This window comes from Lingula anatina, chromosome 8 (genome assembly GCF_051362555.1).
Source record: "Lingula anatina isolate TDL-2025a chromosome 8, LinAna3.0, whole genome shotgun sequence".
Lineage (NCBI taxonomy): Eukaryota > Metazoa > Brachiopoda > Lingulata > Lingulida > Lingulidae > Lingula > Lingula anatina.
In genome coordinates, this window is record NC_141774.1 from 18,390,088 (window position 1) to 18,530,888 (window position 140,801).

Consider the following 140,801-nt stretch of genomic DNA (forward strand, 5'->3'; position numbering starts at 1 on the left):
ATTACACAATACACAATAACATGTTTACCATCATTTTTACAAAATCAACTAACAATGTTGTAAAGATGCAGGAAATGTCAAACAAACACTTTAACGTATCTTATTAGTTTAAAAATGAGACTGTTAACATGCCTAAAAATTGAATCTGAGGAAATGTGAAAAAACAGCATACCTTCTAAAATAATGGCACGATTATGCTGATTTACGAACTCAACCTGCATTTTAGTAAAATTGACCACTCCTGTGACTTTCATGACAATTGGCCCGTCTGTTTTTCTTATATTGTGTTTACAGTGTTGCATATATGCTGAAAAGTGTAAAAAACAGCATAACTAGTAAAATGGTGGCCCGATCATGCCGATTTTCGAACTTGACCTGCGTTTTAGTAAGATTGATTACTCCTGTGACTTTCATGACAACAGGTCTATCGGTTTTCCTTGAAATGTGTTAACAGTGTTGCATATATGCTGAAAAGTGAAAAAACAGCATAACTACTAAAATGGTGGCCCGATCATGCCGATTTTCGAACTTGATCTGCGTTTTAGTAAGACTGATTACTCCTGTGAGTTTCATGACAACAGGCCTATCGGTTTTCCTTGAAATGTGTTAACAGTGTTGCATATATGCTAAAAAGTGAAAAAACAGCATAAATTCTACAATAATGGCCCGATCATGCTGATTTTCGAACTTGACCTGCGTTTTATGAATATTAGTCAGCTCTGTAAATATAAAGCCAAAAAGTAAAACTGTCTTCCACTTATGGTGTTAACGCTGAAAGTGCACGGCGACGGCGACGGCGACGGCGACATGATCGGCGACGGCGACGGCGACGACAGACGCAGGTGATGGCAATATGTACAGACACATCTGTGTCTGTACATAAAAAGCTATGGCAGTACATGGGTCAGTTTAGACCTTAAATCCGTTTTTAGCTTATAGCAAGCAGTTGGCTCGCATTTAAGTTTGCTCACCTACTGCAACTCCCGTCACAGTGCAGGGGCGAATCCAGGATTATTTGAAAGGGGTGGGGGGGTCCGCAGATGCGAATCCGACCCCCTCCCCCCGGTTAATGTGGGTTCGAGGCCCGGTGAAGGGCCCCGATTTTTTTTTTGGGGGGGGGGGGTGGGGGTGGGGGGTGGGGGGGATTTTAGACGGAGAACGGTGCCATTTGGTAAAGTTTAGTACTTTAGTTAGTCAACTAAAGGTTTAGTACTTCAGCTAGTCAAAATTCTTATTCCAAGAGGGGAATATTAGTGTGATTTTTTTCAGAAACTGAAGGGGGGGGGGGGGGGGGGAGGGGGTCTGTGCACCCGTAATATGAAGTTTGTGGTACACATGATGACAAAAACGTTTATTAGATATGGAATGGGTTTATTTCATTCTTACTTACAGATGCCCATTTCGGACTAGAGGATCAGAGAGGCGATACCGCCTCCGAATATTGTATCACCATCTGGAGCAAGCGCATTCGTATAGACCCCCACATACACAAAATAAGGGACACAGCCACCAGTCTTGTGCTTGACAAGCTGTAAACATGCAATCAACAAGAATTTTCAATATATGCAAAAAATATATGAAACTAAAAATGGTACAATCAAATTTGAGTTCATCGTAAGGTAGGTGAAAGGTCATTTTCAAGGTCACAGTAAATTGCCAGTATATGACTTCCTATTCAAGTTCAATAGTAACTATGGACCTATCTCTGCCAGTTTTGGAGATATAAGGGAAGCAAAATTTGCAAAGTTCAGTTCATGGTGAAAAGTAGGTCAAAGGTCAATTTTAAGGTCACATTTAGATTGCCAGTATATGACTTCCAATTCAAGTTCAATAGTAACTATGGACCTATCTCTGCCAGGTTTGGAGTTAAAAGAGAAAGAAATTAGCAGAGTTCAGTTCATGATAAAAAGTGGGTCAAAGGTCAATTTCAAGGTCACACTTAGATTGCCAGTATATGACTTCCTATTCAACTTCAATAGTAACTATGGACCTATCTCTGCCAGTTTTGGAGATATAAGGGAAGCAAAATTTGCAAAGTTCAGTTCATGGTGAAAAGTAGGTCAAAGGTCAATTTTAAGGTCACATTTAGATTGCCAGTATATGACTTCCTATTCAAGTTCAACAGTAACCATGGACCTATCTCTGCCAGTTTTGGAGATAAAAGGGAAGCAAAATTTGCAAAGTTCAGTTCATGGTGAAAAGTAGGTCAAAGGTCAATTTTAAGGTCACATTTAGATTGCCAGTATATGACTTCCTATTCAACTTCAATAGTAACTATGGACATATCTCTGCCAGTTTTGGAGATAAAAGGGAAGCAAAATTTGCAAAGTTCAGTTCATGGTGAAAAGTAGGTCAAAGGTCAATTTCAAGGTCACATTTGGATTGCCAGTATATGACTTCCTATTCAACTTCAATAGTAACTTTGGACCTATCTCTGCCAGTTTTGGAGATATAAGGGACTAAATGTTATCATTTTGGAGTTACCATAATGTGCCATAAATTTCCTACAGAAAAGATTAATTAAAATAAAGAAAACATCATTTTGGTCAAAATTCTTAAAATAAGAGGTGCTCTGAAGTTCCAGAAGTTCAAATTTGATGAAATAATGTCATTTTTGACCACAAGTTGTCTGCTTTGCCAAGCCTTATGTACTATTTTTCCAGAGTTCAAAATTTATTATCCATTACCGTACTGCACATTTTGCTTTCACCACCAACATGTACTTTTTGATACAGCGTAACTTGAAAACCGTATGGAATACAAAAAAACGGAGACCACATCCAGTGTTGGGCTTTACATGCTCTACAAAATGCAAAAAAGAATGGGTCTCTAGCATTAACGGTTCCCGAATTAGAGACAGTTTTCAGTTTCGGTACTTTATGGCCGCTTCTCCCGTGAAAATGCACCGATTGACCCCAAATTCACGGAGATGAAAGATGACCCGAAGGGTTACACTTTCCAATAATATTATTGGTTAAGTCTGTGTGGTATCTGAATAACAGGGCCAAAAAATTTTTTTTCGTAAAAAATTTCATTTTTTTGAAAATTTTGGCCCGTTTGACCTTGAAATAAAGGTCAAAGGTCAAATCCAAGGGCATATTTGAAATCTACACATATGACTTTTGGAAAGCTGTCTGTAGAAATTTTTCCCATAACTCCTTCCGTAGGATAGATAATTAGCATTTAATTTTGCCATTTTTAGACAAGGGTGCATTGCAATGAGTGCCACACCTATACCCCAATACCGACAAAGCCCAAATTTTACGTGGAACGAGTTGAGATTATAGGTGACCTAAATCCAAAAGATGGGTACAGGGGCCCTTACCGTCTAGGAGGAGAAGCGGTAACGGTGACTTGGCGGCGGAGCCGCAGGAGCCGGCGGAGCCGGCGGAACATACGGGTCGGGACTAAAACCATGGGTACCGCCAGCGCCTACGCTGGTGGTACAATAAAATCAAGAGCGTACATGTGCTCATATGACAACAGGAGATCTGAATATCATCTATAATGGGCGAACGTGTAGGCTGCAGTAAGGGGAGGGGGGGGGGGGGCAGTTGCACACCGGCATTAATTTAGGTTTATCCAGGAAAAGCTATTTAAAGATTTTTCCAATTTACTTAATCAGTCCTTTGTAAAATAAATAAATGCTACAAAATCTTCATTACCCATCGTTATGGTCGGTCGTGCTCGTTAACCAGCGTATCAATTTGCTCTGTCCTTATTTTCCAATCCTAAACTGTACTCAAATATTCTAAGGACGTAAACTAGCTAGTAGGTGAAAGAACATTTTCATATAAAGATAACAGGGAATCTAAAATATGCTGCGTTTGAACAATGTTTATTGCAATAATGTCTATCATCTTTTTACTACCGTTTGAGGTTCTCTCATAAGAAGTTATTTATATGAATACTAACGACTGCCATAGATTTGAATCTAAATACAACACTGAGAACCACAATCTGGAGATCATAAGGCAGACTGCATTGTAGACCTAGACAACCGTTACCCTCCATCTTCTTTGTTTACTCACACCTCTACAGTTTTACTTAACAAACAAACATACATAAATACTCATGAAATTGTCTGTACAGTTTACATAACTCCCCGAGTTTCTAAGTTTACTAAAAACTGGCAATTATTATCATTATACCTTGGCCAAGTTTCTAGTAAACTCGTAAACCCAGGATGTCATAAAATGGCATTTTGTGAAGAATGTTTCTTTTGGCAACATCTGAATGAAAAATACTGCATTTAAACCTGTACTTGCCAAGAAGAAAACATTATTTAAAAAATTTAATAATATAAAAAAATTCAACATATAATAATAATAATAATAATAATAATAATAATAATAATAATAATAATGTAGAAATACGAATTAAGACAATACTTCTGATTTACCTGAAGAAGCCTTCTGTTAATTTGCCAAAAGGTACTTTTACAATACAGAGTTGGCAATTCATTTTTTCATTCTTTTTTTTTAATACAAATAACATCAGGAATTATAGCTATAGTGCTTTTCCTGGTTTTGTAGGTCAGACAGAATGAAAAAAAAATTCAGGGAAGAGATAAGAATATTCTTTGCAAACATCTGAAATAGTATATCCCAACCTAGAAAAACGTAGAGATCCACATCAAAGCAGTTCAATTTTCATTATCAATTAATTAATTAATTAATGGACCACCACCAACTTTCTGGCCTATCCTGACAATTGAATCTTGAGTTATAAAAAACAAAGCAACAAACACTAAAATAGAACCTCCATGGCAGAGGTACAAACATTTCAGCTCATGTTCAAATATCAGAAAATAATATCACTCGTGCACATAGTTAAATCCTCATCTCCATAAAATTGCATAAAATTTCTTATACATGTATTGTTTACATATTTTAGACTATTGGTTTGTACCTTGAATGCTAAGCCATACAATCAATAGATTCTATTCCACTATTGTATTATTTTCATATTAATTAAATTACAACACAGACAGGTAATATTCACAAGTAATTGGCTTTTTTTTTGGGGGGGGAGGGGGGTAGACTAGATTAGGCTGTCACTGAGCCATACCAGTCAGAAACAAAATTTCTTGTCGTTGCTTATAACATTTTGGCAAATTCCTTTTCAATAACGTCATTATTCAGCAAATTAAGCAAGTACAGGCAGTTACAGAAGTACCAAAACAACACTTTTTCCATACAAGATGCACAGTTCTTTGCAACATGTGTGGCCTCTCATAATTTCAGTAATAAGTCAAGGATTACCTTTTAATAAGTGTCATCATAATAAATATTTATACACTAGGAACATGATGACACAAGTCACAAACATTCCTCCATAAAGAATGAATTTATCTTGGTATGTTCTTCTCTCAATTAGTCTCATGACAGTGTTGGACAACCCTAAAGTATTCACAACGTCCAGAATTTTGCGCTGGGCGCCCTTCAGCGTCCCCCTCTGGTCCCGTAGACTGGTCAGTATACTGTTCCCACTGCCCAGTAAGTTGTCCATGTCCCTGTGGGAGGACTGGAGACGATCGTGGTGTTTGACGGCAGCGTCTATCATGACGGAGGTGTGGTCGTCATTGGCGGTGAAGGACTGGCTGAGGAGCTCTTCGCGTTCTCGTTCTTGTTCTTCCTGCTTGTACCTGAGATCAGGATAACAAAAGCAACAGTAAAATAATTTCATGCACTTTGCTCTTTTCTTTTTATCCCTTTAGATAATTTCTTACGCTCTTCTACGGGATGATATCTAATTCAATCTTTAGAAAACAATATGGTGTCTATGTTTTTGCACATTTTACATTTGTTTGGCATTAAAGCAAACTGTGCTGTCTTCTCATTTTTTCTCAGTCTCTCACTCACTCACATTTCACTCTTTTCTCTCTCTCTCTCTCTCTCTCTCTGGACACAAACAAACACTTTTGTTCTTTTTACATCTTCTCTCTCTCTCTCTCTCTCTCTCTTTCTCACCTGCGATGCTGCATATTTCTCAGGGCCACCTGTAAGTGCTGGCAGTCATATTTCAGCTGATCCACGCGAACCTTGGCATTGGGGCGTCGCGTAGGAGGTTCCTTATTCACAAGAATGTCTAGGCGCTCACAGTGGCTGACTATCTGGTCTATTCGGGCCTGTATTTCATTTTCGAGTAAATGCGTCTCCCCGCCAGCTGCTCGTTCAAGGCGACCAAGCTCTGACTGAACCTCTTGTACCAGCCGGTTAGTCTGGTGGTATAAAGCGTCCATTTCTGCTATCAGTGAACCGGGCCAGCTGTCTTATGAATTACGAAAAGTGTCAAATATTAAGTTGATAAACTCAGTGTTCCATTCAGAGAAGTGAGACACATAAAAATGTCGTCATTTCATAAAGAACTTGCGATCGACGTGTCCGGAAGAAACGACCTTGAACTTTGAAACTGCTCCGCAGATTTTATAGCCGCTACCAAATATTTATTGAAATTTTCATAAAGTTAGATACTACCCATATTAAAATAAAAACTATTTTATACAATTTTAAAAATATGAAAGGGAAAGTTTGGTGGTCATTTACTTATTTTCTTTCGAAGAGCAGGAACGGAGTAATGTACACAGAAACGAAACCGCCGACTGTATGGTTTTGAACAAAACTGTCGCTGTCTTTTTTACTGAATTACTAGAATATGTTGTAGGAGCAAATCTTACTTTGTGCATGGTTGATGTTCTGAAACGTAATAGCATTGGGTAAAACTGGTGATGCCGAACAGAAAAGACGCACTTTGGGCAAAACGGGTATGTCTTTTTTTATTTTTTTTGTATGGTCAAATTAAAAAATACAGACATGTACAGTTCATTGCTGCCTGCCTCAACCACAATTTTGCAATGTCTTGTGTAGATTTTATTTATAAAAGATGGAGAAAAACACCCTGGTGCTTGGTAATTTGAATAAACATTAATTCCTATCATGAGGAAGATCGTGTGTTTTGATGACGCAGAATCTAAGACTAATGGGTCAATATGATTTTCCTCATGATAGCAATTAATGTTCATTCAAAAAGAACCCTTGAAACTATTTCAGCAGCAACTTCATTATTGTCGAGGACAGCACATAGGGGTGGAGAACAGAGTGACAGAGTTTAAACTAGGACGAGGGAAGACACGGCATGTGTCACGCATGGTTAGTGCGTGAACTTTAGATACTTTTAGATGATGTACTTTTTTTTACACTGGGTAGTATGTTTAGAACTTAAAGGACATTCATAATAAGTTCTGTGGACTAACAGATTTGTGGATCAAATATGGCCAACCCACATTAAAGTAGAGCTGACTAATCTGCTGATGGTCTCCCCGCCTCCCTGCCGGGGTCTGGCAATGGGGAATACCCGCTTTAAGGGTCTGCCGCTAGATGGCGTGGGGGTGAAAGCAGTCCTTCTTAAATCTCGCAAAATCTCGCTCACGGCTTTACACCAGAGTTTAACATGGAGCGTGTGCACGCGTCGCTGACAGTGAACCAACTCAAACGCAATTTACTTGAATGTGGTGCCATAACATCTGGATGAAAATGTGAATTGACTGAAAGGTATGTGTTTTCTTTTCATTTAGTGCTTGAAAAACACGAATGCTAACTATTTTCCTTGAAAAAAAATCGAACATTAGTCGAGGTGTGTGTGTCAAATCTGACATGTTATGTACATGTAGACTACTGTAGGTACGAGTAGGCCTACGCTCATATTTTGTTTTAGTAGCACGAAAGACGAAGATTTTTTATACTTAGTAAATGTACTTATTTTTTTCTTTATAAGGTTACCCAAAGAAGGCCCATATATTGGGGGCAAAGCCTGAAACTGTCGATTTCAGGACCCCAGGACAGCCAACTTCAAGAGCAGGATAAAATGATTACTTCAGGAATCTTACCTGTCACTTCACATCAGCGGCAAAGATTGATGTAGCCACCAGTTATGCCTACCCTAAAGCTGACTTACAGGCGGCTGTGATGGACAACAACTATTGCCAAGTGCCATGAAAACAATAATGCATGGATAGAGGGAATGATGTAAGTGAAAACAGAGGTCTAATATTAAGAATCAGGCCCAAATATGAGAAAGAATTATCAAACTAGGTGATGTGTGACATCATAGAAATATAAAATTGTATCTTAACTATTTAATGCTGTAACCATCTACCGTGCTTTAATGGGATATGACTATTTCAGGTTGACGAACAAACAGCGAAGGACACTGAGCATAGCAAGTTATAACAAGGAAAGAGCGCAATCTGACACAAGGAGAGACAATGGCGGATCACTGCTTCCAGATTTGGAGAGATAATGTCAGCTACAGAGAAGTATATGAACAAACTGTATGAATAATTCTTGTGTCCAAAACCATTGCAGACACATGACTGTTGGACCCGGACCTGATTTCCCCTTTTTGGAATGTGTATCTCGTGCACAAATCTGGGCCTAAAGAAAACCCGCGAATACTATACTAAGTTAGAAGGCCAGATGTTCATTACAAATCGCCCATTCTGCTATTTTGTTGTGTTTACATTCAAAGATCTGTTTGTGGGGTTGATTCATTCTGACGCTGGATATTTTTCTACATGTATTTTGCCCAGGATAACTTTTTTTAATGAAAAACACTATAGGAAGTAAGTGTCAACCAGTTTATAGAAAGTACCCCTGTATGAGATGGTTTTAGCTACAATCATAATTTTGAAGTGCAATTTTAAAAAATGTTTTCACTAAAATGAAATAATTTGGTGGTGCTATATTCTTTACAAAAAGTACTTATGTGTTTATGCTGTTTTTTATAATATTTAACTGTAATGAAAAAAAACCTATGATGCTATTTTGTAAAGTATTTTAGTGGGCTGAAATAAATTGCTAGTTGTATTTACAGCAAATAATTTGGTTTTTCTGCTTTTTAAAGAATTTTCAAAGTGATGACATAATGTGGTGGTTCTATTCAAGTAAAATAATTCATAAGTACTATTTTGTATAAAGGAACAAAAAACTGTGTTAATTTGTTAAATGTTTGCTTTCTTTAATTTTTATTTCTTAAACTGTTACAAAAAGTTTTAAATGCCTACAGTAATCCATTGGCTGAGAAATTGCAGCTATATATTCAGGAAAGTTATAGCACAAATAAATTATCTAAGTATTACATGGTTTCATGGTTTTTACTATGGACTGAATAATTATTTTGTTTAAATAAAATATTTGGTTTTGCTGCTTTTTAATGAATTTTCAGAGCGATGAAATAATATGGTGTTTCTACTCAAGTAAAACAATTCAGAAGTGCTATTTTGTAAAAAAAAAGAACAAAAACTGTTCATTTATAAAATGTTTTCTTTCTTTAAATTTTATTTCTTAAACTGTTACAAAAAGATTTCCAAACATGCATTATTCCATTGGCTGAGAAATTGCATCTATACATGAACAAATAAATTATCTAACTATACCTAGTTTTATGATTCTTACGAGGTACTGAATAATGATTTTAAATAAAAATAATTATTTAATTAACATTACCGGTCATGCTCAATACATCAATAAAAAAGGATATTACTTAATAACACAACCTTATGCGGGTAGTAGGCTACCGGGACTTATATATATTTACTGACAACTCTTCTGAAATTACGGACATAAGAAAACGCACTTTGATAAATCATACTTCCTAGGGGCACTTTCTTGCTATGGAGCTCTCTTTCCAAAACTTTATAAGTTTTGCCAAGATCAATTAACCTTTTTACGTGTATTCTTTTTGAGGCAACTCGTCTATCTTTAGGGGCCTAATTACTGTTCCGGGGTCAAGTTGTAACTGACCCTTTAACATGGAAGGTGTGTTGACATGGGCAACCCTTCACTTCAAACGAAGCCCTGAATCCTCAAGAAAATTATGCCCACCTTGCCGACTTTGACATTCAGGTACACAACAATACTGAGGCATGTTTATTAAGGCCAGTACCACAGTCCAACGTATACAATATCCAACATGGCGACCTAGGAAGGACTGAATTCACACTAGCGACACCTGGCGCCAAGCGGGCTGGTATTCCTCATTAAACCTCGGAGTCGTGTTTGAATCCCTTTAATGGGGATGTGGGGAGACCATCAGTGGATTGACGTAGTTGGCTCTGCTTTTATGTCAGACAGCCATATTTCAGGCCCGTAGCCAGCAAATTCAAAAGGGGGGGGTCTTTTTCTGAAAAAGTGGACCTTTTACAATGAAACTTATGTGTACTCAGATCGAATTATACCCAAAATGGACATTTTCCTTTCGAACCGCTTTTTTGAGTAAACCTAATATTTGTTTCCTTAATAATGAATTAAACTATCATCTTTTTTTCCTTTAAGTTTGTGTAAGGTATTCTTTGTCATTATATTTGAAGGTTGGGTTGTATATATGTGCCTTCCTGAATACTGAAGGAGGAGACCTATATATTGGGGTGGATGACAATGGTAAGTGTTGGTTGTCCTGTAGGTACATGTAGTATCAACCAGACATAAGTTTTTTTCCTTAGTAACACGGAATTCCGCATTTTTTAATTCATTTGTGATGGTTCTCGAGATTCATTAATGTCTGCAATAAAATGATAGATGTTCAGAGTTTTTTTTTAAGTCTAGGCTCATGTCTGATCAACACTGGTCAATATGAAACGGTAGAAGAGTACAATTTCACTGTAATTTGTAGAGAAAAGTGGAGGAGAATTACTTTGTTCTGGCTTGTTTCACTTTATGTGTGTGTGTGTGTGTGTGTGTGTGTGTTTTGCAGTCATATGTATTGCAACAATGCAGGGATTGTCCAAGCATGTGTGTGAATATGTATATGTGTGCGCATGCATGCCTTAAAAAATCCATCAGCATTCCACCTCTTGATTTTTAAAATTATTATTTCAAGGTATTGTACAGGGGATTACATGCAATCAGAGGAGAGAAGATCAGTTAAGGCAGAGTATAGACGGAATCATTAAGGGAATGAAACCTGAAGTTTTTCCTGACATGTATCAGGTGGACTTTGTACCTGTTTATAACCAATCAGGGGCACATGGTAGGTGGCGCCATCTATCTTTGATTTAGAACTATGATGGTCAAGGTGTCTGCTGTGTTTTAGGCAGCATAATACATGTATTTAAGAGATGCTTGTTGATTTATCTATTTGGGTAGACTGGGTAAAAATATGCCTCCTGCCCCACCCTCTTTTTGCAATCATGAATGGATGACATGGTGTGTATGTTGGGAGGGAGGGGGGGGGGGGGGGGGGAGATGAAGCTAGAGACAGCTCCCAAATGGGTGGTTTTTGGATTTGGCATACTTTGTACCTTGGTGATGAAGGAAAGTGCTGAAATTTTCAGAAAAAAATTAAGTTTTGCTACATGTGCATAAAGGTCTGATGCTCATTGTACGTGCAATGTAAACATTACCATGACATGTAAGTGTGAGTTCGGTGTAATTGTCTTCCAGTGCTGCGTGATATCAAAGTGATACTGGTGCAGGTTGTGCTGTCACAGTGTAGTCGTCTATTTGAGTACAAGGGGCAGGTGTACATGAGAAGAGAGGGCAGCATTCAGAGACTGGCACCACATCAGATACAGGCGTGGGTTGAAAGGGTATGTGCTAAAAACCCCTTTTACACTGGATGGCGTCCTTTTCGCATCCTGCATTGAGAGTAAAAAATATACTTTACCTGCTGACAACTGGCTGAGCATTCAGCATTCATTCTGCAACCACAGTGTTGCTTGTGCCACCTTTCAATGACCACAGCGATGCCCGTTTCATGGTCACAGAAAGGACGCCGTCTAGTGCAAAGGGTGTTAAATTGGATTATTATAAATGAGATGATTGCCTTCTTGTTGAAGTATCATGTTGCAAAGTGTAGCTTACTAAAACATGTTTAGCTTTCTTAAAATAAATCATGTAGCACAAATATGGTGTTTGATGGTATCAGTATAAAAAAAAACACATATTAAGTTTATTATACTGAGTATAGACCTGACGGTATATTTTAAGTCATATTCATCGTTATAAACTTGTATATTCTAATATGGATTTCATTTTGCATGTACATGTATATACAACAGCCAGCTAGTCTGATTTAAAGTCGTTCATGCATGCTTGTTTATAGAAAGTGAAAGAAGACTACAGAAACAACAGCTTAGGAACAGAGGAGGACAGGAGGATGGATGGAGATTCCTCAGTCAAATTACAACAGGATCAAGATGAGAGCCTTCATGAACAAGTTATGAAACTGAAACAAAAGGAAGAAGAACAAGAATCATTGCACAGTGATTCCAGTGATGACCTTGAGGAGGATGGGGATTTAGGTCATGATTTCTCAAACTACAACACAGACCTAAGATTGCTACCGAAAATGATGAATTCAATAGATGAAAAACTTGTAGAAATAGAAAGACGATTGGAGGCTTTCCAGAATAAACAAAAAGGTTCAAAGGTGTGCATAATTTTATGACATCTGCTAATAGGTAGTGGATGTAATATTTATCCTGGGCATTTATCATCAATGCTGAGCACTGAAAATGGAAAATTTCAACAGCATATGCAATTGAAATTGTCCAACCTGCCCCCCCCCTCCATCAAGTCATACAGAATTGACTATTTGTAACCCCTCAAATTAAAAAGAGCCATACCATCTGTCACCCCTCAATATGGGAAAAACTCATCCCATCTTTAAACTTTCAAATCAAATACTCAACCAACCTGTCATCTCTCAAAATAAATAAAACTCATACTACCTGTAACCGCTTATATATATATCGTCAGTAAATGCCGACATTCCAGAAAATACTTGCTGAAAAACATTGATTATACGCACTGATTTTCAAAATGTACTTATATATTTGTCTCAAAATCACATTCATTTATAATGCAACGTAACCGCATTCTCTTGTTACCTTTATGCGCGATGTGGCGCTAACGTCACACGTGTATTTTTTTGTGCAACGTTTCGCATTGACCGTTTATAGTCAGAGTCTTCTTTGTATTTTGTTCTGTTTTCGCCCCTGACGAGGCCTCCGGGACGAAACAGCTGTAGGGACTTATAAATTAAAATGGAGAGAACAGATTAACTTTGTTCGTTTTCTTGTCTTTCTGTACCAATTCCCCATGGTCCGTCACCATGGGTCGATCACTTTTCCAAAGTATGCTGTTTAATGCTATACTTAGATAATATTGTTAAGTGTATGCATACTGTTAGTACAGTAACTTTTAACTGTTCCATGCTTAGTTACTTCATGTGTCCATGTAAGCTGTGTGTTTATGTTTATAAATGATTACGAATTCACCGGTAGATCGGACCACACTACTCGTTTTCAAGGTGTGAGTCAGTATGCATTTCACAGTACCATGTCCTGGAACAAATTTTGAGATGAGATGCACTACTTACCAACCCCACTGAGAAGCATCACTATCACATTGCGTACTAGGCAAGAGCGGTGTCGCGCCTGATACTTCAAAGTGCGTATTGACGCATTCCTTGAAAATGGGTATTGTGGTCTGATCTGTCGGTGAATTCAGGATCATTCGGTGCCGAGTCTGGTAGTTTGGTAGGCCTGGTTATTATAATGTCATAATATCTGTTTGAAACGTGCTGTGTACTACAGTGTTAAACATGAGTCTATGTGTGGCAATGTCAGCATTTCTTTAAGTAAAGATCTTTTAGTAATGTGATTATGTCTTGGTATGAAATACCCGTTTTTTTTTTTGTTTTTTTTTGTGTGTGTGTGCGTCATAATATCTAGTTGTATTGTGTTGTGCCTTTGTAATGAAAGGTTATAATGTATTTTATAAATGGTACAAGAGAGAGTATATTTTGTATAATGTGCTCATTTATTTGCTACGTACAGTAAAAACTTGAAAATTTAGTCTTGAATTTTTTACTGAAAACGATTCTCCTCTGACATCATTTCTTTTACTTAGAAAATTTTCTCAAACTTAAAAATAGGCCCCTGGATAATTTTGAAAAGTTCTACACCCGATATTTCCACATTGAATTCAGGTATTTTCAAATATTATTAATAATAATTAATTTTTAAGTGACAATGTTTTAACTGTAATAAAACTTTTTGAAAAAAATTAGTTATGTGGACATTCAGAAAATGTAACTAGCTCAGACTCCATAAAACATTAATAATTTATTTACTGTTTAGGTATATGACGTTGCCCTTTGATTATATCAAGCGAGAAAGAATTTGCCTTAACCTGTCTATTTTTCTAAATGATTTGCAAAATAGAATAAAAATTTCACCTTTGAATTCATAATCTAAATGTATCTACCAAGCAAGTTGGTTTAATCTTTATCATAACTAATAGTCACTTATTACAAGATTCATTGTAAAAGACCACAAATGTTAACAAATAAGTCGTAATAATTGAGACAATGACTACTGGCACCTAATTCCTAACACAAAAGATAATATTTAATGCTACTTACAAATAGCACCAGTTTTCTTTTTCTTCAGTTTTTTTTTTATTTTTGTCATATAGCTTTTGGCTATTTGACCCAGATTTACAATCTTGGATGGGAAATTAAATGATAGTCTTACAGCTAGCTCTACATTTTGACCTTACCTATAATCCCGCAGTGTGCAACCTAACACAAACCCTATGTTTGACACAGAAAGTATGGGCCCTTTTATATATCAACACACGCAGCTTTCTATATCACACCAGTTTGAGAGACAGACTTGGAGAATTGTTTAAACAAATTATTTTTGATTGGTACATTGGGGTTTGTGAAATGGAGTACTGGTAAAAACCTTCCAGTAGTGTATAATTTCATGTTGGGACCATTCAAACTAGTGTGATACAGAAGCCTGTACGGCCTGATGTCAGGAACTGTTTTCTGCAAGATGGTGGCTATACCACCAAACTTTTTCTGTGATGAAGAAATCGAGGTCTGATTAAGCCCAACCTTTTGACATCAATTGTCTGACTTTCTGTCTGATGTCAGATATGTCCGCCAATTTGAAAAACATGATAAGATGTTGCCGCCGTTTTTCAACTGTTCAGTCAAGGACTAATCAGGACCAAAAAAATGGCAAAATTTGTCTTATCAGATGACCATATTGTATAGAAAAACACCCACTGTATTGATTTCCAGTCTAAAAATAATTCCAATCTGAACGATATGACTTGAGTTAGTAGAAATGTCTGAACATAACCAAAATACACTCAGTGACATGACTAGAAAAAAAAACTGAATTATTTGGTAGGTTAAAAGTCACCGAAAGGGTTAAGAGGCTCGGGCTTTGAAATTCTCGGGCCTGTGTTCTCTGGAACAAACTGTGCAGTCTGAAATACAGAAGAAAAAAATTTGAAATTAATTCTTCACTCATAAATAAGTATCAAAAAGTTTTCAAAATATAAGTTTTCCAATAGAGTAGAGGATTAAACAGTGACCTAAACAGCCAATAACAATAAAAACAATAATAATAATGAATTATTTAACATTTATTCTGTTTACATTTATGGGCACTTTTAACAACTGTCTAATTATTCATTTACTTATTATCAGTAATTAAAATGGGAATTTATTAACCTTAAAGACTCCTCTTCCAAAATAGTCAGCCACCACTGAGAAACCATCTGTGGACCTCTCAAGCTGAAATACAAAAGTTGTTATCATTGGCTGCTTTACAGACTTCTCAAGCTGAATTACAAGACCTGATATCATTGGCCAGGAAGCAGACACGAAGCAAGTGCTGCATCGTGAGAGTAAAATATCCATGTACTTGTCAAAGAACATTTCATCTAAGAAAAAATCTTAGGGTCAGAAGGATTCTTATTCCACACAATAGATCAGTGAAAACTGAAAACACTGAAAGTAAAATTGTGTGGAGAATATCTCAAATATCACACTCATTTTATATCACGATTTTCTCAAAATCAGTAATTTCTTCACAGCAGAAATTGCACTATCAATCATGAATTCAACCACCTTTTAGAATGTTACAATTATATATATGGGTAATAGTGTCAAAAACACTATTTATTCATAAATTTGTGTCTGAATTTAGTGAGTAATTCCCTGAACTACTTCTCACCTGGTGGTGGAATTGTTCATGTAGATCTTTACTTTGTTCTTGAGCACGTATGATGTCCAGCAGCTTCCTAGAAATGTGAGTTAAAAAGTAAAAATATGGGAACATTTTGGCCAAAAGGTAGTACTTTAAATGATGTTTGTTTCAGCAACTTGTTAACTGAAGAGTATAAAAAGCCAGGTAATGCCTTAAATCAAATTTTAAAAATCTTAAAAATAAAAATAACTCTCCTCTATTCATAACTATTTAACTTACAAAAATAATTTAATAAGCAATACCTACTGATTTTTTTAAAATACTTTTTGGTTCTCAATTTTGAATAAAGAAACATGACTTCCTGTCCTAATTAGACCCTCCAGCCACCTGACCATGTTTCAATAGCATATATTGACTCGACCAACTTAGGTATAATTATGAATTTATTTTTGTTATATATATTATGCATATTCTTGGCTTGTAAAAATACTGTGTACTTTCTGCTCACATTGGAATAAATTATCTATCTATCCAGCTTGACCATGTGGACCTGGGCACTGCTGACCACTCACCTGTTCTCTGGAAGACACACTGGACACTCCGCCTCATTGTCTGAGTAACTCTCAAAGCAACTGGAAATATATTTTAAAGCAAATAAATAAATAAATCAACAAATTAATAAATACTGCCTGATTTGTGGCCATACATAGATGAAGTCAAAAACAAACAAACAAACAAGATTACTGTTCATGAATTTTTAAGGTTTTCCATTTGCCTAGTGCTTCTTATTTTCATGTATGCAAGACAATAATAATAATAATAATAATAACAATAATAATAATAATACTAATAACTTACTGTTGATGATAAGAGTGCTGACACAGAAAGTGGACAGAAGGAAGTTCCAATCCGTAGCCACAAGCACTACATTTAGACACCTGGAAGATCTTTGCACTGGGAACAAGAAATATGCACTGGTATATGATCTGATATTTAATGATACTAAAGACTCATTGGCTATCACTTGCACACTGATATCTATCAGTAGTGAGTTTCAAGTTGGCTTTGAAAGCCAACACAAAATTGTGAAGAAAAGAGATGGCAGTGGACCTTTTTCAAAATCACAGAAATTTCAGAACTAAAAATGTGCAGCTGTGTTTGTGTATGTGTAATGTGTGTATATACATGAGTGCCTGTGTGTGTATGTGTGTGTCACGGGGGAATGCGGCCATAAATCTTCATCTCTACAGGAACATGAGGATAAGGAAACCCGTTATTTTGATGTGCCTCTACCACTGTGCTTTTTAAAATATTTTTGACAATAATAAATATAAATACAAACTTACCTGGTTTTGAGTTCCTCTATTTGTTTTCTCATCTTCTCAGTCTCCTCTCTATACTGATTGATAAGTCTTTGGTCCTCTGCAATCTGATCACTCTCATATTGTAGACGGCGAGTGATGTAGTCCTAATTGTAGAATTATAATAAGAGATGGAAGTAGACCTTTTAAAAATTGCATAAAATGCAAGCTTCGAAAATGTGAAGCTGTGTGTTTGTGTGTGTGTGTATGGAGTGGCAGTGGTGGTGGTGGTAGCTTTGCCATAATTTGATCTTGTTGCTATATCCTACCGTGGAACTTGTTGCTAGGTCCTGTTTCAAAACTATATCTTACCTTGACAACAGCCAGCGTTGCCGTGGAGCTTGTTGCTAAGGTCTGTATAACAATGAGAGGAGGAAGTAGGTTCTTCTTATCAATTTGGCTGAGAACTTCCATCATGTGAGTCTTACAATTCTCCTCCTTTCTGGCAAAGTATGCCAAAGCTTGTGTCCACAGATTTTGATCTTTATCCCTGAAATTGTAGAAGGTGTCATGTTATCCGACAAAAAATCAAAATGCTCTTCGTGGCAAAGTATTTGTCACTGGTCCTCGTCTTTGTAATGATAACGTTTTGTTCAAACCAATTTTCTTACATGAATAAATATTAATATTAGGTAATAGTTCATTTCCACTCCCATGCCCCCCCCCCAAAAAAAAGCCTCATACTTACCCAAATCTCTTACATGTGTCTATGACATGTACATACTCATTGTGTTCCATGTGGTAACGTAATATCTGCTGGTATCTGAAAGTATAATATCGTTATCACTTAATAACTTTGAACAACAAGAATATAACCACCTCCACCTTCAATCAATCAATAAATCAATCAATAAACAAATAAATAAACAAACAAACAAAAGTTTTCAAAATTGTCAGTAACACTAAAAATGTTTAAAAACTTTTGTTGTATTTGTGTCAGAAAGTACATTTTGTGAGTGTCAGAAAATCATTATTCTTGAAATTAAAAAAAATATGACAAAAAGTTAATAGGTTTTGTAAGTTTTCAGTAACTCCAATATTTACTGCTTTTATATTATAACATAAAATACCCATCATATAACTTACAGTCTTGCCTTCTCATACAGATACAGTATTCCAGCCTTGAAGTTGTTCATCTGGCACAATACCAAAGCCTGGTCCAGGTCGTAACCCGCCTAAAATATAGAACAAACAACCTGGATTTCTCTTATACCAAAGCCTACCTTTTAATAATAGCTTTATAGTATTAAGTACAGAGAAAAGTTATACCAAGTAGGGCTGACACAGCTTGTATCTGAACATGCACCCAGACGTTCCTATTAACATGTGGATACTTACATCAGGGTTCTGTAGCAGGTCCAGTGTCTTCCTCTCTCTCTCTGTTTTGGAGCTGATGTCAGTCTCGTGAACAATGCAATGTAGATACAGTTCCAGTAGTGTGTTGTACACCAGAGCTGGGGAGTTGGGTTGGACCTAAGCAAAAAACAAGGAGTACTATGAGTGTAGATACAGTTCCAGTATTGTTGGGTTGGACCTGAGCAAAAACAAGGAGTACTTTAGAGTGTAAATAAAGTTCCAGAAGTGTTAAAAATTCACCTGTTTTGAAAATAAAAAGAAATGACTCATGTTTTAGACCAACAGTCTCGGTAACTACGTACTACAGTCTTCATGAATTGAAGTTCAAAAAACTTTCAAGCAGAAGTTCTCTTGTGAAACCAGTAGTAGGGCTAAATATGCTGGTTTGAGAGTCACTGAAAGAGTCACTTTAAGGCCCCATTCATAACAGATGATCGGATTACTAACTGATCTGCCAACTAAATATGGCCTACCACACTTCAAAAGAGATGCCTCTGATTCCTGATAGTAGCTTCCTGCCTCCACATGGGCCACTAAACGGATTAAATCTCTGGTCCGATGTTTCATTGCTAGGCCCCTGCAGTGACGGCAAGAGTGGAGGCAGGGAGACCATCGAGAATCAGCGGCATCACTTTTGAAGTGTAGTCAGCCAAATTTTGTGTCGTTGGATCAGTTAGTAATCGGATCATCTGTTCTGAATGGGGCCAAAGAGTCACTGAGTACATGATAGAGCTTCCTACCTTCACCATGTGCTCTAAGAACTCTGTCAGCCTTTGAGAGTTGTTCACAAAGATGTGGATGAACTCGTCTGCATTTGCTCTTTGGATTTTGGGAACTTCTCCTTAAAAATGAAAGAGACAAATTAGGGCTGTGCAATCAATACAACTTCTAGGCAAGCAAGATGTAGAGATGTACATATTCAGTGAATCTTTCCTTTTCAATCTGACTTTTCTTTTTTTCTTTTTTTATTTTTTATTAATTTATTTATTTATTTTTTTTTTTTTGGGGGGGGGGGGTGGAGGGAAGGAACATCTGATTTAGCAATAAGTGAACTAATGTATGCTTCAATTTAACCAGTCTATAACTATAATTAAAACTATGAGGTATCATTTTGCCAAGTCGACATAATAAGAACATGATAGTGAAAGAATAAGTAAAAACAACAAAAAATCCAGTACTCATACCTCCTAAGGTATTCATGTCCACCAGAGGCTCTAGAAAAAAAAGCAATTTTTCAAGGAGAAAAAGTGCAAAATTATAACACTTAAATAATAAGATTATAGATGCATTATAAAGTATGTTACAAATATTGAGGTTAGAGTTATTTACCTCATACATACATAAAGTCATATAAATGCACACATGCGCTAATGCATGCTCTCTCTCTCTCTCTCTCTCACACACACACACACACACACTTACTGTTACTAGGTCTATAGTCAGTACAGAGTCTCTTGAGCAATTCTGTTGTTTCCTGTGGGACTTCAGCCATAAGAACTTTACCATAGCGCTTCAGATTGCTCTCAGCCTAGAACAAGTTATTTCTAATACATAATTTGGTCTCAGTACTGTTACAGTATAAAATTTCATTTCAGAACGTTCATGAAATTTTTACATCACCAGATTTAAACTCTAGCATTAGCCTTTTTGAATTTTGTAATACATAAATTTTCTGACTTTTCCTTTAGCAAATTGTGAAATTTGCTTTTTTTTCACTTTTTATTTCCAAATTTGGGTTCCTCCTCAGTCTATAACTCCCATCCTACCTCCATGAAGTCCAGTTTCCCTATATAGTCCAGAGCCTTCTGGTAGTTCTTAATGCTCTCCAGCTGAATCCTCAGGTACCACTCATGTTTGTTGTGGAGTTCAGCCAAAAACAGGGCGTGGTCATAGTAGGCTGCTTGACGGCACACTTTTATGGCTGTCTCAACATCGAAATCTATCTCGCGATCTTTGGTCTTGAATAAAAGAGTAAAATGTGCATTGAAGATTTATTGCAACTTAGCTGAGTGGACTTATGAGTCTAATGCACATGGTAACATAGGCTGTATTCCCAGAGCTTTTAGATCGATCTATCCCCGCGGGGAGTCTCACTAGATTACTGTCAGATAATCCGGCTTAAATGTCCGTCCCGCCTACTACAAGCTGTAAGGGGGTAATTAACTTTCGTGTCCGCTCGGCTGACAGCTATTTAGCGTGAACCCCCAGGGAGTTAGGTCGATCTAAAGTAGATCGATCTAATCTCTGGAAAGGGGGTCATAGTTTTACCAAACAAATTCACTTCAGAAGAAAAACAATAATAATAATAATAATAATAATAATAATAATAATAATAATAATAATAATAATAATAATTTAACATACTCATCTCTGACTCACTTTATAACATCTCTTAGGTACAGCAGTAAGAGGTAAAATCATGAAGTAAAAATAGTACAATATCACTATGGACATAAACAACCAAACTGCAATATAAAGCATTATATATAAAACATACTGAATAATAAACACATACAAAACATACCATAATGAACTCATCTAGCTTAGAGACATCTTTGAGTTTGGTATAGCAGTTCAGTAACAAGGTGGTGTGGTCTTCTGTCGCCTGTTGTGCCTTGTGGAGGGCCTGGAGGTACGCTGTCAGGTTATGTATCCTTTGGGCATCTAAAAACTGGAAAATACGAAATAATAAAATAACAATAAGAATCATTGCTTATAAGTGCATTCATCTCAGCAATGTCGCAAGAACTATTTACTGGTATGCAGATCTGATCATCTGTCATACTAAATACCTCAGAGAATTTACTGGTATGCAGACCATAATAATAGAGGTGCTTCAAATACTTGGGTGAAGTTATACTCTAAATTTAGCTGTTGTGCTCACTAAACATCACATGAATAAGAAACAAAACGATAAATTTTGTCAAGAGACCCTGTTTACATAGTGTCACTGCTTATCGATTTTGTCTGTCCTAATTAGTTTAAAATAATTAATAAATGAGTAATCTCCAACCAGTCTTACCTTTCTTATGACATAAGAAGCCTCCAGTTTACCTATAGTCTTAATGTACTGAGCTATAGCGCCATCATGGTCTCCCTTACTGAAATATCATTGAAAATATTTTTAAAGGAAAAGTTTCCAATTTTATTTGCTACAAACAAGTAAAGCTTCATGGTATTTTTTTCTAAAAAATTAGAGCTTGGATTGTAAATGCACCATGGTGTTGATAATTCATTCCAAGAAAATTAAATCCAATATGGCTGTAAATGTACCATGGTGCTCACGAGTTGTACTAAAAAGAGCAGACCTAACTTGGATGTAATTGTGCCATGGGTCTCAGGAGTTGTGCTATGAGCACATTCAGAACAGCAGATAAACAGATATGTGGATCAAATGTGGCGACCCACTAAAAAGCTTGAAGCTTAATTTTCAATAAGACACTGAATAGGTATCCCGCATGGATTACGCATCAAGCATTTGAGTGGGTCGGCCATATTTGATCCGTGGATTTGTTAATCCGCTGTTCTGAATGTGCTCTATGAAGAGCAACCCTTAGGCTAACCTGGCTGTGAATCAGCCTTCCTGCTCACGTGACTTACCTATACAAATGGTCTCCATATTGCCGAAATATGTCAATGAGGCCTTCTTGGTCATACTGCTGACTCTTGGCTAGGCTAGAAAAATAAAATAAGAATAAATTGCATAAATATATAAATAACATCTTAGTGTTTTGCAAGTTAATTTAATGTTGTTTTAAAGTTTACAGTTGGTTTCATTTTTTTAATATAAATAGAAAAGGCACGCAGGTTATGTCAACAGCATATTATTTCAAACACTTTAAATATTTTTTCCATAACAATATTTTAATTTTGATTTTATGTATAGGAAAGTTTACTTTTTAAATGGAGTATTTGAATTGAATTTTTTCCTTAAACAACTAAAAATGTCTAATTTAAAAAAATGTTTTAAAATAAACATAAAATCAAAATTACAAAACAACACTTCTCATAAGAAAAAAGAAGTTAGTGTATCAATAAAATGTACTAACTTGATAGCAACTTGATAGAGATTTTTCTTGAACAGCATCTCCAGCTTAGTCTGCGTGTCTTTCTCCTGTAGTAAATACATCTGAAATGACAAATAAATTCCACCTCAAACACTTCTTCATTAAATTTTGTACTAAAAAAGATATTTTAAACTCAAAATTCCACAAAAAATATGATCAACCAATATTTACTAATTTGTACCATGTGGAAAAAAACAACACTTCAGTTACGCCATAACTGAGACAATAAATAACACACACCTTTCCGTCTCCAGATATAATATAGAGGGCGCCCCACTCACTGACGACATCAATCACCTCAGGAATGGGTACAGAGCAGGCAATAAACTTGTTCTGGATGTCGTACACTGTAACAATGTGCATGTCAAGGTTCTGGTTGGCCCTGCAGTCATGATAAATAATGATCAATTAAGTAATCTATAAATAACTTTTAAATTAGTTTTCAAAAGATATTTGGACGGGTCTGAAGTTTTCATTTTTTATCACCTTTCATATTGACAAGAATAAGTACAAAAAGGAGAGAGATTTCATACCAGTCAACAACTTTCTTCTTTGAAAATCTTTTTTTTTTAATCGGAGAGAGGTTGCACAAAAATTATCACAAGTAATAAATAGAAATATACATTTTAACCCACATGGTGAATATTTTTACACAAATGAAAGTCCTTTATGACACAGGATAATTAGATAAATTTGATATTTTGTAAAAAAAAAAAAACAAAAAAAAAAAAAAAACTCTCACATGGGCCTGGGTATCCCCTTGCTGTCCTTTCCAACCACAACCAAATAGCCCCTGAACCAGTGTAACTGTAACTTCTCTCCCTCAAATACCAGGCACGGCCCTCGACCATCTGGCTGGTAGAAATAGACTGCCTGGAATGGTTCACAGAACAGTGTTAGGTGTGACGGTGTGCTAGTTGAGTGACTTGTGACATTGTAACTTGCACACACCGCATACAAGATTTTTCACCAGTTACACACGCACACAAATCTTTAATACTCCCTTTCTCTTTCATGTGCACACACACACACACACACTTACACACACACACTACTTACATCTTGTCTTCCTAACACCAGCTGGTTATCCTGTGTCATGTCACTCATAATGGAACACCTCAGCTTACAACCATGCTGGTCTAAAACCTCCTGCAATAAGATGACATAATTAGAACATATTATACCAAATAGGGTCGGCTCAACTGATATGTAAAAACATCATTATGGAACGACTCAGCTTACAAGGTGACGACATTGTCAGAATTTACAGAAACTAGACTTTAGATTTAAATTTAGTTCATTGCATCTCCTGTTCATTGCATCTCACCAATCTCTTAATGACACCTGCTACGTAATAGAGAATTATCTGTTTCAGAATGACTATTAATCCGAAACATGACTGCCATTGTGATTTTAGTTGCCACTTTGAAAATTTCTAAAGAAGGGAAAAATGACCTACAAAGGCACACTGCTGTGCTCAGCCTAACTGACTACACATTACCTGACTTTAATTTTCTAGCACATATATTTATAATTAATTATTTAAGATAAAACTGATATCAACAGGACTTCAAGCTCCTTGTCTCTTACTTTTGTGTCTTTATCTTTTGCTGATAGATTCATTGCCATGGTAACATGCTCCGTGACAACAAACAATATTGTCTGCCTTCCCGAGGACTTGAAGGAGAGTCCTGTGATAGGATGGGGTCCATCGTGGATCGTCCTCTGCTTGCTGTGCCTGTAACAAGATAACTGTTTTAGAGCTTGGAAGCAAGTAAAAGGAGGTGCCCTACTAGACAATATTATCGTTTTGCTGGACAAACCTAGATATCATTCTACTTGTTCCATTTTTGCTGAATTCTCATCATTTATTTCCTAATTCAATTAACTTTTTTAAATTAAAAATTTTATTTTATTTTATTTTAAATTTACATTGTATCACCTACCTGTCCCTGGTGACATCTCCTCTAAACAGGACCACACTTCCATTCTCAAATCCCACCACCATGTGGTTCAGGTTCTCATGGACAGCAAGACAAGTCACCTAGTAATATACATGGGAAAACTGAATTTGTGTTTCTGTGTGTGGACGCGTGCATGTGTGTGGCTGTGCACTCATGCATGCGTGTACACATGTGTGTGAATGCATGTGTGTGCATGTGTGTGTGGGATTATGGTCCTCATGGACAACTAGACTGGTCAGACAGGTCAATGTACACTGTATAAAGAATGCATGGGTGTGCGTGTGAGCAGGAGCATTTAAGATTCTAATGTAGGACAAAACACTTGAAATAACTCTCTGCTTATATGTATGGAAATATCTCTGTATATTTTGTTCATATGCTGGTACATAATTTGTGCCTGAGAGAGAGAGAAAGCCTAATATTCACACTTACAGGTGTTGGTTTGTTGTTTCCTGGCAGAGCCCTCACAATTCTGGTACAGGTAGGAGAACCAAACTTATCAGGCTGGAATGCAATAGTGGAAATATTACTCTCGAAAATCATTATACCCTCCATTAAAATCAACACAATCCTAATCTCTCTAATATATTTTGTTGCTATTTTTAACTCACCTTTTAGGAAGAGAACTGGAACAAACATATCATGTCTATCTCCTGCATCACTAGTCTATGTTCAGTGTTTAAAATATTTCAAACTTACTAAAATGGTGGCAGATTCATTTCAGAATCAAACAGGCAATAAGTAAACTAAATACAGTAACATTAAAAGCCTAAAGTCAGGTTAAGAACAATTCTAAAGACAATTTACTGTGGGTCTGCTTTACTTTTTCTAGTTCTACAAGAATAAAATATATCCCAGTACCTTGTCCAAGTTCCAGACTTTGATCAGTGGATTGATGCCTTCCTCATCTTCCTGAACATGAACACACAAATATCATACATTTATTCATAAGACAAGCAATCAAATGTTAACAGTCAAAGTTGATTGTATGATTATAAGTTGTTGGAGAAACAAGTCTGACCTTGATCTTTCGAGAATTTCTAGACAAAATAAAAATTCATTTCTACAGTACAAGGGGTACCACTTAAAGGAGAGGAAAATGACTGGCAGTTTTTTTTTTATTATTTTTTTTCCTTATCCTTAGATAAATGATTTGTGTCGCCCTCTACAGTTTATAATACTCATTCTTATGGTTACCAAAATACTGTGCTGCCCCCTTTAGTTCATAATACTTACCCCAATGGTTACCAGGATATTGTGCTGCTTCAGCTGGTAAAGATGTGATACACGGATACCATATGCTTTGAAGGAGTTTACTCGTAACTGTCTATTCATAAAATGAAGGCTGCCTTCAAAGTCTCCGAGTACAACCTGGCCCCGCCCACTCACACATGCTGATATATTGAGTTCCTGAAGAGAAATGAAATTAGCAATTTTAAAGAACCCAGCACAACCTGCCTCTACCACTGACACTTACTGCAACAATATATTGCACCCAAGATAACTGATATTGCTAGACACAACAAACAATATGAAACTTAGTGACACAAACAAATATACTGTATTTATTAAAAGGAGAACTTTCTTCCTGATTTAAAGAGAAGATTAAAAAAAAATAGAATGCCAAACTAACCTTGAGTTTATCGAATGGTTTATTTTCATCTGGGTCAGTGACAATTTCTTTGTCAAAGAAGTTAAACCTCCTCCACTGAAATATAAAAAAGATTTTCAGTTGAAATGATACAAATGTACCATCATTCCTTTTACTTGTCTCCCATCAACTTAGTCAGCAATTTTGAAGTAGGGATTCTTTTTTCTGAAAAAGTGGTCCTTTTACCATGAAACTTTAGTGAACCTAGATCAATTTTTATCCAGATCAGACCTTTTCGAAGTGCAATTCAAACCTGCCTACAACTTTACCAATTTCCTGTCATATTCATCAGTTGCATGTATCAGTCTGTGCAAAAATCTTTGAAGTCCACCAAGTAATGAGGATATAAAAATCTTCTGCTACTGTGTGAAAATAGTGACAACGCAGTAATAAACTGAATGAATTATCAAAATTTCACTTCCTCTGCTTCAAATTTATTAGCATTTGGCAGGGGACCAGATTGATATTATTATTTTTCATTTTCTGTACTATTCATTTTTCTATTCTAACAGGTCTGATAAATGGTATTTCATTATAACATAAATTATTTTATATAATAATAATAAAAAAAAAAAAATAATAATAATATTTCATGAACATGATCAAGGTACATACAGTACTGTAATTTCATTAATTATGCAAATTTTTTTAATATTTTAATACAACATGTCCAACATTATGTTTTACTGAACAAATAAAAAATTTTGAATAACAACTACAAAACGATTTTTATCGACGCAAAATTAAAAGAAATCAAACCGACAAACATCACTTTCACTGTTTCAGATGGAAATATTCTACATGATACATCGTTGACTGACTTCCTCAACCCAGTTGGAAGGGGTCGCTCAGGGCAGTTTTGGATAAAATACAACTTGAGCTTTGTCAGAAACGAAATAATTGAGGATTTATAAGGACGCGGGCATGCAAAAGTTTGTCCGTGTGGTAGAAATTGGGAAAAATTGGCATTTTGTTGACACCTACCTGTAAGAAGGCCATGACGGCATATCTGGGTCAAGTCAGTCAGCGGGTAAAGTCAAAATTTAGTTTCGAATACTTTAACATGCTTATGTATTAATACGTGAACATGTAAACATCATTATAAAGCTAAAAGTAATTTAAAACCAATTTTTGTAATTATAAATTTTATATATTGATGTCATAATTTTGAAAAAATATTTCTAAAACGTCAAAATTCACCGACGATTGACTCTGCTTTAGGTTGCTGAGGACTCGCTTGGGCTTGGCGTGGGTGAAAACTTTAACCAAAATGTCCCGAATGTCATCAACTTTCGGAAGACAAAGCGGTCTGAAATCTTCACAGAAGTCTTTAGGAGGTTTGTAGCCATTTTGCAATTTTAGGTCATATTTATTTTGTGCAGCGACTCGTTGCAAGAAATATCGTGCCAAACGGCTAACTCGGTCAGTGTAACATTGACATAACTTTCTATTATTATACGCATCGGGATCAATAGAGTATACATTCTTTGCACATTGATCTTAAGATAAAACTGGAAAACGAAGAATCGAAGCTGAATTTTTTTACAGCTAAGAAAAGTGTTGTGCATGCGTAGTATTACTCCTACGGCGAGACCAACAACAGGCAAGAAAGTGACAGCGACGGCATACTGAACGAGGCCATTATAAGACATAACTGGATAACAAAGATCCTCTGAAACTGGGAAATAAGTTTAAGACTGTCATTGCAATACAGTAAAATTTGGATCATAAAAAAATTGAGAAAAAAACGTAGAAGCATTTTATGCTTTGCTTAGCACCATATTAATTATTATCAAGAAAAAGAAATCGTAAACCTAAAATTAATAAGCCTGCGATAACCATGCCTCTTACTCGAGAGATCTCGCAGCCCATTGGACAGCAGCCACCAGATGTTTTCAACTGGACGGACACTTTGCGTAAGACGCCACCTCCGTCCCCGCCTCGTGCCAGAAAACGCAGCAAGTCGCCAATAACATTTAATAGCTCCAGCACACGCAGCTTAGGTGCGTAAACTTCAAATGGGAGATAAAATTTATTCCTGCTTGTTAGCTTTGGGGTTTAATGAATTTGTTTGTAAATTTAATACTCTATGCCGAGATAGCACCCTGAGTATTGGAGGTCTCTGGAACCTCACCTCTGCATCATCAGCACAAAATCCATGCGTTAACATTTCTACTGATGATTTTTGGTATGAACAATGTGCAGAAAACAGCAATAGGAGTGGTAACACATGAATTTTGTACTACAGTATGCCTCTGCTGTTCAGTAACCTGGAAACACAGAGGACACTGAAAGCTTAACAGTTGCTGTTACTGTACTTGTACGTACTGAAATGGCAGAGGTGCGCAAAGAATGTGAGTTGCTAGTTATCTCTGAGACTCAGGGTGCAAGGCATTAAGTTAAAGCGCTTCATGTTATACAGCACGCCAAGCAAACTGAAGGCACCTGTTGTTTGTACTAATATTGTCTGAGTTGAGCCAAACCTTTTTAACCAGCTACTATGCTGCATCACAGATTTTTTAGATTTTTTTTTTTTTTTTTTTTTTTTTTTTTTTTTTTTTTTTTTAATAAAAGGTCTTAGTGAATTTCTCAAGACTTAGCAAGATTTATTATTAGTTCCACAGTTTTGTATTCAAAATTTATTTGGAACATGGCAAGAGAAAAAGGATCATGTAAATTGATTTTTATGATTTAAAAATTCATTTCTGAGAATGATGACCTGTATATGATTACTGACAATATGGAGAAATATGGCATTACTGACTATTACTTACATGTGTTTGTATTTTTATGGTGATTGAACATTATGTGATTGAACATTGTGTGATTGGATAATAATGAAAATAAATTTAGCAATTTATAATTGAATGCATTGAAGATTTGTTTGAAATTCATGATTTACATATAATTGTTTTCCCTACTTTGTGGACTAATGTTTTGATATTTAATCATTTTTGCAGAGGAAAATTGTCATAACCTGTTGATATGCCAATGAATTAAAAATACTGATTTGTTGTATAATATATATCTAATAATGTGATTACTATTTATGTTAGACTTATCTAGTAGTCATTTAAATCAGTGTTTTTTATTTATTTATATGTTCCAAATATGATTATTTTTTGCATTTTGAAATTTAGTTTGTTGTAAATGAAATAAATAAAATTAATTATATGTAATTGCCACGTGACATGCCTTAATGATGGAATTAGTTAATTTGCTAAATGATGGTTAAGTGAAATGTATCACAGTGACTATATATAATTAATAGCAAATTTTGATTATTATCTCCTGTGCAGCCTCCCTTTTTTATTAATTCATTGTTTATAAATAAAATTTTGATTTTCATCCAAATTTCATTGATATTTTTTGTTAAAAATGCACCGATTTTCTTATATCTTCCTGTCTTATTATAATTTTTTTCAATTTAATTTCAAATTCATTTTGATTTTGAAAAATTATTTGATTTCTTGCTTGATTGAGAGTTGAGGTTTTCTTGCTATAATTTAAATTCTGATTTTTATGGTGTTCTATTTTTCCTGTGATTTAAAGATTGGAAATTTGATTTTAATTGAATTTAATTTGGTACCTTACAACATTCAGTTTATATTTTACAATGTTAATATTATTAATTACAGGCATGGTTCCATTTTTGGTTCTCTTTTATTTTGAGTTTGTGTGAGCAAATTCTGTTTTATTAAAGGCAATTATCTTACTGACGCAGCTCGTACCCGCTCTCCATCACCTCTAAGAAGAAGTGGAAGCAATAGCAGCTTAAGAAGAAGCACAGGAAACTTAGCAGCAAGCCTCAACATGAGTGGAAGGTAATGGAAGGAAGCATTTAATGGGAAAATTTGATGTTAAAAGTTATTCTGAAAACCGTTTTGAAACATAAATTTGAATCAAAAATAGGAAAATATGACTTCACATTTAGGAAATAAAGCTCAATTATAAAGAGCTGGGAATTTTATTTTAAAATTTCTTATTTTTAATTATATTTTGGTTCCTGTGCATAAATTATAACTGTAATTCATCGGTATGTGGGTGTAAAAAATATTTGATTTTGGATAGCTCCTACAAAAACTAAGCTCTTTACAGTGACAGCAAATGTATATAGACTCTATGTAATTAGTTATTGACATGAATATTAGTTCATTAATTTACTAATAAAACTGATTTGTCTCTTTTTTTTTTTCCAGAAAATCTGCAGACCTTCAAAACATAGAGTCTGAGTACATCAAGAATCTCCAGCAGCAGGTCTACTTCCTGGAACTTGAGGCCAATTATCTATATCCTTTATAATACCTCAAATTTTGTTTTAACTTTCAATGATTTAAATCATAAGGTATGACAATTACAATGTATTCACAAAAGGACAATATCTATATTCTTGATTATTTGATCTCTAGGTTTTTTTTTTCTTTTTTTTTTTGGGGGGGGGAGGGGGGACATGAAGTATCTAAACCATTAGAACACTGGTGCCTCGCAAAAATTGTTTAAAAAATAAATTGATTTTACCCATTTTGTTGGGTGAAGGGAGTACAATACCATAATTATGGTTTCATAAAGAGCAAGATATATTTTATTCCTTAATTCTCATGTACCCGTGAACAGGCAAGAAAAGCGACAGACATGCATCCACAAATGACAGCAGAAGCAGAGAGGATGCTGGGTAAACTCAGGGTGAGATAATTAAAACTTTGATTTTTGCCCACTTTTTTTTCTCTTTTATGATCTATTCATTCCCATTATAACTTAGTCATGTTCTTTTTTAAATATCTCTTTTTTTTCTCATGTACTGTAATTGTATTTTAAAATTTCTGTGCTCCCTAACAAAATCTCAGACCTGCTTATGATAAAATTGTTTTTGTAGATTCAAAATAAAAAAAAAGTTTGAACTTAAATTTAATGTACACAATGGTGTAGAATAGTAATAAGATTGTTAATTTACTTCACAGCATCTGCAAGAGGAAGTAGACGGATTGAACATAGAAAACCGTAGAAAGGAGGGAGACATTGGAATGCTAAGTGTTGAGAAAACGAGAGCCTTGGAGACGCTCTCGGCTGAAGAAGGTGGGTAACACAGGCGCTATCTATATTTGTGTCTAGACAGTCTGGTGGTGCATTGGTAACAAAAAGGAGGAAAGGAAACTTTTGTAGTTCAAAGGTGGAAATGTTTGTGGGACCCAAACCATGTTTGGGACCCAACAAAGCCTTTGGAAACTGTTTCTGTACTCCGTTCACTGTTTTTCAACTATGAACCTTTAATGAAAAAATACAAAAACAAACAAAAAATATAAACTAAGAATTAAGTCATCTTCCAAATAAAAAAATTAAGACATATCTAAACTGAGTTGAATATTTTCAGATTGATTTAAATATATTTTTTTTTACAATTTTCATTTGACATACAAAATCATTTCTTCACAGCAAAATTTAACCGTGAGAAAAGACTGCTTATGGATGAAATTGTGCAATTGAAGAAAGACAATGAAATGATGAGCTTGGAGAACATACGAAAAGACACTGAGCTTTCTAATGCACGCTCAGATGTAGAATCTACGAGGCATGCATTACGGAATGCAGAGGGGAAGATCGATCTTTTGAGAAATCAGGTCAGTATTTTCTCTCTCTCTCTCTCTCTCTCTCTCTCTCTCTCTCTCCAGCAGAACATTTCAGCTTGGATCAGGGCAACTAAATGCATATTCAAGTCCACATTGTGATGTTGATTTGATGGCATTGTATGGATGACTGACTTGAAAAAAAGTGGTTGATATGGACCTCAAAAAGTTATTCTCACCTCCAAGAGTTAAAATCATAATATGCACTAGGTACCTACTTATGTAGTCAAAAATCTGAGTTAGCTGTCTTTTGTTAAGACCAATTTTTGACTTACACTGTTAGTCAGTTTGTGACACTGTACCCAGATGTTAATAATTGCTTAATACTCAGCTTTCTTTATCATATTCAGCTTGACCAAAGAATAGAACAACACAAGATTACGCAGCTGGCGCTGGAAGAGAAGAGAGCGGAAGTTCTCCGCACAGAAACCAATCTTAGAGAGCTGGAGGATAAGTATTACAGCAGCACTGTACAGCTGAAGGATAAAGCTATGCAAGACTTGAGGGTGAGTGTATTTAATTGTTTGTTTGTTCTTTCATTCTTTTATTAATTCATTTTTGCATTAATGTTTTGGTTTTGTTTTTGTTTTTTTTTTTGTTGATTGATTGGTTAATTGGTTGTCTGATTAACTAGTTGATTAATTGAATTAATAAACTATTGTCTTTTTATTTATGTTTGTGTGCTTGGAAAGATTGTTATTGTTTTAAATGAGCAATGAGCAGACAGGGTGTTAAGTCTCAATCTTCGTCGGTTAGACTTTACGAGAGAATAATGTCACGTTAGATAACGCGCCGGTTCTTGGGCCTTAGTGTTGTGCGCCCAGCTGATCCAGTAAAACGAACAAGATTCTCATTTGATGCAAGTGGAAATTTAATACTGTCTTTTGGAAAATATACAGAGGTTTCTTCTACATAGTAACTGTCAGTCCAAAATGTATAATGATATCGCCAGAGCCAAAATACGATATGATTTCACCTTAAAACAGGGCAGCCTTTATAGATCATTCAGGAATTTTAATAACCAGGAAGAAATAACACTTGACTGAGCGCAGTCCTTTTGTCTCAGGCTTTGCCCCAACTCAGTCACCGTGTTTCCTGGATCACCATTATCCGCCCTAGCCTTCAAAGGCATTTCTAAATTTTATCCCGTGCCATGTGCCCCGGTCACGATCATTCCCGAATGTCTATTGACTGCCCCCTGCTAAGCTTATCTTAGGATATGAATATTATTTTAATTAATTATTTATATCAATCATAAAATACCCAAAGTGGTATTTTACACCACTATATTACCCACCGGTTGAAATGCTTGCATTTCAACTATGAGGAATTAAAATAATATGCTAATGTCCATTTTTTTAAAATCTATCCTATTAAGTACCCATCTTACCAAATGTTAACATGAAATACAATTAGATTTTCTTACCATAACACCCAATATTATCATAATATTATTATATTAAGGTTATATGAACATAAAACATCAGCAAATGACATCATAGAGTGTACGTGATAGCTTCTTATTTATCGCATGATGTACATAATAATACGTTTAGATAAGTATACACCTTAACCTTAAGTAGTAAACATAGAACCATATATAAAATGTATTAAAGTAACAAACAGTTGTATACCCTTGAATTGTAGTAATACTAATTCAATACTAAGATATATGCACCAATAGTGCATCTCCGTTTCGTGATCATATCATCAATGAAACTTTCACTGTTAATTGACAAATTACTGCACGGTATTACCTTATACCAATCAAAATCTCAAAAGGTAAACCCCCTGCCTAAACCAGACCCTTACGTCGCGTGTTGTTCCATCAGCATATGCAACGGAGGTGCAGGAAGCGACTCGTTCAACGCTAGTTGTTCTTGGGCCTTCAGCGCCTGCGCTTCAGGTCCTTGAACCGTCAGCGTATCCGAGGTTGCTTTTAGCTCCACCGGGATATAAGTGATGGTCTCACAGTCGTTAGTACTATTGGCTGTTACCGTACGCTGATGAGCAGGGCTGTCCGGTGCTGAAATATGACTTAACTCAAGATCAGTTGACATGGGTTCATATAAAGCGTTATCACATTCCTCATTAGGTCCACTAGACCTTTCTAATTTCCTTTTATTGACGTGATGGCGTTTTTTAATTATTTCCCGCCAATTACATCGCCGATACCCACATATTACCATCAGAATCACCCCAATCACAAGGAGGGAACCAGTGGTTGTTCCAATTACTAATTGTCGTCTAAATTTGTTAGCAAAAAATATAGAAAAGAGATTCGGTTCATCGCTGATCGGAGATAGCAATATACGTTTAACTGGTTGTAAAGGTGTTAATTCGTCAGGTTTCATGACGTGCAAAGCTACGCTAGCCGGAATAATATTTTGTACCTGCAAAGGTTTTATATCATTTACCATGAGTGCCTTAACGCTTACTTTGCCCATCCGTTGTTTTAAACCCGGTAATGTGAAGTTGGTGGCCGTTATGGAACAGCCGTCACTTACATGTATCAGGTAAACCCCTGGCCATAGGGTATGTGACACAGCAGGTGACCGTGGACACCGTGTATATATTGTTTCCCATGAAGTGGTAAGCGCGTAATCCCCTAATGCTAACTCTACTGCCTGCGACTGTACATACCTCGTTAATTCTATTTCACATGCTCGCCTATGTTTCACCTGCCCGGTGATCAAGGCCCTGGAGCATAATTCTATCCCAGGTCGAAACATCGGTCCTGACCTGCATACAATGGGTCGCCACCCTTGGCAGTTCGAAGGGTGAAAGATGTCCCCCGTGATAGGATCAATCCCAACGTCGGTGAACGGAATTATTACCTTTGCTGCTATCCCAGACGTGTTGTAGGGTGCGGGGAAGCTAAGAATCCGATATTTCTGGTATACCCGCTGTGCAATGAGGGGTAACTTTACCCTGTAGATCAAAGTCTCACCTCCCCATGCTGGATTGACCACGACATGCTCGTAATACCAGTTGATCGGTTGAATTGGCAAAGATGTAACATTCACTGTCGCTGTTGTCAAGATATCCTGAAGTTGGTCGGGCGGAAGCAGTTCTTCTGTTAAACGACCCAATTCCAGGCTTGCTTTCTGTCTTAAGTATTTCTCCATAGCTGTTTGAAATGCCGATACCATACGTTCATATTCCGATACTGCTAATTCGATTTGAGAAGCGCAATATAAGTTGTTCAATTTACCTTGTGTTATATTTAATTGTGAAACTACTGCTGGAAAATTGTGAGTTACAAAATTTCGAATGTATCGTTGAATATTGTTTATACTTTGTCTCCCTTCATCTATTAAATCATAAGTGTGGTTTAATACTGATACGAGATCATTAACTTTATGAACAAGTAGTTTATTTTGATGTCTGGTCTCCTGAACAATCTTAGTAACTTCTGCTAAATTTTCGTCTGTGGATAGGCCAAAAAGACTGTGAAAGGCGTCACCAACAAAATTCAGCAATCCTCTTTTGGGACGTAAAGCTAAACGATGGGATGAATCATAGTGATATTTCGTGATACTTAGCGTTGTCAGCGTCCGAAATTTCTCTTTGCAGAAGTCGAGTCTTCCCATCCACAGGTCAGCGTTTCTCCTAGTGATAGTACGGGAATCGATGAGGTTTTGAATTTGTAGTTTGAGTTTAGCTAACTGGACCCAATGGTCGTCTGTGAAGACAGGGCGATCCACGGTTACGAGTAAGTTCCACTCTGTCGTTTGGATAGCCATGTCTACCCGTCCGGTGACTAAAACGCCGTCTGGTATCGGTATCACTTCAGATGTGGCGTCCGTGTGTATTCTAGCAGATAACAGCAGAGCCATCCATGTTAGGATGTGCTTGAAGCCCCTTCCTTTCTCCGTTGTTTGGACGAAGGTTGTGCCTCGGGACTTGGACATAACGCCGCTCTTTTCTTATAACGGGTATTGTAGCTATGATCTGCCGGTCTGCGTAGTTGTGGTTCTCTATCTGTCCAGCTATCCCACTCTAATGACGTCTCGGATTCGGCAGAGTCAGAGTCGGTATCGTCTTGCTGATGTGAAGTCCCCTCCTCTAACTGATCTCTCAAAGGTGGCACTGGAGGTATTATAGCAGTCTCGGAGGTGGCCTTTTTCCTTGAGTTACGCAATGGTCGTGGTCTGACCTCATCCCAAGCTATATCAGGATCAACTACGCGTAATTTATTTCGATTCACGGTTATTATCTTTCCAGATAGTTGATTCCTAATTTTGAACACCTTTCCCCACTTATCAATAACCTCCCATTCCGGATCCCACTTTGAAGTTAGGGTTAATCGTTCCTGGGCTTTAACCACTACCGTGTCACCAATTTGGATAAGATCGGCATTGGCTTTTGCATTAATTCTGGAACGGTTATATTGCCTGGAATTTTTAAGATTCACTTGGGCGCAACGAAGCGCTTTAGACATTTCCCTTAACCGACCATGCAATGCGTTTGTCTGACTGGTGGCTTTTAATGCTTTAGTCAGTGGCAGTCTCCCCCTTCTACCGTACATCAAAAAGAACGGTGTAAACCCTGTGGATGAACTGGGGCTATTGCGATAAGCACATACCGCATTTCCTAATTGGTTTTCCCATTGAAGTGCATCATTGTCGACCAATTTCGCCAACAATTCTTTAATGGTTCTATTTACTCGTTCAGTTTTACCATTTGATTCAGGATTATGACCTGTAGTTGACCTATGATTAATTCCCAAATCTGTCAGAAATTGTCTAAAACTTAGACTTTGGAATTCCCCACCCTTATCCGTGATAATAATTTCCGGAATACCATGTCGCGGGAAGAAATCTTTTGCCAAAACTGACTCCACTTCTAAGGAAGTTTTATTAGGTATAGGATATGACTCGACCCACCCAGATAAATGATCGATGGCATTTAAAATGTATCTATTGCCCTTATCACTTTCCCGAAACGGACCGATTAAATCTAACCCAACAATCTGCATGACATACGATGGAATAGGCATTTCTCCAAATGGCGCGTGTTGTGCCCGCGATTTATGTACCTGACATACCGGACATCGTTGCAGCTGCGATGTAATATCCCGTCGGATTCCGGGCCACACGTACGCTTCCTGTACTCGGTGTTGTGTTTTCGCAGCCCCCATGTGGCCAATTTCTTCGTGACATCGCTGGATCACCGCCTCTCTGTATTGGAAGGGAAGTACTAAACGTGGATAGACAGCAGCTGTACGCAATGGTTTCTTTACTGAATAAAGTAACCCATCTAATACTGCAAGGTCCGAATCTTCTGTTCCCGCATTCTTAAACCACGCTTGGAATTCTTCTTCCTGTTCTCCGCGTAACTTCTCTGGTAGTAAATCGTCTGCTTCTAGGGGTATTCGTTGAGCAGCGTCTTCATCCGGAATCGCGTCCGGGTCCACCCATTCATCTGTGTCGAAAGTGGCGACCTCTGGTGGTAGCAATCTACTCAAAACATCCGCTCGTACGTTTTTCTTACCTTGTATATATTCTATCTTCGCCCCAAACTCGGACAGCAGCATAGCCCAGCGTTGTACCTTGGTGTTGCGCATTTCAGCCGTGAATAAAGATCGTAAAGGTTTATGATCCGTGAAGATGGTAAAATCGGACCCGATGAGATACGGACGTAGCTTACTGACGCAGAAAATTAAACTGTAGGCTTCGCGTTCAAGTGTGGACCAGCGAAGAGCCGGTCCTGACAAGGATTTAGAGACATACTGTATGACACGTTCCATTCCACTGTCATCTACCTGAACTAAAATGCCCCCTACCGCGTAATTGGATGCATCCGTGTACAAGCGATACGGCCTGTCTGTCCGGGGATACGCCATAATCTCATTCGAACACAACTGATCTTTTAAGGTTTGAAATGCCTGTTGTTGTTCGTCCCCCCATACATATTTCTCGCCCTTCTTGGTAAGTTTGTATAGGGATGATGCTGTGTGAGCAAAATTGGGAATGGTTCGCGAGTAATACTGACACATGCCGAGAAAAGACCGAATACCCTTGACCGATTTTGGTGGTTCTAAGGCGGAAATTGCTTTTGTTTTCTCGGGATCACTACTGATACCATCGGGGGTCACAATGTAGCCTAAAAGTTTAATTTCTTGTTGGGCAAATGAACACTTTGAAGGTTTTAATTTTAAACCGGCGTTGCGCAATCGCTGAAATACCTGACGTAAATGTTCTGCATGTTCTTCTTTTGTCTTACTAAACACGCAAATATCATCCAGATAAACAAAACATGATACTCCGATAAGGCCACTCAGAACCGAATCCATCATGCGTTGAAAATACGCAGGTGTAATGGACAACCCAAAAGGACAACGTAAGTATTCAAATTGACCCAGATGACAAACAAATGCTGTCTTTTCAATATCCTTTTCAGCAATGCGAATTTGTGTGTACCCTGAACGACAATCTAGTACTGAAAACCACTGTGCTCCACTCACCTGATCAAAGATGTCCTGAATGAGGGGTAGCGGGTACCTTGCGGGTGTAATAAGCTCGTTCAATTTTCGGTAGTCCACACAAAATCTCGTGCTGCCATCCTTCTTTGGTACTAGTGTAACGGGAGAGGCCCATGGACTGAAACTTGGTTGAATCACATTATCTTTCAACATTTCTTCAATTTCAGATTCTATAAGTTTTCGCTTCGCTAGTGGTGTGCGATATGGTCTCTGTCTAATGGGCACATGATTACCCGTATCTATAGTCATCGGTTCCACGGTACTTAAACCGTGCGGTTCACCTTTTACACTAAACACATCATTAAAATCAGTCAAGACCTTATCTATTGCCTCGTGACCCACAGGAGTTGCTTTTAAAAGTGCGGTACATAAATCAGTATCTTGTTTGTCTTGATACTGTTTATATTCAACCAGCGGCCATTCCCTACGACACCAATACAGCGTATTAGTGTCATAATTAATGACTCCCCTGTGTGCCTGAAGCGTGTCATTACCCAAAATCATTTGATGGTCAATATTGTCTACAATGAGCATCTCTACCACATTTGCAAAGTCAATACGAATTTGAGCCGTTCCTAACACAGTAAGTTGCTGACCCGTTATACTAATGACGGGTTGTGTACTTTTCACTAATCTAGGTCTACTAGTCATCGCACATAATTTCTTAAACACTGAGTAATGGAGCAGAGAGGTACTAGCGCCCGTGTCAACTAATGCTAAACAAGGTTCCCCATTTAAAGACACACTAACCCCCATACGAGCCTTCTTACGCCTCTCTGCTTGAACTAGTTTAAATGATCAAAAGGTTGCTGTTTCTTACGTAAAGCTTTGAGTTGGTAACATTCTGCCTTTACATGGCCTACTTTACCACAATGAAAACATTTTATCTGTCCGTCTGCCGTCCATCCCTTACTGTCCTTAGACGATTGAGGCGGTTTGCGTGGGTGCTGTCTTGTGTTGGATGACGTCATCGGTGGCTCGCGTTGAGCTGCGCTTTTCAACGCAGATAAGATCGACTCTTTTAGTTCGGTAGCCCATCGTGGTACTTGGTCCACAGGTTGTGTCGCCCCGATTTCCATTGGCTCCTCTATGCGGCGTTGAGTGTTGCTATTTCGGTCTCCGTAGACGGTTTGAAATAGGAGATCACCCACCTCTTCATTGTCCACGTATCTCATAGCTTCTTGCAACGTTGACGGTCGTCCCTTCCGTATCATGTCCTGGCGAGCTCGCCAATTGTTAAGTCTCAATCTTCGTCGGTTAGACTTTACGAGAGAATAATGTCACGTTAGATAACGCGCCGGTTCTTGGGCCTTAGTGTTGTGCGCCCAGCTGATCCAGTAAAACGAACAAGATTCTCATTTGATGCAAGTGGAAATTTAATACTGTCTTTTGGAAAATATACAGAGGTTTCTTCTACATAGTAACTGTCAGTCCAAAATGTATAATGATATCGCCAGAGCCAAAATACGATATGATTTCACCTTAAAACAGGGCAGCCTTTATAGATCATTCAGGAATTTTAATAACCAGGAAGAAATAACACTTGACTGAGCGCAGTCCTTTTGTCTCAGGCTTTGCCCCAACTCAGTCACCGTGTTTCCTGGATCACCATTATCCGCCCTAGCCTTCAAAGGCATTTCTAAATTTTATCTCGTGCCATGTGCCCCGGTCACGATCATTCCCGAATGTCTATTGACTGCCCCCTGCTAAGCTTATCTTAGGATATGAATATTATTTTAATTAATTATTTATATCAATCATAAAATACCCAAAGTGGTATTTTACAAGGGTATTATAAACAAGTGTACATTATTAGCTCATGTTGGAAAATCATTGAAAGTGATGAAATCAGTTTTCTGGAGTTTTTCCTATTATGGATTTGCCCCTGTGCCTTAATAAAAAATTCCTCTTTGTAGGATGAGATCCGCATGCTGCGTCAAAAGCTGAAGGAAACAGAAATGATGGCAGACCAAGACAGATTTTTGAAAAATAAACTCTCTGACGACAGTTCTCACTTGGTGAAAGAAAACGCCTTGATCAACCAGCAAGTCTTAGAGTTACAGAAACAGTTGGATAGGGTAAGACAGTGTGGGGAATTCACAAATGCACATGCAAAGATGTTAATTTATATTCTTTTGTAAAAGAAGGTCCATTGTTTGCTGTTTGAGTGGTGTGGAGAATGAGAAAGTTGTAGCATTGCTAGGTTTGTTTTTTCTAAGCATTAAAAACATTATCTTTGGGTGAAGGGGAACACCGAAATCCATATTAACAAATGAGAACCATTCAAACCGTGCTAAATACACTCATGCCCACATGTTCATGAACATGGATGAATGCTGTGCAGCAGATTTGTGAATGCTACAAAATAAGCTGCCAGTAAAGATACATTGGAAAAACTGCAATTTTATACTGACGATATGGCCTTTAAAATTCCTAACTCTTAGCCTGCTCTTTTGTAAATTCTAGGAAAGAGAGCTCCGGGAGGCCACAGACACTCGGAGATCTGTGAACGCTGTGGAACTTGCTGCCAGTAAAGACAGAGAGAGCAAACTGCAATTTGAACTGAATAACACAAAAGAACAACTGAGACAAGAACAGGACAGAGTAAGACACTATATGGATCAGGTAATACTTTTTTGTTTATTATTTATTATTATAAATTATAATTATTATGCAGTCTTCAACTTTAAACACAGTTATGAGGCAATTTACAATCAGCTTTAGTATAAAACTTGTGAAAAGAAATATTTTTTAATTACTTGTCTAATTGTGCTGATGAAAAATTTTAATTTTGTTATAGACTATTTTTCCTGTATATAAATTCCATCTATGGACAAAGAGTTTGAGATTGATTCTGACTTCTGATTATTAAGAGTAATACAGTTAATAGTTTTATGCAGACCATTGGTACAAGTTATCAGATGGCTGGAAAAAATTTACTTTTAATTTAAAACGTCATGATAATTATAATATTTATTGATATTATGTTATTCCTAGCTCTCAGCTCAGGGCTCTACTTTGACGAGTACAGAATTAAACGCATCCTCCACACGCAGTCGTTTGGTAGAACTAGAAAGCGTGCACCGCAGCACGGAAGATGAGAATGCACAGCTGCGAAGAGACAAGGCCCTGCTCACGGATCACACTGCAGACCTGCAAAGACAGGTAGGGTTGGGATTGTCTTGGCAAAAATGACATCTATCTTTGTGTCATTGTATCTTCAAGGGGCAGTTTTTGTTTTGTACAAAATTTTAATGGCTGTTATTGCAAGATGTACCTGGTACCCTGTTAAAAAGGAAAGGAAACTAGGAGAGTTCATTTGCAATTTTACTTCAGACATTTCAGAGTTGTAAATTCAAAATTGTACGTGAACTTTTTCCTTCTCATTCTATCCCTCAATTAACTACAACACAAAATGTTTCATTTTCAAACCTGTTGAAGGTCAGCTGTGGAATTGAAAGGGTGAAAAGTTCTACACAATTAAAGAAAAGTCTTCCCAAGTTGAGACTTGGGCTATAGTTACTTGATCAATTTCCAGATAGAGGAGAAAGAAAGGGAGATCACAAGGTTACGCTCCACAGTCGGTATTCAAGAGTCCCAACTGGACCAGCTGGAAGCTGTCAAAAATGCCGAGACAGCTTACCAAAATCAAAAATGGCGTGAATTTGAAAACTTAACAGACAGCATGCGCAATATGACCAGCACCATGGCGCGCTCTCGTAGCCCTAGTCCCAGCCCCAGAATGAGAACACGGCTTTCTAACTACTAAAAAGTATTGAAATTATGTTTAATGTTTGACTTTTGTTTTATTTTCAATCTTTTGTGCAGAGTTTTGAATATTTGCTGAAGATATCTCCCCCCCCCCCCAAAAAAAAAAAAAAAAAAAAAAAAGAATAATAAATAAATAAATAAGAAGAAGAAAGAAAAGAAACAGAAAAAACAGAAATTATGTTGTTGGAACTCCTTGAATCATGATTAAAATGCCAACTCAATAAACAAAATAAAAACTTACATGCTCTGTGCAAGACAAATGTTTTTGATGTGTCTTTTTGCTCTACTTTCCTGAATGTTGCTGTTAAAACTAAACATGCTTTCCTTGAGATTTGTTTTCATTTATGAATTATTGACTTTATTATTATAATTATTTTATGTCACTATGCTGACTTTTTACAGGCTCTTAACTTTTCTAATTACTGCTTTTTATTTATCCTTATAGAATTCAAATGTTGTGACTCATTTTTTCCATATATTATTTTATATTATTGCTTGCATTTGATTAACTTATTTTTTCTTCATTCCTGTGTGAAGAATTGCAGCTATTAAACTAGTCTGTGTAGTATTTTTGTTTCAGTTTTGATGATCAGAAATCAAATTGTACTGTTAATTATTGTAATCAGAATATGAGATATTATTTTTCTATATATTTTTCAAATTGACAAGAATGAAGTCAGACTAAATTGTTTTCAGATAGCTTTTTGGATATGTTTGCCATGTTTGTGTAATGTGATTTCCCATTCTTTATTAACTAAAACAACAACATTATTGATCAGATTATTAAAAAATGATGAATGTATTATGTTTCAGCTTCAAGAAAAAGAAGCAGAAATCCTCCGTCTTCATGCCAGTGTTACGAGCCTCGGACAGCAGTTGAATGAACTAGAACACATCAAGAACATCGACTCAGCATATCAGAGTAGAAAATGGCAGGAATTTGAACAACTTGCAGACAGTATGAGAAACATGTCACACACGCTGGCGACTGTGACGTCACCACGCAGTGCACGGAGGACGGGTTTGAAGGAATATTGATAGTGATGTTCGAGGCAAAATGGGAAATTTTCATCAGGGGTGTTTTAAGAAAAAATTTATTCAGAATAAAAAAATTTGAAATAGACTTTTAAGAAAATGATACAAAGGGGCCAATTTGTCTTTGATTATTGTTCAGGTTTTAACTATTTGTTTTACTTTTTATTGCTGTTGCCCATCCATTTTCAATCAGAATCCTGCTTTCACATAATATTTTATTGTTAATAGCAAAAGTATACTAATAAAGAAGTCAAGATTCTCTTATAGCAACTGTCATTCTCCATACTGATGTAGTTTTAATTTTTTTTTACGGATGTTACAAAGTTATTTTATTGTTATTATAATTATAAACCCACAACTTCTTGGATCATTAAATGACATGGCCATACATGACAAATAATATTTAGGATATCTGGTCTCAAAGTGCTTATTATAAGTTATTATTATAGCATTAGTGAATACAATATGAAATTAATCTATACCTCATTTAACAATTATCTTTGACTTATTATCAAATTGATAGTTTTTCCTACTTTTTATGGAGAATTATTGTTAAGAAAATATAGGAAAGGTTATGAAGCAGGTTGTAAAAGTCTGACTTTCAGATACATTTTTATGTAAGTGTGGATACTGCATGAAGTGAACATTATAACATGCATCAGGTCATTGCCAAAAAAAAAAAAAAAAAGGGGAAAAAGGATAAAAAATGAAAAGATAAAGTAGGAAAGAAAAATAATTATTCAACAAATTTCTCAAACGTGATGAAAAAAATTGTTCCTATACAGATCTTTATTTTTGTAATTGTATTTGAAAATGTTCAAAGATAAAATGTTTGGTGGTAACAACAGGGTACCTGTTTGAGGTTTTTTATCATTATTTTTTTATTATTTTGAATACTGTGGTGTTTAAAGAGGATGATGTTTTAGGAGTTTTAAAAATTTCATGTTTTTAATGTTTTTCAGTTTATTTTACAAAATATAGTACAAGTAGACTAGAGAATTGAAAATGAAGACACTTATTTTTATGTTTCAGTTAAATTAAACAGCACTTGTATTATTATGTAATAACAAATGACTGATTTTTCATACATTTCTTTATATATTGTGAGATTTTCCCCCTTTTCTTTGTTTTTGAATTGATCAAATCAACTTATAATCAACACCATGCATTTTACCAACTCTGCTTACTGTTACTGTAAATCACATTTAGGAGTTGTGTTTATAACAAGTTTTTAAACATTTCTACGTGTAATTTAATGAGTTTTCCCATTTACACTCTTGCTAGAAAATGATTCTAGATTCATTATTCATTAACTTTATCATCTCATTGGATATATTTAGAAAATGTGAACATTTTTTGTTCATTTTCTAGTAGCATTTTGTTTTAGATTTCAATTTGCTTAATGTTGTAGATTGAAATTGTGAATTCAAATAAATTTTGCTCAAATGAAATTTATATTTTATAATTATCCTATGAGAGACATGGGTTGCGGTCATAACTTACAGTTTGTTGATTTCCTTTCACATAAAGTATTAGTAAAACATTTAAAAAAGCCTTGAAGTTTTGGGTAAGAAAATTTATAGAAGACCAGTCTTGGCAACATATATAAAAGATCATGGTCTGCCAGATTTTGTGGTCAGATACACTTTAAATTTTCAGTTCATCAGAGGAAATAAACTCGCCTCATGACAAAGGCTTCCTGATAGTGGCGAGGTGAGTTTAGTGTCCTCTGTACCTCAGGTCCACCCCCAACCCCCCCCCCCCCCCAACCTCTCTCCTACTTTATACTAGAGGCCAACTGAGTGATGGAATCAATTCCATACAAATGTTCCCAATGGACAGCAGAAAAACTGTTATGTATAAGCCAGAGACATATCTGTAAATATCTAGTGAAAAATCAATCTGTGACCCTGGTAGAGTGTACCCCCCCCCCCCCCCCCCAAGCATTATGTTCCCTAATTCTCCAGTGCTACATACTGTGACTAAAATACGCTGTTATTCTTTTTTTTTTAAATAAGATCTTTATTGAAGCAAGGATACAGTTTATTTTAAGCAACTCCTAGTGACATGGTTTCCTTATAATCAACCAAACAGCAAAATTTAATACTAATGTATTTCGATGCTTCAATTGCAATAACGCCTTTCTATGATCAAAGTAAAACAATATCTGCTCTTCACTCCACTTTTTGTTGTCCCAGCAAGTAAGTAAATGATTATAGATCATAGAACTTTTCCACAGTTCACTAAGAATATTTCTTTTCCAGCCTCCATTTTAATTCATCTATTAGATAATAATATAGCAGTTAACATGTGGCATATTAAACAGGTTTTTGCCATAAATTGACCTAGACAAGAACAAGAAGTCAATCTCTGACCAATTCAATAATCATGAAAATAAATTTATAAGATGAGACTAAAATCAAGCTCAATATTTTGTGACCACTTTTACATTTTGCATCATTTGCTATTCAAAAAAAAAAAAAATTGTAATATAAAATCAATTACTACTATAGTGATGTTAACTCTGTAACATCTTTTTCATAAAATTAATGTAATTCATTGCTAATTTTGCTAAATATTACAACTTTAGTCAATGTAAGATGACATAAATATCTATTACAATGATTAATTTCAATGAGCACAGCATATTAGCATATTAGTTTATACATGAGAACATGGCTATGCAATATAGATGTCAAATTGAAATCATGCCCACACGCATTAAATTTTGGCTTTGAAGTATGACTGCTAAGCCCACGCGTGTGGAGGTATGCTTTCAGTTACAGTGTAGAAATTGAACAGTTTTAAAATTTCATGACAAATTTATACAGCTGGATGCCAAAAGGGCCTAAAACCCCCAATTATATCAATGACATGCGGTCGTACAGACTATCAGGGGCCATTCAGAATGAATTAGGTTAATCTAGTTGGTGATAACATACATCCGTCCAAAGCACTCATATCATCACCAGCTTTTCTGTATTCTACTCAATGCCAGGGGGAAGCATGTTGGTCTGTTAATCTGACTGCATTCAGCGAGAGTCTCCATGGAGTTAGGGTCACACCAGCTAGGTCAACCTTATTCATTCTGAATGGCCCCTTACAGGTGTAAGTTTAACTGTAAAGTTTGTCTAATTTTTGACAGCCATTTTGGTTTTATTTATGATAACTATATTTTTCCACTATGAAATTATCGCATAAACATATGTACAGCTCTTTTATTTTACAATGCTCTTGGTATTTTGATTAATTATTTTAATGCATGAATAGACGCCAGCTCATCATAATCTTTTCAATGATATTCCTTCAAAGGGAACATAAAAAGGAATCCTCCAATATTATTTACTACTAATCTAGTAATACATTTTTTTCTTTTTGCAGACCCCTTTTAATCGGTGTTTCTTTTAAACTACACAACAATACAGCAATGGCATTGGGTGTTTATGAGATAAACTAGAATAGTTAATCTATTCATACACCAGTTCCACTTGTGAACATTGAAAGAAATAATCCATATTTCAAAAATGAAATTTTTTTTTTTAACAAATGCTATTTACATGACAAGAAACTAGTAATCCTTTCAAGAAATAAAAAAACTTCTGTGTTATCGGTTATTCAGAAATTTTGAAAATTCTTGCAATGTGAGCTTGTTTAGGACTTCAATAGCAGTTGTGTCCTTAAATGAACTGATATGACCATATACTTATATATTATATATAAATTATATTATATTAGCACATAAGTTGTTATGCTTTATTAATAATATGTAACAAATAGGGCAAATACTTCATATTACTATACTATACTATACCTCTACCTTTACATCTTCCAATATCTTCTTTAATCATTGCTCTAAGTTATAAGTAAATTTAAAAGTAATATGTATTGAGCATTATAGTACAGCAAATAACATTTTCTCATACTTTTCTCTGGATCCCTACAGTACACTTTAATACAGCTAAAATCAATACAGCTGTGAGTGTACGTACACATACATTACAATTAAATGTTTTATGTGACGTACCATTATAAATTGACAGAACAAATTGATAAAATCTTATCAATTTCTGCTTAGACCCATCTTATACCAGAGTAAACCTAGACTATATCCAGCCTACAGAACTCTAATTATATGTACATAAGCCATAAAGATATCAATTTCATATACCATGAAAATGAAAAACAAGATTAATCCTCTTTCAATCAATCGATGTTCAACTTAAAAAATCATGCTCCTATCCTGCAAATAATAATTCTATCCCATGAGCTCAGAATCTATTCACGTAACTGCTAACATTTGTACCTATGCAAAAAAATAAATAAATAAATAAATAAATAAATAAATAAATAAATAAAATAAAAAATAAAAATCACCATTTTCTCTGTGCCTTGTAACCTGGAGATGCTTGGTGACATCTTTTCTTCTTTTCACAATCTTAACAATTCCTTAGTTTGAAAGAAGAGAGAGTTAAGGTGGACTTGTCTATGCTTTAAGGTATCCAGAGCACATTGCTGAGCTTTGACCAGAACAGAATGGCAAGGGAAATGTCATTATGCCCTTATTGCCTATGGCAAAGTGGCCCATGATGCACAGTGCAGACAACCAGCATGTTGCCATTATTAAAACAGTGAGAGAAAGTGGCAGGGGTGGGGGAGAAATTCAGTTCCAAAGAGCTCAAATCCTTTAAGCAGTTACTCTTGAAATTCCGCCTCTTGCTTCAAAAAATTTTTAAGGCAGTTTAACCAACATTTCTTGTTTTCTGAGCCCCAAACTTTTATGCACCAACTCTGAAAGATTTTTGCATTCTGTTCCTTGATCTTACTAGGATTTATTCCAACATTTCTTGTTTTCTGTGACCCAATCTCTCGTGCACCATTTCATGTGTGTTATGGTCGCTGGAATTATTAAACCGTTCGCTACAGTAACTACAGCCAATGGGCTTCTCCCCTTGATGTACTCCCATGTGTGTCAGCAACGTGCGCTGCTGCATGAACCGCCGCGCACACACCGTGCACGCATGGGGCTTGCTGTTGGTGTGTGTGCATTTGTGAAGATAGTAAGCACCAGGTGTGTGCGCCTCCGCGCCGCACAGCTTGCACGAGAAGGGCGGCCGCCTTGCACCGTGCATTTGCTGGCAGTGAATGTATCTCATACTGGGGGTTCTGAAACGCCGGGGACACATGACACACGGGAACCGTTTCCTCTGGATGTGAATGTCCATGTGGCACAATAGCTTCGTGTACAGGAGAAACTTTCCTCCGCAGCGCTTACACTTGTGCTTCCACTGCTTCCTGTCCTGCTGTTCACTCTTGATGTAGAACGGCTGCATCTTAAATCGGAGACCCCCGACGAGCTTCTTCAGACGAAACTGCATGGACTGTTGCGCGGGCTGCTTGGGAGTCAGGGTGCGATTGTGCGACTCTTTCATATGGTTGGTGTAGCCGATGAGGGTGAGGAAATCTTGGCCACAGATGTAGCAAATTTTTAGTGCACTCTTAGCCTTGTGAACGAAAGCCTTGTGTCGCTTCAGGCAGTAATGGGTGGTGGACACATATTGGCAACCCTGGAAGGTGCAGCAGTGGACGCGATTTAGGTGACGCATTAGGAACACTCTCTGTCCAAACACCTGGAATGGGAGCAGAGATTGACTAAGACTGCTGTGAAATCAAAATATTAGGGGCCATTTTCAAAATATAAAAGGTGAAACTTGCACAGGTAATTCAATTGTGACCAAGTTTGTCAGAGTGAACAGACGAAACTGTCAACAGGTAAATCAAATGTGTGGATCTATCATATGAAATCTTTTTATCTTACTGAAAACTGAGTTGGTTATGCTTTACAATGATAATGTTTAGTTCATTTTTATCTGAAAATGATATATATATACAAAAATTTTAATATTTGAAAAATTGAGGTCTTTGAAAATTAAGTAATATTAATAAACAATGAAATTTATTTACATACAGAGATGCATTGTTTCAAAATATCTTGCTTAGAAGAAAAGACATTTACAACTTCATGACCATAATTTTCAAGTACCTTTCCACATTCCCTACACACATTCTTCTTCTTCGTATGATTGGTCAGTTTATGCCGAGTCATTATGAACAGCTTGTTAAAGGTATCCTCGCACTGACCGCACCTATAGATGGCAGTGGGAGGTTGTCGGCCGACTGGAACAATGGACGCCCTTCGCAGATGCTTCCTGTACTGTTGCTCCGACTGAAACACTTCACCACAGACTCCGCAGAAATGCTTCGTTGGGGAGACATCTTTGTTTTCTTCACTGTAGGAATCGGACTTGGGCCCTGTTTGGGTGTGTTTATACACCATGTGATGCCGAAGTTGAAGCACTGAGAGTCCTTCAAAAGAACACCCCGGAACGGAACAGGCAAACAAAGAAGATGAAGATGGTGAAGCTGTCATGGCAGCCATGTTTTTAACAGCATTTTCTGGTTTGACCTCTGATTTTGGTCTCAACTCCGCACCTCCAACCATCCCCTGGCCTTCTAGTGCACTACTACGAGGCTTCCTCGGTGATCTTTTAAATGGATGATCCTCATGGAGATTTTTGAAATGTTCCCGTAAAGTTCTTTTAGTTTTGGCAGCGTAGCTACAATTGAGTTCTGTGCACTTGTACTTCCTGTCAGTATGAACACGCTTTCTGTGCTCTTTGAGGCGTTCTCTCTTTTGGAAAGTTTTGTTACATACCGGGCACTCAAACACTTGATTTGTAAGAGAACTTGGTCTTGCTTTCTTCTTTTTCGGCCCCTTGGGGTTCTTTGGACTTTCTCCTGGCTTGGCTTTACTTTCACCAATAGCAAGCGATACATCAGCCAGAATTTCCAAAGAATCGGAAGCTTTTTGGTTGGATCGAAGCTTATGAACCCTTCTCCGATGTTCATAAAGCCGTGCTTTTTTCTGAAAAGTTTTAAAGCAGACATCGCAGTCAAATAAATTTTCTCCTGGTGATTTGTCACTTGAAGTGTCAACCCCTACCCCATGATCTTTCACATGGTGATCATATAATTTTTCCTTTTTATGGAAACTCTTGGAGCAGACGACACAGCTGAAGGGACCCGGGTTGGTTTCATCTTTCAGGTTACCCCTGCTCTCTTCCTTCTTGACTACTTCCTGCCTGTCCTGTCCTTGTCCTTGTGGGGTCACTTGAAGGTCAAGGTTAGTCCCTGGAAAGACAGGCTTTGATCGAGCAACTCTCAGAACTTCATCAGACTTGGGGATGTCTTCAGGGCTCGCTACAATTTCAGATCTCGGAATAGATTCTGCCCTCATTATATCCTCCAGCCTTTGTGTGTCCTCTTGTTTAATGCCTGTCTCTGACCTTGACAGCATCTCTGACCTTGACAGAATCTCTGATCTTGGCAGAACATCTGATCTCATTACAGCCTCGGCCCTTGGCATGGATCTGGGCATCACCTCTGACCTTGGCAGAGCATCTGACCTTGATATAACATCTGGCCTCTGCATCACATCTGACCTCTGTAGCATATTTGACCTTGAAATGACATCTGACCTTTGCATTGACTCTGGTCTCAACATAGAATCTGGTCTGGAAATTGTGCTTGGTCTCTGCATTAGATCAGATCTTGATGCGACTTCTGACCTTGGATTGACCTCTGACCTCGGGTCACCTTCTTTGGGTCTGCCATACTTATAATAGTCTTGGAGAAGGGGGGCACCAAAATGCTGCATTCCTGGTAGTGGGACGTAACCTTGCGACTTTGCATTTCCTGGAAAATGATTCAATGTTATCAGTATGATAAGTGCATATCAACTAAACAAATACTTATCAAATAGTGAAAAATCTGCAGGAATACTTCATGAACTTTCAAAAGTTTTTCAAAATTATGAAAACAATTTTGGTTTTAAAAAACTGATAATTATTAAAATGATAGCAAAAGAAGCAAACAGGTGCACAGGAAATGCTACCATAGCAACTTGCTTGTCTGTTCAATGCCAGGTCTTTCAGTCTCGCTCAACAAGTCTGATTTACGTTAAATATAAATCTTACAAAATTAATACCAAATTGCTGTAACAGTTATAAGCATACTAAGCTTTTTAAAATCCGGGAGTATTTAACGTACCTGTGTGATAAGGAAAGTGTTGAGGATTCTGCTGTCGCTGCACAGCATAGTTTCCCACCCCTCCATGTGTTGCCGCTCCTCCCATGTAAGCAGCACGTGCATATGCAGATATTTCATCGGAGCCCGCCATTGCAAAACTGCGCGGGAGGTGGTCCAGGGAGTCAGCTTGTTGGGAATCTGGAACTTTGTTCCCCGTCGGTGCTGTGGGGGCGGTAGGCCAGCTGTGGTCCATGACTAGCAAGGACTGGAAAGTTTTTTGTTTTTTAATTTTCAATTTTCAGTTGAAAGGGAAATATGTAATCTAATTTTTTGTTACTTGATAATACAAATATTCTAGCACATGTGGGATAGAAAATCTACCCATTTTCACATATAATACACATTTTGTTTTTCTACTGACAGCGCTACTATTTAAGCCACACAATGAACATGAAACCTTTAAATAACACAAATTTTACTCCACTTGAAATTTCTCACCTTGTGGCATTATTACGTGTTAGGAGAGTCTAAACTGTTTCAATACAGTAATTCTAAATACTGCACTATTTCTGCTTCACATTATACTTACACTTTATGTTTATCTAAAAGAAAAGTTTGATTGGTCAAGGCCTGCTTGCAGTCCATATATGTTGTATTAATTTGTGACTTCTTTCCATTAATGGCCCTTGTGGGAAGAAAGAAAGAATGTGGATTAAACTTCATCTCATACAAAGGCAGTCCTACAAGTTCTAAAATGTTCACATTTTTCAGGTTTAATACTGTATACGAACATCAATTCACAAATTAGAATTACAGTTGTCTTTCTTAAATTCTTATCCCCAAGAATCTCTTTCTTTTTCAGAAAATGCAACTTCTGGTTTTTATACATTTAAAAATTTAAAGGAATGCGGCATTCATGGTTTGAGGGTCATCTGGTGTGTGTGTGTGCGTGGGGATATTTTATCCAAACAGTAGTGCTCTAGCACTTATAACAAATCTCATTAATCTGTGTTTAGTTATTTCATACAAATGCCTAATATTTAACGCTCATGGCAGCAAAAATGCCATATGATGTGCAGACAGGCTGGTGCAATCATAATCCGTATTTACAATCCATGATCAAAAAGCCAGGATAAAATGTTTCCCACAAAGCCATTCTCAGGCATGAACAATATGAAATGTTGGGAAACCTTGAAATGGTCCATAAAAGATGACTTCCACCCTACAACAAAACCGGATATCAATTCATAACCCGTACAAACAGCAATGAATCATAAAGGCAAACTTGGCATCTAGGATGAACCAGCAGAGCAAGGTTTCCATTTCTATATGAAACACTTAATAATTAAATAATATTTTCAGCTGTGTTTTACTTTAGACTAAGGCCCCATTCAGATCAAGAAGATCACTTAATAATTAAATAATATTTTCAGCTGTGTTTTACTTTAGACTAAGGCCCCATTCAGATCAAGAAGAGTGCTAGCTAGGCCGCGACCTAAATATGGCAGACCTACATGAAAGGAAGACAGCTTGATCCTCTAATGGTCTCTCCGCCTCTAACATGGCTCCCCACGCGTTGTCCCTCAACCGGTTGAATAGAGCCGAGATTTAAATACTGTGCCCCTGCAGGGATCATGCGTGGGGAGGCATGAAAGAGGTGGAGAGACCAATACAGGATTAAGCAGTCTTCCTTTCATGTAGGTCCGCCCTATTTAGGTCGCGGCCTAGCTAGCACTCGACTCTTCTCGATCTGAATGGGGCTTATTTGAAACTGGTAATTGATCAATGCATATTTGTGGAACGAGACCGAGTAGACCAATTAGCAAATCAGAGAATGCTAGATCTTCCAGTGAAATGAAACGACCTACAATTTCTCGACAACTTGGTCCAATTTTTAAGTGCTACAGTAAGCTAACTATTCTATACTAAATGTAGACTTCGGTTCAGTCCCAGAAACTTTTAGAAAGCTTGTAGATTTGGTAAAATCATGCTCATTAACGAAATTTCAGATCAAACGACGAATGCATTTCACGCGCATTTCCACGCCAAGATACTAGAGTAACGTCATGTCTCTTAATCCGAGACCTCAGTAGCACTTATAGATGCAATTTGGGATAAAATTTTACCCACCTCTCCCAGCCACACCAGGGGGTCAGAAATGAACAACCTTGACCTTCAGAATAACTTTCCTTCCTCCAATGCCGCGAGAATTGTGCTTGCTGTGCATCGAACACATTTAACTACCCCCCCCCCCCCGTTCCCCAACTGTACGTCTTCATTCTTTTCATTTTCAACAATGAACAATCACAATTGATGAAAATCTTTTAGTTAATTACTATGTTAAACTTGCTTATAAAAATTACTGATACGTTTTTTTTTCAATAATTCATTAGTACAGCATTTCATATCATTGGTACATGTACATATATTCAATAAAGTTGATTTAACTGCCATATAATCTTGTTGTAAAACAATGAAAACTAGTGAAACAAAACATCTGCTTAATTTTTATTTCTGGATATAAGCACCTACATAACATATAGCATGTAAAGCATGTAAACTTTCGCTTTGATCTATTTGGTTATCCATTCTCATAACTGCTGTCATCCCTTCAAACATATTTTGATTTAAAATGCTTCAAACATTTTGATTCAAAATGCTCATTGTTTAAGGCATTATCCTTCTTATATTATGAATATGATAAACTAAAGAGCAACACATTTTAATAATCTTACTTCTTGCAAAACTGATTTTTTAAATTTAACATTATTTGTACTTTAAAGTTGAACAAAGAAATTCACTTACATTAATTTTGTGTCTCATTTTAGTCAGTAAACTTGGAATTTGTTGGTTCAAGTTGAACTTTCATTCAAAAATCCATTTCAAATGAAATTAAAAATACAACCTGTGTGTTGACAAAAATTCAAACTTGCAACTACTATATGGTGATGACTCAATATTTTAAATGGGGAACACTGGAATAAGTATATTAAAACAAGGTTCAGCCCGAGCTACATAGGGCACCATATGCTAATGATAGCTTTCTTTCACCTCTGACACTTGGAATGACCAAAGGAAAATAAAATCTAGTAGTAAACTCAAAAAATGTGACAAAAGCTAGACAACCCGGTATATATCAGAAATAATACAATATTACAAAAATGATGCAATCATAAATATAATTTCTAAAAGTTTTTAAAAAGTCCATCCCAATTACATTTTTTACCTTGTATGCTTTTAATTCAGAGATTCAACATAAATGTTGTCGATCAAAATATAGTATCACAACCTTTTGCCTCTGACTTAAAATTACAATAATTTTTTATATTAATATAATATATAATTAAAACACTGAGTATGTATACATGCTGGATAAAAAAGAAATTAGATCTATGTTTGTAAATCTGCAATAATCAATCATAATAAATGGCACTAGGTTACAACAACAGTCACATTCATGTTAATGGTATAACATCAATTTCTCTTTTGAGAGATGCACAAAAAAATAAGATTCCGTCGTCATTAAATTTACTATGGAATACAGAGATAAAATGTTTGTGCAAGTATATTTTGACAAACAGACGCTTCCCTCCGTCTTTATCACATTAAGCATCTTATTAGCAAAATAACAAACAATCTTATTGGACATGAGCATATTTGCAATTTCAATGTGCAATATGCAATTTTTTTAAAAACTAACATCTACCCTGCTTTGACTCAATGATTGGATATACATATATTTAGTGTATATTCATTAAAATATGAATAGCAATTCTTCTAATCATTCTGCATACAACTATAATCATTATGTCAATAACAATAGCAAGATAATTAACAATGACAGCTGAGGGGCGGATCCAGAGATATTTTCTGACAGTCTTCCAAATTATCTTTGTTGATCCATCTACCATTTTTGACCGTCTTCCGACAGAAAAAATTAGATACCCGTCAATGTTAACTTGAAAATCTGACCAACTTCCAGAAAACCCAGAAGACAGCCTAAATCTGCCCCTGAATGATATCAAAATCTAAAAGCACCATCAGTAATAATATATAATACTACACAGAACATAGTAGGCAAAACTGATTTCAATTAACAAACAATGAAATATACTGGTAAGACAAATGTAATCTAATAATTGCATAAAATGTAACAAAATAATTGTGAACTGGAATTCTGAACACAATGAAAATAAAATCTAATTCATGGGGCAGATGACTCAGTCTGACTATGTCAGATAACATATTAACAATAATTCAATCTGTCCAAAACTTAAAAGTAATAAAAATAAAAGGAAAGCATACAAGGCAATATTGTAATAAATGCTAATCACTCTAGCATGATATTAATACAAATTGGGAATAAGCAGAATTGTGACACAGACTTCTGATATATGGCACGATTTTTCAACAAAAATGTATAATTTAAAAGAAATGGAAACGCAAAAATATAGCTTTGAAGTCAGAAACAATATTGCATTGTCTCTTTTCATAAGCTATCCAAACAATCCCTTTGTTTTCTTCCACTTTTTATGCCACAAATTCCTTCTGATAGTGAAATTATATATTATGAAATTCAATGCAATAATTAAGGCAAATATGACAAACTGACGAAAATTTATAAATCAGAGAATGCATGAACTCATCTTGAAAAATACAATTTCTTGAATTTGTGTAGGAGGTTCAAATGATAAAAGAAAAGCTTCAAAACTGAAAATTATAGGGATTAATAAGTTTTTAACCTAAGACAAGATTTAGGTTGAGGTGGATTTTTTTTACAATAAGGATTAAATCATCCCAAAAGTTTGTTGGAAATGTTTGTCTAACCAGAGGTAGAACAAGACTGTCAGCCTTGCTTAGATACACAAAGCTAAGATCATACATACCTTTATAAAAGTTGAATATGAGTATGGACTAGTCTTTTCTATAAAAACAGAAATCCCATGTATATAATGGAGGTCTGACTGCAAAAATAAAATTGAGGAACTATCCTTGGTTTTAAAATCAAATAATTATATTATCAATTTACTACACATGAAGGCTGCCTTCCGCATTAACGGCACCAGGGTTGTATTTGACAACAGGTTCGGGGGGCAGCAGGCTCTGTCTCTCCTCTTCTGTGCCTACCTGGTCCTTCTTTCTTCCTCCCATCACGCAATAAAAGATTATGATGTACACCAAGTACAGCAGTGCCTGAAAATTAATTAGAACAATTTTCATTGATAAGTTTACTTTAAAACTGCTGCTTATTTTATCAAATATTTTCCTTTAATTTTCTTTTTGACATGAGGCCATATGCAAACACAGTGACTTTCCACATTTTAGGATATTAAAAGTTTTTACCTATCATTAGCAATACATTTCTTTTTATTTATTCTAATTTTCTTTTTAGCAACTAAAGCAAAGGGGTATTTAATATGTCATTTGAATTTACAGATTAATAAAATAATGTAACAACTACATAAATTTTTATCTGTTAAAATAACAAGGACTTATTCAAAAGAGAGCTGTACATGTATGGCTGTGCATGGTATTGTATGTACACATGGTGTGTGTGTGTGTGTGTGTGTGTGTGTGTGTGTGTGTGTGTGTGTGTGTGTGTGTGTGTGCACACGCTCGTGAAGACACAATGTGAAAGTACTTGTAGCTTTAATACAACAAAGAAACAGCCTAAAATAGGCTTGACAACATATTCTGCTGGTCACATATGCAATGTGTGTTTGTATGTGCATGGGAAAACATCCATTCTGGTGTGAACATGTAAGGGTGTGTGTGTGTGTGTGTGTGTGTGTGTGTGTGTGTGTGTGTGTGTGTGTGTGCATGCCCATTTCTTACCACAGTGAAGCTGCAGCCCCCCACTATAGCTGCTGCCATTTCAAACGGCAGGCGCTCTGTTAGCAAACCTCCAATTGTGGGTCCCAAAAATGCCCTAGCAATTAAAAAATCAACCTTTCGTCATTTTTTAAAATCAATATTTAAATACACTTTGCAGAATTAAAAAATAATTTCAAGGAGCAGATAAGTACTGCTGAAATACTGCATCAAACCCTAACATCTCCAACATTCTGTTTCTTATAAAGAAATAAAACACACACAAAACCATTATATAATTTTAGAATACTAGCTAAATAATAACAATAATAATAATAATAATAATAATAATAATAATGGAACACCCTTGAAAATTCAACAAGAGGAGTTTGCCACTCACCCCAATGAAAATGCAGAGCTAGTTATTCCAGAGATCATCCCTTGTGTCTCAAATGTCTCAGGAAAACCAAGATAACTGGAAACAAAAGCATACTGTACATTAATAATGTATCAACCTGAACCCTTTAATTGATCAGACTAGTACTATAGATCGCTTTTAAGTGCACTGTCATTTTACATGTAATGGCATAAATATCATGAAGCAAAAAGAAAGTTATATTGTTTCTGAAATTGTCGAATGGTATGAACTTAATGTGGCATGTCATACTATATTATAATATTTTAACTACATACAATAACAGCTAAAAGTGTTTTTCTTAATCTTTGTAATATAGAGTCCTTTCTAATAATTAAAGACATTCTATGAAGAAATCAACTTATTTATAAACTCCCCTCCCTAGCAAAAAAAAAAAGAAAAACTTATCTATTATACAGCAGCTGTTTTTAAGCTTATCTTTAAATCACTTGGTATAAAGAAGTGTTGGGTAAAAGTGCATGATACAGTTCAATATGATTCACTTAAGTGACTTATGGCACTGTGACTTTTTTCAAACGGGAAAATTGAAAGACAGAATTGGGTCAATGTGACCTCATTTCCCATATAACTGGGCAGACTTCATTTCCACCAGTCATGATATTACCTGGCTTCTTCAAACAGGTCAGTGAAGACTGGGATGAGGGCTCCGCCTACACCCAGCCCCATCACTGTGAGCCCTACTATGGCGATCCACAGTGGTCTGAAACATAAACATTGCAGGATATTATACATGGAGGCAGTACTTGGGAAATGATGAGGCAAAAAATCTCCTCTCTCTCTCTCTCTCTCTCTCTCTCTCTGTATGTGTGTGTGTGTGTGTGTGAAGTTAAAGAACTTCATTATTATTTATATGTTCTGCTCATGCCTTTCAGTTTCACTAAAACAAATGTACAGATATTCAAGATTTTCATCAATAAATCTGGTATAAAGGACAAAATACAACATGTGTACATTATTATCTATCTCCTAGCTTATCTTTTTTATTCTAAATTTCTTCCTTTTCAAGGTGTTGTGACAAAGTGGGATCCATGTAGCCAAAAGCAGCAACCGCTTAAAGAACTTAACTGTCAAAAACAACTCACGCTTTTTGATTTGGAAAGAGGTTTTGAATTGGTTGCCAAGGCCCCATCAATATAAACCCAGTGCCACCAACAATCATCCCTAGTATCATCATTGTCTTAGTACGTTTCTGAAAAATAAACTGATTTTAAAAAATCAAAACCAAAAAAAATTATCCTTACAAATGAAATATCCCAGCCCTCACAAATATCTTCAAAATAAGTGAGTCAAAAATTGGACACTTGGAGTGTTAAAGTAGATCACTATCTTCTCAATAGGTTTGGAAAGGTATCACTTGGTAATTGAAGGAAAAATGTTGAAATTTCCAGAAAATTCACAATTTTGCTGTACAAAAGTCACACACTATTTGCTCATCTTAACCTGCTTCAAAACACTCACCGTTTTATCAGCCAAGTATCCCCACAGCGGGGCTGTAAATGCATACATGCCTGGGGCAATCAGAAACATGATGCCTATAAGCCAGTACTTGTCCTTCAGTGAAGGATCCAGCTAGAAATGGAGGAATACAAGCATGTCTATTTTTACATGTATTTAACACATTTTCATCTGTGTGCTATTGCGTGCACATGCATGTGCATGCCTGCATACATGTGTGTACAGGTGCATGTGTGGGGGGAGTGTGCATGCATTCAAATAGTATCTAGTGCTCATTAATTATCTCATTAATTTTCTCATATGCTCATAAATTAATGATGAGCTTAGTAAGTTGGATTTGCAGTAAAAAATGTCACATTTATTATCCCTTTTCTACTCTCTATAAGAAAAAAAGACATTTGATTTTTTTGGACACCCAGAAAAAAATGTAGACTATTTTTTTATTGGTATGTTCAAGTGTACATTGTACTGGGTATGTTCATCTAGTATTTATCATTTAATAATAATAATGTACATGTATTAATCAATATTAATGAATATCTAATATCAAAAGTAATGTTAGAAAATCTATTATACCTTTTCAAGGTGCTGTGACAAGGTAGGATCCATGTAGCCTAAGCCAAATGCAGCAACCGTTATTAAGATCAAGGACAGAATTATAGAGGGTGCTTTGAACAATTGTAGCATATTTTTCCTCTCCGTTGGTGCATCTATGAGAGATAAACAACATTAAAAGTAAATTACAAATTACATGCATTCAATAATATCACATCATATTATACAGAACTCGTAAGTTCTGCACGGGTTTTATAAGAAATGCATTTCAATTTAACAATTCAAAGATTTATATACTTCCTACAGTCAACATGTGGATACATAAACTTCAAATTTTTTTATCAAAATTCTAATTTTAATTTATTATTAAGTTTTCAACACAGCACACTTACCATCCTGAGGTGGAAGAAGGGCAGCAGACATAAGTCCAATCAAGATCACCAACGAACCCATCACAAAAAATGGCAGCCTAAATCCACCAAGTGAATAGAGGGCGCCACCCAAGGCTGGTCCCGCCATCATTCCAATGCCGCTGAAGGTTTCCAAAGTGCCCTATGGAAAAACAATTACAGGTAAATGTTGAACAATAAAACAAAAAAATTAAGATATCAAATAGAAAACAAATGACTATTGATTGGTTGGTTGATTGGTTGATTAATTGATTGATTAATTGGTAATTGGCTAGCTGGTATTAGCTGATTGAATGAGTGACTGACAAATTAATAATAGACAGACAAACAGACAGAGAGATTAATAAGCAAATATATGGATAAACTTACTGCTTCATATTTAGAATTTGCGGAGCAACTGAATTATAATTATACTTTTATATTGAAATCCAGAAGCTTTTTTTGCTATATAATGATACAATGCTCACTGTTTCACTTGAATTACTACACAGTTTATTAATTCATTTTGTTTTGATGCAGCACACTTGCAGCAAGCAATACTTTTCATAATGAGTTTGAAAAAGAAACCAAACAGAGGCTGACCTAGATTGAAGACTCTAAGAGGGGCTCTCAAGAAATCTCAAAAAGGTACTGTCATTTGTAATTATTTTAGTGTAGAATATCAAAAGATATAAATATAAAATGATCACAAATAACACTGTAGGTGAATACATACAAAAAATATGAAAAACTGCACATAGATCACACAAGGGACTTTTTGATTCCTTTGTTCAGAAAATCCAAAATGGCCACCGTCAAGAGAGACCAAAAGATCTGAGAAGACTGCACACATACAGAGTCCAAGAGTAATACAATCAACTCTTATATGTGTACCAGAATATGTTTGCATGGCAATGAAGTTCAAATTCAAACTCCCAAGACTGAAACTTAGAGCCAGACCACATAACTAAGTTCATAAATAGCTTGTGTCCCATTTACTGACCACAGCTGACCCCAGAACAACTTCAGCTTCCTAAATTTAGAAAAATTCAGGGATTGTGGCAACCTGCCACCCACAGAGGAGATTGTCAAAACTAATCTGATTAACATCTGAACCCACACCCATTGAATTTGTCCTGTGGCTAAATATAACCATAACATGCTGTATTGTAGCTGAGGTTGCATATCAACTTTTACAATATTGTACTACACTATGTGTGGTTATCATTGATAGTGTAACAGATACATGACTTGTGTGTTTGTAGTGCACAGTAAAAATATGCAGAGAGAGAGAGAGAGAGAGAGAGAGAGAGAGAGAGAGAGAGAGAGATTTCACATCAAAAAGGATAAATAAAAAGTTATTAAAAAAAACCACTTCTGAATCAGCACTCACCATTAACATGGATACTTCATTAGGGAATGTATGGGCAATAATGGCCCAGCTGGCCACTATATACAGGGAGCATCCCAGAGCTTCCACGATTCTAACCGCAAAGCACATGCCCACATACACAGAGCCAGGGGGACTACCATCTAAAAAACTTAAAAAAAATACAGATATATATATAAATAAACTAGAGGATCAGAGAGGCGATACCGCCTCCAAATATTGTACCACCAGCTGGAGCAAACGCATTCGTATAGACCCCCACATACACAAAATAAGGGACACAGCCACCAGTTTTGTGCATGACAAGCTGTAAAAATGCAATCAACAAGAATTTTTTAACTATTGCAAAAAATATATATGGTACAATCAAATTTAAGTTCTTCGTAAGGTAGGTCAAGGGTCAATTTCAAGGTCACAGTAAATTGCCAGTATATGACTTCCTATTCAAGTTCAAGAGTAACTATGGACCTATCTCTGTCAAGTTTGAAGTTAAAAGAGAAAGAAATTAGCAGAGTTCAGTTCATGATAAAAAGTAGGTCAAAGGTCAATTTCAAGGTCACACTTAGATTGCCAGTATAGGACTTCCTATTCAACTTCAATAGTAACTATGGACCTATCTCAGCCAGTTTTGGAGATAAAAGGGAAGCAAAATTTGCAAAATTCAGTTCATGGTGAAAAGTAGGTCAAAGGTCAATTTCAAGGTCACATTTAGATTGCCAGTATATGACTTTCTATTCAAGTTCAATAGTAACTATAGACCTATCTCTGCCAGTTTTGGAGATAAAAGGGAAGCAAAATTTGCAAAGTTCAGTTTATGGTGAAAAGTAGGACAAAGGTCAATTTTAATGTCACATTTATAATGCCAGTATATGACTTCCTATTCAAGTTCAATAGTAACTACGGACCTATCTCAGCCAGTTTTGGAGATAAAAAGAAAGCAAAATTTGCAAAATTCAGTTCATGGTGTAAAGTAGGTCAAAGGTCAATTTGAAGGTCACATTTAGATTGCCAGTATATGACTTCCTTTTCAAGTTCAATAGTAACTATAGACCTATCTCAGCCAGTTTTGGAGATAAAAGGGAAGCAAAATTTGCAAAATTCAGTTCATGGTGTAAAGTAGGTCAAAGGTCAATTTAAAGGTCACATTTAGATTGTCAGTATATGACTTCCTTTTCAAGTTCAATAGTAACTATGGACCTATCTCTGCCAGTTTTGGAGATAAAAGGGCAGAAAAGTTTGCAAAGTTCAGTTCATGGTGAAAAGTAGGTCAAAGGTCAATTTCAAGGTCACATTTAGATTGCCAGTATATGACTTCCTATTCAACTTCAATAGTAACTATAGACCTATCTCAGCCAGTTTTGGAGATAAAAGGGAAGCAAAATTTGCAAAATTCAGTTCATGGTGTGAAGTAGGTCAAAGGTCAATTTTAAGGTCACATTTAGATTGCCAGTATATGACTTCCTTTTCAAGTTCAATAGTAACTATGGACCTATCTCTGTCAGTTTTGGAGATAAAAGGGCAGAAAAGTTTTGCAAAGTTCAGTTCATGGTGAAAAGTAGGTCAAAGGTCAATTTCAAGGTCACATTTAGATTGCCAGTATATGACTTCCTATTCAAGTTCAATAGTAACTATGGACCTATCTCTGCCAGTTTTGGAGATAAAAGGGAAGCAAAATTTGCAAAGTTCAGTTTATGGTGAAAAGTAGGTCAAAGGTCAATTTTAAGGTCACATTTAGATTGCCAGTATATGACTTCCTATTCAAGTTCAATAGTAACTACGGACCTATCTCAGCCAGTTTTGGAGATAAAAGGAAAGCAAAATTTGCAAAATTCAGTTCATGGTGAAAAGTAGGTCAAAGGTCAATTTTAAGGTCACATTTAGATTGCCAGTATATGACTTCCTATTCAAGTTCAATAGTAACTATGGACCTATCTCTGCCAGTTTTGGAGATAAAAGGGAAGCAAATTTTGCAAAGTTCAGTTTATGGTGAAAAGTAGGTCAAAGGTCAATTTTAAGGTCACATTTAGATTGCCAGTATATGACTTTCTATTCAATTCAATAGTAACTACGGACCTATCTCAGCCAGTTTTGGAGATAAAAGGAAAGCAAAATTTGCAAAATTCAGTGCATGGTGAAAAGTAGGTCAAAGGTCAATTTTAATGTCACATATAGATTGCCAGTATATGACTTCCTATTCAAGTTCAATAGTAACTACGGACCTATCTCTGCCAGTTTTGGAGATAAAAGGAAAGCAAAATTTGCAAAATTCAGTTCATGGTGTAAAGTAGGTCAAAGGTCAATTTTAAGGTCACATTTAGATTGCCAGTATATGACTTCCTATTCAAGTTCAATAGTAACTATGGACCTATCTCTGCCAGTTTTGGAGATAAAAGGGAAGAAAAATTTGCAAAGTTCAGTTCATGGTGAAAAGTAGGTCAAAGGTCAATTTCAAGGTCATAGTAAGATTGCCAGTATAGGACTTCCTATTCAACTTCAATAGTAACTATGGACCTATCTCTGCCAGTTTTGGAGATATAAGGGACTAGATGTTATAATTTTGGAGTTACCATAATGTGCCTTAAATTTCGTACAGAAAAAATTAATTAAAATAAAGAAAATGTCATTTTGGTCAAAATTCTTGAAATAGGAGGTGCTCTGAAGTTTCAGAAGTTCAAATTTGATGAAATAATGTCATTTTTGAACACAAGTTGTCTGCTTTGCCAAGCCTTATGTTTTATTTTTCCAGAGTTCAAAATTTATTATCCATTACCGTACTGCACATTTTGCTTTTACCACCAATATGTACTTTTTGATACAGCGTAACTCGAAAACCGTATGGAATACAAAAAAACGGAGACCACCATCAGTGTTGGGCTTTACATGCTCTACAAAATGCAAAAAAGAATGGGTCTCTAGCATTAACGGTTCCCAAATTAGAGACAGTTTTCAGTTTCGGTATCTTATGGCCGCTACTCCCGTGAAAATGCACCGATTGACCCCAAATTCATGGAGATGAAAGATGACCTGAAGGGTAACACTTTCCAATAATATTATTGGTTAAGTCTGTGTGGTGTCTGAATAACAGGGCAAAAAAAATTTTTTTCGTAAAAAATTTCATTTTTTTGAAAATTTTGGCCCATTTGACCTTGAAGTAGAGGTCAAAGGTCAAATCCAAGGGTATATTTGAAATCTACACATATGACTTTTGGAAAGCCGTCTATAGAAATTTTTCCCATAACTCCTTCCGTAGGGTAGATAATTAGCATTTAATTTTGCCATTTTTAGACAAGGGTGCATTGCAATGAGTGCCACACCCAGACCCCAATACCGACAAAGCCCAAATTTTACGTGGAACGAGTTGAGATTATAGGTGACCTAAAGACAGTTTTCAGTTTCGGTATCTTATGGCCGCTACTCCCGTGAAAATGCACCGATTGACCCCAAATTCATGGAGATGAAAGATGACCTGAAGGGTAACACTTTCCAATAATATTATTGGTTAAGTCTGTGTGGTGTCTGAATAACAGGGCAAAAAAAATTTTTTTCGTAAAAAATTTCATTTTTTTGAAAATTTTGGCCCATTTGACCTTGAAGTAGAGGTCAAAGGTCAAATCCAAGGGTATATTTGAAATCTACACATATGACTTTTGGAAAGCCGTCTATAGAAATTTTTCCCATAACTCCTTCCGTAGGGTAGATAATTAGCATTTAATTTTGCCATTTTTAGACAAGGGTGCATTGCAATGAGTGCCACACCCAGACCCCAATACCGACAAAGCCCAAATTTTACGTGGAACGAGTTGAGATTATAGGTGACCTAAATCCATGAGATGGGTACGGGAGCCCTTACCGTCTAGGAGGAGAAGCGGTAACGGTAGCCGTCCGGCGGAGCCGGCGGAACGATCCGGACAGGACCGAAACCATGTGTACCGCCAGCGCTAACGCTGGTGGTACAATAAACATCACCCTTAGCTTCACAGAAAACTTGAAAAAAAATGTATAACTATAATACCTGAATACAAACACTATAGCATACCTTGAAACAGCAAGGGTATGCTATAAGTTGAAGTTTGTTTCAAGTAATCTCTGAAGCTCAGGGTGATAAATATATAACTAAGAAAAAACAGAACATCCATATGTTCAGAGTTGAAGCTGAACCTTAAAAAAAATATCCCAAAATTGCAAGCACTAATTAAAGGCTTTACAGTTGGAGTCTTTTGGGCTATCTATTTGTTAATTAAAAATTTTACTTGCTTCCAAAGCAAAATGTTTTGACAGCTGAAGAAAGGAATAAACTGAGGAAACAGGATTTGTGAAAATCTTCTAAAACAAAGCTGTTATTTTCACCCACCCAAATAAAATAGCACAGCACCCGGCCACCATGATCCCTGCACAGTACATAAAACGTGAACCTATCCGCGTCAACTGAAAATAAAGTGTGCGTTACTATCAGAGTGACAGTTTTTCTGTACCAACAGCAAGTACTTAGCACAGGAAGAACACTGGAAGACCCAGAGGACGGTCTCAATCTGCCCCCGTAGCATCCTAACTTCTTGTAAATAAAAATAGCTTGATTGTACAATGCACTTGAAGTTTTAACGAGTATAGCCTAGCAAGATAAAGGCTTTGTTCACATGGAATGTCTATTTTCTAAAAATCTATTTTCTATTCGCGCTATCTTATGATCACGGTCTGTGCCCTGAATATCCTGCCGCGTAATTACTGGCAGCGCGAGCCAGTTACTTATATAACTTATAGTAACTGGGTCGCGCTGCCAGTAATTACGCCGCGGGATATTCAGGGCACAGGCCGTGATCATAAGACATACCGCGAATAGAAAATAGAATTTAGAAAATAGACATTGCATGTGAATGAAGCCAAAATCTAAAATAAATTAGCATAGATATTAGATTTTATCTTTGTTGTGTTCAAATTCTCATGTCAATTTTTTATCAATCTAAGAAATAGGAAACATTTGACCAATCAGACAGCAGTCATGTTTAACTAACTTTGTATTTTCAAATTCCATTGATTATGTAAGAATTTTTTCCAATGTAAATATGCACCACTCTTAGCTGTTGTAAAATTGCAGTAAATCAATTCACTACAGACATCAGCTACTATTTATTAGAATGAAAAAATGTATTAAATTTTACCCCACTATAGATTTAATGTTATACTCACTAGAGCACCAAAGATAGGTGATGATATAAATATGACCAACTCAAAACACCCAAATATCAACCCTGTGGTGGTCTTGGTGGAGCCTTTCTTTGCTGCCTGAAGAAATAAAAAAATAACCAGATTAAAACAGAAATAAAAGTTCCAAGTCCAACCTGTAAGCAAACCTATGTTTATTATATAAATTCAAAATTAATACTGCTTTCCTTCTGTACACTTCTGATTCTTGACTGAATACATGAGTTTATTTATTTATTTATTTATTTTTATGTATTAATGAATAGCAAAATAATTTGGCTTCTCAACATTAAATGGTATTTTTCATCGGTGGTCATCATCTTGTGAAGTATGTCAGTAGCAAGACATTTAGAAGAAAATTATTTAACACAGAATTCAACTGTAGGGAAGGGTTGAGCAATGACTTGTGAGTATGAGAAATTTGTTTTTTTCACAATAGAAAATAAGATCTATGATCCTGTCAAAATCTAGTGTCTTCAAGATTTACAGTGACAGTCCTTGTCAAAATGGCTGTAAATGACTTCCAGGTGACAGTAATAGTCAGATTAATTTACATAATTACATAATTTATTCACCTCATCAGGGAAGAACGGGGCTAGCAAAGAGAAGCAGCAAGTAGCGCCAAGGTTTGCCAGGGCAAATGTGAGCACCGTAAGCTTCTGTCTCGTTGTCCACTTCGTTGGAGGTTCTTCGGTTTTCTCTCCACTCCCCTCACTGCCCTCAGAATCTGGAATGTTATCAGGTATGATATCACTTGTGATTAAGGTACAATAACAGAACATTGTACATGGAATTTCATCAGGAAAATGTTGTTAAAAGTGTATTTTAAATAAAATTTCACTAAAGAAACTAAAAGGTATATCCAGTGATGTTTTTTTTTTTTTTTTTTTTTTTTTGTAATGGATTTTTTTTGTAATGGAAAAAGTTGTAAAAACTAAAAATCCTGAAAACGAAACTTGCAATTTCTCATCACATTCAACCATTTGAAAAGAAAAATCAAAATGAAGAAAGAAAATCATGAAATCAGGCATAATCCTGAAAATAAACTTTCAACCATGGTATTAGGATATTCAAAACCTGAATTTAAAACTATTTAATATTCCAAAATATATTTGAAATGCCCCGTCCCCCACACCTTCAATAACCAGTAGCATAATAAATCAATCAATCAATCGATCAATTCCATATCAGCCATTTAATAGGTTACACATCAAAAAATCCCACATTCATCAATGACATACATGTACTAGCACCCTGTATTTCTGATGGTTCTTTGAATACTACTCCACCACTGGACTGTATATTATCTGTCACCAGACCCCCAGGGTACGCATCCTCATACACTTTGTCTGTATTGTCCTTTACAACACCGTCATCCTCGGGGTGCAAGTTTTCATAGGGAGCATCGGTTGATGGACTCAGGTTCATGTCCATATAGGGAGCATTTGTTTGTGGGTTAGGGATCTCTATCCTGGGTGTGACCTTGTTGTGACCAGTTGTGACAGTGATTCTGCTGCTGTTAGGAGCAGCAACTTTGTGAATGTTATTTTGTGGGGCAGTGTTATCACTAGGGTTGTAAATGCTCTTGTTGATACTGCTGTTGTTGGAACTCACAGTCATAGTTTCATATACATTGTCATCCTTGGTCGTTGTTGTAATTGCCGACGGACTTTCAACATCAGACATTATGCCAGCGTTACCAGTTGTATATGTGCTTGAACCCGTGTCTCTTGATCTTTCTGTGGTAATACTATTGATATCCTTGGTGTCACCTACACCACAATCACTATTAAAAGAGTCACCTGCATCTTGTGGAATAAAACCACTGGAAAATATCGATTTTGTTGTTGACTCTACATCACTACAGTCATCTGAATGTATAACTTCTTTGTCAGACATAGCCGTTCTTTTCTCTAATTTCTGAAATGAGAAAGGTGGTTTTTTAATTGGAACGCTCCAATAATTGAAATCAATTATTTTGCAGAAAGAACATTGAAAGGGCAAATGATAATAGTCCGAAAGTTTCATTAATTAGTCTGGATGTTCACTATACTCAACCTTAATTCAGACCAGCAATTAAACCCTTTCCTTAACAAACTGATGAAAGTCTTATGATTTTTGGGACCAATGAACCTTCGGACTATCCTGGCAGATGCACCCCAATTTAACAGTCCACTTTACAGAGTATAAAAATGGACTAATTAACATCATTTTAAAGTCGAGTTCTCATTATTTGGCTCCTAATTGAAACCACCTATAAAATACATAGCGGATCACAGTAAGTCGAAATTATCCTAAAAAATAAATAAAAATAATGATTTCAAATTATACATTCAAGCAGATATAAATATTTAGTAATTACTCTAAGTACTGGTAGTGGTAGACTTTCATGTAAGTGACATTCAGCCAATCATCGTAAGTATAATCATGAGTCGAGGCAACCTTACACGAGCCAACCTCTACAAGGCTTAGCACATACCTTGATTATGGGAATAAGCAACGATTACCATACGCTAAAAATTTACAGCTAAGCAGCAGAGTACAGAGATCAAATACTGTAACTATGCATTTAATGTAATCCAAACCACAAATGTTCACAGTTGTGCTCTTGGATAATTACAACACATTATTACTTACACTTAAAGAATACCTTCTCTCACTGCATGGTTGTATGAAAAGAGGGGAAAACGTATGCCGACAGCAAAATTTAAATATTCTTTTTAGTTATTGCACAAGTTTAGGCAATGGCCATTAAGGTAATGGGGTCGCTGCTGAACCCATAACACATCAGATTGCACCATTCCGTACTCCCACTGGAAGCCTCGTTATCAGTGAGAAGATACTACTTGGCGCCTTTAAGATCTCAAAATAAATATTTATATCGATGCAGAAAACCGTCATTTACCTTTAGATGCCATCTTACACTACCTAAAATTGCTTGTCTGACATTCTTCGAATTATCCCTAGGCCATATAAAACGCACTGATATCAAGCAACCACATTAAAACTGCCTGAATTACCAGATAACGAAGGTTTCTCGTGGTTGTCGAAGACGTTGTCACATGACTGTCACATGGGCAGTAAGTTTCAAGATGGCAGATAAGTGGTCAGAACGGCCTGGATACGACAACCCCGTGATTTGTTGTCACCTGGGTTTATCAGGGCCGTGAACACCCCCTGCTGCACGTGCTGCGTTTTCGAGTCTATGTTTAGATTGAAGCAGGCGTCTCGATGACAAAGGTTATTATTACAATAACAAGGGGAGCGCACGCTCTTGTCTACACGAGAATATATATATTTTCTGACTTTGTTGCGTTTCAGTCGAAAACAGCCTGTGAATTAGATGAGATAATTGCAGTAACGGAAGAAACAAGAAGCGTAGACGAGCAGTAATAGCACTAGTAGAGATAAGAGTAAGTATGCTGTTATTGAGCGGTATTACGCTGATTAAGTACGGAAGTGCTCATAAGTTGCACGGTTTACTTACTGTAACTCTGCATTGCCTGGATCTGTTGACAAGTGAACATACTGGTACCGCAGTAATGAAGCCACTCTGAATTAATAATCATTTTGACCACGTACTTGTGCTTGGGTACTTAAAGAGTAAACCTGTCACATTTTTAAACAGATGTGATAAATCGGCGATTGGGAATGTGTTTTGTTGAATACATGTAATATAGGTGGCTATATAGATAACTGGTGTGTACATGTATGTTACTGAAGGTTATGAGGAATACATCAGTTGTATTTTTGTTACAATGTGATAAATCCATAATCATACATGTTGCATGCATGTACAGTACAACTGACATGATGACAAGAGGGCTATTATACGGTAGTTACAGGCCAAGACACTTGCCTCCATTTCACAAGTCTCTCCACAAAAAAATCATGAGTTGGTTATTTATTGGTCATGTCTAATTTGAAAGGCTTTTTTATGTGACTTTCTTAGACTGGGTTCCCATACCTAGATGGTCTAACAGGATTGATCTGTCTCGGAGGGGTTTCTCGCTAAACTGCTTTCAGCTTCAGTGGCTTAGATGTCTGGCACACCTACTGAAGCTGCTAAACAATACTTTAATACCTACCAGCTTCAGTAGAAGTGGCAGGAATCTAAGCAGCTTAAGTTGATTACAACTTAACAAGAATCCCCTCGGAGATAAATTGATCCACAGTTATAGTAGTACGATAGGGTCTGGGAATGGTCCGTTATGTAGTAGTCAAGGTATTGTAATTGTCAGTCTCTCAAAACATGCTTGCACCTGTATCATTAAGATATAATTCTCAATATGAAAAGGCCTTCATAAGGGTATAAATTATTGCTGAATATGTTACATGTACAAATGATAATATGTTGTAATACCAGCACATTTGCACACAGCACAACTGATGTTTTGGTTATGATAGCTAAGAGTGCATTCCCATAGATTGAGATCGATCCATCTGGATCGACCTAACTCCCTGGGGGTTCATGCTAAATTGCTGTCATCCTAGCATGCACAGTAGTTTATTTCCCCCTTATAGCTTTTAGTAGGCAGGACAGACATTCAAGCTGGCTAATCTGACAGTAATCTAGTGAGACTCCCTACAGGGATTGATCGATTTAAAATCTGTGGGAATGGGTCTTAGACCATGACTTGTTGATCAATGTAGCGTTTAGATAAAAGTTAGTATATGGTGAGCCTCTGAATTTAAATTAAATTTTAAACATTTCACCTTAATTACTAATTTATATAAAACTGTTGTTTAAAAAAATGCTTTTCAGTAGCTCGCAAAAAAAAGCACCTCTTAATTTTCAATTTTAATAATAACTAACAGAGCATTGCTTTTTTTTTTTTGAAAATTATTAATTTATTTCTTAGCACATATTGGGTTATTATAGTACAGTATGTTATAATGTTACCTTTGGAATCTCCTTTGTTTGCTAGTATTTGATAAAGTATGAAAAATCATATGTATCTGTGGTTTTTACTCAAAATTGAAGAACATCAATAATAAGTTTCTCCAAAATTTCATTTTGTTCAAAATATGAAAATGCTAATTCAAAGATTTGAAAAGTTAGTTGGCTCTGTGTGGATGAAATATGAAAATTTAATGTATTAGAACATTTAGATATTCTAAAAAGTGAGACATGTACTGCATATGAATATTTTAAGTAATACTAATAATAAATTAACTTCATTATTTAATTAATATTGATGATAGGTAAAGTGGCTATCAAGGTCATAAATTGATGCCCTCTACTTATAACTTCATGTTGTGATATTGAAATTGACACTGATTAACACTGGTTATATACAACACAGATACCAAATAGTGCCAAGTTTATTAATGAAAGAACAGACCTTTTCCAGTCAAAAAATTATGTAATAACACATTAAACTTTGTATCCTAAGGACCTTTCATATCTTAATTACAGGTGGCCTTGTTTTTGCAGGTCATAAGAACAGTTAACACAAGAAGAAGGAAGCCATTATACATGTATGAGAACTCCTAATCCCTGGCTGCAAAAGAGAACTATTATCACCATCAACACATTAACACCTGTGATGAACACAATACTCACTTCAATTTGTGATATTTAAGGAGATATTTTATAGCTATTTTACATATATTGTGATATTATTAAAAAGAACTCCACATCGCCTATGGATGATTTTGACTTTTCCTCTGCTTTTGGAAACGATGCTGGCTGCGATGAGAGACAAAGAGGATATGGCAGGCACCATTCGCTATCAACGACCGAGGAGGGATTCCTCACACCTCATGGAAGCAATGAGGATTTACGTGAAGTGGGATCAAGTAAAGATTCTGCGGCGCAACTTGGAAAATACTCAGGCAAAGTTGAAACCAAAAAGGATTTGTTGTCTCCATTTAGGACCCTCAATGTACCAAGTTTATCCAATGATAATGACAGGTCTCAGGGCATAACCAGGCCAATAAACAGGTCTCCTGGGGTTAATATTTTATTTGGTAACAGTAAGGGAGACTATGACAGAAAGCAACCTAAAAAAGAGGCTGCAAGTTTATCTGATGATGCTCAGTTTTGTACCCCTCGGGATGACTATATGAAAGACCCTAGAGTTCATCAAATGGGCCACTCTGCTTCCAATGATATTTATGCCTTCTCTACGCCAAACAGCAGCCTCCCAAGTTCAAGAACAGACACCCCTCTTTCAATACAATTTGGGACACCACAAAGCTTTCACAGTTTAAACCCAAACAACCCTAGCAGAGACAGTCCTGTTTATTTTACAAAAAGCTCAGACACAATACCTACTTCTACCATAACCAAAGTGAATGTGAATGGACACAATGATGACGTATATGTGAGAGTCCCAATCCCTTCTCCTCTCCCTTCTCTCGCTGCTCCAGTACAAAACAGTGTAGGTGGTTCCAGTTCTGCTGGGGGAGAAGAGGAGGGGGAAGGGGAGGTGGAGGTTAACACAGAAGAGGCATTCTCTTTCATGAGAATGACCAGAGTTCAAAAGATTATATTTGTCATCATGTCTCTCAGTAATTTCGCTTCATATCTGTGTTTGTCAGTGCCAGGACCTTTTTTTCCAGAAGAGGTAAGTGAAAATGACGCAATCCTAGGCCCTCTTCACATGGTGCATTACACTTAGACTGCATTCCCATAGATTTAGATCGATCCATCTAGATCAACCTAACTCTCTGGGGGTTCACGCTAAACTGCTGTCAGCCGAGCATGCACGGTACTTAATTTCCCCCTTACAGCTTTTAGTAGGCGGGACAGACGCTTAAGCCGGCTAAGCTGACAGTAATCTAGTGAGACTCCCCACAGGGATAGATCGATCTAAAATCTGTGGGAATGGGGTCTTAGACAGGTTCCCATACCTAGATCAGTGGTTACTTTGATTGCTCTTTATTCTGTAAAAATACATGTGCAACTTCACCAGAAGTGTTATCTGCCATTATAAATTTTTTCATAAGAATATTTTGTTTGTAAAATTGGAAAGTTCTGTTATATGCAACAAATACAGCATATCTATTTTAAAGCCCAGGAATGGATAATATAAATAACCAGTAAATAATTTTAAAGCTTACATAGAAGTCTATATCAATTTTGTCGTTCCAGGCCAAGAAGAAAGGACTTAATAACACACAATCTGGATGGGTTTTTGCTGTGTTCTCCCTGACACAGTTTTTAGTCTCACCTGTGTGTGGAAAGCTTGTGAGTTATATTTATGTGATGACTATGTATGTTATATGAGGATTTGTTTGTGTGTGCATGAGTGTAATTTTAGGTCAATTGACTTACAGTAATGGGTAGACTTTGCTATCTGTTATTGCAAATTGTCCCTATTTTTACTTAGGTAATCGTTATGATCAAATTAAAAACAATAACAATGCTAAATATGAAAAGTCTAAAAGAAGTAAATTATTTGGGTGCTAATGAAAGTTATAATTGATCAGGAATGTTAATTCACTAAGAAAGCCTGGAACAATTATGCTGCACTGCTTGTCTTGTGAAACAAGAAAACAAATGAAAAGCTGCTTATAGAGAAAACATGTTTGGTCTCTTATAAAAAGCATTGTAATCATCATTACACCTGAGACAATGAAATCATACTTTTTAATCTATAAGAGCGCATTCAGAACAGCCGACTAACAGTTCCACAGATCAAATATGGCGATCCATTTAAAAGCTTGCCGTTCCAGATTACAACAAGCAGTCAAGTGGGTCGGCCTAATTTTAACCTGCGGATCTGTTAGTCCACAGTTCTGAATGCGCTCTCTGAAGTTATCATTAATTTCAGCTGCCAGTTGTGGGCTCCAGGTTTATGTTTTTAAGTGGCACCTTTCTGGGCGGAGGCTGTGTTATAATATTTGGGTAAGAAGAATTGAAGAAATTCAAACTTACAATTACAATTACACAAAAATGACTAAGATTGAATTTCTTAAACTCGTTAAATATAGATTATGAAGTTACAAGATAATCCCTTATCTTTTCTTAGAACTCTATTTTACTGATAAATGCCAAAGATTTCCTTCTTAAAATTTATATAATCATATATATATATATATATATATATATATATATATATATATATATATATATATATATATATAGTATACGAAAAAAGGATACATGTTTTATTGAATATTTTTTATATTATATATAATACATTTAATTAATTGAATAAACATTATTATTATTAGTATTGTTGTTGTTGTCATGTTATTAAAATGACTATTATTATTATCAACAGAAATCGAGTATTGATACAGGTTTCTTTTTTTATAAGTATGTTAGATAAGATCAATTTCAACGATGGGGGGATGATGTTTTTGGCATTTTGCCTGGTGACCCGGATCTTCATGTCCATTGGTTGCACAGCTGCCACCACCGCTGCCTTCGCAATCTGTATAAACTCATTTCCAAACGCCGTTGCAACAGTTTTGGTGAGTCAAAATTTGTTATGCTTTACAAGTGTGATTGTTGAATTTCTTTTAAGTATTTGCATTTATTTATTTCAACAGCTTTGGACAGAAGTTGTTTGTGGTGATTTTTGAGTGTTGGATGTTGTTATTTATTTTATTTGATTATTTATTTTTATTTATTTATTTATTTATTTTTTTTTTTTAAGTATAATACAGGACTTCTTAAAATTTTTACACAAACTGAAGTAGACCAAGTTTTTAATTCTCAATTCAAAACTTATTATCAGGCTTAATTTCTTTTATGAAACTGGTCCCATTTGCTGTGTGTTGCAGGGAGTGTTGGAGACTTTCACAGGTCTGGGAATGATGCTGGGCCCGGCCATTGGAGGCGTCTTGTATGAAGTAAGTATTGTGTATTATCACGTTTACTCTGAGTTGCAACACAATGCCACAAGCAGGATGCTTGCAAGATTTTGGACCATGATTGCAAGTCTTTCGTGAGTGAATTTTGCACTGTCCCATATGCTGGCAAATCCCCTGAAGAGTGCTGGAGACTCAGAAAAAGATGGCTGGGGCAGCTGTCTAGATCACCTGCAAGGCCAGGACAATACTTAGGGAGCATTCCCATAACCCTGACACACTAGCTGGATCTATCTAACTCCTCGGGGATTCTCGCTAAGTTGCATCCAGTGTAAACTGCTTAAATGTCTGGCATGCCCCCTCCTAACTTAAAGTCTGAAAAACTATATGGTTCATGATCTTGTTCATATTTCTTTGCGTGCCAGAAAATTTAGCTGATTACATTGACTGCACCTTAGCGAGAATCCTCACTATTAGTAAGATAGATCAATCCTGCTAGTATGATAAAGTTATGGGAACACAGTAATAGTGACCAATGATGTAGGAAGACCCAAAATCACCATCAGTATCATCAGTATAATATTTGGCTGGTGGTTATGAACTTTCATTTTGTTTGGTAACATTTCTTCATTTATATCATTAAAGTGATTATAAACTTGCACTTTTTTTGTAACATTGTATTCATTTTTATTATTTCCAGCTAATGATAAGTTTTTTAAAATTGTTTTTCGTAACATTGTATGTATTAATTTCCCACATTTTAGGCTGGTGGATACATGTTGCCATTCCTGGTGCTAGGTATAGTCATGGTCATCACAGTGCCCATTACATTTGTGCTTCTACCCAAACATGAAGGTAAGAAAATAGCCCATTATAAAATATATATATATATATATATATATATATATATATATATATATATATATATATATATATATATATATATATATATTAAATGATATATGTACTGGCTACACAAAAATCTAAAACAGATTATGAAGTCACAAGATAATCCCTTATCTTTTCTTAAGATTTCTACCAGTTGACATAAGGAGTTTACACAATGAAAATCATGCTAGATTATGAACAATGGCAAGACCACTGTGGGAGATCTGACTACCAAACTCTCTTGTTTGTTGAGAGTGGCTTTCCTATGACATGATTTATGTTGTCACTTTTCATCGTTTCACCCAACAATTTCACTTGCCACTGTCACAACAATCCAATTAATTATTTTTTTATTGATGAACATTATTTATTACTCAACAAACTGAACAGTGTACATTGTTTGATGGGTGACATTTATAAAATGCATAATGTGCAGCAAGATAGTAACTTAAAATATCAAAAATATCTCATTCACCCAATTTTCTTCTCACTCTAAAGCCGTACAGTATATATTTCTCACTGTCTTGGTTACAGATAAGGACCAGTCTTCCAATGGCTCCATGTGGCAGCTACTGAAGAGCCCCTCTGGACTGGTCATCTGTCTGACCATCATGATGTCTGCTATAGTCTGGGCAGCACTGGACCCCACCCTGCAGCCGCATCTTGAAGATGTAATGAAGCCAAGTTTATATCAGGAGTAACTTTGAATTAACCTGGAAAAGACTGATTAACATCAGTATATTTAAAGATTAACACCCAAGGCATTTGCATTAGATAAGACAGTGTGTTAGTAATGACATTGTGTTAGTTATGACAGCGTGTAAGCTATGATATTGTTTTAGGTATGACGGTGTGTTAGGTTTGAAAATGTATTGGGTGTGAAAGTGTGTTAGCTATGACCATCACTTATCAAACTTTCATTATGTTATTATATTTTACTTTTCAGTTTGACCTGAGTGCAGACATTATTGGGTTGGTTTTCCTGTTGAGCTCAGCATTTTATGCCATAACGTCACCAATCTGGGGGAAAATTGCAGATAAGATGGTATGTGAAACTCCAAAGGCTGAGAAAGTCCAAAGGTTGAGAGAGAGAGAGAGAGAGAGAGAGAGAGAGATGCATGTGAGGACTTAATACACAAGGAATTTAGAGTAAATTGTCTCCATTTTCTTGTAAGACTATTAAGAACAACTCTGTAAAATCTGTCTTACTAGTACGTATATATTCTCTCTCTGTATGTGTGTCTCTGTGTGTACATGTCAGTGTGGTTTTTTTTACATGTTAATAAATAGATTAATTTTATACCATGTCATAATGGGTAAAAGAACATATAAATATATAAATGTACTTTGGTCTTTTTATTAAGACTTCTTTATTTTTCAGTACGACAGTAAGCCCCTGGTCATAGTAGGACTCCTCATCACGGGGCTATGTTGCTTACTCCTGGGACCTTCTCCTATATTAGGCTTTCCCAAAGACTATCAGTTAGTACTGTTCTACAAGGTTCAAGAGTAAAATTGTTGAAAAAGTCCCAAAGTCATATTTTTATGTCTGCATGTCATTCTAAGATACTTACTTTACCAAATACAGACTTTAAAAATGATAAAAGTCTTCAAATGATAGTACCTCGTAACCTGATGTTGATATTTTCATTAAAAACAAATTATTTGGATTTTTCCAGTGATCATTACTGGGAGAAAACTGCTCATTTTAAGAAAATTTTATTTATAAGGGGAAAATCACATATAGGAAATTTTAACTAACATATTAATTGCACAGTTAGTAAGACTAACAGATTTAGCTTATGTTTCACCTTTGACCTTAGGGTTAATTGTCAGTTCATACAATGGGACTGTTTGTCAGCATGTTTGACTTTTGATTTTGTCATTTCAGTGAGTTGTGGCTGGACCTAGTGTCAGTGTCAGTAATGGGGTTGTCAGTCAGCATGTCAGTTGTACCGACCTTTGACCTCATGATGTGGGTGGCAGAGTAAGTGCAGGATTGACCAATAAGAAACCTCCACCATCTCACATGATTAAAAAATGATAAGTTTCTGGTATTCCAGGGTATGCACAGTCCTAGGACACATATCACAGTGTCGTAATTGGTAAAATGTGGGGATTGAAGTTTGCACTTGGTCTCATATAGATTGATAAAGCATCACTTGCAAATTTATATATACAAATTATATACGCTGAAAAGCATATAGCTTAGCATATAGATTTTGAAACAGTAATTTAGAATGCCATCAGCAGTATGCGTCATGCACTCAGGTGCTATAAATAGGATATTTACAATCTAGTTATGAGACAGGGTGTGGAGTGGGCTAAAACAATTTATCAATGTATGTCCTCCCTTCCTTCATTTATTTATTTATTTATTTATTTATCAAAGAGTTTTTTATTCTTATTCCCCTCAGGGACGCAGGGCTAGATGAGAGTATAGGGACGTATGGTCTAGTAGCAGGGCTTTGGACAGCAGCATATGCTTTAGGGTAGGTGGAGTATAGTTATTTCAGCAATATTCTACAGAAGCTTAAAGTGATAATAACTCTTCGTTTCGGCCAAAAAATGAATTTTCCTGGAGTAAACAACAATTTTCCCATACTTACCAATGGTTAATGAATCCATTTTTACATTCAAAGTTAGTCCCTGGTTTTTTTCTAAAAAGTTTGGTTTTTTGTTAAAATCTCCTAAGAGATTTTAACAGAGTATAGCCATCAATGGAGGTCACGTGGTCTAAAGACAAGCTCAGATATCAGAATAATAGCTATAACAGCCGTTTTTGTGGGAAAACAGTATATATTATATTTTTATGAGTCACTCACAATGTTTTTATTGTGAAATACAGATTTCATACGAAGAGTTATTATCCCTTTAAGCATAATATTTGAAAACAAGCTTCACTATTTGACTACTGATAAATGATTTGAAAAAGAAAGATGGTACTTGTAATTAAACCCCTGATACTGTTGCACCAAATCATTGTCATGTCAGCCACACTGTCACATCTTACACATTATCATATCCACCACACTGTCACATCTAACACACTGTCACACATAACACACTGTCTTGTCTTAAACACTGTCACACCTAACACATTGTTCTGTATGAAACACTGTCACACCTAACACATTGTTCTGTATGAAACACTGTTACACCTAACACACTATGTCATTTCCTACACATTTTCTCACCCAGTGCACTATTACAGTTAATTTGTCCATTTGTATATTTCAGAGAATTTATAGGCCCAGTAGCTGGTGGATACTTTCTAGATACGGTTGAGTTCACGGGGGAGATGAACTTTATTGCTTTGGGCTGTGCAGTGGTTGTAAGTTATAATAATTATTATTTTTATATTTAATATGTAACTTAGAGGTGAAGTTAAATGAAATTGCATTTACTAGATTGTAAATTACAAATTTTTTATCATACTCAGTGCTTTTTATATTTTTAAAACCACTATTCAGAATGTATTAATTTATTTGCTTGTGCATTTTATAATCTCGCTGTTTAATGGGTTGATCTTTCAGTCTGTTTTAACCTTCCTTCTTTGGCTCTATGAAAAGTTATGCAAGAAAGGAGAGGAAGACGAAGAGGAAGAGGAAGAGAATGCTGGGAAAAATGAGGAAGACACAAGCCCTCTTTTGACCTCTTATGATATTCTTACAGCCTCAACCAATACACGACCCATGTTAAATGTCAGTCATTTGCCATCTACTGGCTATTTCCATGAACCCTAGTCAGCCTTAACTGCAGGAAAATGGTCCATTTGAGTCCAACAAATTGGCATATGGAGCCTGCATGAGGTTGTATTTTTCCCAAAATATATTGCTGGTGAAACTAAAAGTAGCAATAAATTGTTTGTCCCAGGATTTTGAAAATCTTCTAGTTGGACAAGAGGCTGATGCTGCCAATCCTTTGTTTTGTTCTTCTCATCTTGAGGTTATGGAGGATTTAAAACTTCCCGTAACAGAAAAAAGGAGAGATTTGATTGGGAGATGCTGTTCAGGAAGGCCTGTAAGGAAAATGGTAACTGAAGAAATTGACTTGTGATGTGCTGAAAGCTACTAGTCCTGTCATTTCAAATAAAGGTTATTACATTAATTTTGTGGATCAAAAGAAAGTGCTGATGGCCAAAGAGATATTTATGATTAAAATGTAAGCAACTGTGTGATAATTAGCTCTATTCCCATTGTATACCTCTTATTTATCTTTTCAGGCATAAGATTGAATGTTGCCAAGTAAAAAGTAAATTTCAAAAATATGATATGTTATATATTCCAAAAGTAAAGAACATGACAGAGTTTTGCCAAAGTAAAGTTACATATCTGTATTATTTTATCGTAAAATAAGGGGATTTTTTTTAATTTGAAAGTTTAATTTAAAGGTTTTATGGATATTATTTTTAATCACACTAGATTATTTCATTTCAAGTAATTTAACTTGCTATGTAATTTGAACAAAACCCATTACTTAATTTATTGAGTTATTCACAATTGATGGTTATTGCTCATTAAGAAAAGATCTGTCATATATATCAATGGATTGATATTATAAAATTTTCTATTTCATTTTGTAGATACTGGTAATTTCAGAACTGATAACATATTTTCAAAGGCAATGTTATCAATTTTTAATAAGTTCAAGGAATGTTTATGTTGTTCTAGAATTTGATGCTGTAAAAAAATTATGAGTCAGTGTTGGTTGTTAGAGTTCTCTTAGTTGATGTGATATAGCACAAGAATCTTGTCATAATAGGAACAAATTTGCAGTCCCAAAGTACCTAAGATTTGCAGTCGATTATAATCATAAATTGTATTTGTGTTCCTTAAAGATATCATGCAGTATTTATATATCCTGATGAGTGAGGGTCATTTAATATTTTCTCATGAATTAAACAAAACAAGATTATAGATGATAAAAGATTACAGACCACCATTGTTCTTAATTCCCTGCAGTAGAAATTAACCCTGGTAAAAATAAGGCATAATAACAAACAGATTTAATTCTTGATTTTAAAACCTAACTATAAATACAACAATTTTTTTATATCTCCAATCATCATTTTATTTAGGATGAAAGGGAGTAATGCTGCAGGAATGTATCACTGTGAGCAACTGCATAATTTTGTCAGAGGGGGATGTTAGGAGGATGGTGACAGAGATTTTAGATAGGGTGTAATGAAACTGAGGGTACGTGAAACAGAAAGTCTGCCCTCCATTTAGTTATAATGGTTAAGGTTAGCCTGACCTAAGTGGGTCAAAATGTAGGGCAAGTGAATGTGACATGGACTTTCTATCACACCAGACTTTCTGTCATATTACAAGGGCACCAAAGTATCAATGTCAGCCTGTCAGGTATTTTTATTTGAGGAATTTTATCATTTTTAAGGTCTGGTTTTGGAAAAATAAGTAGTTTTGCAGATTATACAATCATTAATCCCAACTTTTTTCTCATATTTAAAATTTTACTTTCATCATTTTTAAAGGAAACATGCCATATATGTGGTATTCAAGAACAAAAAGTGTATTACCTCTTGAAATATAGATAGAAGGAAAATAAATTAATTTTAATTTCTTACTTGCTTACATATGTATAAGCACTACAGCCAAAGCTCCCAAGCACACACAACTTATTTTTTTAATGAAACGAATAATCCAAATATATTTCCGCTTGCATTTTTTAAATTTTATTTATTTATTAATTTTATTATTATTATTATTTTTTTATATTTATTTATTTATTTATTTATTTATTTTTATTTTTATTTTTTTTTTGCATTACATTACTGGTCCTAACTTCTTAGTTTATAAATATAATTACATATTTGTGACAGGCCGGTCGTGGTCGATTTAAACACATGATCACTTTTTCTTCAAACAATACTTTCTATACGGGGGGGGAGGGGGTCTTCTTTTTGCTTGGAGATCGGAAAAGCCAAGCACTAGATGGCGCTACAGTACTAGCAAGTCGGGGATCGTCTTGGTAAATATGGCAACCTCCAGCGCAAGGGAATCTGTTCTTCATCTTCTGAGGGCGATTTCTGCAGCATCGTAAGCATAATTTCGATTTTTCTACCGAATTTGCAAGCCTTTTGCATTTCCTATTCATGTGCACTGCATGTCAACGATTTTTTTGTGCACTCCTATACTCTTTGTTAGGATAAACGTGCCCTACCTTTCGAACCTGTGTAAACTGTTACATAATAACGTTTATATAGCATAAAACTTTTAAGCCCACCCACCTAAAGCAGCTGAACAGCTGAACGATTGATTATAAATAGGAACCCTGTGCTTACCTGTATATGTGAACTGTGTGTATAAATTTTGCTTTTTCAGATGTAAATGTCCGGCCCACTCTCAGTCTCATTCGTTGGCTGTTGCAGGTCAGTCCCATTACTCTCTCTCTCTCTCTCTCTCTCAGTTGTGCATAAAAGGTTCAGCTTTAAATTTTGTCTGAACTCAGTTTTTAACTACCAAATTGCCACCATTCACTGTGCTAAAAATATTTTTCTTCCCTCAGATACAATTTTTTAAATAATATTAAATTTTTAGTATCAATAGAAATATATATAGTTGTTTAAAAAAGAAAATGAAAACTAAAATTCATTTTAATTTAATTAGTGATAATCGTTGTATCATTAGAAAATAATCAAGTGTCACAATTTATGCCATTTACAGATGTTCTTTTTTTTTAAGCTGGAAATAAAAAATGTATGGCCACAGGGGTAGAAAGCAAAGAATATGCATTTGAGGTAAGTAACAACAATACAATCAATATGCAGTAAAATGTTAAAATATAATTTAAACTTCATTGGTAGATAAAATGACTGTAGTTATTCATTCTAATAGGCTGAGTTTCTACATTTAAATTTGAAATCAAGTGAAAAATAATATTCAAAAATTAAAATGACTTGCGCTGAATGCTATCAGATAAACATATTAGCTCACCACCTTCTGGCATTGAGTAGAAAGCAGAAAAGCTGACGATTGTATGTTGGAAACAAGATGAGGCGTGTTAATCTGTTAATCTGATTGCATTCAGTGAGAGTCCACACACAGATGGATCAATCTACTAGTACGTAGATGATAGTTTCATTGGGAATAAGCTCAAAATCGCCCTAATTATCCGATTAAACATATTTCAGATGGCATGTTCAAATATCCGCTATGGAGAGGGGGTCACACAGGAAGTGGGAATGGTAAGTTAAAGAAGTCTAGAAGTTTTTATTTCTGCAGGACTTTTGAAGCATATTAAACTTTCATTGTAAAAGTAATAAAACTTTAGATGATCAGTTTTGTGTTTTTATATCAAGTAAAAGGCGTTGTAAATATTGTACTTGTTACAAAATGAATAAATAAATAAATAAATAAATAAATAAATAAATAAATAAATAAATACTTCCAGGACTTTGCCAACATGGGAGCTAAAAATGTCTGTGTTGTGACGGATCAGAATTTAGCCAAACTTCCGGTCATGCAGACAGTGACTGACGCCCTCCACAAATCCAAGGTCAACTTTCAGGTGTTTGACAGGGTGCGTGTTGAACCCACAGATAGCAGGTAAGGCAGGTGTGACGTGATTGTGATCAGCCCCTCATAACAGTCCCACAGTTTTTTTTCTATGTCACAAGTCTTTTAATGCATTTCAATATAGATAAACTTAACTCACAATGTGAAAAGGGCCTAAGGCCTAAAAAGTAAATCATGTTTTTAAGACAAGAAAAAATAAGACAAGGAATTTTTTTTTTCTGTACGAGTTTTAATTTTGATATATGTATGTTGAAATAGTCTGGTCAGTTTGGTTATGTTGTCTTATCACAAAGTAATATTTTTATTATAATCAAAGATATGTTTCAATGTCAGTCTAACATCTACAGTTTGCAATAACATCACTACACTACATGCCATTTGAGTGACCAGATATCCAGAACTGTTGCTACTGCCCCCCCCCCCCCCCCCCCCCACACACACACACACACACACACCAAGCAACACTCTCGTTGTTCTGTGCTTCATTAAATAAACTAGGTATCACTGCACTTGGTAATCCTTTAGTTAACACTCACTGTAATAAAAACTTCATACTCTTCAGCTTACAGATGGCCATAGACTTTGCCAGGGCTGGCAATTTTGATGCTTTCTTAGCAGTGGGAGGAGGATCCGTGATAGATACCTGTAAAACGGCAAACCTGTACGCCTGCAAACCAGACTCGGAGTTCCTAGACTATGTGAACGCTCCTGTTGGGAAGGGGCTGCCCGTGAGGCACACCTTGAAGCCACTTATTGCAGGTACTTATATGTTATGTGTACGGATATACTGGTGAACATATACAAACTTAATGTATATGTGTTCACAAGGCACACATTTACATGCCATTTTTTTATGTACAAAAAACATTTTGTCTTTTTAGCACTGATTTTCTCTACAGTTATTGTTTAGGTAAGAATTTCATCAGCTTTGTTATGTTATAAGGTAATTTTTTCTTCAATCAACAGCTAATATTGAACTTGTTTACCAGCTGTTGATTGAAGAAAAAAAAACTTTATTTTTAATTATAATTTGGTTATTTTGATTATGAGTAAGTGACAATACTTTTTGTGCATCAATGGGAATGTTGGAATAAGATCATTTTTGGACCATGATGTTTTTAAAATTACTTTTAGTGCCCACTACTGCTGGAACTGGCAGTGAGACCACTGGGGTGGCCATCTTTGATTACGAACCTCTGAAGGCTAAGACAGGTATGATTTAGAGCAACATTTATAAGACAAAAAACAAAAGTGTTCAGAATCAGATGCCAGTTTGACATGTGCAAAAACCATTTTCATTGAGAACATATTTTCTTAAAAGAATTAAATTATGGTACTTTATGCCTTAAAGTTTCATGAATATTGTATAGATTTAAGACTCAAGAATGTATTACAATTATTATTATTACAATTATTATTATAATTTGAGTTATCATCATTTGTCTTCTTCTTTTTATTATTATTATTATTATTATTATTACAAATACTATTGCTGTTGTTGTTGTTGTTGTGCTGCTGTTGTTATTAGTACCATATGTTAATTCCAGGCATTGCTAACAGAGTATTACGTCCACTGCTGGGTATTGTAGACCCCCTCCATGCTCTGACTATGCCAGAGAGAGTGGCAGCTAACAGTGGCTTTGATGTACTCTGGTCAGTATGCTGTGTTAAAGACACCATGTGTCAACCAATAACTTTCATAGTCAATGTATGAAGCTTATTACCAGATTAATCCAAGGCTCACTGCAGATAAGTACAAGACTGAGGTCATGATTTCGTACATAAATTTTGAAAATAATATTTGTACACTGTACACAATGCTCCCAGTGACTGGAACTTCTTGTGTGTGTGTGTGTGTGTGTGTGTGTGTGTGTGTGTGTGTGTGTGTGTGTGTGCGCGCATGCATATAAATATGATAATTTGTCACCTCATTAACACAAAAGAAAGCACAAGTAAAGGACAAACACGAGTATAGTGATCGAAATTTGGCTGTTGACTGCTGCTTTTATTGAAAGGTCCTAGTAAAAGAAATGGTGTAAGGTAATTGTGTACCATTAAATAATGTTGAGTAATAAAAAATTACATAATGTTTTAGCATAAATAGTAAATATCTCCCCTACATATAATCTCAGCTAGATTTCTAATAATTATTAGCATCATAAACTCATTTCAGCCATGCTTTAGAGTCCTACACTGCCATTCCCTTCAATGAGCGCACTCCGCGGCCAGAGAATCCCATTCTGAGGCCAGCGTACCAGGGCAGTAACCCCATTAGTGACCTGTGGTCACTTCACGCTCTCAGAATTGTTGCCAAGTACTTCAGGAGAGCAGTCAAGGACAACACCGACAAAGAGGCGAGGTCGGCCATGCATCTGGCCAGTGCCTATGCTGGGATTGGTTTTGGAAATGCTGGGGTGCACTTATGGTATGTGTACGGTAATAGCTCATAAATTTCAAACATTTTGCTTTAAATATTTTCCTTTTTTAAGTTGTTACTTAGAATTGAATTGAAAAGCATATCTCAAGAATAGGTTTTCTGTTCATTTGACAAGGACAAATGTCATGTGAGAGAGAAGGCTTCTCTTTCCGCCAATGATAATCTAGTGAACAAAATAATTTGGTAATTGTATTAAGAATCTGTTTCCTTTAAGACAAAAATGGCCATCAACAAAACATACTTGAGGGAAAATTCATTCTCTTATATAGTAATCCAAGGGAAAAATTCATGAGAGAAAAAAAACATAATAATAATAATATAATAATTAATAATTATCTTTTCCAGCCACGGCATGTCGTACCCCATAGCTGGACTTGTCAAGCAGTACAGGGCTAAGCAGTATGCAGTAGACCATCCCCTTGTGGTAAGCACTAGTACATCAGTGAAAGTTTTCAGGATTATGTCATCAGTTTTACTGTTAGTCTAAATTCAGTGAGAAATTTGGACTTATCTCAACGGGTTTCCTTAAACTGCCTATTCTCAAACTGCCCAGTCTCACAGACACCATAGGTCTACATGGATCAGTCAACTCTAAATGACATGCTTCCTCTTGTTTCCAACATTCTACTATAATCACCATCTTTGCTGTATTCCTCTTTACACCAGGAGGAGGAGTGTTATTCAGTTAAGTTGATTGCATTCAGCAAGAGTCCCCACAGAGTTGGGTCCATCCTTGTAGACTGATGCTGTCAATGGGAATGGGGCCTTAGAGACCATTCCTAGAGACTATCGTACCAACTTTGGATCGAACTATATCCAAGGGGATTCTCACTTAATTGCTATCAAGTTAAGCAGCTTAGATGTCTGCCATGTCTACTTAAGCTGCCAGGGGGTACTTAACCATTGTTTAGCAGCTTCAGTAGGCGACATCTAAGCTGTTTATCCTAAAAACAATTTAGCAAGAAACCCCTTGGAGATGAGTTGATCCAGTTAGATCAATCTAGGCATGAGAACCCAGTCTTAGAGTGCATTCCCAGAGATTTAGATCAATCCATCTGGATCGACCTAACTCCCTGGGGGTTCGTGCTAAATTGCAGTCAGCCTAGCATGCACAACAGTTAATTACCCCCTTACAGCTTTTAGTAGGCGGGACAGCTAAGCTGACAGTAATCTAGTGAGACTCCCCACAGGGATAAATCAATCTAAAATCTGTGGGAATGGGGTCTTATACTATCAATTTTCATTTCAGCCCCATGGTTTATCTGTAGTGCTCACTGCTCCGGCCGTTTTCCAGTTTTGTGCTCCAATGTGTCCAGAGAGACATATAGAGGCCGCAGGGATATTGGGTAGGGAACCTCTATTTTCTTCACTGATGAGACTTTTCCAACTTTTGTGGGAATTTTGACTTCTTCAGGGTCATTTAGGTCATTCCTGTCAATGGTGTAAATCTGGTGAATAGTGTAAATTCTACTTTAAATAATTTAAATAATATGTTGTTTTTCAGTGAGGACTGGTCTCATGCCTGTTTCTTACTAAAAATATATTAACAGCTCATCGACTTGTTCAGTCAAAACATTATTATAAACAATTCTCATTAGTTATGTCAGACTTGACACATTTTATATCATAAATACAGCCACTCTTAACTCTAAAGTTTCTTTCTCACTTAACATATATATCATAACAGGTGCTGATATTACCAATGTGAAGAAAGAAGACGCTGGTCGTGTCTTAGCAGATGTTCTCCGTCAGATCATGCATGACCTAGATGTTGACGATGGACTGAACTCCATTGGTTTCACCTCTGAGGATATCCCTGCTTTGGTCAAAGGAACACTGCCACAGGTGAGACAGAGGGAAAAGAGTTGTCTGCCTGCTCCAAAAAAGGCATGGAGTGGGTTTCCATTATTGGTTGTATTTTGTTATTGTACCACCAGCGTTAGCGCTGGCGGTACACATGGTTTTAGTCCTGTCCAGATCGTTCCGCCGGCTCTGCCGACAAGTCATCGTTACTGCTTCTCCTCCTAGACGGTAAGGGCCTCCATACCCACCTCTTGTTTTATCATGTCACAGGCAGTTATGTGATTTCTCTTTGACAAAAATTGACCAAGTGCCATATTTTGTTTTCTGGAAAAGCAGTGTTTCTCTTGATTATATGTGAAAAGAAATTCTGACTCACTGCATGCATGATTGCAGAGTTTGACATAGTATGTCAGTAAGTGAGGGTGTGTCAGATTGGCAAAATGGACAAAGTTGGCGAGTGTGCTGTCACACCTAACACACCACTGTCACAACTAACACACCACTGTCACACTACACACACACCACTGTCACAACTAACACATTCTCACATGTTTTGCTATCCTCATTGTTCTGACATTTATTTTTTCCTTTTGTTACAGCATCGTGTGACTAAACTGGCCCCAAGACCTCAGACGGAGGAGGACTTAGCTATGCTGTTTGAGAAAGCCATGAAGCTGTATTAGCTCGGAGTGTTAGAAATTAAAAATTAATTTGGAAATTTCTGCTGGCTTAAATTGCTCAGTGTGTAGGGTAAAATTACTTAAAATTATTTTAAAAATAGCTGAGGAAAATTCAGTTTTGCAAATTTAAAGTTACTTTTCTTTAATATTGAATTAAAGAATGGAACAGTGTCTGACTCAATGAGAACATTATAAGGAATACAGCAGGTGTGTTTAAGTAGACACAATATATTGTGATATATTACCTCAAGAATGCAATATTATTTTCTTGGAGATTTTATAATTAACATAAATCAATGAATTTAATGAAAAATAATTCATATATTTTTTAGAATGATTAAGCCATTATCTAATATTTGATGGGTCTCTTCCAAATCTATTTTTATGATTAAATAGAGAACATTACATGAATCAAGGTTAGTGTCATCTTTTTGGGAAAAGTTCAAAGCAAAACAACATTTCAGTAATCTAAACCGAATCACTTTTTGTGAACTCTCGCACAAAATTGACTTTTTTTCTGCATATCTTTTATAACTTCCAAACAAGCTATATCTGACTTAGCCATACAACTTGTGTGTGTGTATAATCAATGTATTTTTTATATTTTTAAGCAATAAGTATTATATTGAAGAACATTTTAATGTACAGACACAGCAGGTGTCTGTACATGCTGCCCTCATCTGCATCTGTCTGTCTGTCTGTCTTGCTGGAGTCGTACATTTCCCTTTACTGCAATATCCTTGTTATACCATTCTCTAGGGCTGTGTTTATGTTAAAACTTATTGGTGCAGCAGGATCGATCTCAGTAGAGATTCTTGCTGAGGCGTAGTCATTGTAATCAGTTTAATTGTCTGGCATGCCCCTCGTAACTTAAAGTATTTTGTGTTGCATGATGTTGTTCATGTTGCTTTGCTGGGGGGGGGGTGCCAAATAATTTAGCTGATTCCATTAACTGCATCTTAGCAAAAAACAATTCTGAGGTAGATGGACTGATCTTCTAATCTGAACGCAGCCTAGAACTGTAACACCCAGAGTTTGTATATTGCTTTCCTATTTCATCATATTTGATGTATAAGAGACCATTCCCAGACCCTATTATACTAACTTTGGATCGAACTATCTCCAAGGGGATTCTCGCGTAATTGCAATAACTTAAGCGGCTTAGATGTCTGTTATGCCTACTGAAGCTGCTAGGGGATAAGTAACTGTGGTTTAGCAGCTTCAGTAGGCGTGCCAGACATCTAAGCCACTTCAGCTGATAGCAATTTAGCGAGAAACCCAGTGGAGGTGGACCGATTAGATCGATCTAGGGATGGGAACCCAGTGTAAACTGATATGTTGTCTGTACATCTGTCAGCATTGGCTGGCTTGCTATAACATTGTTCAGAGCTACGGGATGTAGTAATATGCATTTTATACAACGTGATTAAAGGTGCTTTGAAATGATAATTTGATAATAAATATATATACTTATATCAGATTGTTGAGAAAATGCCAATGAGTATTTAATAAAATATTTATATACGGAAATGCCTTGTTTGCAGAAATGTTTTAAGTTATCATATTTTTTGTGATAGAATCATGGAACTCCGTCAGATTGCTTGAGATACATAAAGGCCTATCATTTAGGACATGAAAAAGACACGTTTTTCCTTTACATAACGACGACTGAGCTTTCGAATTTTGGGGAAAAATGTTGACATGCATTTCTAGGCGTCATACCAATTCATATTCATATCCGTACTAAGCATGATACATTAAAATTGAAACTAAAACTTAAAATTCAGAAATATCAATTCGAACATCTAGGCATATCTTATAAGCCGCTTGAAATACTGTCGTCTCAGGAACCGAGGGGTTTGGTACCTTCTCGTACCTATCCCGAAGCATGGTTTAGACTTTGAAACACGTGCTGCCGCTGCCAAATCGGCATCTTTACCAACTTTCACTATCGCTGGGAAAACCTCGGTTGCAAACAGATACTGGCGCTCCCTATCGAATGTTTCCACGGTGATGGGCGTGTCCAGATTGATGAATTGTCTGGAAGACGCTGTGTATTCTGGCCACTGGACGCTGACCGGGTCACCAACATTTGGGTCACTGAAACAAGACGAGTGTTTAGAAAAGTTAAAGAAAATTGTCAAAATTGCCATGGAGATAGCCCACTACGGACGAGACGCCATTAAAACGATATACCAGTCTAATGACGCCAAAATGAAATCATCAAATCGTAATGACATTATGCGCATGGCGGGAACATTTGACCTCAATTACGTAAATGATCCAAACATCTATTAAAATCGTTTGAACTGAATTAACATTCCAAAGGATCTCCCTTCCAACAAATTGTATAGCAATTGTCAATATTGTTTATATTTTGTATTTTGCTTGAGATGTGAAATATATTAAAGAAGTTTAACGTTTGTCCTTACCCGTTCTTTGCAAAGTTAGCAATATATCTCCTGACAGCCCTAGAAAGCTCCAACTCCTGCGCCGTCAAATTATACACATTTCGGTGTTCCTCAAACACTCCGTAATAAACAATAGCAGAATCAAAATGTTCGGCGCGTACAAAGGGCGCCTTAGGATAGTAAGAAGACGGGTAGCCAAGACGAACTGAAAGCATGTATTTGTACGTCGTGGCACCTCCCGCCTCGTTCAGTCTCGCCGACTCCTCTGCCGGCATGCCGAAGAGAAGGTCCGTGGTCAGCTGTGTCGCCCGGATAAGGAGCGCTGCTGGATCCATGGGGTCTGCCATTAGACCGTACTCGTGAAGCGACGCCCTGGCCACGGCATTCGGCGCGCTTTCCGTGCTAAAGCCAAACGCTAGCGTAGAATAGGCTTGAAGCAGGGACCGTTGTGTAGCGACTGTGGGGGGATTTCCCGCAAAGGGAAGGGAGTAGATGCTGCCATCATGGGAGGTGGAGCCCACCATGTATCGTAGCCCGGATGTCACGTTTTCTCTCAAGAGATCTCGTGGATGCTTTGGGAGGAATATCCCGTCTATGACTGGTCGCCAATTTGTCGATTCCCGAATTCCTTGTTCCGGAATATTCACCAAATCGTTCACATCCTTACCGCGAAGGCAGCGAAGCCTTGCCCTCGTATTCGCCATTCCACATCCCACTCTTTTTGCATACTCTGTGCTGATATTCATAGATTCTGCTAGACTCCAAGAGACCAACGATGACCCGCTTGCTGATATCCCTCCCTGCACCAAACCTCGATTCAGTGGAGAAACCAACTGGAAATCAACCGACGCTCCTCCTGCCGAGCCACCGATTAGAGTTATACGATTGGGGTCACCGCCAAACGCCTCAGCATTCTCCCGCACCCATTTAATAGCCCAGTGCTGGTCGTGGAGACCGTAGTTGCCTCTGGCGTCGTTCGTACCCGTGCTGAAGAAGCCCAGAAACCCCAGCCTGTAGTTGGCGTTCACGAAGATGACCCCACCCTCCAGAGAGAGAAGATCCCCATTGTAAGCTGCGGCAGAGCCTGAGTAAAATCCGCCGTCGTGGATATTTAAGAGGATAGCGAGAGAAGCATTAGTTGCACGCAGATAGTCCACGCCGCGTGGCACGTACACGTTTAGAAACAGACAATCCTCGTCTCGTGTTATGTCGGTGATCGTGCGCCCGAAGTTGACGTAGCGCGAAATCCCACCGTCAGTCTGCGGACAGTGCGGACCGAATTGTTTGGCCTCTCTAACAGCATCTCCCCATCCGGGATGTCTTTCGGGATTGGCGAACCTAAGTCTTCCCACGGGTGGCTTTACGTACGGTATCCCACGAAAGCGGTCCACTATGCCTGAGACTTGAAAGATAAGAAGCAAAGCTCAGACTTTTTTGTATGTTTATAATGACACTTTTTGCTCGCTTACATCAGTTTGTTTGTGTGTGTGAGTGTGAGTCAATATGCACTGTTTCTGTGTAATGTTTTTTTTTCTACTTATATGAAAAGCTTCTTAGACGCCTCTGTGATATTGTATTGTGTGTGTGTTGGTTGAGTAATTCTTAAAAATATGTAATAAAGACAAGTTTTACATTTAAAAATGATGAAAATTAATAAATAAATAAAATACTTAAAACTATTTCCAAGTTTACTTATTTTAAAGATCACAAACTGTTCCGTTCTGTGCTAGCCCTTGTACACTACAATGGGTAGTCCGTCATAAATGCAGTCCAGCAAAAATATGCACATACAAAATCTGTATATAGAGCTCAATATGTATACAGCACCCGCTCCGTGCACCTTTTCATAATTATCCCTCGGAGCTGTCTGATGCTGCAGGGATGAATGTGAGGAGAATAAATACTGTCCTACACCCATATGTACTGATTTATTGTCAATAATGTGCCAGAGAGTAAGAAAAAAGATCCGGTTTCGAAATAGACAGTCATGAATAGGCCTATATATACTTACTTAGTCGTATCGTTTGTGTCCCCATGTAGGAGAGATTAGAGTCTGGCGCACAGGTACAAATGCAGGTGTTCTCTCTCTCTCTCTCTCTCTCTCTCTCTCTCTCTCTCTCACTCACTCACACACACACACACACACACACACACACACACACACTGCCATCATATAAACGCAGAATTCACCTTGATCCCTACAATCTTTATGTACTCCAGCTTCCATGCACATACACACACACGTTTGCGCACTCTCTTTATGGCTAACCTAACTCGCGTACACTCACAAACACGCTCTACATAATCTTTCCTGGTTGACCAGTATGTTCGGGCCACATGATTAAGAAGCGCTGTCATGGGAGCTTGCTCATTTGTATTTATACTTGGAAATAAGTCATTTGGCGCTTTTAGAAAGTTCAAAGTTGGGATCACTGTACCTGCTTTTTAAAAATCATTCAATACAAATAGGCTTCACAGTAGCATACCGGGTACTTCTCATTCTGACGTTGAACGCCCTTTATTTTACTCGACAGATACGGTATTCTATTCAAGAACCCAGCTGAGTATTGACAATTATTTATGCCAAAATTTTAGCTGGACCGCAGAGCAAAACTGTCGAGAACTATCTAGATACATAAATTCAAATATCTAGTGAAAATCAATCTGGGGCCCTGGTAGAATGTACAGAGAAGGTACATAGCCTATTATGAAATATACACATTGTAACTTCTATAATGTTGATAAAGACGTTATAGACTTACCGGGACCAATTTTCACATTAACTCTTTCTCCTACAATCTTCCCTAGGTTTGTTTTTACCACTGGCGTATCCAAACACAGAACGGCTTGTGTTGTCACCAACATATAGCAGCAGACGCTGAAAATAACAGGGTTGTTCCCCATCTTCGGCCCGCAGCAAGGTCCTCTGAACCGTACTGACGGGGTGCGCAGTGCAGCGACGAAAAAATGCTGCAGTATGGTCTGTCACGCACGTCAAAGCCACGTATTATAGAGAGAAATAAATGTCAGTCCGTTATTTAAATTGTGCTTTCATAGGAGAAAGCTGTATAAAAGAAAATATGGGTACTTTGTCACGTTAATATAATGTTACACTGAAGTCGTTTAATTCTAGCGGTCGGGTAATTGTCACCGCATGGGTAGTTTGATGGTATTTAGTGCCTATCAAATTTAAATAATATGATGGTGTAGAAGGTGACATCGTTTCCAGGCCCGTAGCCAGCAATTTCAAGAGGGGGGTTCTTTTCCTGAAAAAGTGGACCTTTTACCATAAAATCTTTGTGTACCTATATCAAATTTTACCCAGAGTGGACCTTTTCCAGCAAAAAGGGCGGTTCTTTCGAACCCCCCTAGCCCCCCCCTCCCCCCGGCTAAGGGGCCTGGTTTCGATCTGATACTTGAAGACACGTGTTGTTCTGCTTATTCCCCTATTCCATTACGAATTACAAGAACCACCAGGAATTGACAAATCACGGGCTTAGTTTAATCGTGACAATTTTTTTCAGCTTTAAACTGATTTTTGTTTATTCTCGGTCTGTACCTGCAATTCTTGAGAGATCGTGAAATCGGTACAAACGTTCCGAACCGGGCTTCGATTTATCAACCAGTTGATGTTCATACTCCTGTTCTAGGGCCAGTACTATAGCTTCTTATATGTTGAAGATCCAATTTGGAAATGAAGCTGAAGCAGGGACAAGATTTCTACCAGTAATCTGCACAATTCCACGATTCCTCACTAGTTCTAAATTTTATGAATTCCTCGCGGTTTGTGGAATTCGTAGTCGGTGTGGAGTAGGGGCATTAGTGAAGTTTTTTATGACATATTTAACACGTTTTCTCAGAATACGGTTTCAATATCAATATGCTCTAAATATTTATATAATTTTAGTATTTCAGTGTAGTCATTTTCAAATTGATTTATCACCATGTGTTAATATGACTAATTGAAATATTTCTATTGTACATAAATATTCTGCTCCTATTTACAATTTACGGTTGCTGCTCTTTCTAATAAAATAGATACCCGACCCTTCGGATTTTTGTTTAGGAAAAAGTTTGAGTAAACTGAATAGCTAACAAATACTTTCATTAAAATGATAACAGCATTTATTCATGGCAATTAAAACAGTTAGATTATACAAGGCAATAAAAGACTATAAAATGTAAAAATGTAAAACAGCAAGAAATCTTTTATAAGTTACATGAAAAATATATATAAATTTGTTTAAATGCAAATTGTAAGAAAAAAGTACACTGATATCAAAAAAAAGCTTTGTGGCACTTTGCTTACTTCAATTATTCGAAACCGTCACAAAAGAAAAAAGGCCTCCAATTACGAAATCTTTGTATCAGTTTGATTGTAGATGGAAGACTTAGATAACAATCTGCAGTACAATAATTAGGTTACAATATAAAACATGTACAAATATAAATCAAATCAAAGACAACAATAAATACGTGTAGATATCATCAACGTAAAATTCTGAAAAAAGACAAAACAGTTGGCTTGAATTCAATACGCTTCTTTCCATTGCCATCAGTAGTAATTCCTTCAATGTTTGCAGTCGTGTCGCATGCCAATAGATTGTTTATGTAGACCTTGTTCTAAGCAACCTGATTACGACTGAAAAAAATGAATGCACGGTTCTTGTTCGTATTAACCTGTTGAACCATTGGAAATACAGGCGCAATTGTGCTGTGGATGAGATACCATCCGGACATACTTCACTTTCATTTGAAAACAAATCGTTAGCGCCAGATATTAAAATAACATTTAGATAATTAAACACTTAAATAAAACGGTGTTCACCGATAAGGGACCTTGGAGATCTTCCTTTTTTCGAGCCTTTTGTCCCGCGTTTCTTTCCTTTTAGAGCAAGTGCAAGAGCCTCGTCGACCTCTTTTCCCACTTTAACTATTGCTGGTAGCACCTCAGTGACAAACAGATACTGGCGCTCCCTATCGAATGTTTCCACGGTGGTGGGCGTGTCCAGGTTGATGAATTGTGTGGAAGACGCCGTGTATTCCGGCCATTTGACACTGACCGGGTCACCATCATTTGGGTCACTGAAAGAATAAATTATAATATCAAAACATTAAGAACACGAAAAGCACTTAAGAGAGCGCAGACCTCCGCCAAGGAACCTGCAGTGATAAATTGTGGTAGTTGAGAGCACATCCATTGCAACATGTCAAGGTTATTGGCCCTATCTCGCAATGGTGGAGAATCCTGTAAAACTTCTTGGGTTCAGATTGTGAACCTGATCTTGAATCACCACCAAAATCTCCTCATTTTTATATCAGTCAATTTGTGACTTACCCTGAAAATTTCATTAAAATTCATTGAGAAGTTATTGTGTTAGGCTGGTGACGTTCTTATACAGACAAAGACACAAACGGAGATGGAAACATGACCTTGGCGGAGATAATTAACAAAATACAAACGGCGTAGTGTCCTGGAGGATACTTTAGAAGTAGAATATTTAGATTAGCTACATCTCTGAAATTTAAAGGAAAAACAACTCTTCAAATGAGATTCAAAATTTCACAGTAAATACATTATAAACAACACATAGAAAATTATATATAGGCCTATGCCATTTCACCTCCAAAACAGCGGTTATTCCAAAACTTATGCCTTCCATCAGACCATGTGGACCTTTTAAGATGGCTTCCTTCCCTAGTAATATCTTGAGAAATTATTGAAAAAAACAAAAAAACAAAAACAATTGGCTAAATTGGGATGTCGGAATGGATTCATAATTAGCCATTGGTAAGTATGTGGACATCATATAGTTTACCCAAGGAAAATCTGTTTTATGGCAAAATGAAGAGTTGCTCTTCCTGATATGCAGACAGAATATGCCGATGTGTAATGCCAATACCCTCTACCAGGGCCGCAGTTATTATTGTAAACCAAAATGACTGTCTTTTTATCTAAAGACATATCTGTGAATATATGTGGAGAATCAATTTGTCGCCCTGGTAGGGGGTATAATGCCAATACGTTTTCAAGTGGACTGTTATGTTTTAACATCATTATTCTGCCTTTTAATAAACAGTTGACTTTATATTGGAAACGCATTGGCCCTTACCCATTCTTAGCAAAGTTGGCAATGTAGCGCCTGATGCTTCTACTAAGTTCCCATTCCTCGGCAGTCAAATTGTATATCTCGGGGTGTTCCTCAAAAATTCCAAAGAACGGAATAGCTGTATCAAAATGTTCAGCGCGTATAAAAGGAGCTTTTGGAAAGTAAGAGGTCGGGTAGCCCAGTCGGACAGACAATGTGTATCTGTAAGTCGTAGCGCCCCCTACATCGTTCCGCCTCGCCGACTCTTCTGCGGGCATTTCGAAGAGAAAGTCGGTGTTCTGTTGCGTCGCCTGAGTCAGAAGATCCAGTGCTTTCATTGGGTCTTGAATTAGCCCGTATTCACTAAGTATCGACCTGGCAAAAGCGATTGCCGCGCTTTCCGTGGAAAATTCATATTCCTCAAAGGCAAAGTTTTTAGCTAAAAGCAGTTGCCTGGCAACTGTAGGGGGAGTCCCCGCCAAGGGTAGGGAGTAGATGCTGCCGTCATGGGAAGTGGCGCCAACCATGTATCGGAGCCCGGATGTCACATTTTCTCTCAAGAGATCCCGTGGATCTTTTGGTAGGAAGTGTCCGTCTATCATTGGTCGCCAATCTATTCCAAGTTGAGCCAATTCGTGAGCGTCCTTACTTCGGAGGCAGCGAAGTCTTGTCTTAGGCTTTGACATTCCACATCCTGCACTTTTGGCTTGTTTCAGACTGAAGTTTAAAGATCTGGCCAGAGACCAGGGCGCAAAGACTGTTCCACTAGCTGATATTCCTCCCTGTATCAAACCTCGATTCAAGGGTGAAATCATCTGTAAATCCACCGATGCTGCTCCCGCAGAAATGCCACTTATGGTTATGCGACTGGGGTCTCCGCCAAACGCCTCAGCATTCTCCCGTACCCATTTAATAGCCCAGTGCTGGTCGTGGAGACCGTAGTTGCCTTTTGCCTCGTCAGTCCCCGTACTGAAAAAGCCCAGAAACCCCAGCCTGTAGTTAAAACTGACCATAATAACGTCACCCTCGAGTGCGAGGATATCCCCATTGTACGTGGCAGAAGATCCCGCTGAAAATCTGCCTCCGTGGATGAATATGATGATGGCGAGAGACGCATTAGTCTTCCTTAAAACGTCCACACCGCGTGGCACGTACACGTTCAAAAACAGGCAATCTTCGTCACGCCTGATGTCGGTGATTGTCTTACCTAGATGAACGTACGGTAGAAGCCTGCTGTCGGGCTGAGGGCAGTGCGGACCGAATTGTTTGGCCTCTCTCACTGTATCCCCCCAGCCGGAATGTGGCTCGGGATTGGCGAACCGAAGTCTTCCCACGGGCGGTTTTACGTACGGTATCCCACGAAAGCGGTCCACTATGCCTGAAACTGTGGTGGATAACCACTTTAGGAGCATGTAAATAAGCATTTTATATAGGTTGCAACTACCTCAATCCGACACATTTATTTAACAACAATTATAAATAAAGTTGGTTTGTTGTAGGAAACAGTCCCACCAATTTTTAGAAGGTTCGCAGTCAATAACGTAGTGCTCGCAACAATTATGTTTACCATACCAACATGAAATTGCAGTTAAAGTCGTAAATTAAAAAATATGCAGCTCCAAGTTAAACCCAGTTATTTCGTTTATAAGACCCGAACATACATACAAGGAGGTCGTTTGTACTACCCGTGTTACTAACTTAGACGCTGATTGTTTCTGGACTGGTGGAAAGGAAAAGGATGACGTACACCTTATGAAGACCAGCTATACCCCCCCACCCAAAAAAAAGTGTCCCCCCCCCTCCCCCCACACACACACCCATGCAGCCCACAATTCTAACGGTTAATACACCTGGGATTAATTAATACCTCGTACATTAAAACATTCCTCTTTTTTATCCGTCTCAGTAGTTCAATTCCCTCCTCCCCCCTCCCCCGAAAGAGTGAGTGAGCGATGTGCTGCTGGTGATACGCGTCATATTCAAGTTCAAGTGGGAAAAGAGGTCTGATGGCGAACTGTTGTACAAGGTCATTGCCTACATTTAAAGAAATGTGCCTCAGAAAAGGGAAAGAGGAATTAATCGTCAAATCTGTTGAATTAAAATGCAGTAAAAGCCGTTTACATTTTTCATTGTGTTTGGCAAAAAAAAAAAAAAGAACATCAAGAAAGCCCCTATCCCCCCCCCCCCCCGAAAATATTTTAAAAAGAAAGAAAAGAAGAAATTCCTTGAAACTTGGAATTTCTTTTCCTGACCTTTTGACCTACTTTTCGTATACGTGCAAACCGCATTGCGCTTAGAGCTGATGGCGGTTAATTTTAAAGGCATGGCATACTCACGGGAAAGAAACGTGGGGGCGTTGGGTTCATGCAGCAAAGTTATGAAAGCTGTACATCTTAATTGACATTGACAGTAGTTGAACATGCAAATAGCATGTTATTTTAACTTTTTGGACATTTATTCTTTACCTTTTTTTCTCCACTGCTCCGCTATAGTGTTTGAAAAGTTCATTTCGCCGTCCACTACTGAATCTGGTCACTCTAAACCGCAATTTAAACGAAGCCCATTCAGCACCCTTATACCAGTACGCAGACATTCTAAAACTTACCATTACCAGTATCTACATCAACTCTTTCTCCAACAATCTTTCCAAGAGTTGTTTCCACTGGTGGAGTATCCGTGCACGAAATTGCTTCTAACATAAGTAAAACGTACCAACAAACGGTGAAAATTGTATCAAACCCTGCCATTTTAGGAACACACTGCTGCAGTCTCTCAAAGTCTACTGAAATCCGTGGGCCGAACAGCACCTCCCGGGACAATTAGTTCAATCAAACATCCAGTCAGATGCGGGGAATGGTGTGATGCGCTGAGTGAACTTTACTCACCTTATTCCTCGACTGTCTATGTTATGCAACCGGTATATAGCAATCACGTGACCGGTTAGCGCCCAGTTTGTCTTCCAAAGACGACGTAATTTACACAAAGATATTGACATAACATAACATAACATAACATAACATAACATAATTTTATTTCACGTCAGTTTTCCAACAAGCACAACACTAGCCATAGCAGGCTAATATCACCGACAGAATGAAATAAATTAATGTGAAGTACTATAATAGTGATATAAAATTTAAATAAATAGAGGCTACCTGAGATTTAAAACCAGAATGCCTTTTAGGCTATACATTTGCACACAATTCACATTTCCAGTTTGACAATTGAAAAATATCATGTATGATGAATGAAAAACTATTCTTACCAGATTTATGTAATTTACCATTATTCCTATCTAGTCCACATGGTTACTTTACGTCAATGTTACTCAGATCTTTACTCACATCATTTATGTCAATGACAATATTCTCACCTGATGTCTCCACTTAAGCCTTTAGATGGGTAACTGCCTTATCATGTTCGTTGAATTAATCTACATTATCAAACCTTGCATAAAAGGTTGCTATACTTTTTAACGCAACCATCATAATAGATCAACTTCGTCAATATAATGTATATAATGTACCAGTACATATCGTTTATGGATATCAGCTTTTCTTACATATAGACGTGAACATGTTAAAACCGCACATGAATTGTCTCCCAATATAACCATAAATTCTGGCATCTCCTGCCCCCCCCCCCCCCCTCCCGGGTGGTGTATTATCTGCAGTTCTCTCCATTTTATATATATAAATTGTATGACAATTAGCAATGAAAATTGTAAAAGTAGTAAATATACTGACGATACTGTTATCTTATACCTGACTGAAAATAACGATGAGTCAATATAGGCCTATAGAAATACCGTTCAATTTGTAAGCAGACGGTGTGATGAACATCACTTGCAATTTTAAAATGTTGGAAAAATTGAGGAAATGACTTCCGAGTTTAGAAGAAATCTATCGCCAGGTGCTATTAACGGTCATAATGGTACACTAAATTAGTGCACAGTTAATGAGTTCAAATACTTAACATGTACATGTATTGTAAAATATACCTTGAAGTGGCAAAAGTATGTTACAAAACAAGCAGTGAAAGCAGATGCATAATATGTTCCGAATCAAGTTTATTTTTCTTTTGTTATAGAGAAAATTATAGAGTTTAAATGAATCATTAAAATAAAAATTGTAAATTTTAAGCCAGAACAACTGACGCTCTTTGTTATGGGGTCTACAAATTAACAGATATTATTGGGAACCAAAGCAAACTTGAATTATTGCGTGAAGGAAGGTTCAATGCATGTAAATGTATTTGTGTAGTGTGCAGTTTATCTTACAGAAGTTTTGGGCTTAATTGTTAAGAATACCTGTCACATCTGGTGAAGCTTTGTGCTACATTTTCATGGCGTGACTATGTGCCTTTTCTGTATCATGTGCACGTTCTGAAATTACGTTGGTCAATTTATTATCAACTCCTTTGAGGATGATTTCAAATAGTCATATTTCATATTTAAACGTATTGTAAAATAGAACTTGAAGTGGGGAAAAGTATGTTACAAAGCAAGCAGAGAAAGCAGTGTTCCAACATGTTCCCAATCAAGTTTACTTTTCTTTTGTTATAGAGAAAAATTAAAGTGTTTAAATGTATCATTAAGATAAAAATTATAAATTTTAAGCCAGAAAAACTGAAACTCTTTGTTAGGAAGTCTACAAGTTAACAAACATTATTTTGTTTAACAAAGTAAACTTGAATTAGTGAGTGAAAGGGGGTTCAATGCATGTCAATGTATATGTGTAGTGTGCAGTTTATCTTACAGAGGTTGTGGGCTTGATTGTTAAGAAAACCTGTCACATCTGGTGAAGCTTTGTGCTACATTCTCATGACGTGACTGTATGCCTTTTCTCTATTATGTGCACGTTCTGAAATTACGTTGGGAAATTCATTATTAACTCTTTTGACGATGATATTCAACTAGTCATATTTCAAATTTAATCGAGTCTGTTTTGTTTTTTCGGACGGCTTGGCGTCACGTATTGAAGTCAAGCAGGGTCAGTCCGCAAAAACATCTCAGATCCTGTTAAATTTCCTTCATCTGGTAGACTTGGATGACAAGTATGAACAATAATAATGATATCCAATTCTGTATTAATGTGAGATCTACGTCAAAAACAAGTCTCACTGTGACAATTGTAAGCAAACTAATTACTTCCGTTGGCGTGACTGATCTATAGGGTTACAAGTCTTAAAACGACTCTGAAACTTCACACTTTCAAGCCTGCAATTAGCGCTTTTGCACTCAAATAAACACGACAAGGATGTAAAGATTCGAACAACAAGTATTGGTCTTGCACCTGGAAGTGCATCACCTCTATAATTAACACATTCTCTTCAATTTTATTATGCAGTGTCTTTTCACATAATATCTCGGTGTAAATATTTTTGGTTTGTAATTTTACCCATATACACATGCACATGTACCATTATATGTAGTCGTCCGTGGCTGTAGCGTGACCACACCATGAATGTTATGGTATAAATCAATGAAAGTCTTCATCTATTGGTCAACGAAATGTGAAATGAACTCTTCCAAGACAGGGCGTGAGCGACATAAAAGATGAAGCAGGCACTGGTGTGTGACACTTCCATTTGCAGTTGCTGCATGGAGAGGTACATTAGAAGAATGTTGATATTTCATCTCACTTTCTGCGCACTGTTGATTAATCAACCCGCAGATGTCATGCTCTTTAATTCCCATGAAGAGGGCCAATCTGAGAGATCCACCAAAAAGTCACCGGATTTGGTGGACGTAATACCGGTAAGAATCAGAAGAGAATTATCTTCTCGTCAAGAAGAAATGACGGCGAGAACCACACAAGAGTCTCCTACTACTGAGAGTGGAATGCACGTGGACGTCAGACGAGAGTCTCCCACTACTGAGGGTGGAATGCACGTGGATGTCAGACGAGAGTCTCCCACTACTGAGGGTGGAATGCACGTGGACGTCAGACGAGAGTCTCCCACTACTGAGGGTGGAATGCACGTGGATGTCAGACGAGAGTCTCCCACTACTGAGGGTGGAATGCACGTGGATGTCAGACGAGAGTTTCAGACTACTGAGGGTGGAATGCACGTGGACGAAACACAAGAGTCTCCCACTACTGAGGGTGATATGCCCCTGGACGTCACACAAATGTCGCCCACTACTGAAGTCAGAATGCACGTGGACGTCACACAAGAGTCACCCACTACTGAGGGTGGAATGCACGTGGACGTCACACAAGAGTCTCCCACTACTGAGGGTAGAATGCACGTGGATGTCAGACGAGAGTCTCCCACTACTGAGGGTGAAATGCACGTGGACGAAACACAAGAGTCTCCCACTACTGAGGGTGATGTGCACGTGGACGTAACACAAGAGTCGCCCACTACTGAGGGTGGAATGCATGTAGGTACCACACCAGAGTCGCCCACTACTGAGGGTGGAATGCACGTGGACGTCGCACAAGGGTCACCCACTACTGAGGGTGGAATGCACGTGGACGTCACACAAGGGTCTCCCACTACTGAGGGTGGAATGCATGTAGGTACCACACCAGAGTCGCCCACTACTGAGGGTGGAATGCACGTGGACGTCACACAAGGGTCACCCACTACTGAGGGTGGAATGCACGTGGACGTCACACAAGGGTCTCCCACTACTGAGGGTGGAATGCATGTAGGTACCACACCAGAGTCGCCCACTACTGAGGGTGGAATGCACGTGGACGTCACACAAGGGTCACCCACTACTGAGGGTGGAATGCACGTGGACGTCACACAAGGGTCTCCCACTACTGAGGGTGGAATGCATGTAGGTACCACACCAGAGTCGCCCACTACTGAGGGTGGAATGCACGTGGACGTCACACAAGGGTCACCCACTACTGAGGGTGGAATGCACGTGGACGTCACACAAGGGTCTCCCACTACTGAGGGTGGAATGCACGCAGGTACCACACCAGAGTCGCCCACTACTGAGGGTGGAATGCACGTGGACGTCACACAAGGGTCACCCACTACTGAGGGTGGAATGCACGTGGACGTCACACAAGAGTCTCCCACTACTGAGGGTAGAATGCACGTGGATGTCAGACGAGAGTCTCCCACTACTGAGGGTGAAATGCACGTGGACGAAACACAAGAGTCTCCCACTACTGAGGGTGATGTGCACGTGGACGTAACACAAGAGTCGCCCACTACTGAGGGTGGAATGCATGTAGGTACCACACCAGAGTCGCCCACTACTGAGGGTGGAATGCACGTGGACGTCGCACAAGGGTCACCCACTACTGAGGGTGGAATGCACGTGGACGTCACACAAGGGTCTCCCACTACTGAGGGTGGAATGCATGTAGGTACCACACCAGAGTCGCCCACTACTGAGGGTGGAATGCACGTGGACGTCACACAAGGGTCACCCACTACTGAGGGTGGAATGCACGTGGACGTCACACAAGGGTCTCCCACTACTGAGGGTGGAATGCATGTAGGTACCACACCAGAGTCGCCCACTACTGAGGGTGGAATGCACGTGGACGTCACACAAGGGTCACCCACTACTGAGGGTGGAATGCACGTGGACGTCACACAAGGGTCTCCCACTACTGAGGGTGGAATGCATGTAGGTACCACACCAGAGTCGCCCACTACTGAGGGTGGAATGCACGTGGACGAAACACAAGAGTCTCCCACTACTGAGGGTGATATGCCCCTGGACGTCACACAAATGTCGCCCACTACTGAAGTCAGAATGCACGTGGACGTCACACAAGAGTCACCCACTACTGAGGGTGGAATGCACGTGGACGTCACACAAGAGTCTCCCACTACTGAGGGTAGAATGCACGTGGATGTCAGACGAGAGTCTCCCACTACTGAGGGTGAAATGCACGTGGACGAAACACAAGAGTCTCCCACTACTGAGGGTGATGTGCACGTGGACGTAACACAAGAGTCGCCCACTACTGAGGGTGGAATGCATGTAGGTACCACACCAGAGTCGCCCACTACTGAGGGTGGAATGCACGTGGACGTCGCACAAGGGTCACCCACTACTGAGGGTGGAATGCACGTGGACGTCACACAAGGGTCTCCCACTACTGAGGGTGGAATGCATGTAGGTACCACACCAGAGTCGCCCACTACTGAGGGTGGAATGCACGTGGACGTCACACAAGGGTCACCCACTACTGAGGGTGGAATGCACGTGGACGTCACACAAGGGTCTCCCACTACTGAGGGTGGAATGCATGTAGGTACCACACCAGAGTCGCCCACTACTGAGGGTGGAATGCACGTGGACGTCACACAAGGGTCACCCACTACTGAGGGTGGAATGCACGTGGACGTCACACAAGGGTCTCCCACTACTGAGGGTGGAATGCATGTAGGTACCACACCAGAGTCGCCCACTACTGAGGGTGGAATGCACGTGGACGTCACACAAGGGTCACCCACTACTGAGGGTGGAATGCACGTGGACGTCACACAAGGGTCTCCCACTACTGAGGGTGGAATGCACGCAGGTACCACACCAGAGTCGCCCACTACTGAGGGTGGAATGCACGTGGACGTCACACAAGGGTCACCCACTACTGAGGGTGGAATGCACGTGGACGTCACACAAGAGTCTCCCACTACTGAGGGTAGAATGCACGTGGATGTCAGACGAGAGTCTCCCACTACTGAGGGTGAAATGCACGTGGACGAAACACAAGAGTCTCCCACTACTGAGGGTGATGTGCACGTGGACGTAACACAAGAGTCGCCCACTACTGAGGGTGGAATGCATGTAGGTACCACACCAGAGTCGCCCACTACTGAGGGTGGAATGCACGTGGACGTCGCACAAGGGTCACCCACTACTGAGGGTGGAATGCACGTGGACGTCACACAAGGGTCTCCCACTACTGAGGGTGGAATGCATGTAGGTACCACACCAGAGTCGCCCACTACTGAGGGTGGAATGCACGTGGACGTCACACAAGGGTCACCCACTACTGAGGGTGGAATGCACGTGGACGTCACACAAGGGTCTCCCACTACTGAGGGTGGAATGCATGTAGGTACCACACCAGAGTCGCCCACTACTGAGGGTGGAATGCACGTGGACGTCACACAAGGGTCACCCACTACTGAGGGTGGAATGCACGTGGACGTCACACAAGGGTCTCCCACTACTGAGGGTGGAATGCATGTAGGTACCACACCAGAGTCGCCCACTACTGAGGGTGGAATGCACGTGGACGTCACACAAGGGTCACCCACTACTGAGGGTGGAATGCACGTGGACGTCACACAAGGGTCTCCCACTACTGAGGGTGGAATGCACGCAGGTACCACACCAGAGTCGCCCACTACTGAGGGTGGAATGCACGTGGACGTCACACAAGGGTCACCCACTACTGAGGGTGGAATGCACGTGGACGTCACACAAGGGTCACCCACTACTGAGGGTGGAATGCACGTGGACGTCACACAAGGGTCTCCCACTACTGAGGGTGGAATTCATGTAGGTACCACACAAGGGTCTCCCACTACTGAGGGTGGAAAGCAAGTGAACGTCACACAAGAGTCACCCACTACTGAGGGTGGAATGTATGTAGGTCCCACACAAGGGTCTCCCACTACTGAGGGTGGAAAGCACGTGAACGTCACACAAGAGTCACCCACTACTGAGGGTGGAATGCACGTGGACGTCACACAAGGGTCACCCACTACTGAGGGTGGAATGCACGTGGACGTCACACAAGGGTCTCCCACTACTGAGGGTGGAATTCATGTAGGTACCACACAAGAGTCGCCCACTACTGAGGGTGGAATGTATGTAGGTCCCACACAAGGGTCTCCCACTACTGAGGGTGGAAAGCACGTGGGTGTCACACAGGAGTCGCCCGCTACTGAGGGTGGAAGGCTTGCGGCCTCTTTGCAGGAGTCACCCAGTCAAGAGAAAACATTGCGGGGCATTTCTACCAACAGCAGTGAAACGTCTTTTTCCTCAGATGTGACTCTCACGCCGTACAGATGGCTCTGTGCAAAATTGGGATATCGTCAACTCAGCATTAAGGTCCACTGCAACTGTGACCCGCTGTGCGTCCTGTATGGTGACTGCTGTTATGGGGTGACAGAAAACGCGACAGAGTGCGCTGCATCTGTCAGATTAACAAGTGCGCATGGAACAAGCTTCAGAGAAACTCATGGTAACAGCACCACTTCTACTGCAGCTCCAAACAATACATCCTCTTTAATAAGAGAATTAAACCAACTCGACCCTGCATCTATTCCTCTGGCTCAGAAAAGCTCTTGTCGGAAACCTCCAACATTTCATCGACAAAAATCACAACGCGGGTCAGGCGAAATGGACATTATGGGACTGAGCTTTTGGATGGTGGACCAATGCCCAGCATCTTGGATGGAGAAGGAAAGCCGTATCAAGTGCACCGATACCCCAAATACTGGCATCACAGAAAATGCACTCTTATACCAGCCAGTCACCGACCCAGATACAATGATCACCTTCAGAAACAAGTACTGTGCAGCGTGTAATGGTATCAAGGATGGCGGGGAAGCGTGGGGACTTGTCGTGTATGACAAGACAACAGAGATCAATGATTTTGTTAACTGCAGCTCCTCGGTTTGTGTTTTAAGAAAGCTGAAATACTTCGGAAGTCATGGCATTTTCGTGCCTAAACCGGAATGGAATTTAAGGACATGCTTCCGGGAAGCTGAGGACGATGCCTTTGGTCCTTGCAAGTTCAATTTTATCAATGGAAGCGTGCGCCGTATGCCTCGTCCACTCCCCTTGCATTCAGCTTTACGAGATGCCTGCATGGCGTACAACAACCCTGTTGTTCTAAGCGGTTTTGATGAAAGTTACAAGAACTACCACTGCGTAGTTTGTTATGGAGGTGATTTTACCGTCTGCGGAGGTGAGTGGTGCGTTTTGTTAGTAGAAAATTCATATGGAAAAATGTCAGAACCGTGCTTTAATGGTGTTTATTATTAGTATAGTTTACTCGCCTACCTCGTCATTTCAGTTTATGATAACAATATCTCTTCCAGCGGGTTTTATTAGTCCGGGTGCGCCAATCTTTTGCTATTTCTCTGAAGTTGAGCTAGGATTCAAGATGGATCTTAGAGTTGTGACATCTTGCTCACGAAACCCGAGTTGAAAGACGTGTTGAATAGTTTATACTACAGGGACCTGATAAGGGGGCCGTGTGTTGCTGAATGTTTGGCAAGCTTGCATGTTCTCTAATTTATTCATTATATAAAAATGTTTTTTCAGTTGAAAATGACACATCGCCAGAAAAAGGATTCGGAGAATTTTCTTTTCGTGCCCTATTGTACCTTGGAGACCAAGACAGGAAACAGAGTGATGACGAGATGATTAGGGTGAGAAAACGAGCTACAGTAATCATAATGATAAGAGATAAATGTACTTGACATCTTCACTTTTCTAATTTTTTCCCCTGTATGGTTATATTAATATTCTATTGTAATTATTATTATTATTTTATTTTTTATGTTAACTGCAGCCCATTATTGGAAAAACTATGTATTTACACCTGCAGACGTGCCTGTTTTTTTTTTTTTTTTTTTTTTTTTCAGTCTTTAGATCAGCAGATAATGTGCCCCCCTGGTTTTGTTCCTGATGCCCAGGGCTGCCGCGCCCTTATGTACAATTTTACGGTAGTAAAATCCATCGTTCCTTTACATTTTGAACCTTGTGGCTGGGCTTCAACACCAAGGAATGACTGTATGGATATCAGGCGTAATGGTCAATTAAGAGACGTACTGAAAGCTGTGCAGGCAGATATTCGTTCATGCAGTGAGAAACACGGCGCGGATGACACGTCCATCACCTTTGTCGTTGAAACAATGGTCACTCTTCGCGTGCGACTAGCCCACTACCAGGAAAGTCGTAACATATTGAACCAAGTGAAAGCACGGATGGAAAATGCTCTGCAAAAAGTGCAATTTGAGATATCTGGAGGGCCTATCGGTATACGTTTAGGATCGTTCTCTGCCTGCACAAAGAACACCACGAACCACGGCTCCGTACCGCTATTTGCTAGCACGACACCGATCACAACCCCGAAGCAGAACCGAGGATATATCCATGTCGGTAACGTTAGACTTTTGATGTTGATGGTGATGGTGGCAGCGGTGTGGGATTTTTACATGTAGCTATGGGTAAGAGCATTACAGATACAGGATCGGTTACTACTTTGGCTAAATCAATTTATACATGGGAATTTGACGTTTTTATTTTTTGTGAAATAATTTTGCGTTTTTAATTATAGTAAAGTTAAATAATTAAGATTTTACTTTTCTTCAAAATTCATCTCAAATAGTTGTTTGGACGTCATAACTTCATCCAACGAGATTTTCTTTTTGCTTTTGTTATTTTGTTGATTACAAATCTTACTCAGAAGTTATGGACGCATTTTTATAAACTTTTCAAGATGGATCAGAAATTGGCTACCTTAGAATCGATTCGATTTTGTTTGTGATTCGTTATCTAATTAATTGATAATTGGGTTGTCGTGGTGGAGGCTTGCACTGTCTAAGTGATTTTGAGTTTGGGTTATCAAGTGGAATAATTTGAAATATAATCGGCCAACTAGAAAGTATCAGAGTACGATAATTGGCCTTAATAAAAGAAACACGCATTTGAAATATTGTCTACTATACCGTATTGGTTCTTAACTTCCATGACAAAACAGTGTTTAAAAGTAGAATTTATCTTGTGACACATATTCATGAAAGTTTCATGTTTTCATTTTATGTATTGTACTAGGCTTTACTGCATATAATTTTGATTTTTTTTTACTTCAGAAGGATTTGCAAATCTAAGTAAAATATGTTAGTTTTTTAATTTTCCAATAGTGAACGGTGGATTTCGATTTCCATTTTGCCCTGTTTATAGGTTGTAACAGGTCATAACATGTGTGTCTTGTCCTAGTTTCACAAAAAATTCTTATGTCGATTCTCTGGCTTTGCTTAGTTGAATAGGATTTCCATGAGAGTGCTGTAACACTGTTTCTGATAGGGTAAAATGTGCGTATGTGAGTATGTAACGGTGGTTTTTTTTTTTTTTTTTTTTTTTTTTTTTTTTGTAAAGTCGGGGCAGTGGTAAGATACATTTAGAACATGATCTTTGCGAAGAAATAATTAGCCGGAGCAAGACTTATTTTATCAAATAACTTTATTATCTATTTGATAAATAAAGATCAGATGTTGTTTTGTAACAAGGCTGATGATTTGTAAAAAAATAAGGCATTACTTTTATGTACATGCAAAAATGAATGTTTTCAATATTTTCAGAAACTGACCAGTTTGTATGGATTGTATTTGTATATCATTCATAGTACATTGAGCGTTGGTTTATGAGTAATCAATCATTTGATAGTTGGTATAAGGCACATTAAGTTATCTAAAGTACATGATTTTAACTAAATTATAGCTGGAAAATATTTTGATGTAAGTGCATGCATATATTTACGGTTTTGTGGTTTGCTGTTTTCAAAATTAATAATTTACACAATCTGGCATGCAATTTTACGTTTGATCTAGAATTCGAACTTTTTTAATGTTGTAAATCAATAATGTGCTAAATGTTGTAAATTTGTCATATTGCAAAAAAAAAAAAATAATAATAATACGGTTTCCTTTTAAGTAAGAGCAAATTAGCAGAATTTGATTTTTATGAATTGAAAAAAATCAATGAACTTAAATATTGAAAGTTTTAAAGTGCAATATAATTTTGTTAGGAATCAATTACCTTTACAAGAATGGAATTTATTAATGTAACAAGAATCGGCTTAATTGATTGATTTCACGATATAAAAGTGAATTAATTTTCATGACGTCAATAACAGCCGAAAATTTGCATTCATGGTCATTTAGTTAAAAAAAAATTATACATCTTTTTGGAAGGTTTGGCGAAAATAAAAGTGGCCGTGACTGGCCTTATACCAATCAATCATATTGTGTTTGTCATTTTATTTCGTTAACTGATTTTTTGTGCAATTGGCGGGAGAGATAAATTATAAACTTCAAATATTTACCCTTTACTTAGATAAGGCGTGACACAGTGATAAAAATAACTTGAAATGCATTTAAAATCAAAGTTTTTCCCCTAAACCCGACCTAACGGCAACATATAACTTCAAATTGTATAACTTAGGGTGCATTCCCATAGATTTAGATCGATCTAGATAGATCGACCTAACTCCCTGGGGGTTCACGCTAAATTGATGTCAGCCGAGCGCGCACGGTAGTTAATTACCCCCTTATAGCCTTTAGTAGGCGGGAAAGACGCTTAAGCCGGCTAAGCTGACAGTAATCTAGTGAGACTCCCCACAGGGATAGATTGATCTAAAATCTGTGGGAATGGAGTCTTAGAGAAATAGTACCAAAGAAAATTGTTTCATATTTCACGGAAATTGATATATGCACTAATTTTTTTCTGCTTTCTTTCTATCTATGCTTCAGCAGCCTCATTTGAAGAAGTATGCACGCGCAGCTATACGTACATACATCCATACAAGGGAATAAGAGCGCATTCTCAACGAAGTAAGCCAGGCTTTACAAAGCCGGTGACCTAAAAATGGCGGACGTACATGAAAGAAAAACCGCCTAATCTCATAATAGTCTCTCCGCCTCCCCACACGTCGTCCCTGCGGGGTACAGTAATTAAATCGCGTCTCCGTTCGCCATGCGGAAGCTACCTGAGAAATATTAAGTGCGCATGCTCATCAGTTAAACTCGTGGTAAAGAAAGCATGGCGGCTGAAGGCGATCGAAGGAAAAAAGCTCTTCTGTTCTATTATCTTTGAAAACAGAGACGAAAAAGGAATAATTTGGCCCGTAGAGCAGCAATGAATCGACTATCTACGGAGATAATATCACCAGAGATATTCACGGAAATATTAATGTTCGGAGCCGAGATTTAATTACTGTACCCCGCCGGGACGACGTGTGGGGAGGCGTGTGAGAGGCGGAGAGACTATTAAAAGATTAGGCGGTTTTTCTTTCATGTACGTCCGCCATTTTTAGGTCACCGGCTTTGTAAAGCCTGGCTTAATTCGTTGAGAATGCGCTCTTAGAGTGATAATTGTGCAATGCACTCACGGTACGACGTCAATTAGCGGACCTTTATGAATTGGAGGGTCAGATAAATAGGACAATTTTCGACCAAAAATTTGAAGAAGGTGCAGTTTTTTAAACATACATTCTGGCTGAGTCAGAAGTTAATTTAGTTTATGACTTGGCATGTCGACTTAATTTCGGTCGTATGAGAAACTAATAGAAGTGATTTATATGCGTTACTTGAAATCCACGCTGTCTTTAAATGTTGAGATTACCAAGATTAAAAGGATTATAACTCTTTGTATGAGATCTATATTTCACAATATAAACTTTGTGCACAATTCATAGAAATATAATATATTCTGTTGGCCGGTACTGACAGTTAGGCTCGTCATAATCATATAAATAGCGTGTTTCCACCCCCTGGCATATATATCAAGTATTTGTCTTGGCAAGTATATCAATTATTGTTATATAAGAGGCTGTCAAAATGTCACCTTTGTCTTGGCATTTTTCACTGATTAGTGCCTACCCCAGTGTTAAAGGTGTATAAGTGTGATCACATGTGTGGAGTTTTATGTCAGATGGGCATATAAAGTTCTAAAAAATTCGTCAAAATATAAAAAAGATACATCTTAGCACAGCAGTTGTAGATCGGTACGATTCAGTTGTTAGTTGCGAACTACTTCCTGGTTTTCACAAGGTCCCTCAAGAACTCTAAAACATAATTATAATTGCAGCCCATACTATAAAACACCCAAAAATACTTAGATATGGACATATCAGATTATATAAATGCCAAAATTCCACATGACAACGATTTATAGCCTCCTGGGAATTCCTTTCCCTTTACGCTCTTTGTCGCGCTGGCGGTCGATGCAGCATGTATTTTAAAACAAGTTGTCTGCAAATTAAGCACGATTTTGCACCTTCAAGTTTCGTGACACGTTTTCATATCAGGTGCCTATTATTTCTAGAAGTATTCTCTGCTCAGAATGCGTAAAGAAGAAATGTTATCTTACCATGTTGTTTGAAAAACTGCTTTTGTCTCCGAGTCCACGTCTTCTTTCCCGTTCACCTACAGCTAAAAATGACCACTCAACTTCGCGTCCTACACCACTTGACGTCACACTTCCGGCACAATTCTGACCAATGCTGATCTCTTCCAGTACCCCTTATTAGGACGATGCATAATGAGCATGTTAACTGGCCAAGTAATTTACAGGTGAGCTGCCGTTTGTTTGTACGGCATGTGTAATAAAATAAGAGATGGCATAGATCAAGACACACTATGCTGTCACAGGTAAAATATCTTGACTACAAAAACAACAGTAACTATTTTGCTGCCATTTTTCACGGTAAATTACTAGCATCCCAGCTGCCAGTATGCTACCTTGAAAAAAAAAACACGTAAAATACTGTGACTACAAAAACTTTTTTTTTTTTGCTACCATTTTTTTACTGCCATTAAAGCTGCCAGTACGCTACGGTGAATGTTTTAAAGTGTTGCTTAGTATGCATTTAATGTACCGGTATCACATGCATTATTCTGCAATTATACACGTATTATCTATGAATGATACATATCCATATTTTAACCTAAACGCTCTTTACATCTGGTTAAAAGGAGGGCCTAGTGTGTTCTCTTCTGGTAGAAAGGGGAATTCTGTGTACCATTTAGACATAGCCTATTTTGTAAAAAGAAACAACTACTTATGGACGTAATCTTCTGGCTGTTTTGGCAGTTAATGAATGGATGAAGCACATATTGGATAATTGCTAGAAACCAAGGCCTGACATTACCCTCTGTCGGGCCACGGAATGATTTTGCGTTAGATATGTACATATAATCATAATATTATCCTTCTGATTTTATATTTATTTCTGGACTGCAAATTTTTTTTCGTAGAAATGACGTCAGCACCCCTCACAAACCCACACAATTTGAATAATTTTATAATAAATATACATATTTTACAGGCCCATTTTACATTTAAGGCAAATATATGTACACGTATAGCAGTACTGTTCTGTATAATATTGGTACACGGGGCGTGCCTTTAAGGTTAAATGGTAAAAGGAACAGTCACGCAAACGCCGTGCATGTGATGAACTTCTTGGCGATAAAAAGGGCAGACGACAGATATAACTGACCAAAAGCGTTGCCCCTCTCGGCTAGGAGTTCGTTTTTGCCTTTTGCTTTATTCTTTGTTGCATACTTGCGTGGCTTGAAAGTGAGTGGATTTCGTCTGGAATACGAAGGCCATTTCCCCCGTGTTCGATGTGAGTAAATTGCACGAGATGGTAGGTATTCACTTTAAAGGGCAGTGTTCCCTATAGTTGCTAGCAATTAAGTTTCACCAGCAGACTAAATAATTGGAAAGTGCAGGCCCGTAGCCGAGGGGGGGGGGGGGGGGGGGGGGATTCGAGGGGTTCGAAAGAACCTCCCCTTTTGCTAAGAAACGGTCCACTTTGGATAAAATTTGACCTAGGTACATGCCGTTTTTTTATTGGAAAAGGTCCACCTTTCAGAAAAAGAACACCCCTTTTGAAATTGCTGGCTACGGGCCTGATGTGGCTGCGGTAGTTAATATTTCAAGTCACCTTGCTTGTTCAATCCACTCATGAATGAATCGCCACGGTCCCTCCTAAGGGGTAGGACACGGGGAGGAGGGGGGGCACCCTGCCCTCTACCAGGTCCACAGATTTATGTTTCACAGACACCTGTATGGTTTAATTGGCGGCTATTCTCAGTACTGTCGCCTCAAAGAAAACACCCATGCGGCCCTGGTGCAGGGTGGGAATACCCCGCACTCCTCGCAGCTCAAATTGTAGGCTATCTAGAATGAGACTGAAATATAGTGACCTCCGTTTCAAAACGTAATTGAGTTACAGTACGAGAGTTAACAACAATTCCAACTCTACTTAACTTTGGTATTGTATTCTAAATGTCAAATCAAAGGTTTGTGTTGTTACGTATACGTACTCAATACCTTGAATTAAAGTATTACTTGCTGTGGTTTTTCTTTAATCGGGTAATGTACTTAAAACGCATGTCCTGTTAATTCTGGTTCATAACGCGATCTTCCTTTTTCACAAAGTATTTTTCTCCAGCCCATTAGTATCATATGTTAAAACTTTCATAGAAATTTAATCAACGTTCTCCATTTCATTACTAGACCCATGCATGCAATAACTACATGCAGTAGAGTGGTGTTTTCAACCATTTCTAATTAAATAATTTAGCTCTAAATGAATGGCCGATGTAACGTGGCAGAGGGCTCCCCATGATAGAAAGGCCGCTTCCTATTCATTTGTACAGGTAAACATCGCCCTAGATTTTAACCCACTTACCGTAGATCTGGCTAACCCTAACCATTATAACAATATGGAGGCCGGACTTTCTGTTACATGGGCCCCCAGTGTCGTTACACCGTTTTTTTTTTTTTAGCAATGGCAGGCCTTGGTTACGATACCGACCCTCGCCCTCCTTGCCGTGGGGTTCGACCTCTGCCCAAGGACAGGAAAATTATTGTTTTTAGAGGGCAAACGGTGCTATTTGGTATGGTTTAGAACCATGATTCAGCTTGTCAAATGTCTTATTTCAAAAGGGGAATATTAGTGTGTTTTTTTCAGGAACCGAAGGAGGGGGGAGGGTCAGGACCCCCCTGACGCCCTCTCTAGATCCGCCACTGCTCTCACCCCCCCCCCTCTCCCTCTTAAACAAACTAATGGATGCATCGCTTATAAATTAATACTGCTTACTTTTAATTTAGATACCATGAGTATATGAAGCAGAGTATAATAACAAACATATTATACTGTGGATCAGCCCCTGATTACTGTATAAGCACAAATACTGTACCTGTACAGTGAAAGAAAAACTAATGGATGACTTAGAAACGGCTGCGAAAATGACACGTATTTGAACGGGAGCAGGTAATTTAGATTCCCCGCCCAGGTGGTACAAGAGGCGGGAAATTGGTGACCACTTATCAACCGGTTACGGTACATCTTATCGTTTGGACAGCAAAGCGTATTCGCGAGCATGGAAAAGACAGCTTGTCATCTTCACAATGGCGCAGCGGGACTCTTTCTGTCAGTGCTGTCGGCTATCACACTGTCAGTGTCGGCACTTCTCGTCGGCAGTTTTCAAGAAATCTCTGTCCTCGTGTTTTTGGCCTTCCAGCACGTCGTCATTTTCGTTTTCGCTGTCCCCGCCTGGCTTTGCATTGCTAGTCAACAAGATTTTGAGCGCGAATATCCAGAGCAATGGAATGGGAGCGATAGTACGGGAAAGGATGCCGTGGTCGACAGTAATGCTTCAAAGTTGTTTTACTTCGAAGAAAATCATCAGGAGACTAGGAATTCCCTGAGAAGTGGCTCCGAAGGGAGTAACTCCGATATTTTGACTTTCATGTGTGAGGGAGAAAAAGCCGATATGAAGAATTCTCAGGAAGTGAAATCCAAGAAAAAACGGCAGAATGATAAGCAGAATCATTATGGAGCTATAATGAAAGGAGAAAGAAGATTACAAAGAGAAATATCTCAAGTGGGTGTTACGAATGACATAGCCGAGAGAAAATATGAAACGACCATTGCGCATTTTGAGAATGAAGAGTCTATGAAAGAGGTTACAAAAAAGCTGAATGGATCTAAGGTGGAAAACAATGATAGAAAAAAATTGCACTCAGACACTGAATCTCAAAAACAGAATTCCTTGAATGATAAGGAAATTATTCCCAAGACAGGCTTAAAATCAATAAAAGACTGCGTCTTCGTTGTTATTCGAGGCAGCATGGCGTATTTTACGGCGTGGTGTGAGTTCCAAGCTTTTAAATACCTTCCCATAGGGGATGTCTCTGTTATCGATAATACCAACCCTATATATTCGGTCATTCTGGCCCGTGTTCTACTGAAGGAACCGTGTGGCGTTGTGGAGGTTTCCTCTATATTGGTCATGTTAACAGGTAGGTATGAGAGAGAGAGAGAGAGAGAGAGAGAGCAAATTCAATTATTTTGACACAATAATTCTCCTTGACCAATTTTTGCCCAAAAGATGTCAAAGTTTCGAACAAGGTCATTCCACATAAAAATGTAACCCACACATTTTGTGTGACATCAACATTATTTTTACTTGTCCCATTTGTATACGATTGCTTTTGTTGTTTCATATTTCAATGCCCTCCTTAAAAACGAGCTCGAGATAAAAATCAGTTATGCAATTATGATCATACTTGTTGCTAAGTCTGCATTTCTTTTTAAGACAATTCGATTAAAAGATCGGCTCTAATTTTGAAAAATGTTTCCAATATATGGGACAGTTACGAATTTGTCAAAATTTCATTATTATTATTTTCTTCTTAAGTATATATTTTTCACATTAAAATTTTGAATTGATATTTTAACATTTCTTTTCTTCTGTAGGTATAGTCCTAATATCTAGACCCATCTTTCTTTGGGGAGACTCCGCCGCACTTAACCCGATAGGTGTCACTCTGGCAATAGCGTCCGCCGTGACGACATCAATTAACATGCTTTTCGGTAGAAAACTGAACCATGTGCATAGTCTAATTGTCATAGCATCAATAGGTCTCTTTAGTGGCATTATTTCATGGATAGTTGTATTATCCACAGGGGGCGTTTCATTTCCAGTCACGTGGTTGGAGTGGTGTGCAGTCGTGTTGAATGGCGTCATGGCATTTACCGCGCGGATTAGCTCCCAGATGGCGCTGCAGATTGAGAACGTCGCCATCGTGAGTATAGTGCGTACTTCTGAACCAATCTTCGTGTTCACATGGCAAGTGACCATTCTTCATGTCATCCCAAAATGGACGTCAGTTGTGGGATCTCTTCTGATTTTGGCGTGTGTCATCGCTCTTAGTATAAGTAAATGTTCGGGTAATTTTGACGGCAACCAGGATGCTCTGTCGGGCAACGGAGTTTCTACGCCCTCTGAGAAACACAAAGTTGTATTGGAAAGTAAAAGGATTAAGCTTAACTTTCAGCCATTAAACTATTTCAAAGATTTCATTTTGTCTTATCCGCAACCAAATGTGAACACAGCACAAAAAAGAATCAGAGAAGATAATTCGACACTGGTTAACACAAAAAGCTACTATGATAAAGAGTGACATTAAATGTTTAAAAAAATAAAATCTGATATTCAGAAGTCTGTTATACATCTTCTCAGAAGGTGGAATATGTTGTATCGTCACATGTACTATGCCCAGTAGCGGGTCAAGAGGTTGGGGGGGGGGGGGGCAGCTTCGAAGGTATCGCCCCCCCCCCCCCCAAAAAAAAAGAAAAATTGCTATAGATCTTTTCATAAGTTTTGAAAAGAGTATGCCTAGGTGAATGTGGGAAAATCGTTGATATTTAAATAATTTGTATTGAATTTTATTTCATTTTGTACGCCCTTATCAAAAAATGGCACATGCCAGAAGCCATTTTTGCTTGTAGATATGATCCGCTACAGACGTCATAGTCCGAGTTGGTACCAGCGCAACTGACGTATTACAGCAGATGGGTGTAATCATGTTTGTTTAACACATAGTCCAAAACTGCGTTCACAAAAATGCAATTTTGACTGAATATAACAAAAAGGTACTATCAAACGACCAGACTGAGTGAGAACCTTATAGAACAAAAGCATGCACATTTTACACTCTAATTATACTAGCCTTCAGATGGGTAATTGCTTTATCACATTCGTTGAATTAATCTACATTTTAAAACCTTGCATAAAAAGTTGTTAAACTTGTCAATGCAGCCATCATAATAGATCAACTCTGTCAATATAATGCACCAGCAACATATGGGTTCTGGATATTAGATTTTCTTTCAGACATAAGTCAATATATAAAATTGCGCATGAATTGCCTGCCAATATTATCATAAATACTGGCGGCCTCCCCCCCCCCCCCCCCCCTCCCAAGATCTGCGGTTCTCTCCATTACAGGTTGCAATTAAATTGTAAAAGTGCTATGTGCTGTGTAATGTGCTGATGATACTGTTATCTTAGACATAATTGAAAATAACGATAAGTCAACATATACAGGTAGAAATACTGTTCAGTGTGTTGACAAACGGTGTTATAAACATTATTTGCAATAAAATGTAGGGAAAATTGAGAAAATAATTTCTGAGTTTTGAAGAAATTCGCCCGTAACTATTATCGGTGATAATGTTACACTAAATGAGTGCACAGTTAATGAGTATAAAAACTCCACATGTGCATGCATTTTAAAATATACCTTGAAGTGGGAAAAGTATGATTCAAAGCAAGCAGAGAAAGCAGATGCATTATATGTTCCGAGCCAAGTTTATTTTTCTTTTGTTATAGAGAAAATTATAGTGTTTTAATGCCTCATAAGATAAAGGTTGAATCTTGATACAGATAATGTGCCTCCTGGCTTTGTTCCTGATGACCAGGGCTGCCGCGCCCTTATGCCCAATTTCACGGTATTCAAGTCCATCGTTCCTTTATATTTTGAACCATGTGGCTGGCTTCCAACATCAGGAGGTGGCTGTATGGAAATCAATTATAATGGTCAGTTAAGAGCTGCACTGAAAGCTGTGCAGGCAGATATTCGTTCCTGTAGTCAGAAACACGGCGCTGATGACACCCCCATCACCTTTGTCGTTGAAACATTAGTCAGTCTTAGCGGGAGACAAGCCCACTACGAGGAAGGTCGTAACATGATTAATCATTTGCAAGCACGGATGGAAAATGCTCTGCAAAAAGTGCAATTTGAGATATCTGGAGGGCCTATCGGTATACGTTTAGGATCGTTTTCTGCCTGCAAAAAGAACGCCACGCACCACGGCTCCGTGACGCCATTTTCTGGCAAGACACCGAACACAACCCCGAGGCAGAACCGAGGAAACATCGATATCGGTAACGTTAGACTTTTGATGTTGATGGCGATGGTGGCAGCGGTGAGGGATTACTATTTAAAAGAAATTAAAAAGTGCAAGTATAATTTTGTTAGGAATCAATAACCTTTACAGGAATGGAATTTATTTATGTAACAAGGATCGGTTTAATTGATTGATTTAACGATCTAAAAGTAAATTACCTTTCATGACGTCAATTACAGCCGCAAATTTGCATTCATGGTCATTAAGTTAAAATAAAATGTATACATCTTTATGAGGTTTGGCAAATATAAAAGTGGTCTTGGCAGGCCCGATACCAATCACCCATATTGCGTTTGTCATTTTATTTCGTTGACTGATTTTGTAGTACAATTGTCGGAGGAATTAAATTATAAACTTTAAATATTTACCCTATACTTAGATAAGGCGTGACACAGTGGCAAAGATATCACTTAAAATGCATTAAAAGTCAAATTTGCCGCCTAACCCGACCTTACGCCAACATATATAGCTTCAAACTGTATAACTTAGAGAAATAGTACAAAAGAAAATAGTTTCGTATTTCACGGAAATTGATATATACACGGGTTTTTTTCTGGTTGTTTCTATCTATGCTTCAGCAGCCTCATTTGAAGAAGTATGCGCGGGCAGCAATACCTACGTACATGTACATCCCCACAAGGGAATAAGAGTGATGATTATGGAATACACTCGTGGTACTATGTCATTTAGCGGACGTTTATGAACTAAAGGGTCAAAAAATAGGACAATATTCGACCAAAAATTTGAAGAAGCTACATGCATTTTTTTTTTTTGGCTGAACGAAAGGTTAATTTGGTCCATGGCTTGGCATGTCGACTTAATTTTGGTTGTATAAGTAACAAGTGGCAGTGATTCATATCTGTTAATTGAAATCCACGCTGTCTTTAAATGTTGGGATATGTGATTAAATGTTAGATTAAGAATTGCACAGACAGAAACCTGGCTTCACATGGCTTCGCGCAGATTTAAACTTTTAGTTTATTCTCTGCTTTGCACTCTCTGTAGAGCAATTTAGTCTCTCAGATTTTTATGCACTTAAATTTCTACCCATGTCATTATCATTTTATCATACCTTTATATGATACTCTTAACCTGCCTTTTACATGTGGATATTGGTCATTTTATGGGCAGATCACGAATATTTTAAACCAACTACTTCGCATGAACATGACAGTAAATTATCTCATCTTGTAATTTCCAAGTATTAACAGGCTAAACCCACATCTGGTGCATCATTTTTATGATCTAATTAAAAAGTCTTTTTAAACACATGTAGGCCTACTAAAAAAGATAACCCCCCACCCCCCGGCCACCCTCGTTGCACTTAACGTGATTTTCACTGTAAAACATTACCGTAATTACCCCAGTAATTAACCGTGAATATTAACGGTAGTGTACCGTTCGCGTATTTTGCGGTTAGATACCGTGAAAAGTCTCGCTTAGTAGTAATTTCCCTTGATGAATTACGGGAACGTTCCCGTGGCGGCTTCTTTGACTAGACAACCGCAGGGGTGATCTAAGGGAGGCTGAAAAATGGTCATCGTCTAATCATTTTCAGGGTATGTACGCACAGACAGAAAACCGTGGTTTGTGGGAACGTTACTAAGGAAGCCACAGGGAGTACTAGTGCTAGTAGATGCCAGTGCGTAGTCTTGAACAAGAACTTCGATGACGAATTAACGGCTCATTACACACACTGGTTATAATAACAGCCTAGTGTGTTCCACTGGTAGAAAGGGGACTTCTATGTACCATTTAGACATATTTTGTGAAAAACTATTGTTTATGGACATAAATTTCTGGCTATTGTGGCAGTTAAAGAATGGATGAAGCACCTATTTTATAACAGCTAGAAGCCAAGGCCTGACATTACCCTCTGTCCGGCCACGGAATGATTTTGCGCTAGATATTTACATGTAATCATAATTGTCCTTCTGATTTTACATTTATTTCTGGACTGCAATTTTTTTTTTTTTTTTAGAAATGACATCGGCATTCCTCTAACCTAAAGTAGAGAGTTCAGGTACGTACACAAAAAGTTCATCTCATATAGTACTCTCATCAATCTGCCTGTTGCCATATACATAATTTATTACTTGACTTCATCTGAGACACAATTTGAATAATTATATTATAATAAATGTACATATTTTACAGGCCCATTTTACATTTAAGGCAAATACATGTAGGCATAAACGTGTGCCAGTACTGTTCTGTAAAATATTGGTACACGTGTGTGTGCCTTTAATGTGAAATGGTAAAAGGAACAGTCACGCAAGCGCCGTGCATGTGATGAACGTCTTGGCGATAAAAAGGGCAGACGACAGATGTAACTGACTAAAAGCGTTGCCCCTCTCGGCGAGGAGTTCATTTTTGCCTTTTGCTTTATTCTTTGTTGCATATCTGCGTGGCTTGAAAGTGTGCGGATTTCTCCTGGAATACGACAGCCATTTCCCCCGTGTTCGATGTGAGTAAAATGGCTGAAGCCGATATTGTGCACGAGATGGTAGGTATTCACTGTAAATGGCAGAGATCCCTATATGTGCTAGCAATTAAGTTTCAGCAGCAGACTGAAAAAATTGAAAGTGGCTGTGGTAGTTGATATTTCAAGTCACCTTGCTTGTTCAATCGGCTCATGAATGAATGGGCACGGTCCCTCCTAAGCGACAGGACACGAGGGGGGGGGGCACCCTACCCTCTACCTGTATGACTCTGGTTAAAAATACGGCTATTCTCTGTACTGTCGCCTCATAGAAAACACCCATGCGGCCCTGGTAGAGGATGGGAATACCCCGCACTCCTCGCAGCTCAAATTGTAGGCTTTCTAGAACCGATGAGACTGAAACGTAGTGACCTCCGTTTCAAAACGTAATTAAGATACAGTACGAGAGTAAACTACAATTCCAACTCTAACTTACTTTTGTATTGCTTTGTAAATGATTTGAGTTGTTACGTATACGTACCCAGTACATTAAAATAGTGTTACTTGATGTCATATTTCTTTAATAGGGTTATGTACTTAAAACGCGTGCCCTGTTAATTCTTGTTTAGGCCCCCGTTACACTTATTCTGAATCAGCAGGAATCAAGCAGAACCAACCGGAATGACTAAATTTATAAATTCATACTGCATTCGGGAAGAAATTTCAAATTGACCTAAATTCTTGTAAGAATGCCGTTGGAATACTCAGAATGCACTTGAATCCGCCTTGAATCTCGAATGTAGTTGGAAAACTAGGAATATCAATAATGCTGTAAGAATGCAGTCAGAATATTTAGAATACATGTACACTTCGAATGCCGTACGAGTGTAGTTCGATTGCTGGCTGAAATAGGATTGAGATGCATTCGAGTTGCATTCCGGCTCATCCTAGCAGGATTTGAATGTCTTGCCATTTCGGTTCTCCCTCGAATGTGATCAGAATGTTTCGAATGCTGTCGGAATGCCGTGAGAATGTTTAGAATGCAGTCATAGTGCGGTTAGAAAACTTTTCAAATGCCTTTCGATAATTTTCCACTTGGAATTTACTTCGAAACTTTTTAACATGAGCAAAACATTTGGGCCGGCTACAAGAATGGGTAAAAATATTTCGAATGCACTCGGAATTTTTAGAATGCTCTTCGAATATCCAGGAACGCACAAAGAATTGTCTTTCCGACGGCATTCTTGCTCATTCCGCCTCCAGTGTGATGGGGGTATTATAACACGATCTTCCTTTTATTTTCACACAGTATTTTTCTCCAGCTCATTAGTAAATGTTACAGCTTTCATAGAATTTAATCAATTTTCTCCTTATCATTGCTAGACCCATTGTAGGAGTCCATGTTCCTCCCTATTCTTCATTCCATGTTCTTCTAACATTTTACTTGTCACTGATACATGGGAGAGGGAAAATAACAAGGAACTCACATGTTCAGTTCCAACTCTAAAAGTCTCTTTATTAAGTTCAAGCATTCAACATTTATACACATTATCTACAGGTAATCTATTTCCATGCCACAGTGGCAGCAACTGATTTAAATACTAATTGCAATGCAATAGATAACAAGTGATGGTTTCTACTTATCAGATGTGCATACATGTATGCCCCAGGCATACTTAAACATAGAATGATAAATATTCATGCAAGACTGAACTAAAGTGAATGATAATAATGACTGATTATATAAACATAATATGTAAATGAGTGAGTTTATCGCTTGCCTTCAGTGGACCTTAACACCATGGCTACAATAGCTACAGGCAGTAAAGTGATGTTTTTAACCATTTCGAATTAAATAATTTAGTTCTAAATGAATGGACAGTTGTTATGCTGTACTACTTTAAGGTAGTCAAAAACCAAATATAAAGAGCTCTCTCTGTCTCTCGCTATCTCTCTCTCAAAAAAAAAAAAAAAAAAAAAAAATTGATGGATGCATCGCTAATGAATAAATATTGCTTTCTTTTTATTTAGATACGGGTACCATGAGTATGAAGCAGAGTATAACAACAAGTATATTATGTTGTGGATCAGCTCCCTATAACTGTATAAGCACATACACTGTACCAGTACTAGAATGACTAATGAATGACGTAGAAACAGCTGCGAAAATGACACACAGATTTGAACGGGAGCAGGCAATTTAGATTCCCGCTCACGTGACCCACGTGGTACAAGAGGCGGGAAATAGGTGACCACTTATCAACCGGTTACAGGTACATCTTATCGTTTGGACAGCAAAGCGTATTCGGGAGCATGGAAAAGACTGCTTGTCATCTTCACAATGGCGCAGCAGGACTCTTTCTGTCAGTGCTGTCGGCTATTACACTGTCAGTGTCGGCACTTCTCGTCGGCAGTTTTCAAGAAATCTCTGTCCTCGTGTTTTTGGCCTTCCAGCACGTCGTCATTTTCGTTTTCGCTGTCCCCGCCTGGCTTTGAATTGCTAGGCAACAAGATTTTGAGCGCGAATATCCCGAGCGAACAGACCAATTGAATGTAAACAACGGCACGAGGAATGATACAGTGGTCAACAGTAATGCTTCAAAGTTGTTCTACTTCGAAGAAAATCATCAGGAGACTAGGAATTCCCAGAGTAATGACTCCGAGGGGAGTAACTCCGATATTTTGACTTTCATGTGTGAGGGAGAAAAAGCCGATATGAAGAATTCTCAGGAAGTGAAATCCAAGAAAAAACAGCAGGATGATAAGCAGAATCATCATGGAGATATAATAAAAGGAGAAAGAAGATTACAGAGAGAAATATCTCAAGTTGGTGTTACGAATGGCATATCCGAGAGAAAATATGAAACGACCATAGCCCATTTTGAGAATGAAAAGTCTATGAAAGAGGTTACAAAAAAGCTGAATGAATCTAAGGTGGAAAACAATGATAGAAAAAAATTGAACTCAGACACTGAATCTCAGAAACAGAATTCCTTGAATGATAAGGAAATTATTCCCAAGACGGGCTTGAAATCAATAAAAGACTGCGTCTTCGTTGTTATTCGGGGCAGCATGGCGTATTTAACGGCGTGGTGTGCGTTCAATGCTTTTAGATACCTTCCAATAGGAGATGCCTCTGTTCTGGAGTACACCAACCCTATATATTCGGTCATTCTGGCCCGTGTTATACTGAAGGAACCGTGTGGCGTTGTGGAGGTTTTCCTTACATTGGTCATGTTAACAGGTGAGTCTGAGAGAGAGAGAGAGATCGAATTCAATTTTTTTTTACCCAATAATTCTCCTTAACCAAATTGGCCCTATAAGTGTCAAAGTTTCGAACTGGGTCATTCCTCATAAACATGTAACCCACACATTTTGTGTAACATCAACATGATTTTTACTTGCTCCATTTGTATATGGTTACTTTTGTTGTTTTATATTTCAATGCTCTCCTTAAAAACGTGATAAAAACAGTTATGCAGTTATGTTTCATACTTGTTGCTAAGTCCATATTTCGTTTAAAGTCAATTCGATTAAAAGAGCGTCTCTAATTTTGAAAAAATGTTTCCAATAAATGGGACAGTGACGAATTTTGTCAAAATTTTATTATTATTATTATCTTTTTCTTCAGTATATATTTTTCACATTAAAAATTTTGAATTGATATTTTATATTTTTTTCTCCTGTAGGTATAGTCCTAATATCCAGACCCAGCTTTCTTTGGGGAGACTCAGCCGCACTTAACCCGATAGGTGTCACTCTGGCCATAGCGACAGCCGTGACGTCATCAATTAACATGCTTTTTGGTAGAAAACTGAAGCATGTGCATAGTCTAATTGTCATAGCATCAATAGGTCTCTTTAGTGGCATTATTTCATGGATAGTTGTATTATCCAAAGAGGGCGTTTCATTTCCGGTCACGTGGTTGGATTGGTGTGCTGTCGTGTTGAATGGCGTCATGGCATTTACCGCCCGGATAAGCTCCCAGATGGCGCTGCAGATTGAGAACGTCGCCATCGTGAGTATAGTGCGTACTTCTGAACCAATCTTCGTGTTCACATGGCAAGTGACCATTCTTCATGTCATCCCAAAATGGACGTCAGTTGTGGGATCTCTTCTGATTTTGGCGTGTGTCATCGCTCTTAGTATAAGGAAATGTTCGGGTGACCAGGGAAATACTAATTTTGACGGCAACCAGGATGCTCTGTCGGGCAGTGGAGTTTCTACGCCCTCTGAGAAACATAAAGTTGTATTGAACAGTAAAAGGATTAAGCTTAACTTTCAGCCTTTGAACTATTTCAAAGATTTCATTTTGTCTTATCCGCAACCAAATGTGAACACAGCACAAAAAAAAAAAAAGAATCAGAGAAGATAATTCGACACTGATTAACACAAAATTCTATTATGATAAACAGTGACATTAAATATTAAAAAATAAATAAAATCTTATATTCAGAAGTCTGTTATATATCTTCTCAAAAGGTGGAATATGTTGTATCGTTACATGTAGCGGGTCAAGAGGTTGGGGGGAGGGGGGGCAAGTGCCCCCAACCGCTTCGAGTTTTGAAAAGAATATGCCTAGGTGATTGTGAGAAAATCTTTGAAATTTAAATAATTTGAATTGTATTTTATTCATTTTTTTGTACGCCCTTATCGAAAATAACATGCACTAAAGCGACATAAGCCATTCTTGCTTGTAGATATGATCCTTTGGAGACGTCATAGTCCAAGTTGGCATCAGCGCATCAGCGGATGAACTGCAATCATGTTTGTTTAAAAACTAATCCAAAGCTGCGTTCACAAAATGCAATTTTGACTGAATGTACTATCAAACGCCCAGACTGAATGAAAGCTTTATAGAAAGAAAGCGTGCACAATTTACACCCTAATTGTACCACCAGCGTTAGCGCTGGCGGTACACATGGTTTTAGTCCCGTCCGGTCCGGTCCGCCGGCTCCTGCGGCTCCGCCGGCTCCGCCGCCATGTTACCGTTACCGCTTCTCCTCCTAGACGGTAAGGGCCCCCATACCCATCTCTTGGATTTAGGTCACCTATAATCTCAACTCGTTCCACGTAAAATTTGGGCTTTGTCCGTATTGGGGTCTAGGTGTGGCACTCATTGCAATGCACCCTTGTCCAAAAATGGCAAAATTAAATGCTAATTATCTACCCTATGGAAGGGGTTATGGGAAAAATTTCTACAGATGGCTTTCCAAAAGTCATATGTGTAGATTTCAAATATGCCCTTGGATTTGACCTTTGACCTTTACTTCAAGGTCAAACGGGCCAAAACTATCAAAAAAATAAAATTTTTTACAAAAAAAATTTTTTTGCCCTGTTATTCAGACACCACACAGACTTAACCAATAATATTATTGGAAAATGTTACCCTTCAGGTCATCTTTCATCTTTGTGAATTTGGGGTCAATCGGTGCATTTTCACGGGTGTAGCGGCCATAAGATACCGAAACTGAAAAGTGTCTCTAATTCGGGAACCGTTAATGCTAGAGACCCATTCTTTTTTGCATTTTGTAGAGCATGTAAAGCCCAACACTGAGGGTGGTCTCCGTTTTTTTGAATTCCATACGGTTTTCGAGTTACGCTGTATCAAAAAGTACATATTGGTGGTGAAAGCAAAATGTGCAGTACGGTAATGGATAATAAATTTTGAACCTTGGAAAAATAAAACATAAGGCTTGGCAAAGCAGACAACTTGTGGTCAAAAATGACATTATTTCATCAAATTTGAACTTCTGGAACTTCAGAGCACCTCCCATTTCAAGAATTTTGACCAAAATGGCATTTTCTTTATTTTAATTAATTTTTTCTGTAGGAAATTTATGGCACATTAAGGTAACTCCGAAATTATAACATTTAGTCCCTTATATCTCAAAAACTGGCAGAGATAGGTCCATAGTTACTATTGAAGTTGAATAGAGAGTCATATACTGGAAATCTTACTGTGACCTTGAAATTGACCTTTGACCTACTTTTCACCATAAATTGAACTTTGCAAATTTTGGTTCCCTTTTATCTCCAAAACTGGCAGAGATAGGTCCATAGTTACTATTGAAGTTGAATAGGAAGTCATATACTGGCAATCTAAATGTGACCTTGAAATTGACCTTTGACCTACTTTTCACCATGAACTGAACTTTGCAAATTTTGCCTCCCTTTTATCTCCAAAACTGGCAGAGATAGGTCCATACTTTCTATTGAACTTGAATATGAAGTCATATACTGGCAATCTAAATGTGACCTTGAAATTGACCTTTGACCTACTTTTCACCATGAACTGAACTTTGGAAATTTTGCTTCTCTTTTATCTCGAAAACTAGCAGAGATAGGTCCATAGTTACTATTGAAGTGGAATAGGAAGTCATATACTGGCAATCTAAATGTGACCTTAAAATTGACCTTTGACCTACTTTTCACCATGAACTGAGCTTTGGAAATTTTGATTCCCTTTTATCTCCAAAACTGGCAGAGATAGGTCCATAGTTATTATTGAACTTGAATAGGAAGTCATATACTGGCAATCTTACTGTGACCTTGAAATTGACCTTTGACCTACTTTTCATCATGAACTGAACTTTGCAAATTTTGCTTCCCTTTTATCTCCAAAGTTACGCTGTATCAAAAAGTACATTTTGGTGGTTAAAGCAAAATGTGCAGTACGGTAATGGATAATAAATTTTGAACTCCGGAAAAATTAAACATAAGGCTTGGCAAAGCAGGCAACTTGTGGTCGAAAATGACATTATTTCATCAAATTTGAACATCTGGAACTTCAGAGCACCTCCCATTTCAATAATTTTTACCAAAATGACCTTTTCTTTATTTTAATTAATTTTTTCCGTAGGAAATTTATGGCACATTATGGTAACTCCAAAATTATAACATTTAGTCCCTTATATCTCCAAAACTGGCAGAGATAAGTTCATAGTTACTATTGAAGTTGAATAGGAAGTCATGTACTAGCAATCATACTGTGACCTTGAAATTGACCTTTGACCTACTTTTCACCATGAACTGAACTTTGCAAATTTTGCCTCCCTTTTATCTCCAAAACTGGCAGAGATAGGTCCATAGTTTCTATTGTACTTGAATATGAAGTCATATACTGGCAATCTAAATATGACCTTGAAATTGACCTTTGACCTACTTTTACCCATGAACTGAACTTTGGAAATTTTGCTTCCCTTTTATCTCCAAAACTAGCAGAGATAGGTCCATACACACACTGGACAAAAGAAGTGTCACCCCTACTGAGCCAATACTATGGGGGAGATAAATGACTGTGGAATGATATGCTCCTGGTATCATTTTATTAACATCAAATTTCACAAAAAATCACAAAATGAGAACAAAATATACATTCTACAAAAATATGCAATTTCAAGTCCAAAATTAGTACTTAGTGGCATAGCCACGTGACCTAATAATAGGTGCCAGTCTACGAAGCAAGGATTCGTATAATTGTCTGATGCGTTCAGGGCTTATGCTGGCCCAAGCATGAAACACTGAATATAACAGAGTTTCTCTGCTTGTTAGACGGGCATTTGTCCAAAGTTTTGACATATCATTCCACACATTCTCTATTATGTTTGCATCCGGACTCTGGGCAAGCCACATCACCCTGCGAATGTCCTGTTGGTCAAACCAATCATCAACTGCTCTGGTCCTGTGACAAGGAACATTGTCATCCTGGTGAAAAAATGGATAATTCCTGTCACCGAACATGTTAGTAATAGATGGTACCAGGCCTGACTCCAAAACATCGATATATTTCTAGTGATTCATGTTTTCATCAACCACTATCAATTCGCCCACGCCATGGATGCTGATGCAGCCCCACACCATGATGAATATGCTGCTCCGGGTTCGAAATTTAAGTACATGTGGTTTAAATGCTTTACCAGCAGTTCGCCAGCATTGTACCCGTCTGTCATCAGAGGTCAGACCAAAGCGACACTCATCAGAAAAAAATATATAGGACCAATTGTCATGGACTGTCCAGTTCCAGATCCTGTTGGCCCTAGTTCACTCCACGTTGCCTGTTTTGTAACGATATAAGAAGTTTCAGTCTTGCTACCCTGCTGTACACTCTATGAGCATGTAACCGACGCCTAGCAATTTTCACAGACACATTCTTATGTGTGAAATTGTTCCACTGTGTTGTCAACTGACAAGCAGTGTCGAACTTTGACAACCTGGACATCAAAATCAGTCATCGGTCTTCACGGCCAGTAGTTTTTCTTGGACGACCCATCAGAGACAATTTGTCTCTTGATCCAGTGTTTCTATACCGAGACCAGACCCTCTGCACGGTTCTGACTAAACAATTCAATTGTATCGATATACTGATATTGCTTATATTCCGCCTCCTCAGGTTAATAACTTGCACCTATAACCGTTAGATAATTACCTGTATTTTGCCATATTGGAGGAAGACAGGAATAACATTTGCTGTACATGTCCAAGACCAACAATACAATTCCATGGTATAGCAGTTTTATACTCATTAGTCACATTATAAGTAGACCAGGCATTATAAGTACCCAAGATCTGCCTACTTTTTTTGGTCTGAGTTAGGGGGTGACACTTCTTTTGTCCAGTGTGTGTAGTTACTATTGAAGATGAATATGAAGTCATATACTGGCAATCTAAATGTGACCTTAAAATTGACCTTTGACCTACTTTTCACCATGAACTGAACTTTGCAAATTTTGCTTCCATTTTATCTCCAAAGTTACGCTGTATCAAAAAGTACATTTTGGTGGTTAAAGCAAAATGTGCAGTACGGTAATGGATAATAAATTTTGAACTCCGGAAAAATAAAACATAAGGCTTGGCAAAGCAGGCAACTTGTGGTCAAAAATGACATTATTTCATCAAATTTGAACATCTGGAACTTCAGAGCACCTCCCATTTCAAGAATTTTTACCAAAAGGACCTTTTCTTTATTTTAATTAATTTTCTCTGTAGGAAATTAATGGCACATTATGGTAACTCCAAAATTATAACATTTAGTCCCTTATATCTCCAAAACTGGCAGAGATAGGTCCTTAGTTACTAAACTTGAATGGAAAGTCATATACTGGCAATCTAAATGTGACTTTGAAATTGACCTTTGACCTACTTTTCACCATGAGTTGAACTTTGCAAATTTTGGTTCCCTTTTATCTCCAAAACTGGCAGAGATAGGTCCATAGTTACTTTTGAACTTGAATAGGAAGTCATATACTGGCAATCTAAATGTGACCTTGAAATTGACCTTTGACCTACTTTTTATCATGAATTGAACTTTGCAAATTTTGGTTCCCTTTTATTTCCATAACTAGCGAGATAGGTCCATAGTTACTATTGAACTTGAATAGGAAGTCATATACTGGCAATCTAAATGTGACCTTGAAATTGACCTTTGACCTACTTATAATCATGAACTGAACTCTGCTAATTTCTTTCTCTTTTAACTCCAAACCTGGCAGAGATAGGTCCATAGTTACTATTGAAGTTGAATAGGAAGTCATATACTGGCAATTTACTGTGACCTTGAAATTGACCTTTGACCTACCTTACGATGAACTTAACTTTGATTGTACCATTTTAAGTTATATATATTTTTTGTGTATTTTGAAAATTCTTGTTGATTGCATTTTTATAGCTTGTCAAGCATAAGACTGGTGACTGTGTCCCTTATTTTGTGTATGTGGGGGTCTATACGAATGCGCTTGCTCCAGCTGGTGGTACAATATTTGGAGGCGGTATCGCCTCTCTGATCCTCTAGTTATACGAATGTGTACCAGTCTCAACGGTTTGATGACCGTCTTTTGCAACGGCATTGTCAGTGTACATGAGTTTTTGGTCTACCCTGTTGCAAATACATGTGCAGGTTATAGTAAAGAAATAAATAAGTGGCTCCATAGCGAACAAGGTATAAACAACGCAATTACATATCGCGTATATTTACATTTACATTTCATATGCCCTTCAATATTTGTGGACCCTGCATCCGCTATTGAACAGCTTAATAGGCAGAATGGTGTGATGCACTGGGTGAACTTTACTCACCTTATTTCTCGACCGTCATTAATCTTATCTGTCCCCATGGTTTCTTCATATCACTGTTACTCAGAACTTTACTCACGTCATTTATGGCAATAAAAATATTCTCACCTGAAGTCTCCACTTAAGCCTTTAGATGGGTAATTACTATACAATGCTCGCTGAATAAATGTGCATTTCCAAACCTTGCATAAAAAGTTGTTATGCTTGTCAACGCAACCATTATAATAGATCAACCTCGTCAATATAATGTACCAGCAACATATCGTTTATGGATATTAGATTTCCTTACAGAGAGAAGTCAATATGTTAAAACTGCACACGAATTTTCTGCCAATATTATCATAAATTCTAGCGCCCCCCCCCCAAGATGATGCATTATCTGCAGTTCTCTCCATTTTATATTTAAATTGTATGACAAGTTGCAATGAAATTGTAGAAAATAGTAAATGTGCTGATGATACTGTTCTCTTAGACATAATTGAAAATGGGTCAACATATACAGGTAGAAATAATGTTCAGTGTGTTAGCAAACGGTGTGATGAACATTATTTGCAATTAAATGTTGGAAAATTGAGAAAATAATTTCTGAGTTTAGAAGAAATTCGCAGGTAACTATTATCGGTGATAATGTTACACTAAATAAGTACTCAGTTAATGAGTATAAATATTTATACTCAATAACCCTCAAGTGACCGTGTGGGGTCATTTATGACCCCAGCCATATGATTTAATGTGCCATCTCTTTATTTTTTATCCGAATTTTCTTTCCTAGTATGAGTTTGTCAATCTACTAATCCTACACACTTCCACAGTTTTTTTGCAGGGATCAACCAATTAGTGTGGCGTATACATGACCAAGAAGTCTCATTATAACTTCTTGACATGACAAACTCTTGTGGGGTCATTTATGACCCCTAAGAGAAGCGTTGGTTTTAAACATTGGTTTTTAAGTGTTATTCAAATGTTCCACTTCTTATCTGTACTTTGTATTGTATTGCAATGCACCATGTGCTTCATGCAACCAGCCAGTGTTCCCAGAACATAGCCACAAACAAGTGGTTTGGGAAGATTATGCTTTAAATGATACTAATAGTACATCGCTGTATCTAATTTCAATAGCTTTGTTGGAACTTGTTTTCATAACTGGGTCTCTCATTTTGACTGTTACAATTTTCAAGTATTTCAGTAAAGAATTTTGTCGATATCATATAACACATATACAAACAAGATGTATGTTTGGTTTTTGTTTTATACACAGGTGTGGCAGTAACATAATTAGATTGAATGTGTTCTGAGTAGGATGACTTCCTTACCAGGATTAGCGTATTCCCTAGTCAGAAAGTCAGCTTATTAATTTTATTGATGTTAGCAGGATGCTAGTTCAACATAAGTCAATTTTTTTCCTTAAATTGATTTTCTATGATGTGCATTTTCATTTAGTGTGGCAAAAAAAGAAAAATATTTTTGCAAGTGGGAACTAACAAGGGCTGTCTAAATAAATAATGTTGTAATGTCGTTCTTAAAATCTGTGCTTGGTTATTTCTTGCAATAAAAGTATATTTTACCAAATACTTATGACATTATATCATTATAAAATACCTGTTTTAAATGCTGGGAGTTGTATAGATGTGATAAACCCCCATCCAGCCTTTTAAAATAAGGATCCCTGTACAGAGAACAATGGGGTCATAGATGACCCCACTTGGTCATTTCAGTCAGTAAAATAGCTCGGTCTCTCGGTTAACTATTTAGTATTTATTATTTAGTGTTTATTATTTAAGTATTTATTTAGTGTAACATCATGTTAAAACATATACATGTATTGTAAAATATGCCTTGAAGTGAGAAAAGACTGTTACAAAGCAAGCAGATAAAGCAGATGCATAATATGTTCCGAATCAAGTTAATTTTTCTTTTGTTATAGAGAAAATTATAGTGTTTTAATGAATAATAATATAAAGATTGTATTTTTAAGCCAGAACAACTGACACTCTTTGTTTTGGGGTCTACAAATTCACAGATATTATTGGTAAACAGAGCAAAGTTAAATTATTGTGTGAAAGAAGGTTCAATGCATGTCAATGTATTTGTGTAGTGTGCAGTTTATCTTACATAAGTTGTGGGCTTGACTGTTAAGAAAACCTGTCACATCTGGTGAAGCTTTGTGCTACATTCTCATGACGTGACTGTATGCCTTTTCTCTATTATGTGCACGTTCTGAAATTACGTTGGAAAATTCATTATTAACTTTTGACGATGATATTCAAATAATCATATTTCAAATTCAATCGAGTCTGTTTTGTTTTTCCGGACGGCTTGGCGTCACGTATTGCAGTCAAGCAGGGTCAGTCCGCAAAAACATTTCAGATCCTGTTAAATTTCCTTCATCTGGTAGACTTGGATGACAAGTATGAACAATACTAATGATATCCAATTCTGTATTAATGTGAGATCTACGTCAAAAACAAGTCTCACGAAGACGATTGTAAGCAAAATATTTATTCCCTTTGGCGTGACTGATCTATAGGGTTACAAGTCCTAAAACGACTCTGAAACTTCATACTGTCAAGCCTGCAATTAGCGCTTTTGCACTCAAATAACTTGGGATAGGATGCAAAGATTCGAACGACAAATGGAAGTGCATCACCTCCATAATTAACACATTCTCTCTAATTATATTATCTCAGTGTAAATATTATTGGTTTGTAATTTTATAAGTTACCCAAATATACATGAATATGTACCATTATATGTAGTCGTCTAAGGCTGTAGGGTGATTACACCATGTATGTTATGGTATAAATCAATGAAGGTCTTCATCTATTGGTCAGCGAAATGTGAATGAACTCTGCCAAGACAGGGCGTGAGCGATATAAAACATCAGCGGGCACTGGTGTGTGACACTTCTATATGCAATTGCTGCATGGAGAGGTGCATTTTTAGAAGTATGTTGATTTTTCACCTCACTTTATGCGTGCTGTTGATAAATCAGCCCACAGAAGAGGGACGATCTGAGAGACGCACCAAAAAGGCAATGGATTTAGTCAACATAACACCGGTAAGAATCAGAAGAGAATTATCTTCTCATGAAGAAGAAATGAGGGCGAGAATCACACAAGAGCCTCCCACTACTGACGGTGGAATGCACGTGGACGTCACACGAGAGTCTCCCACTACTGAGGGTGGAATGCACGTGGACGTCACACAATGGTCTCCCACTACTGAGGGTGGAATGCACGTGGACGTCACACAAGAATCTCCCACTACTGAGGGTGGAATGCACGTGCACGTCACACGAGAGTCTCCCACTACTGAGGGTGGAATGCACGTGGACGTCACACAATGGTCTCCCACTACTGAGGGTGGAATGCACGTGGACGTCACACAAGAACCTCCCACTACTGAGGGTGGAATGCACGTGGACGTCACACAATGGTCTCCCACTACTGAAGATGGAAAGCACGTGGACGTCACACAAGAGTCACCCACTGAGGGTGGAATGCATGTGGACGTCACACAACAGTCGCCCACTACTGAGGGTGGAATGCTGGCGGAAGTTTTGCAGGAGCCACCCAGTCAAGAGGATACATTGCGGGGCATTTCTACCAACAGCAGTGAAATATCTTTTTCCTCAGATGTGACTCTCACGCCGTACAGATGGCTCTGTGCACAATTGGGATATCGTCAACTCAGCATTAAGGTCCACTGCAACTGCGACCCGCTGTGCGTCCTGTATGATGACTGCTGTTATGGGCTGACAGAAAACGCGACAGTGTGCGCTGCATCTGTCAGATTAACAAGTGCGCATGGAACAAGCTTAAGAGAAACTCATGGTAACAGCACCACTTCGACTGCAGTCCCAAACAATTCATCCTCTTCGATAAGAGAAATAAACCAACTCGACCCTACGTCTATTTCTCTGGCACATAAAAGCTCTTGTAGAAAACCTCCAACATTACATCGTCAAAACTCCCAAAGGGGATCAGGCGAAACGGACATTATGGGACTGAGCTTTTGGATGGTGGACCAATGCCCACCATCTTGGATGGAGAAGGAAAGCCGTATCAAGTGCACCGATACCCCAAATACTGGCATCACAGAAAATGCACTCTTATACCAGCCAGTCACCGACCCAGATACAATAATCACCTTCAGAAACAAGTACTGTGCAGCGTGTAATGGTATCAAGAATGGCGGGGAACCGTGGGGACTTGTCGTGTATGACAAGACACCAGTGACCGATGAGATTGTTAACTGCAGCTCGTCGGTTTGTGTTTTAAGAAAACTGAAAGATTTCAGAAGTCATGGCATTTTCGTGCCTAAACCGGAATGGAATTTAAGAACATGTTTTCGGGAAGCAGAGGAGGATGCCTTTGGCCCTTGCAAGTTCAGTTTTATCAATGGAAACATGCGCCGTATGCCTCGTCCACTCCCCTTGCACTCAGCATTACGGGATGCCTGCATGGCGTACAACAACCCTGTTGTTCTAAGCGGTTTTGAAATTTACAAGAACTACCACTGCATGCTTTGTTATGGAGGTGATTTTACCATCTGTGGAGGTGAGTAACATTTTTTTAGTAGTAAATATGTAAAAATGTCAGAACCGTGCATTTATGGTGTTAATTTTTAACATAGTTTACTCGTCTCCTTCGTTATCTCAACCTTCAAAATTTTGCAACCTTCGAAATTACACACTAGTTTTTCCAGAATAAAATTTTTGTTTTCTTGACTCTTAGATTCGATATGTTGCCTAAACTTATGTTTATCCAGTTCGCCCTCGTCTATAGTATCAAAAGACACTGATAAACATATTTTTTACTTTATTGTATGTGTTTATTTTTTGTCAAGGTTCATTTATCATGTATTATTTGACTCAATTTATGAAAATGGAAAGAACATTGCTGGATATAGGTGAAATTTCAATTCAAATTAGTTTTCATTTTTACACCCTTAAAATTCAAGAATTGATTTTATATAGACAATATAGACAGTATTTTAATCTAAAACACTCATTGAAAACCATTAAAAATTTACACTACTAAAAATTAATCTTATTAAAATACATATATATATATTTAAAAAATCTAAGAGATATAGACACAATTAAAAATGTGAGTCTTTAAAAGAGATTTAAAATTGTCAAAGTCTTCTGTTTTTCTAATAAAATTTGGTAGGGCATTCCACACTTTTGGGGCATAGATTATAAAAGCACGATTTCCTTAACTTTTGAGGCATCCCTTCTCTAAAACAGAATGTTCTAAAATAACATCATTCTCAGTATTAAAACGTTTGGACAGCGTGGTAAGTTAAAACAGATAAGATCAGATAAATATAATGGTCCTTGTGAATGGATCGCCTTAAAAATAATACAATAATACAATTGTTATGCATTATTCTTGTTAATTATGTACAGTATAAATAAGTTCTTGCTAAACTGGGGGATTGTAAATTGGAATCGTATCATAAGGTCAGCTCAAATGGCAGATTCTTTTGGATATTTTAGCCACGTGTCTGTTACATATAAAACCCCACACATTGACAAAGTTCTGTTTACGATAACAATATCTCTTCCAGCGGCTTTAATAGTCAGGTCATTCTTTTCCTATTACGCTGAAGTTAAACTAGGATCCAAGATGGATCTTAGAGTTGTGACCCCTTGCTCACGAGACCCGAGATGAAAGACGTGTTGATTTCGTCTCCCACCCCTTAAAGCGAATGGTTTAAACTACAGGAAATAGATTAGTTGGACAACGTGTTGCTGAGTGTTTGGCAAGCTTACATGTTCTCTAGATAATTAATTCATAATATTTTTTTCTTTGCAGGTGAGAATGCCACACCGCCACCAGAGAGATTCCTCGGTCTTTCTTTTCGTGCCCTATTGTACCTGGGGGACCAAGACGGGAAACAGAGTGATGACGGGATGGTAAGGGTGCGAAAACGAAATACAGTTGTACAATTATCATAATGATGATGTTATTTGGAAATTGTATTTACATAAATAGATATGACATCTTCACTTTTTTATTTTTCCCTGGATTGTTATATTAATATTCTATTGTAATTATTGTCAGTAGTTTTTCCCGGGTGGAAACTGCAGTCCTAAATCGTAAAACCATGCACGTATATCTGTACCTATACCTGCTACTTTCCAGTCTATAGATCAGCACATAATGTGCCCCCCTGGTTTTATTCCTGATGACCAGGGCTGCCGCGCCCTTATGCACAATTTCACGGTATTCAAGTCCATCATTCCTTTACATTTTGAACCATGTGGCTGGCTTCCGACATCAAGGGGTGGCTGTATGGATATCATTCATAATGGTCAATTAAGAACTGTACTGAAAGCTGTGCAGGCAGATATTCGTTCCTGTAGTCAGAAACACGGCGCTGATGACACGTCCATCACCTTTGTCCTTGAAACAATGGTCAGTCTTAGCGGGAGACAAGCCCACTACGAGGAAGGTCGTAACATGATTAACCATTTGCAAGCACGGATGGAAAATGCTCTGCAAAATGTGCAGTTGAAGATATCTGGAGGGCCTATCGGTATACGTTTAGGATCGTTCTCTGCCTGCACAAAGAATACCACGAACCACGGCTCCGTACCGCTATTTGCTAGCACGACACCGATCACAACCCCGAAGCAGAACCGAGGATATATCCATGTCGGTAACGTTAGACTTTTGATGTTGATGGTGATGGTGGCAGCGGTGTGGGATTTTTACATGTAGCTATGGGTAAGAGCGTTACAGATACAGGATCGGTTACTTCTTTGGCTAAATCAATTTATACATGGGAATTTGACGTTTTTATTTTTTTGTGAAATAATTTTGCGTTTTTAATTATAGTAAAATTAAATAATTAAGATTTTATTTTTCTTCAAAATTCACCTCAAATAGTTGTTTGGACGTCATTACTTCATCCAACGAGATTTTCTTTTTGCTTTTGTTATTTTGTTGATTAGAAATCTCACTCAGAAGTTATGGACGCATTATCAACTTTTCAAGATCAGTCAGAAATGGGCTACCTTAGATCCGATTCGATTTTGTTGGTGATTCTTTATTTAATTAATTGATAATTGGGTTGTCGTGGTGGAGGCTTGCACTCTCTGAGTGCTTTTGAGTTTGGGTTATCAAGTGAAATAGTTTAAAATATAGTCGGCCTACTACAAGGTATCAGAGCACGATAATTGGCCTTAATAAAAGAAAGACGCATATGGAATATTGTCTACTATACCGTATTGGTTCTTGAATTCCCTCACAAAACAATTTTTAAAAGTAGAATTTATCTTGTGCCACATATTCATGAACGTTTCATGTTTTCATTTTACATATTGTACTAGGCTTTACTGCATATAATTTTTTTTTTACTTCAGAAGGATTTGCAAATCCAAGTAAAATATGTTAGTTTTTGAATTTTCCAATAAAGAACGGTGGATTTCAATTTCCATTTTGCCCTGTATATAGGTTGTAACAGGCCTTTACGTGCGTGTCTTGTCCCAGTTTCACAGAAATTCTTAAGTCGATTCTCTGGCTTAGTTGACTAGGATTTCCATGAGAGTGCCGTAACACGGGTTCTTATAGGGTAAAATGTGCGTATGTGAGTATGTAACGGTGGTAATTTTTTTTTTTTTTTTTTTTTTTTTTGTGAAGTCGGCGCAGTGGTAAGATACATTGTACATATAGAACATGATCTTCGCGAAATAATTAGTCGGAGCAAGATTTTTTAATCAAATAACTTTATTATCTATTTGATAAATGAAAATTAGGTGTTGTATTGTAACAAAGGCCGATGATTTGTAAAACATAAGGCATAACTTTATTGTCCACGCAAAAATGAATGTTTTCAATATTTTCAGAAACTGACCAATTTGTATGGATTGTATTTGTATATCATTCATAGTCTGTTGAGCATTGGTTTATGAGTAATCAATCATTTGATAGTTGGTGCAAGGTACATTTAAAGTTATCTGAAATACATGATTTTAACTAAATTAAGCATAAATTATACCTGGAAAATATTTTAATGTAATTACACGCATATATTTACGG

The 140,801-nt window shown here is 37.6% G+C and overlaps 12 protein-coding genes and 1 long non-coding RNA gene across 25 annotated transcripts; 7 read left to right on the plus strand and 6 right to left on the minus strand.

Moving 5' to 3' along the window:
* Positions 1-3,817: 3,817 nt before the first annotated feature.
* Positions 3,818-6,417, minus strand: LOC106152724 (Golgi SNAP receptor complex member 2-like). The gene is made up of 2 exons (XM_013526433.2): positions 5,973-6,417; positions 3,818-5,647 (listed from the first exon to the last, which is right to left on the minus strand). Exons 1-2 carry the CDS (start codon positions 6,242-6,244, stop codon positions 5,281-5,283), a joined length of 639 nt encoding a protein of 212 aa, XP_013381887.1. The 5' UTR covers positions 6,245-6,417; the 3' UTR covers positions 3,818-5,280.
* Positions 6,405-13,858, plus strand: LOC106152710 (schlafen-like protein 1). Of its 3 annotated transcripts, none has more exons than XM_013526408.2 (6): positions 6,405-6,766; positions 7,053-7,151; positions 10,370-10,439; positions 10,879-11,028; positions 11,442-11,587; positions 12,103-13,858. In XM_013526408.2, the coding sequence occupies exons 1-6, from the start codon at positions 6,731-6,733 to the stop codon at positions 12,445-12,447; spliced, it is 846 nt and encodes a 281-aa protein (XP_013381862.2). In that variant the 5' UTR covers positions 6,405-6,730; the 3' UTR covers positions 12,448-13,858. The 3 variants fall into 3 exon arrangements, with proteins under 3 accessions (XP_013381862.2, XP_013381863.2, XP_086875079.1); XM_013526409.2 differs by having other exon boundaries at positions 7,056-7,151; XM_087018953.1 differs by lacking the exon at positions 7,053-7,151.
* On the plus strand, positions 7,211-8,331 carry LOC147760506 (uncharacterized). The gene is made up of 3 exons (XR_015335663.1): positions 7,211-7,553; positions 7,777-8,027; positions 8,187-8,331. It is a non-coding gene; the product is annotated as an uncharacterized LOC147760506 (long non-coding RNA).
* A 255-nt stretch (positions 13,859-14,113) lies between the features above and the next one.
* Positions 14,114-27,452, minus strand: LOC106152717 (vacuolar protein sorting-associated protein 11 homolog). The gene is made up of 28 exons (XM_087018947.1): positions 27,396-27,452; positions 26,394-26,468; positions 25,997-26,170; positions 25,622-25,672; positions 25,193-25,264; positions 24,743-24,840; positions 24,387-24,534; positions 23,856-23,945; positions 23,539-23,669; positions 23,037-23,178; positions 22,779-22,858; positions 22,330-22,404; positions 21,752-21,830; positions 21,254-21,400; positions 20,496-20,687; positions 20,152-20,257; positions 19,914-19,943; positions 19,470-19,570; positions 18,712-18,846; positions 18,460-18,548; positions 18,062-18,136; positions 17,686-17,863; positions 17,359-17,480; positions 16,871-16,966; positions 16,585-16,644; positions 16,040-16,106; positions 15,535-15,597; positions 14,114-15,287 (listed from the first exon to the last, which is right to left on the minus strand). The coding sequence occupies exons 1-28, from the start codon at positions 27,408-27,410 to the stop codon at positions 15,210-15,212; spliced, it is 2,769 nt and encodes a 922-aa protein (XP_086875073.1). The 5' UTR covers positions 27,411-27,452; the 3' UTR covers positions 14,114-15,209.
* On the plus strand, positions 27,423-44,885 carry LOC106152721 (uncharacterized). Of its 5 annotated transcripts, none has more exons than XM_087018951.1 (13): positions 27,423-27,441; positions 27,633-27,748; positions 30,115-30,235; positions 30,611-30,700; positions 31,016-31,094; positions 31,370-31,484; positions 31,842-32,026; positions 32,383-32,538; positions 40,436-40,597; positions 40,986-41,144; positions 41,517-41,684; positions 42,058-42,291; positions 43,104-43,272. In XM_087018951.1, the coding sequence occupies exons 2-12, from the start codon at positions 27,682-27,684 to the stop codon at positions 42,286-42,288; spliced, it is 1,533 nt and encodes a 510-aa protein (XP_086875077.1). In that variant the 5' UTR covers positions 27,423-27,441; positions 27,633-27,681; the 3' UTR covers positions 42,289-42,291; positions 43,104-43,272. The 5 variants fall into 5 exon arrangements, with proteins under 5 accessions (XP_086875077.1, XP_086875078.1, XP_086875074.1 ...); XM_087018952.1 differs by having other exon boundaries at positions 30,136-30,235; XM_087018948.1 differs by lacking the exon at positions 27,423-27,441 and adding an exon at positions 27,960-28,414 and having other exon boundaries at positions 27,638-27,748.
* Positions 44,886-45,326: 441 nt separating this feature from the next.
* LOC106152718 (uncharacterized) lies at positions 45,327-53,596 on the minus strand. The gene is made up of 5 exons (XM_013526426.2): positions 53,541-53,596; positions 52,000-52,095; positions 51,432-51,675; positions 49,366-51,077; positions 45,327-48,952 (listed from the first exon to the last, which is right to left on the minus strand). The coding sequence occupies exons 3-5, from the start codon at positions 51,661-51,663 to the stop codon at positions 48,155-48,157; spliced, it is 2,742 nt and encodes a 913-aa protein (XP_013381880.2). The 5' UTR covers positions 51,664-51,675; positions 52,000-52,095; positions 53,541-53,596; the 3' UTR covers positions 45,327-48,154.
* A 310-nt stretch (positions 53,597-53,906) lies between these two features.
* LOC106152713 (MFS-type transporter SLC18B1) lies at positions 53,907-70,220 on the minus strand. 4 transcript variants are annotated; one of them, XM_013526420.2, is made up of 14 exons: positions 70,133-70,220; positions 67,887-68,565; positions 67,221-67,372; positions 66,631-66,726; positions 65,798-65,871; positions 61,450-61,597; positions 60,060-60,219; positions 59,689-59,822; positions 59,116-59,226; positions 58,740-58,846; positions 58,262-58,357; positions 57,622-57,696; positions 57,246-57,339; positions 53,907-56,603 (listed from the first exon to the last, which is right to left on the minus strand). In XM_013526420.2, exons 2-14 carry the CDS (start codon positions 68,542-68,544, stop codon positions 56,439-56,441), a joined length of 2,070 nt encoding a protein of 689 aa, XP_013381874.2. In that variant the 5' UTR covers positions 68,545-68,565; positions 70,133-70,220; the 3' UTR covers positions 53,907-56,438. The 4 variants fall into 4 exon arrangements, with proteins under 4 accessions (XP_013381874.2, XP_086875204.1, XP_086875202.1 ...); XM_087019078.1 differs by lacking the exon at positions 70,133-70,220 and adding an exon at positions 69,574-69,733; XM_087019076.1 differs by lacking the exon at positions 70,133-70,220 and adding an exon at positions 69,551-69,692.
* Positions 69,748-81,885, plus strand: LOC106152712 (MFS-type transporter SLC18B1). 2 transcript variants are annotated; one of them, XM_087019075.1, is made up of 14 exons: positions 69,748-70,058; positions 72,065-73,217; positions 73,745-73,840; positions 74,427-74,500; positions 74,916-75,072; positions 75,385-75,453; positions 76,176-76,266; positions 76,834-76,970; positions 77,246-77,344; positions 77,681-77,781; positions 78,191-78,286; positions 78,717-78,791; positions 79,540-79,633; positions 79,836-81,885. In XM_087019075.1, exons 2-14 carry the CDS (start codon positions 72,294-72,296, stop codon positions 80,043-80,045), a joined length of 2,223 nt encoding a protein of 740 aa, XP_086875201.1. In that variant the 5' UTR covers positions 69,748-70,058; positions 72,065-72,293; the 3' UTR covers positions 80,046-81,885. The 2 variants fall into 2 exon arrangements, with proteins under 2 accessions (XP_086875201.1, XP_013381873.2); XM_013526419.2 differs by having other exon boundaries at positions 72,083-73,217.
* A 328-nt stretch (positions 81,886-82,213) lies between these two features.
* LOC106152715 (hydroxyacid-oxoacid transhydrogenase, mitochondrial) lies at positions 82,214-90,287 on the plus strand. The gene is made up of 13 exons (XM_087019079.1): positions 82,214-82,358; positions 82,644-82,690; positions 83,004-83,059; positions 83,453-83,506; positions 83,713-83,867; positions 84,400-84,596; positions 84,972-85,049; positions 85,385-85,490; positions 86,011-86,262; positions 86,620-86,698; positions 87,524-87,620; positions 87,962-88,119; positions 88,677-90,287. The coding sequence occupies exons 1-13, from the start codon at positions 82,297-82,299 to the stop codon at positions 88,758-88,760; spliced, it is 1,425 nt and encodes a 474-aa protein (XP_086875205.1). The 5' UTR covers positions 82,214-82,296; the 3' UTR covers positions 88,761-90,287.
* A 176-nt stretch (positions 90,288-90,463) lies between these two features.
* Positions 90,464-94,207, minus strand: LOC106152706 (cocaine esterase). Its single transcript, XM_013526405.2, has 3 exons — positions 93,931-94,207; positions 91,190-92,570; positions 90,464-90,857 (listed from the first exon to the last, which is right to left on the minus strand). Exons 1-3 carry the CDS (start codon positions 94,070-94,072, stop codon positions 90,563-90,565), a joined length of 1,818 nt encoding a protein of 605 aa, XP_013381859.2. The 5' UTR covers positions 94,073-94,207; the 3' UTR covers positions 90,464-90,562.
* A 1,063-nt stretch (positions 94,208-95,270) lies between these two features.
* LOC106152720 (fatty acyl-CoA hydrolase precursor, medium chain-like) lies at positions 95,271-100,054 on the minus strand. Of its 2 annotated transcripts, none has more exons than XM_086994245.1 (3): positions 99,863-100,054; positions 97,282-98,641; positions 95,271-96,253 (listed from the first exon to the last, which is right to left on the minus strand). In XM_086994245.1, exons 1-3 carry the CDS (start codon positions 100,002-100,004, stop codon positions 95,977-95,979), a joined length of 1,779 nt encoding a protein of 592 aa, XP_086850371.1. In that variant the 5' UTR covers positions 100,005-100,054; the 3' UTR covers positions 95,271-95,976. The 2 variants fall into 2 exon arrangements, with proteins under 2 accessions (XP_086850371.1, XP_086850370.1); XM_086994244.1 differs by lacking the exon at positions 99,863-100,054 and adding an exon at positions 99,723-99,780.
* A 14,309-nt stretch (positions 100,055-114,363) lies between these two features.
* LOC147760507 (uncharacterized) lies at positions 114,364-118,567 on the plus strand. Its single transcript, XM_087018837.1, has 3 exons — positions 114,364-114,638; positions 116,111-117,304; positions 117,762-118,567. The coding sequence occupies exons 2-3, from the start codon at positions 116,383-116,385 to the stop codon at positions 118,466-118,468; spliced, it is 1,629 nt and encodes a 542-aa protein (XP_086874963.1). The 5' UTR covers positions 114,364-114,638; positions 116,111-116,382; the 3' UTR covers positions 118,469-118,567.
* Positions 118,568-122,337: 3,770 nt separating this feature from the next.
* Positions 122,338-127,137, plus strand: LOC106165293 (solute carrier family 35 member G1-like). 2 transcript variants are annotated; one of them, XM_087019405.1, is made up of 3 exons: positions 122,338-122,763; positions 124,711-125,923; positions 126,369-127,137. In XM_087019405.1, the coding sequence occupies exons 2-3, from the start codon at positions 125,371-125,373 to the stop codon at positions 127,052-127,054; spliced, it is 1,239 nt and encodes a 412-aa protein (XP_086875531.1). In that variant the 5' UTR covers positions 122,338-122,763; positions 124,711-125,370; the 3' UTR covers positions 127,055-127,137. The 2 variants fall into 2 exon arrangements, with proteins under 2 accessions (XP_086875531.1, XP_086875532.1); XM_087019406.1 differs by having other exon boundaries at positions 122,338-122,724.
* Positions 127,138-140,801: the final 13,664 nt, after the last annotated feature.

Bases quoted from the DNA above. Each gene is read 5' to 3' on its own strand.
- LOC106152724 (XM_013526433.2), bottom strand. From the start codon at position 6,244: ATGGACGCTTTATACCACCAGACTAACCGGCTGGTACAAGAGGTTCAG. The intron at 5,648-5,972 runs GTGAGAAAGAGA...TCCTGATCTCAG, and splicing joins AGAAATATGCAGCATCGCAG to GTACAAGCAGGAAGAACAAG.
- LOC106152710 (XM_013526408.2), top strand. From the start codon at position 6,731: ATGCCGAACAGAAAAGACGCACTTTGGGCAAAACGG. The intron at 10,440-10,878 runs GTAAGTGTTGGT...TATTATTTCAAG, and splicing joins TATTGGGGTGGATGACAATG to GTATTGTACAGGGGATTACA. The intron at 11,029-11,441 runs GTAGGTGGCGCC...ATTGTCTTCCAG, and splicing joins TAACCAATCAGGGGCACATG to TGCTGCGTGATATCAAAGTG.
- LOC106152717 (XM_087018947.1), bottom strand. The intron at 24,535-24,742 runs GTAGGTGATACA...ATCTTGTTACAG, and splicing joins GGAGATGTCACCAGGGACAG to GCACAGCAAGCAGAGGACGA. The intron at 23,670-23,855 runs GTAAGTAGTGTG...GAACCATTCCAG, and splicing joins TGGTGTTAGGAAGACAAGAT to GCAGTCTATTTCTACCAGCC.
- LOC106152721 (XM_087018948.1), top strand. From the start codon at position 28,252: ATGCCTCTTACTCGAGAGATCTCGCAGCCCATTGGACAGCAGCCACCA. The intron at 30,701-31,015 runs ATATCCTTTATA...ATTCTCATGTAC, and splicing joins GAACTTGAGGCCAATTATCT to CCGTGAACAGGCAAGAAAAG. The intron at 32,539-40,435 runs GTGAGTGTATTT...TCCTCTTTGTAG, and splicing joins AAGCTATGCAAGACTTGAGG to GATGAGATCCGCATGCTGCG.
- LOC106152718 (XM_013526426.2), bottom strand. From the start codon at position 51,663: ATGGACCACAGCTGGCCTACCGCCCCCACAGCACCGACGGGGAACAAA. The intron at 51,078-51,431 runs GTACGTTAAATA...ATCATTTTCCAG, and splicing joins ACACTTTCCTTATCACACAG to GAAATGCAAAGTCGCAAGGT. The intron at 48,953-49,365 runs GTACTTGAAAAT...CTCCCATTCCAG, and splicing joins TGTGTAGGGAATGTGGAAAG to GTGTTTGGACAGAGAGTGTT.
- LOC106152713 (XM_013526420.2), bottom strand. From the start codon at position 68,544: ATGTCTGACAAAGAAGTTATACATTCAGATGACTGTAGTGATGTAGAG. The intron at 58,358-58,739 runs GTGAGTTGTTTT...TTTATGTTTCAG, and splicing joins CTCTTTCCAAATCAAAAAGC to ACCACTGTGGATCGCCATAG. The intron at 56,604-57,245 runs GTAAGAAATGGG...ATTAATTTTCAG, and splicing joins GGGGCTGCAGCTTCACTGTG to GCACTGCTGTACTTGGTGTA.
- LOC106152712 (XM_087019075.1), top strand. From the start codon at position 72,294: ATGGATGATTTTGACTTTTCCTCTGCTTTTGGAAACGATGCTGGCTGC. The intron at 73,218-73,744 runs GTAAGTGAAAAT...TTGTCGTTCCAG, and splicing joins GACCTTTTTTTCCAGAAGAG to GCCAAGAAGAAAGGACTTAA. The intron at 76,971-77,245 runs GTAATGAAGCCA...TTTACTTTTCAG, and splicing joins TGCAGCCGCATCTTGAAGAT to TTTGACCTGAGTGCAGACAT.
- LOC106152715 (XM_087019079.1), top strand. From the start codon at position 82,297: ATGGCAACCTCCAGCGCAAGGGAATCTGTTCTTCATCTTCTGAGGGCG. The intron at 86,699-87,523 runs GTAAGCACTAGT...TTTTCATTTCAG, and splicing joins CAGTAGACCATCCCCTTGTG to CCCCATGGTTTATCTGTAGT. The intron at 88,120-88,676 runs GTGAGACAGAGG...CTTTTGTTACAG, and splicing joins TCAAAGGAACACTGCCACAG to CATCGTGTGACTAAACTGGC.
- LOC106152706 (XM_013526405.2), bottom strand. From the start codon at position 94,072: ATGGGGAACAACCCTGTTATTTTCAGCGTCTGCTGCTATATGTTGGTG. The intron at 92,571-93,930 runs GTAAGTCTATAA...TTATCTTTCAAG, and splicing joins TAATGTGAAAATTGGTCCCG to TCTCAGGCATAGTGGACCGC. The intron at 90,858-91,189 runs GTAAGGACAAAC...GTCTTGTTTCAG, and splicing joins GCTAACTTTGCAAAGAACGG to TGACCCAAATGTTGGTGACC.
- LOC106152720 (XM_086994245.1), bottom strand. From the start codon at position 100,004: ATGGCAGGGTTTGATACAATTTTCACCGTTTGTTGGTACGTTTTACTT. The intron at 98,642-99,862 runs GTAAGTTTTAGA...TATCCACCACAG, and splicing joins TGATGTAGATACTGGTAATG to TTTCAGGCATAGTGGACCGC. The intron at 96,254-97,281 runs GTAAGGGCCAAT...TTATTCTTTCAG, and splicing joins GCCAACTTTGCTAAGAATGG to TGACCCAAATGATGGTGACC.
- LOC147760507 (XM_087018837.1), top strand. From the start codon at position 116,383: ATGGAAAAGACAGCTTGTCATCTTCACAATGGCGCAGCGGGACTCTTT. The intron at 117,305-117,761 runs GTAGGTATGAGA...TTTCTTCTGTAG, and splicing joins TATATTGGTCATGTTAACAG to GTATAGTCCTAATATCTAGA.
- LOC106165293 (XM_087019405.1), top strand. From the start codon at position 125,371: ATGTGTGAGGGAGAAAAAGCCGATATGAAGAATTCTCAGGAAGTGAAA. The intron at 125,924-126,368 runs GTGAGTCTGAGA...TTTCTCCTGTAG, and splicing joins TACATTGGTCATGTTAACAG to GTATAGTCCTAATATCCAGA.